Source organism: Ostrea edulis, chromosome 4 (assembly GCF_947568905.1).
Source record: "Ostrea edulis chromosome 4, xbOstEdul1.1, whole genome shotgun sequence".
NCBI classification, from domain to species: domain Eukaryota; kingdom Metazoa; phylum Mollusca; class Bivalvia; order Ostreida; family Ostreidae; genus Ostrea; species Ostrea edulis.
Window position 1 is genome coordinate 64925345 of NC_079167.1, and position 144179 is coordinate 65069523.

General features: G+C 35.1%; 6 protein-coding genes across 19 annotated transcripts in view; 4 read left to right on the plus strand and 2 right to left on the minus strand.

Annotated features, from left to right (window-relative positions):
• LOC125670971 (uncharacterized) overlaps positions 1 to 8031 on the minus strand; it is a 9181-nt gene extending 1150 nt beyond the window's left edge. The window contains exons 1-3 of one of the 2 annotated variants that reach the window (XM_056163431.1): positions 7934 to 8031; positions 4948 to 4975; positions 1 to 4345 (exon numbers count right to left, since the gene is read on the minus strand). The exon at positions 1 to 4345 is cut by the window's left edge and continues 1150 nt beyond it. In XM_056163431.1, coding sequence (XP_056019406.1) covers positions 2009 to 4336 — 2328 coding nt within the window. In that variant the 5' untranslated portion in view covers positions 4337 to 4345; positions 4948 to 4975; positions 7934 to 8031 and the 3' untranslated portion in view covers positions 1 to 2008. The remainder of the gene's footprint in view (positions 4346 to 4947; positions 4976 to 7933) is intronic. The other variant, XM_056163430.1, reaches the window with a different exon arrangement.
• A 7594-nt stretch (positions 8032 to 15625) lies between these two features.
• LOC125670974 (uncharacterized) lies at positions 15626 to 71073 on the plus strand. Its single transcript, XM_056163460.1, has 63 exons — positions 15626 to 15812; positions 22187 to 22332; positions 22624 to 22753; positions 22988 to 23154; positions 24324 to 24526; positions 25800 to 26135; positions 27783 to 27869; positions 28242 to 28763; positions 28944 to 29019; positions 29124 to 29398; positions 30071 to 30137; positions 30256 to 30515; positions 30615 to 30678; positions 31058 to 31317; positions 32041 to 32098; positions 32503 to 32801; positions 32990 to 33047; positions 33379 to 33647; positions 34121 to 34187; positions 34280 to 34551; positions 34955 to 35024; positions 35511 to 35788; positions 36036 to 36106; positions 36330 to 36582; positions 37076 to 37130; positions 38965 to 39242; positions 39346 to 39403; positions 39517 to 39773; positions 39874 to 39955; positions 40378 to 40655; positions 40833 to 40890; positions 41819 to 42084; positions 42313 to 42373; positions 43042 to 43313; positions 44148 to 44217; positions 44319 to 44584; positions 44934 to 45009; positions 45478 to 45749; positions 46341 to 46410; positions 47015 to 47277; positions 47405 to 47462; positions 47795 to 48060; positions 48492 to 48555; positions 50443 to 50708; positions 56315 to 56372; positions 57645 to 57916; positions 58056 to 58119; positions 58520 to 58791; positions 59284 to 59347; positions 59477 to 59736; positions 61726 to 61777; positions 61885 to 62132; positions 62344 to 62404; positions 64281 to 64561; positions 65265 to 65331; positions 65549 to 65808; positions 66105 to 66395; positions 66731 to 66836; positions 66947 to 67185; positions 67364 to 67421; positions 67871 to 68024; positions 68386 to 68477; positions 68854 to 71073. The coding sequence occupies exons 1-63, from the start codon at positions 15762 to 15764 to the stop codon at positions 69008 to 69010; spliced, it is 10731 nt and encodes a 3576-aa protein (XP_056019435.1). The 5' UTR covers positions 15626 to 15761; the 3' UTR covers positions 69011 to 71073.
• Positions 71074 to 73925: 2852 nt separating this feature from the next.
• Positions 73926 to 80782, minus strand: LOC125668684 (COP9 signalosome complex subunit 5). Its single transcript, XM_048903026.2, has 8 exons — positions 80627 to 80782; positions 80290 to 80524; positions 79986 to 80114; positions 78401 to 78466; positions 78064 to 78149; positions 77859 to 77970; positions 74875 to 75023; positions 73926 to 74742 (listed from the first exon to the last, which is right to left on the minus strand). Exons 1-8 carry the CDS (start codon positions 80758 to 80760, stop codon positions 74655 to 74657), a joined length of 999 nt encoding a protein of 332 aa, XP_048758983.1. The 5' UTR covers positions 80761 to 80782; the 3' UTR covers positions 73926 to 74654.
• A 303-nt stretch (positions 80783 to 81085) lies between these two features.
• On the plus strand, positions 81086 to 117224 carry LOC125668683 (brefeldin A-inhibited guanine nucleotide-exchange protein 1-like). Of its 10 annotated transcripts, none has more exons than XM_056163416.1 (41): positions 81086 to 81222; positions 83105 to 83135; positions 83273 to 83408; positions 83676 to 83822; positions 84054 to 84233; positions 85261 to 85314; positions 85464 to 85512; positions 85958 to 86083; positions 88522 to 88641; positions 88915 to 89050; positions 89242 to 89476; positions 89606 to 89705; positions 89819 to 89941; positions 90273 to 90398; positions 91483 to 91672; positions 91971 to 92082; positions 92193 to 92227; positions 93479 to 93649; positions 94091 to 94175; positions 95520 to 95682; positions 95830 to 95984; positions 96136 to 96264; positions 97818 to 97976; positions 98646 to 98781; positions 99117 to 99254; positions 99445 to 99614; positions 100919 to 101070; positions 101225 to 101397; positions 101827 to 101883; positions 103393 to 103553; positions 103862 to 103992; positions 105548 to 105677; positions 107468 to 107482; positions 111652 to 111926; positions 112453 to 112537; positions 112836 to 112953; positions 113840 to 113982; positions 114091 to 114265; positions 114541 to 114679; positions 115034 to 115151; positions 115490 to 117224. In XM_056163416.1, the coding sequence occupies exons 1-41, from the start codon at positions 81099 to 81101 to the stop codon at positions 115622 to 115624; spliced, it is 5337 nt and encodes a 1778-aa protein (XP_056019391.1). In that variant the 5' UTR covers positions 81086 to 81098; the 3' UTR covers positions 115625 to 117224. The 10 variants fall into 10 exon arrangements, with proteins under 10 accessions (XP_056019391.1, XP_056019393.1, XP_056019392.1 ...); XM_056163418.1 differs by having other exon boundaries at positions 88531 to 88641; XM_056163417.1 differs by lacking the exon at positions 107468 to 107482 and having other exon boundaries at positions 105548 to 105683.
• Positions 117225 to 121961: 4737 nt separating this feature from the next.
• LOC125671874 (geminin-like) lies at positions 121962 to 131065 on the plus strand. Its single transcript, XM_048907862.2, has 7 exons — positions 121962 to 122097; positions 122220 to 122312; positions 123485 to 123650; positions 123801 to 123883; positions 124754 to 124843; positions 125224 to 125410; positions 130703 to 131065. Exons 1-7 carry the CDS (start codon positions 122014 to 122016, stop codon positions 130705 to 130707), a joined length of 708 nt encoding a protein of 235 aa, XP_048763819.2. The 5' UTR covers positions 121962 to 122013; the 3' UTR covers positions 130708 to 131065.
• Positions 131066 to 135600: 4535 nt separating this feature from the next.
• The window catches only part of LOC125670835 (kelch-like protein 21), a 10569-nt gene continuing 1990 nt past the window's right edge, over positions 135601 to 144179 (plus strand). Inside the window, exons 1-3 of one of the 4 annotated variants that reach the window (XM_056163436.1) lie at positions 135678 to 139078; positions 140217 to 140301; positions 141104 to 144179. The exon at positions 141104 to 144179 is cut by the window's right edge and continues 1990 nt beyond it. In XM_056163436.1, coding sequence (XP_056019411.1) covers positions 141181 to 142893 — 1713 coding nt within the window. In that variant the 5' untranslated portion in view covers positions 135678 to 139078; positions 140217 to 140301; positions 141104 to 141180 and the 3' untranslated portion in view covers positions 142894 to 144179. Of the gene's footprint in view, positions 139079 to 140216; positions 140302 to 141103 lie in introns of all 4 variants that reach the window. The other 3 variants (XM_048906231.2, XM_056163438.1, XM_056163437.1) reach the window with 3 other exon arrangements.

Below are 144179 nucleotides of genomic sequence, written 5' to 3' on the forward strand. Positions count from 1 at the left end.
CACAATCCCTTAGATACAATACCAATGAAAAATTATACAATGAAAACACAAATCATACAATACAAACGAAACACACAATACAAACGAAAAAATATACGATACAAATGGAAAATATACAATATTACTGAAAAATCGCAGAACACAAATGGAACATATGCAACAACAAAAAATAAAACATTACGCAATACAAATGAAATATACGATAAAAATGAAAAACTGATTTTGACTACAGATAATTTCGTTTACCTGATCAAGACATAGGGTTCACGACGGGTGTGGCCGGTCGACAGGGGATGCTTACTCCTCCTAGGCACCTGATCCCATTCACGGTGTGTCTAGGGGTTCGTGTTTGCCCAACTCTATTTTGTATTGCTTATAGTAGTTATGAAATTGATCATTGTTCGTTATCTTCACCTTTCACGATACAAATGGACAATTATACAATACAAATAAAAAAATTATACAATACAAATGGAAAAGATAAAATATTGCAACGTTTGACATGCCATTGAACCACTAAATCTCTGCATTTACTTGAGAAAACAATGCTTATTTTACATTTTCTTTTGATTCATTTGATACCTGAAAATACCACCAGAATGTCTCTAAAAAGCACATGGTTACCTAAGTCATTTTCTTCCGATAATAAATGAATCCACACTTGTCAAAAGTTATATCCCTTGACTGTCATCTTTGGGAAAAACCAATAGAATTCTCACAGCAACAAACGTAACCTACTGTTTTATAAGTTTCTGATTTGATATGCTTTTGGTTTAAAAAATATTCTCTAGAAAGACCCCGCCTATGTGACGATTTACCACACAAAATATGTTCCAAAGGTCAATAAGGTGATCTGCTTGCATAAATCAGTCAAATCATATCAGAAGATATGTATATACAAAAATACAAAGAAAAGCTGGACAAATCTATCGTTATTCTTCTTCGTTGTAGTGAAAAAGTTAAGATAACGAACAGTGATCAATCTTATAAATCCATATCAGAATGCAAAATTAATAGTTGGGCAAACACTGACCACTGGGTATAATGGTGCATAGGAGGAGTAAGCATCCCATGTCGACAAGTCACACCCGCCGTGAGCCCTATATCTTGCGCAGGAGAAATCCGTAGTCAAAAATCACTTTGTACCAGTCTAACAATTGGTATGAAACACGTCATACAGCCTTTGATCCAACGAGAGGTTGTATTTGTAAATTAAATCGTTATAACAATCACAGAATTTGCGAAATGCTGACTTTTAACGGGACTGTTGAAACCTCTGTAACATCAACTTATTGATATTTCACCAGTTACAAGATTATGGTAGCAACCATGTTGATGGTCAATGATTCCTTCTTCTATAGCTTTAGAAATCATTTATGTCTTTGATATATCAGGCATTTCATCGTTTTCAATACCTTTCCTTCCATATTAAATTAGAAATAATAGTATTCTGAAAAGTTAAAAATAAATATACAGCTTTATTTTTTCTGTACATGAATATACTGTATTTCAGGGCGAAAACAATCAATATGTCATAAATATGTGCATTTTGATACGGTTAATTGGTCGGATACGAAAGTAAACCCTCTCTGCCATGCACCTGTAGCAAGTGACTATTCAGTATAGTAAAAATAGTGAACATTTGTTGAAGAGGCGTAAAACAAATGAAACGCATATTTTCTACATGAAAAATATCAAACGCAATTTTTCTCTTCATATGATGAAAATGAAATAAAATCTTAAGACTTGTTTACAAAACTGTACAATAACATAACATAGCGAGCATACAGCCAGTATATTGAATAAGTGCCAAAGGAACACGTTTTCGTATGTTCATAGCAATATTTTACACAAAAATTGAATTTAAAAGGAAAATGTATAGCCCATTCAAATTCTAATCGATGATCGACGCAAGAGGTAGTTGTCATATCACATGAGCGAATCAGGTTTCGATTTAAAACCCCCATGATATTCACTTCATAAAAAAGTTGCCAAGATATTTATAACTTTATCCGAAATATACTGTAGACACCGCAATCTCATTCTCAGATTTTCTGGTTGTTTTTCTCGTTTTGATCCACTCGAACACTTGCCTTAATCTTTTTGGGGGGTCCGTGATGGTCACCCAGTCATGTATCACAGCTTCCGGCAAGTTTAATCGTATTTTGTCCGGTACATCTGAATTGTCTGCGATAATGATCAACACACAATTTGCCGGTATGATTTCCATCCGAATACACTTGAGAACAGTATCTAGCTGAATTCCGACAAACGCCTCCTCTTCTAGATATGCGGATGTAATAAAAAATATCATGTTTCCACATTGTTTAATTATGTCCTTTTGTATATCAAATTCTGACTTTCCACTTCTGTTTAAAGGACACTCCTCGAAAAAAAATCCCGTTTTTAAATTTTCTTTTCTTAGTGGTACAACGAGGCTGCTGTAGACAAATTCTTTATCATTGTCACCGCAGATTATGTAACAGGAGTATGCAATATTACACTCCAATGCATCGCATGGGTGTGAAATGTACATTATTGTGCTTTCTAAACACATATTTCTGATTGGTTTTAATACAGTTCTTGTGTAAAATTTCCAAAAATTAGCAGCCAGAAAAAGTGAAATTAAACAAATAAAAATAAGAAGAATCATTTCAAAGAAAACACGTACCACAAGCACATAGGTGTGGCTATTTTCAAACCAAGTGTATTCTAAATCTAATCGGTGTAGTTTTTGTATCATGAGCTCTTTTTTGGCTTTCGTTGTGTTATCCATTTTAAGGAAATAAGGCAGATCGGGAAGAACAATTAAAGTATCAGGATGTTTTACTTCAACTAAGATGAAAGATTGACTTTTTTCGTCATAAATTTGACGGAAATACTCAACACTGTGAATTCCAAATACGCTGGGTCCAGCACACTCAACAAAGTGGGTTCTGTATAATTCAAGGTAATTCACAAAAAAAGCTGAAGGCATCCTCGATCGGAAACTAGGGAAGACAAACCATTCCATCGTCTGTCCATAAACAACGTACAGATATGATAGGGCTGAACAATTTCTTTTATATTGTTGCGAGTAATGTAAACCATTTATGTAATAATATTGCAGTAATTCACCGCTTTCACTGTTGAAGTTCATAGTCTTCCATGTTAAATCAACAGCGCCACCTGGAGTTGCATATATGAAGTAATCCTTCCCCGTGTAGTTCTGTATCCTGTATTGGCCCAGAAGTATTTCTGTAGCTTGTATGGAAACATATGCTTTTTTGTGTAAATAAAACAACATCTCGTTTGAATATGTGTAATGTTGGTTGGAGCAACTGTAGTCCCCAAAATCTGAAGAATTTATTAAATTAATATTCAAGGTACTTGTCATACCAACCCAACCATTATGCATCTTCTCAAACGTTGTCTTGATTTTGGTTTGGTTACCAGTTGAAGTTAAACCTCTTTCTCTCATAGACCACAGTATATTCATTGAGAGTGAGGTACGAATACTTGCAGCACAGTATAAGTTTACACTTTCTCCGATGCTACGAAAAAACACTTCACGACGATAAGGGGGCATTTTACCATTTCCATTCACAAGTTGAAGTTTTTGTATACTATTAGTTTGATAAGTTTTCTTTCCTGTCCTAAGGAACAAACTCTGGTCCAAGGCAAAGGTTCTATACAATGTGTTTGTCTCGCTTAAATTCATCTCAATGGGAAATTGTTCATGGTCAGTAGAGGACCATGCTGTTAAAAATTCCCCTTTGCTTTCCTTGATGACGCTTAGGTGTTCCACAATATTTAAGAGTAGAACGTATAACAAATGAAGAAACAAGCATGCATGAACCACAGTGACGCATATAAACAATAATATTCTCCAGTGTTTGTACCTTTGAACTATGGACAGCAAAAAAGAAAATATGAATCGTAAAACTGAAAAAATGATTAAAAAGATATTTTTCCACGGAATTTGTAGCATAATATCGTCAGATATCCCAGCATTCATATTTATGTACCTCACAACAAAGGGAATTAGACAAACCATACTGTGATAAATGTAGTAAGGCCGATAACACTGAATCTGGAGTCTTGAGACGCGCCTAAATGTAGGTTCAAATGCTAGACCCGTTATGATGACGCACAGGAAGGAATAAATGATATATAAACACAATCTAAACGTTCCATATGTTCGAACGGGTTCTGTTGTTTCTCCATAGAATGAATATTCATGAATTATTTCTAGATATGAGCGTTCATCCAAAGATCCACAGACATAAAGAACAACCGGAGTCAGGAGGACCAATGCTAACAAAATTACACCGTTAACGAAATCTATTCTCTTCATTGTTGTTCACTGCAAAGAAAGAGAAAAGTATGTATTTATCAAACTCAGCGATGATTTACCAATATATACAATTTGATAAATTTTCAAAACGTCCTGGAATGTAAAATGAGAATTAAAATATGCAAAGAACAAGCTCAAACAGCGAAATAAAGATACATGAGGTATTTAGCCTTAACGATCACCCGAATACCACCCAATGGAGAACATATTGTGTAAGTGCTTCATTGCATCATGCAATTTTGTATCTTTTAAGCTTTGACAACCTGATGTCATAACTTTTGTTTATATCAAAAACACATTTAAACTTTTCTGATGTTTGTTTATTTCAAAATTATGCTGGACTGGATAAATATTTCTCAATATTTAGGGTTGACATCACCAAGTGGTTCAGGGTCAGACACATTGTCTGATTATAAGCAACTTTTGTGTCTATTCTTCTAATACCTGTATAGTGCTCAGAGAATTCATTTCTTTTTGTTATCAGTGACATTGACTATGTCTTTAGTTCAGAGTCCGGACACAATGGCTTTTTACAAAGTTGTGACCATGCATTCATCTTAATTTTCTCACTGGTGACGTTGACTTTAGCTAGTTGTCCTTAAATTACTTACGGACCAGGAACCGTTCTCTGCCTACGTCCTACAATCAATATTTAAACATATTTTATTGAGAAACTCAATAGGATCAATATTTATGCCAAATACAAACGTCTGAAGTCTAAGGTCTCTTAATTACAAAGTCATCATCTTGACAAATATTTTTAACTCTGTTTTACACTGACCTGAGGAGAGAGAGGAAAAGAAGAAAAGGGAATAGGAAAGGAGGAGGAGGAAAGGTTGATCACACCCGCACGCACAAACACAAACACACTTTTTGCAAAAAAGGAAATTTTACCTATGATAATAGTGATAAAGTTCTATATGTAATGTAGGAAAATGTACGAGTACTTAGATGTTGCAATTTTGAACAAAGTTGTTATGAAGACATCATCATAGAAAATAGACCTGTTTTCTCGCAAAACTATTTTAAAAAGTCTTTTGAAGAACCTCACCAACAAACGAACCTTTTACTGGTGGAGTTTTTCGACAACAAGCACAACAAATCCAGTATGGTATCATTATTAAAACATGGCGTCTGTGTTGAATAACACAGTTAAAAATACACGTGGTCTCGTGCTCAACTTTGAATAGACACCCGCTTCATTTGAGTAATCTATTATTACATTTCTCGTTTCATTTCTTGATTATGTTGTTGTACTAATTTTTAAAATCATAATGGAAATAAATGTCATGAAGTAAAATAATTATTGTTAATAAAACGAATAATAATCATAATTAATAAATTTAAAAAAAAACAACATCACCGTCGATGGGCTCGAACTCGCGCAAAAAGGTATATATACGTCGGTAAAAACACTTCCATGCTACCTCATGCGCCACAGCAGACACGATACTTTTGATGTTAAATTTGGGACATACGTTACAACAATACTTTTCGGGTACTCGAGGACTTTTTTCTACATTTTCACCCCCACGGCAGTGGTGCCCATGAAAATTTCATTGTGCTAATGATTCTGCAATTCACAACAAATCTGGAAATGTTTAATTTGTTCATGGACACAACTGCCATCATGCTCTTTGAAGGGAAAGTACTGTCACAATTGACCACAAATATGAGAAAACAATGTCATTTGCCATATATGTCTTCCAACAGTCTGTTGGAATTCCAATGGGGACGGATAGTGTTCCTTTGTTAGCTGATCTGTTTTTATACTCCTATGAAACATAATTTATTCAAAAACTTCTACGTGAGAAGAAAAAATCTCTTGCTGTGGCCTTCAATTCGACAATTAGATATATCGACGACGTTTTATCTATTAACAATAATAATTTTCATTCATGAACTGAACTTTAAATCGAGGCAAGCTACTGACAAACAAGTTAATGGTACAGGAGTTTCAACAGTCTCGATTGAAGTCAGCATTTCGCAAATTCTATGGTCGTTATAACGATCTAGTTCGTCAATACAACCTATCATTGAGTCACATGCTGTCTGACGTGTTTCATACCGATTGTTAGGCCGTTCTTGGCACACTGATTTTGACTACGGATAACTCCGTTTACCTGATCGGGGTATAGGGCTCACGGCGGGTGTGACCGGTCGACAGGGGATGCTTACTACTCCTAGGCACCTGATGTCACTCCTGGTGTGTCCAGGGGTCCGTGTTTGTCCAACTATCTATTTTGTATTGCTCATAGGAGCTATGAGATTGATCACTGTTCGTTATCTTCACCTTTCATATGTCGATTCAATATATCCCAGTGAACCCGTAGCTTCTCCATCGTCAACTTCCCATATCTATCTAGCAATATTCCATTAACACCTGCATATGGTATTTATATATCTAAACTGATGTGACTAAGAGGAGTAAGCATCCCCTGTCGACCGGTCACACCCGCTGTGATCCCTATATCTTGATCAGGTAAACGGAGTTACCCGTAGTCAAAATCAGTGTGTCAAGAAAAGCCTAACAATCGGTATGAAACACGTCAGACAACGTTTGACCCAGTGATAGGTTGTATTGGCAAACTAGATTGTTATAAAGACCATAGAATTTGCGAGATGCTTACTTTAAACGAGACTGTTGAAACCCCTGTACCATCAACTGGTTTGTCAGTAGTTTGTCTCGATTTAAAAAGACCATACGCAGAACAAGCTCTTGCGTATCGAATCAGTTGAGAGATATTAACACCATATGCATTTTTAAAAGTAGATGAAACCCTATATAGGGCTCACGGCGGGTGTGACCGGTCGACAGGGGATGCTTACTCCTCCTAGGCACCTGATCCCACCTCTGGTATATTCAGTGCTCCGTGTTTGCCCATGCAACTCTCTATTTTGTATTGTTTATAGGAGTTATGAGATTGATCATTCTTCGTTATCTTCACCTTTGATTTTGTGCTAAAATCCTGACGTACCTCAGTTATCTCAATTTGATCAAAATGAAGTCCCGCCAGAGTTCTAACATCACAAACATGACATTTGTCGCTATTTTCGATGTTTTGTCATAAAATGGTTATTCTCACACAGTTTTTCTTTTAGAAAACATCGATCGGAGGCTGGAATAAATTTCACATTTACACAATAGATATATCCTCCCCAGTACATTCATACGATTAAAATAAGTTTTTCAAAAAGTGTATTCAACGCTGTGTTCTATGTTTTCTAAACAAAATAGGTATTTTAACTAAATTTGAGAAAAACTCACTGATATTATGTACTCTAAAATTACCGTAAATATCGAAGATAAATTGTGTAAAACTGTATTGGGTAAGATTTCCTACATGAAATGAAGGAAGATTTAGTATTCCATTGAAGATTAAAGGTTTTACGTGGATCCAGTAAGGTTATTATCATACATGATAGCTCATTCAGAATTTTGAAAGAGACCTCAATGAAAGATAAAGATAAAGAACAGTGATCAATTTCATAACTCCTATAAGGAATACAAATAGAGAGTTGGGCAAACACGGACCCCTGGATATACCAAGTGCAATATAGCCAAAGAAAAAGAAGTATATAAGTAAAGTTTCAAACCTTAGAATTTCGCGAAAAACCCAGAGCTGCACATTTCTACTGTGTCCTTTTGTTTTTCATGTTTTCTCGTAACGCTGTCTACGGAGGGACCAATAAAAACACACATACTTTCGTTTTACGTGTGACATTGTGACCTACGGAGGGACATACGGGTTAAAACCCGCTGCAAAGTGTACTTTTGAATAAAGTATAAAAGTTTTTTGATTAGTGACTGACTTTCCTTTGAAATGTCGTTATTCTCATATGTTTTGATAAAAGTTATGAAATTCTTCGTTATGATAGCTCTGCATCTTCGCAAGCCAAGTGTCCGATTCGCTTACTCTCATCTACCATTAACACCTGCATATGGTATTTATATCTCTAAACTGATGTGACTAAGAGGAGTAAGCATCCCCTGTCGACCGGTCACACCCGCCGTGAGCCCTATATCCTGATCAGGTAAACAGAGTTATCCGCAGTCAAAATCAGTGTGCCATGAACGGCCTAACAATCGGTATGAAACACGTCAGACAGCATTTGAAACAATGATAGGCTGTATTGGCAAACTAGATCGTTATAACGACCATAGAATTTGCGAAACGCTGACTTTAAACGAGACTGCTGGAATCCCTGCACCATCAACTTGTTTGTCAGTAGCCTGCTTCGATTTAAGAAATGACCATAAGCAGAACAGGCTCCTTCGTATCGAATCAGTATGTGTTGCTTCTTTCTTGACACAAATATTTTCTTGGACACAGTACAAATTTTTGATTGATTGACTAATTTATTGGGTTGGGTTTTTTTTTATGTCTCGTCGAGAATTTTTCACTCGTACTGAGACGTCACCAGCTGTAGGTGAAGTACCACAATTTTAGACATGCTTAGCGCTCAGGGCCGTAGCAATGAGGGTTCTTTATCGTGTGAACGCCTGTCGCGACACGGGACCTCCGTTTTTAAAGTCATGTCCGAAAGACTCATGATTATCACTTCTAAATGCCGAGCGTTTGGCGAAGCATCTCCACAAGTCAAGGATTATTGCTTCGTTAGTGCGAGGTAACGAATCAATAATCCGCGATTTGTGAAGATGTTGGCAAAGGAGCAATCGCTATCTATTTTAACGTCTTAGGTTTGAGCGGGACTGGAACTCATGACCTCCCGGTATGATTCTTGCTAACACATTCAATACTGCAACCAGGGGCGGATCCAGGAATTGCGGTTACTGGGGGTGCCACTTTATGAGGCAGGGGGTCTGGGGCCGCCTTGAGGGTGCGTATATAAAAGGGCCTGGGGGGGGGGGACGAATTCCCAGAAGCTCCTGGATTTTATAGATTTTATAGGGCTTGAAATATGTCTCCTATTTAAAAGTTATTTGTACTATTTTCTATCATTTTTAATAATGTGAAATTAATAAAGTGACGCAAATTTTAAGGGTTTCTGGAAATTTTTTAGTAACAAATCAGAAGATTTGGTCATTTATTTCTCCGAGAGTGGAAGAAATTATTGCTTCTTTTATTGTTTAGTACATTTTTCTAAACAAGATACCATGATTTACCTTAAATTAGAAAATTTTAGAGGGGGCGCACGCCGACTGCGCCCCCCCCCTTAAATCCGCTACTAGGTATGTTCACGACTAAGACGTATCCTAAGTATGTCTTAGGACACGCCCTAGTCTTATGTCAGGTTTTCGAAGCATTCCTAAATTCAGGACATGTCCTAAATTCATCCTAACTTTAAGACACCATAACCCTTGTCCTAAGATCATCCAAGTTTGTATAAACATGGCTACAGCCATTATATTGAAGCAAACAGCTCACCGAAACCGTTACTGGTTACCAATTCTTTAAGTTCTTTTACCAATTTCTGGGAAGTGTCAGTGTTTTTACAAAAGTCAGCAGAACATAACTTGATACATGATGGTTGGTCATAAACCAAACTATTATTTAATTGATCGTTAAATCACCTATTATGAAGTAGGATTTCACCATAGAAAAAGTGACACAAGCTTTGAATTTTTTTTTTGGTTTCTTTGTGCTTTTTCAGAAATGATAAAAAAGTATTTTGTTTGCAAATAGATATCAAATATAAATATCTAATAAAATATGCCTTACAAGACTCAAATAGACGTTCTAATTTTTTGTATAAAAATATTTATAAAAATTATATCGATTATTTATTAGCTCACCTGGGGCAACGGCGTGTCGTCGTAAACTTTCCATATTTCCGACTTCTTCTCAAGAACCACTAGGCCAATTTCAACCAAACTACAAAGCATCCTTGGGTGAAGGGCTTTCAAGTTTGTTCAAATGAAGGGCCATGTCCCTTTCAAAGGGGAGATAATCACAAAAATGCAAAAATAGGGTGGGATCATTTAAAAATCTTCTTCTCAAGAACCACTGGGCCAGAAAAGCTGAAATTTACATGAAAGCTTCCTGACATAGTGCGGATTCAAGTTTGTTAAAATCATAGCCCCCGGGGGTTGGATGGGGCCACAATAGGGGATCAAAATTTTACATACAAATATATAGGAAAAATCTTTTAAAATCTTCTTCTCAAGAACCACTGGGCCAGAAAAGCTGAAATTTACATGAAAGCTTCCTGACATAGTGTAGATTCAAGTTTGTTCAAATCATGGCCCCCCAGGGGTTGGATGGGGCCACAATAGGGGATCAAAGTTCTACATACAAATATATAGGAAAAATCTTTAAAAATCTTCTTCTCAAAAACCACTGAGCCAGAAAAGCTGATATTTACATGAAAGCTTTCTGACATATTTCAGATTTCAGTTTGTTAAAATCATGGGCCTCAGGGGTAGGATGGGATCACAAGGGGGGATCAAAGTTTTGCATACAAATATATAGGAAAAATCTTTAAATATGAGCCTAGCTGACTCAGGTGAGCGATGTGGCCCTTAGGCCTCTTGTTATAATTTTTAAGATGTGCGACTATAATCTTGAAAACGCATGTAATTTGGATAAAGGATATATACTCGTATAGGGCTCACGGTGGGTGTGACCAGTCGACAGGGGATGCTTACTCCTCCTAGGCACCTGATCCCATCCCTGGTGTGTCCAGGGATGCGTGTTTTAAAATTGCCAAACTCTATTTTGTATTGCTTATAGGAGTTATGAGATTGATCAGTATTCGTTATCTTCACCTTTTCATATTAGACTAATATATTTGAAGAAGAAATTGACAATATACCGGTCCTACAATTGGAAAATACAAACGGAACAGGATTAAGCACATCAGAGTATTAATTGCAGCAATCTACAATATCAAAACGTTTTTAAAAAATATATATCGACGACGTTTTGTCCTGTGGGGATCCGGGTAAGAATAGGACCTCAGTACCCCCTTGCTTGTCGTAGAAGGCGACTAAATGGGGCGGTCCTTCGGATGAGACCGCAAAAACCGCGGTCCCGTGTCACAGCAGGTGTGGCACGATAAAGACCACTCCCTGCTCAAAGGCCATAAGCGCCGAGCATAGACCTAAATTTTGCAGCCCTTCACCGGCAGTGGTGACGTCTCCATATGAGTGAAATATTCTCGAGAGGGACGTTAAACAATATTCAATCAATCAATCGACGACGTTTTATCTATCAACAACAGGCCTAATCGTTTTCGTTCATATGTCGATTCGATATATCCCAGTGAACTTGAAATAAAACACCACAGAATCTTCCACCATAAATGTTCACGACAAATTAACAACTCAACTTATTGACAATCGGAATGACTTCAGCTTCTCCATCGTCAACTTCCCATATTTATTTTGTCCATTATCACCTACCAGGTATACATATGGTGTTTATGTCTCTCAACTGATTCGATACGCAAAAGCTTGTTTTGCCTACGATCAGTTTTTAAATAAAGACAGGCCACTGACAAATAAGTTGAGGTTACAAGGGTTTGAACAGTCTTGTTTAAAGTTAACATTCTGCAAATATATGGTCGTTACGAGTATACCGATCTAATTTACCAATACAACCTATCATTGGGTTTCATACCAATTGTTAAGTCGTTCATTATACGCTGATCTTGATTGAGATATGTAGATCAGTACCCGATGCTACATTTGATGGCTCAGCTAGGGTACTTCAGTATACGGATAAGTACTGTGTAGTTCTTGCTTATTTTTTCATACGCGATAGATGAATGGGCAATGATAAAAATCTTTTATTTATGGGTATTAAAATTAAGGTGAAGAATGTATCATGTTGTAAAGAAGAAGACAGATCAATAGGAGGGCACAAGTTGACGGGTCGACGAGTTGACAGATTGACAGGTCGACGGGTTGACAGATTGACGGGTTGACAGGTGAGAGTTTGTGTCGGTACATATTGTAATCGGTAGAAGGAGTAGTACAACAACTGTTTATCTATACAGGTTTCACACCTCCTGTTTTACAAACGTTGGACAATTACACGTATTGTCCTTTAAATCGGAGATCTAACTCCGTAATAAAACAATATTAACACTTGTCGATCTGACAATTTTGGTCACCCATTGATGTAATGGTCATGTAAGGGTTACCTTCGGTCACCCATAGATGTAATAATCATGTAAAGGAAACCTTTGGTCACCCATAGATGTAATAATCATATAAAGGAAACCTTTGGTCACCCATAAATGTAATATTCATGTAAAGGAAACCTTTGGTCACCCATAAATGTAATATTCATATAAAGGAAACTTTTGGTCACCCATAGATGTAATATTCATATAAAGGAAACCTTTGGTCACCCATTGATGTAATAATCATATAAGGAAACCTTTGGTCACCCATATATATAATAATCATATAAAGGAAACCTTTGGTCACCCATATATATAATAATCATATAAAGGAAACCTTTGGTCACCCATAGATGTAATAATCATATAAAGGAAACCTTTGGTCACCCATAGATGTAATATTCATATAAAGGAAACCTTTGGTCACCCATATATATAATAATCATATAAAGGAAACCTTTGGTCACCCATAGATGTAATAATCATATAAAGGAAACCTTTGGTCACCCATAGATGTAATATTCATATAAAGGAAACCTTTGGTCACCCATATATATAATAATCATATAAAGGAAACCTTTGGTCACCCATATATATAATATTCATATAAAGGAAACCTTTGGTCACCCATAGACGCAATGCTTATTAGAGGGTTACCTTTGGTATACCTAGTTGTACATATTGTATAATTTCACATAGAAAGGTGTCCTGAGGTGACCGACATTTCAGGATGACCTGAATGAGGTGTACTAAGATTTAAGGTAATACCTAAAGTAATCAATCTATTAAATAAAAACCTCACCATATCTCGGACTTGGTACCGACAAAATGTACATATACATTAATATTTGGACAGGTTTAGGTGGGTTTTTTTTCTGCTTATCTTACGAGTTTTCTTTGAAATGATTTACTGGAAATTATTTGAATTGAAAGTGTATAGTACATGTACATTAACTACAATTATCATAATTATGAGAAGGGAATCTAGACACAGAAAGTCTATTGTAAAGTATACAATATTTTTCACAATTTAACTTTATTCTTTAAGAGCTAATTAATTCATTTAAGTTTTTAAATGTATTTCATGGTATATAATTTTGTAAAATTGTCGTTGTCTGCGCAGTACAGAACGTTATCGGGCATAGTGTGACTAGGAGACACCCTGTCTGTGTGTCTGTGAACACTTACTAGTATTTATCACAGTATTGATGCAACATCAGCGTCCCCCCCCCCAACCGCACTCCAGACTTACACTGACAGTACCAATGTTTAATGGGGTTTTCCTCGCCTGGTGCATCATACTGTACCCAGATTCCGGTTAGCTTCCTGTGTGATAATACTTTTAGTACGTCTTCAGGCGTACACAGGGCGTGTGTACTACTCTCTAATGACAGCATCTAGTTTTTACTGCTGTTCCGTAAACTTAACTTCTGTGGTAGAACTCGTTAGAAATAGGGACCAAGAACCAACTACATGTACATGTAATATGCGACAATTCGTTTTAAATACATCATGGGAGTTCTGCAGAAGATAGATACAGGATCTTCACTGTTTCTCTTGTATAGTAGTAAGCTACATGTATATGGGGTGTTTTGTATCAAAACTAGTAGGTTGGTTTTTTTTAAAGCAGTAATTGTAATACTGAATAGTTTTTGTACAGTTTCTTATTTCTAAGTAAATACATTTAATGGGTATACAACACAGAACGTTCCTTTCTCGTTGAAACTTTTAATTAATTGAATTACAACAGATTCCGATTATTTTAGACATCCAAAAGTTCATAAATTCTCTGTAAATGAATGTACTTATTATAAGATCTTTAATAGTGGGAATTTGTTATTTTTTGGTGATAAGACAACACACAGTCGGGTTACATCCAATGACCAATGTACACAGGGAATTCACTCAAACTGATATTGGACCGTTTGGATTCCTGCACTACCGTTAAGTGATCATGTTCCAATAACCTCCCCGAGATAATATTTTGACGTGTTGACTCACAACGATAAGAATATTTATCCATACACAAATAGCGCTGCCGTATGCCATGTAAAAAAGACATTAATTATTTTATGTTCGGTCTGTGTAAATTGAACCCAACCCATCTTTCGTAATTCGGAAAATGAAATAAAAAATGCTCGTTCTATGTTGTTCTACGCCTCAAACAAGAAAGGTCATGAGTATGAATACACATTTGTAGAATTTCAATATGCGCCATTATAAAATATGTTGTGCAGTTTGAAGTAATGTTGAGAAATTTATTCCAGTAAAGAACTCCAATGTCATAAATCTATAGACATGTACCTGATAAACATCAAAGATACCTGCTTTAAAGTCTTTCGTCATAAATCTTTTTTCATTTCTTCAAGATCAAACATAGAGAATATAGGAGGTTTTTCATTATGTTTTTGTTGTCAAAACTCTTAAATCTATAACCTTTATGAATGAAATTGTTTAAATTTCCACATCAAATAAGGGTGAATCAAAAAATTTTTTGAGGCAGACTATGTTAAGTTGAGTTTTGATTATTCATTATTATTAACAGTTCCTAATAATACGGGTACATCTGGGGGAGACGTTTGTTTTTCATAAAAACAATCTAGGATATACGACTCTGAAAGCTAATTTAGCGATAGATAGCGCATACTAAATTTTTCAAAACCATTTTCTCTACTTCAAATTTTAAGCAACTTGAGAATTAACAAGAAACGCTTTTATGGGCTTCCAATAGATAAATATTGGTATAGCACTATTGTATTATTTTATCATAATTACGAAGTGTGAGTATTTAGTAGGGTACAGGTGCGTTGTAATATTTCTACCTGCCCATTGACAAAGATTGAGAATTGGACACCCTGTTAACATACCCCTAAGATATTTCACGAGACGGGTGAAAGGGCGAAGTAATTACAATAGTCGGACCTGCTTTATCAATGACAGGGCTAAGAAATTCTGTTTGACCAAGTCCTTGGTGATTTTAGAGAGGCGTTTTATCTACGTCCCCCTAGGAGTGAAACACACCGCCCACGCATGCACACTTTTTTGCATGCATTTTCCCGTTTCTATGACGTGCAGTGACAGAAAAAATCAAACATTTTTTTAATATGCATTTTAAACACGTCCTCATTAGAATGTGTGCAGTGCATTTGTCATATCTTAGGGTGTGGTGGGTACATTCCTCTGTTGACGAGCCCACACAATTGTAATTATATCGATATCGATTTATCCCTGAATTCCTAGCGGCTACAGAAGGAATCCCTATTTCGGACCTGTCAAAGCGAGGCGACATACCTCCTCAAATGAATTATTAGCCATTTCACATTTTGATGTCGAAATGAACGGAATTTTCTTCACCGTAGGATTTACCGTTTCTTTTTTACTTGGGGTAAGATTTCATGTTCTAGAAAAAAACACGCAGTAATATTAGTTTTCGAATGCTTTGTAATAAAGGTTTCATAGAGATTCTTTGTAGTTTTTGAATTCCCTTCGCGGAGATAAATTCAAAAGTGTATGCTTGTGTCTCTACCCTAAACCTCTTAACATAAAAGATTTGCAATATTTTCCTATACATTTAAATAACTAATTACATTAAATACATTTCCATGTTAATTAAAATTTTAATGGTACAAAAAAGAGTATATATTACTGATGTTAACAATCTAATTAGACTTCTTTAAAAAACGTAAATTTTTGTTTTTAGCTTTTAGCTGCAAAAAACAATAGTCAGAAAATGCTATAGTATGTTTTATTTTGAGGTACAACATGAAATGATATATTCTTTTATCTTATAGATGGAAGTGAAATAAACTATATACATGTATTTAGATATTCGCTCGATCACTGTCTCGTTTTTCTTGTCTGTTTTGAAAATTCCATGTGCCAACTGATCAGTCAAGATTACATCTATATCATATTTCATATTTAAATCTATATCATATTCCATGATATATAAATCTATATCATATTCCATGATATTTAAATCTATATCATATTCCATGATATATAAATCTATATCATATTCCATGATATTTAAATCTATATCATATTCCATGATATATAAATCTATATCATATTCCATGATATTTAAATCTATATCATATTCCATGATATTTAAATCTATATCATATTCCATGATATATAAATCTATATGATATTCCGTGATAAGTAAATCTATATCATATTCCTTGATATATAAATATATGTCATATTCCATGATATTTAAATCTATATCATATTCCATGATAAATAAATCTGTATCATATTCCATGATATGTAAATCTATATCATATTCCATGATAAATAAATCTATATCATATCCCATAATAAATAAATCTTTATCATATTCCATGATGAATAAATCTGTATCATATTCAATGATAAATAAATTTATATCATATTTCAAGATAAATAAATCTATATCATATTTCATGATAAATAAAGCAATGTCATATTTCATATCATAGTTCATGATATATGGATTTTCATTAGTTATGAGGATATGAACATAGTAATAAAATTAACTCACAAAATTCAACGACGATAGTGAAGATTGTGTCCTATTCGCGAAACATACATTTGTAGTTGAAAAATATAAATGCACTGTTGGTTATTGAACAGTCAAATCAACAGAGATTTTTCTTCCTAGCGAAATGAGTGAAGCTTATGGGAACGATTAGGATTAAGTTAATATTCCTTAAAAAACACTATTCAACTATTGATGTTTAACTAAAATATCTAAATACAATGTTTATTGTAATTTCAACGTATTTTACAATTATTCTCCATCTAAATACTGTAAAGAATTATGATGGTCTAATTCTCAAACAAAAAAACAAAATAGATGCACGTGACAACAGGTCAGATGACTGATGAGGACCGCACGAAATGAAATGATGATTACACCCGCTGCTTACAATGATATATCGAAATGTCTTAATTGTACATATACTGACCCCAGATAACCCGGCTAAAGGTAATACAGTCCTAAACAAATTTTCCAATTCGTACATGACAACTTAGTTATTGTGGATGCATATCTGAAATTCCACATGAGATTTAGTTAATACATTATTACCGTAGCTCACCTAGACCAAGTATTAACGTAATCAAAGCCGTTATTTGACGTCCATCTTCGTCCTTCGACGTCAACCTTTTTCTTTCTTCAAAAGGTAATCTACTTCCGGTTCGCTGGGTCAGCATCTACATGAAGTTTTGACTTGAGTGATCTTTACGGTCTCTTTCAAAATATTTGCAAGTTAATTTTCATCCCGGTTGATCAACCAAATTCCTCAAGACTTTAAGAAAAATGGCACAGCAATAACCTTCTTTAAGGAGGTATACTACATCGTCATAATGGCTGACTTCCTTTTGAAACATGAATGAAAATATAAATATCAGCAATTCTATTCATTAATCTATTCATTAAAAGTTATTGCCTAAGCAGGTTAGCACGTCCACTGCTGAACTGTAGATTGCAGGTTCCAGTTCACTAGGGATTTTAATTTTTTTTTCCAGATTGCTTTCTCCTAATTCTGCATTTTTTGACTAAGTAAAGTAAATTTGAAAGTTTTCAATTTCAGAATATTGTTGTACATATCCTCCAATTTCCATCCATCTCAAAGGACCTTCCCACTTTAGCTGTAGCTTGTGGTCCCTTTTTACCATCCTTCTTTTCAAAGAAAAATTGATTTATCTATTATACTCTTTGGTAAATATCAAAAACTGATATATCCCCAGTAAGTGAAGTCCTTTTCTCCTGGGATATTGGACAATAATGGCGGAAAACTAAATTTTAAATGGTCACCCTTAGCCTGAAAACTACAAAATTACTACCTGAGGTCAATACAGGTAAATGAGGTAAAAAGAAAATATGAAAAATTTTTGCAGATTTTTATTGTATTTATTTTTATGAATTTGATAACCAGCACAGGATTGTCTATAATAGACCTCTTTTTTTTTCTAGAAAATTATCTACTGACCCAAGTGTATCCAGACTTTAACGAAATTATGCAGTTCTCGTCCCCTTTGTGACACTGTTATACGGTTATTCAATGTTAAACAGGAGTGTCACCGTTAATAAAAAGATATTGTTCACCAGAACAAACCACTATAAATCTAATGTTATCAAACCGATTTTGCCTGGATTACGGTTCACAGTGAGTTCTTTGTTGTCAAACCAACATGGTTGTTATTGCTGAAATAAATTCCATAAATGTGTGTTATTCTAAAGATTAGGCTAGGGTGGTTGTCTGTTAATTACAGATGTTTCATTTTCAAAATCAGTATAAAGACATTATGTTGGATTTATTTGTGTTAAAACCCTGTAATTGAGATCCGAATCAGAGCTGTATACGATAGTCCTGTTAATATTGGGGTGTATATGTATGTATATCTCTGACACACATCCTGTAAGTTTAGTTACGTAGATGATTTTCATATTGTAAATTTTTAATTTACCGAGTGGCAGCAAATACAAAATTTACAAAACATTAACACAAACACGCATACGACATAACGATATTTCTTCACAAAACCTGGTTGTTCAATCCAGGTGAGCACCTCGGATCCCGTGGCCCTCTATAAAAGTAAATCTATCACGATCTTCCAACGTTGTATTTTGGGAGGTGAAGATTATTAAATGAATTGATAATGTTAGATTGAAGAGATCTTTTTACTCATCTGAAGCGTAATTATAGGGCCGATCGGGCAAATCATTTTTGGAAAATAATGGCTATGTATACAGTATATTTAACCACAACGACAAATACTTTGTAAATGCAAAAAAAAAAAAAAAAAAAAAAATTGAATTTTGAATGAAAAAAATGTAAACAATATGTAATTTTTACCCTAAATTCCACAGAATTTATTATTTACTTCGTACGGTTTAACAAATTTCAAACTAAAACTTCAAAAAATAAAGTTTGTATGTAAAGTATACCTGTACATGTGTACTCAGTATTGTAATATCAACTGTTCATTCATTTAACTTCTTTACATTGAAAAGTATCAAGAAATAAACACATTATCGGAAATCTGACGAATGACGTCTCAAGAAACATTGAAACATCAAATTTTCATCATCAGTTTAAAATACAGTGCAGAGAGAGAGAGGGGGGGTAGGTGAAAAGTTTATTTACATATTATTTGATGGTCATGAGTACAATGGTGAGTTTATTGCACTTCTTAACGGTGGAGGAGGGTGTGTGTGTGTTAGGGACTACTCTTTTTAATAGTTCAAATACAGTAAAACACGGTTATAGCGAAGTGTTTGGAACAAACAATATTCATTTTCTCCAAAAAGTTCATAATATTTTTTTTAAACTACAGAGAATTAAAATCACTGTAAACGTGCATTCATCAAAAGTGTGTTCGTTGTAGCCGTGTTTCACTGTACAGAGTAAAATAGGTGTTTTATCATACACATGATTAGCTGCAGAACTGTAGCTCTCTGAAAAAAATATTGGGACAGATCAGATATGTCCCAATATTTTTTCAAAAAGCTTCAGTTCTGTAGCTAACAGAAGATATATACAATGTAAATGTAGCATAGAGAGTTAAACCCCTTTTCTGTAATTTGTTGAGGATTAAGAAAACCACGAAACTTGACTAGTATAATTGAAAAAAACTGGGGTTTGTTATCTCATAATCAAGAATAAATCATCTTGTAACTTCGACAAAATACTGTACATATTATCAAGACATTCCAAGTTACTGAGCTCGCAATAAGTAACGAGATTTTACGTGACTGTTTCACAAAGCTATGGTCACCAATTTAACCTATTTGGGATGAAGAAGAGTCAATCTAAAAGACGTTGATGTTAACCACCTTTTGAAATTGTATGACAAAGTAATATTACGTGCGGATCACACTTTTTGCACTACGTAGGTTCTATGGGATCGATCAGCAAAGCTGGCCGTGCATTCAGTTGAAGCATACTGGATGACTTAATTAATTGCTTAAGCTTTTTGTTTCTTGGAGGAGTATATGCCTCTCTTGGACTAGCCTCTCCAGTTGATTCCACTTAAAATCCTTCCTTCTCCATCTTTGTCGCAACACTCCTCCGTTAGGTGTCCTTTGACCTCCTCCAAGGCCGTTTTCCTTGAAGGTTCTGCTGACGTGCCTGCCGATTGATGAAAGTTCTCTGCTATTATAAAAGTATGGACATTTCTAATTTCATTGGGGATTGCTGTGTTCTCTCTCATTTAGTATTTTTTCAGGTAATCTGATGTTTAGAAGACGTATAAGCTTTTCTATTTCCGGTTCTGATTTTGATGTTCTGTACTCATTGCAGGCTTTTGAGGCTGTTTGTTCTGGTGCTCTTGTTTTGCTGTTGTTTAAGGCCTCCTAAGTTTCTTTCTAGTGTCTCTGAGGAGACTCCACTTTTGGTTTGCCACTGATCGATGTTTCACATCCAGATGTAATTTACCTTGTTTGATCTGATGCCAGTCCTCTTGAATACTATTTCATATAAAGGGAAATTACTACCGCTCTTATTGTACAATACACCATACACTTCAATAAAAAAAAAAAAAAAAAAATTGACGTAGTCCCATAATGTGTATAAGATTTATAAAACATATTAAAGATTAGTTGTCGCTCATAAACATGGTTCAGATGATTTATTTCAACATTTTCCTATTTAAGATTGGCAATCCGGCATGTAATGCTAGAGAGCTGCATATTTCTATCACTCTCTTGCGATGCGATCCTTAAACTTGGTCATTTATCCGGCCTTGTAGACACACGACCATTTCATTTCAGAAAAATTTGACTAAAGGTGAAGTTCCCTTTTGAAGTCACTGGACCTATTCTCTCTAGAGAGGTGAACAAGCGTAGTCTACATTCACATGCCTGTCCATTCTAAACAGAATACCACTGGACCGAAATCGAAATTTACGTCATCCATTTGCCTTTCATATTTATAAAACACTAAAAACCAACAACACTCAACACCCAAAGTGTCGGATCTAATAGTAGATAAGAGGTCAAATAAATAGGGATATGAAAAACACTAAAAATGACCAACGACACGAACAACAGAATGGTCAATACTTATATTTATAAATCTATTTCGTTATACCTCTTGAAACGTAAGAAAATTTCAGTGACAAGAAAAATACAACAAAGGGAGATAACGATTTCTGAACTTTCGTTAGAAATTTGATCAATAGACCGATAAGTGCTGTAATACTTGGAAGATTAAGAAGTAAGATGCATGAGGGCACACTTCATGAAGCGCGTTAAGTTTTTTTGTAGTTCATTACCCCCATCCCCCACCCCACCCCAATGAAGTTTATTTCTTGCACTAGTATTTACATTCTGCTTTGATTTACTAGTATGTCGGAATTCCCAGTCGTTAAAATCTACTTGTTCTATATTTATCTAAATTCATATGCGCAATCTATACAACTGCGACACATTCATGGGGATATGGCTATTATATCAAATGCAAAGAAAAATTCATGAGGGTATGCGTATGAACTGCGACACTAAAATACGTCAGCATACTTCATGAAAATATGCTGTGTGAAGCGTTGCAGTTCATACCCTCAGGAATTTTTTTAAAAATTGAATTTATTTCTATATTTACAGATTACTGCTATTTCTGTCGGAATTCCCAGCCCTTAAAATAGTCATTCTAAATTTATCGAGATTCAGACGCACAATGTTCACAATTATGAGGAAATGACTATCATTTCAAAGTATCGAAGGCAGAAATATTGGAAATGTGAATATTTTCATATGTCGGTTACTTTCAGGCTGTGGTGAGTACTGGACAGTTTGCTGTAAGACTTCACTCGTACGACAACCCACAGGGAACGGACTACGATGGAACCTGCTGTGATTCTGATGTGGCTAAATGTCAACTGGACAAGTGTGATTTTAAATTCGATATATGCATAGGGTAAGTACATATGTATAAGCCAAGGTGGGTTTGGGGGGGGGGGGGGGGGAGTTCCCATCTATGAGTATTTCCTCATAGCAGAAATGAGTCCTGGAAAAATACGGAATCACAGGATTTTCTACATTTGTGAATCAACCGAGGGAATTTCATGGAAAGTCTAGAATTACAATTTGAAGATACTTTTTTAAATACTTCATTCCGGAATAATAGCTCGTATCTGGTTTAATTAATAGCTGTTTTCTATTTTGACAAAATGGCGGGAAATATTGCATCATTTTTCTTTATGTATAGAAAAGATCGTGGAGGGCATGACTGCACATATGGAAAGAAGCAGATTATCGCTATTCCAAATCGGAACAACATCGACTTCAATGACATCAAGGATCACATCCTCCGCTTTCCAATCACAAACAGTTTGAAGGTATCAAGCAGCACACCGTACTGTATGACTCCTTTAATAAATTATTTTAAAAATATTAAATAATGATTTTTTTTTTATTTGATTGTGTCGAACATTATTTCTAGTACGTCTTCTTTTGCTGTTGCTAATGAGCTGATGTTAATTTATTATTTTTCTGGTGTTTAGGCTTTGTTTTAATATCATTTCTTAATTATTTTTTTTGTGTTGTTGCTGATGTTTATTTTGTGTTTATAGGATCCTTTGTTTATAAGAGTGAATGTGACGGACCAGGATACGGGCGATTCCTCAGTGATGGTCGACTCCTTCCATTTAGTCTTCAACTCAGCTGCCTACTATAACGACACAGTGATTGAGTATACGGATTATCTCATCACAGGAGAAAGAACACAACATCCATCCAAGTGTGTAATTCAAGTGCTTCCTAAAGTAAAATCTTTATTCAAAAGACTATGATTATTATACACTGTACATGTATGTTTTGGTTCTAGTTTGAAATGGAGTCTTTGAGATTGAAAAATATTTTTCAAGCATTGATTAATACCTGTTTTCCATAGGCAATATTTGGCTTTTTTTTTTTACTGGAAACAATTTACTACGGTAGACAAGTGTTCTTCTACCAACCAGACCCAACCTGACACCCAAGCAGTCCCAGAAAGCAGTCCCAGGGACTGCTCTCTCAAAAAGTGGGACTGCTTTGTTCAGCCAAGCGTGAAGAATCAGTGATGTTATGATTGACAAGAAAGCCCCACCCACTGTGTATTCAGAATATACATGTACACAAATTACTTCAGTAGTTTTTTCACTGCTTACTGACACACTTTCACTAGAGAAATTGAGAAAATAATGGATGGAAATAGAATACCAAGAATATCTCCCTACATTTGACGGCGGATAATTTTGATGAAAGATAATGGACTGAATAATTCCCAAATATGCGAATCCATAAACAGAGAAAATAATGTTGTATCCAGACAAGGAATATCAGAAATTTAGGTGACTTTAAACACATTTATTTGAATAACCCAGTCAAGAAATAAATATAATTATGCTACATAATTTTCAGAACCGAAGATGCACTTCATATGTATGAAATATTAAAAAAATAAATAATGAATAACAACAACAAAATTGCCTGACAGAACATGGACCTCAGTTGATTTTACGTTGTGAAATTGTGGTTATCAGACTTATAAACTCTGCATGTATCTTTTTTCACTCGTATTCATAAATTATCATTTTGTTATAAATTTGTGAAAAAGTGTCACACAAGTACATGTATTCTGAATATGTGCTATTTTCATATATAATGTATTGTTTTTCTCTTTAATTACATAGTAAGTCATTTATCTTCGATTTCGACTACTGTATTGACGTGCTCCAGCGATTATCGACAATGTTTATTGATAATTTCACTGTCAGCTTAGCTCTTCCCACTAGTTATTTTAACCCCACCTACTGGGACTGCTTTTCGGTTTGTTTACTGGGACTGCTGCAGGACTGCTAAGCAGTCCCCGGGACTGCTTGGGTGTCATGTTGGGTCTTGTTGGTATTGTTCGATGTTTTGTTTCAGATTGAATGTAAGTGTGGCGTCATACTGTGATCAGAATTACTATGGACAAGACTGTGACATCAACTGTGTTGCTGAGAATTTTGGTTGTAATGGACATTATAAATGTGGGGCTAAGGGAGAGAAGATTTGTAACTCTGGTTGGACGGGCACAGATTGTGATGTACAGATCCCGGGGGGAGAGGGAGACTGTGGATTCTACAAAGGTGAGACTGTGCTCTGAATACTATGTCTGATTTCCATAGCTGTAACTTATCTCAGCCTCACTATGGGTTACACCCTTTTTGTCAATTTCTGATTTATTTTTTCTGACACAGAAAGTGGGTATAATCCTTTACGGTCTTCAACATCACACACTTTAAACCAATAGATCACCCATGTTGAGGTTGTTAAAGGCTTGCACTTAGAGATTGTGAATCATTGCTTGTAGCTAAATGTAAAAAAAACTTTCTTATTAGTTAGAGATCACTGCAAACTTTATCACATTAATTCCTCAAGGATGCTCATCATGTGTGTGTGTGTGTTTATGAAACAGTGTTTTTGCCCCAGTACTTTGGAACTGGAGCCCGGGGCACTTGCAATTGGGAAAATTAGCAACAAAACAAGAAAAATGGGAAAATTCATTTTGTGATATTCCTCAATCATACATTTAGAATGAAGAGTCTTTAAGGTATGATTAACGTTTAACAACTATGCTCCATATCTAATAAATACCAGTACTGTGACATTGTCCACTGTACCACAGATTACAAGGTTTTCCTCACCGGAAGTGCCATAATAAATAGTGTACACAATATAAACATCTTGTTTAGATACGTCATACAAAGAATTTTCAGTTGGGAATATTTTGGTCAGATTTTGGGAACATTTCAGGGAAATTTGGCCCCAAATCAGCGCCCCCCGCCCTTTCCAAAAAAAACCCACTTTAAATGCATCCCTATTTATTCCTATATTTTCCTACAAACTTGAAGGTTTCTATATTTTTCCTATAAGTCATTAAAATCCCTATAAAACCCTATATATATATATTTTAAAAAAATGACAGTCCTATTTTCAAAAATGATTAAAAAAAAGAAAAAAATCCAGGAGCTGATGCTAGATTGATATTTAAATAGATTGTTTTGAAGAGAATAATGAAAATGATTGTATAAGAACTGTCTATTGGATGAAAACTGTCCACATCTGAAAGGATTTTGTCTTTGTTTATGTGTAATATCATCTCTTCTCCAGTAAAATACTATGCTTGCTAGATTTTTATGCAGAAACAATAAACTTTTATACAAATTCTTAAATAAAACCCTATTCATTTTTTTTAAATCTGCTGTAAAAATCCCTATATTTGCCCTATAAACTGCAAAAAAAAATCCTATAATCCTATATTTTTTAGACCAAAAGTGGCTTGACACCCTGATGTATGTATATATTATTAAATGATATAGAAGCAGGAAGTTGTATATAAATACTCTGATTTATTCACAGATTCCACGGAGCTACTGCCCAGCTTATGGGTAGGTAAATACACCTGCCCAGGTGAGCTCCCACAGGTGATACAAATGAATGTGACTCAAAGAAGTGCAGATGAAATATTCACCTCAGCAGTTTTATCCTTTGCTGGGATCTCGGTTACTACTAGAGGGACTTATGGATATAGACAACTGCTCACACAGGGCACAATGAACCAAGGCAATATCACTGATGTCATATTTCATGGTTCACAGCCACCTATGAATTTGTCCTCAATGTCAGGGGATCTGGAAATCATTCAAAAATCATCAGGGAAAAAGAAGTGTACTGTAGTTCTGAATATGCAGAAATGTGAGTATAAATACATGTATCTAAATTTATTCTTTCTTTTGCAGAATAGGTCTGAAGAAATCATCATGTAAGAGTTGGAAATTGTTCATAAATACTTTATGTAAATGTGCATGATTTATTTGTTTATTGTTTATTTATTTAGGAATAGGCACATATAGAATATAAATACATGACATAGGAAAGTGCTATAATGGTGAATCAATGGTTTTAGGTGCATGTACTTCGAAGTATGTTGAACATTATTAATGCATATTAAACTTCCCATATTTTGTTTTGTGGTCAGAGTCATGCCAACTGTTGGTTGTAAAAAAATAATACATCCGAGTATAAAAGCTTTTAGACTGTAGTAGTACAAAATATTAAATATTTGATACCGCAGCTATGTTAAGGCAGTGGCAGATTTAGGGGGGGGGGGGGGGGGGGGGGGGGGGCAGCAGAGGAACACATAGTTAAACAAAAGTTGTTGTTAAATACATAAGATAAAAGGGTAACAGCTGTTTGACTTCAAGAGCACAGTGAATAAATTAATGTATATGCCTATGCCAAGGATAACCCATGAAAGCCATATGGCTTATTTCCAATGGGGCCCTTTAGAGATTTTGATGATTGAACTTGTGATATCTTGTAAGTTGAATATATCTTTTAGACACAAAACTTGATAAACCAAGATTTACCTCAGCTTATTGAATCAGAGAGCTAATACCTCACACCAGTATCCCAGATTTACATGTTTCATGTGTTTTGATTAATTATTATAATCCTGGAGTCACTTAACCTGTATATTTAAGACCATTGACTTGGCTAGATTTGATGCAGACCTTTCATACGGAACTGTTGGTCATAATCTGGACTTGCATTGATGAAACAACTAGGCGTGAATATTGCTCACAAAGTTGTTCTTCAATGCTGTATGTGACTGTGTTTGCACTGGATAAGTGGCCAGGCTGTTTTTGAATTTTTGTAGATGGTGTATTTCAATGAAACTATAAGGCCTACTTTGACCTGTCTTGAGATAGCTATGTTCATGTGTATGTATTTTATGAGTCATATCGTTCTTATGCTTTTCATAACTTACAGTGCATGAATGGAAAAAAGGATTTGGTCAGAGCAACATATTACTATATACTGCATAAATAGTGAAACATTCTGCTCATCAATACTCTTGTCATCATGGTAAATTATATTTTCTGGAAATGTGGCATAAGTTGTGTAGCATGTCCATTCATTTGCTTTGACCTTTTAAAATTGGTTACACGAGATTTACACCTGTAGTCTAACTTCAGCAGCAGCATGTGTCCTTATTTCCTAAATGAGTGTTCAGATTAAGATAGTTGATAAGGGTCACATATGAAGACTTGTCGACCCTGTATTGTAAGTGTGTGAACAGGGATTTTCTGAATTACCCCTGTTTTCCAGGGCAGAGTTTAAAAGCTTTATAGGGATGGAGTTGATGTAGAGGGTATCTTATTGAAGATTGAGACTTTTTCCTCACTTATAAGTGACTGACATTGAAGTGAACTATGTAGTCTATGATATTTTCACTCCATTTTCAGAGTGATTGGTTTGGTCTGTCAGTCAGTTTGTCTTTCAGGAGTCACTCTATATTTTGTGAAGACATTCATTGTTTAAATAATAAATGTGTTTCAGCTTATTTCAACCAATGTGGAGCTGGGACTTGTGTGCGATATGGACAAAAGAAGGAGGAATACTACTGTTGTTGTGGTGGGGATAAAGGTACTAATACACACATTTCATTGTGAAGTTTGATTTGTTAACCATATGATTACATCCAGCCTGTAATAAAATATTCGAACCCATGAATCTCTAGTCAGGTGCTCTACTAACTGAGCTATCTGGCCATTGGCGATTGAACCCGTCTGACCACTACGCCTATCTATTCTGAAGTTGAATTGTAGAATTCTTTTTGTATATTTAAGATGTATACAAATTGTAAAGATATAAATTTAACTTATATGTTAATGGATTTTAAAGGTGATAGAATTAACTTTTCAGTGATAGTTGTACCTTGATAGCTAGTCTAAACGAACATTTCTTAGAAAGGTCAATGTCAAGTTGGTGACTCATTCACAGAATTATTTCTTTCAGCTTCTTCATATTGTGGATCATCCACCACTACAATACAGTCAACGACCACTTCACCTAGTACTACAACACCTCCATCAACAACAATAACAACAGAGGCACCAACAACAAAGTCAACCACACCCACTACCCAACTGACAACACGAGAGACAACCACCAGCAAACCCACGACACAAGAAACAACAACAAAATCGACCACACCCACTACCCAACCAACGACAGAGACATCAACAACTACCACTACATCAAAGTCAACCGTAGGAAAAACTACCACTGAGTCAACCACCACAACTGTAACCACTGGAGCACCCACACAACCACAAACCACTGCCTCCACCACCACCACAAAGGCACCAAGCCCCAGTTCAACAGTGGCCACCAATAAACCTACCACCAATAAAGCACCTGTTTCAGCTCCTGCTGTACAAATTCTAACAGGCAGTTTCTTAATCAATCTTCTGGGTGAAGAAATTGATAACACACTGTTCGATGCTGTAAAAGATGCCTACATAGAGGCAAATAAAGGTTATCATTCTTCCTCATAATTCTATTGTGTTCCATAGTATCTGCTTTCATCTTGTGAATTTTATGATGGGAGGTTAGGTAGTATGAAACAATGATTTTGAACCTCATGATGTTCTAGAAAAGAATATCAATTGCAACTATGAAGATAAAAACTAATTGTTTCATTTTCACATTGAACAGATCAAGTGACTTTACAAAAAGTGAATATGGATTTTCCTACTAGACCTTCTGTATTGGAATACATTTTTGAACAAAGGTATTTGATATTAATTGTTTTGTCATGCTGAATCATGAAAACACAAAAGATGATGATAATGAACTGGATCACTTTTGACAAACCTTTATTTGACTGCTTTGTAGGAAGTACCGTGGAGAGCTGCTTTCCTTTGTGAAGTACAACATTTCAATTTCGGGTGTATTGGTCAAGGTCAGACAACCAACTAATAAAAAAATACAAGCACAGGTCACAAAGCATTACACTGCTAACGTTAGGTTATACGATATTGATCCTGACTTGCTCTTCCAAGTATTCTTCAGTTTCCAACTAGACGTGTATGGACCTGGACCAACTGATGCAGAAATGGCCAAATGGGAACAGGTCCTTCTGGATGTGTACATAGCGGAACAGAAATGTAGTAAGTGTTTCTGATTTTTAGTTTGATAAGCGTTTTTTTTAAATCACTGCTACAGTATTTGTCTCTGATTGTAGGAATACTGTAAACTCAGCAGTATACTGTATTGATATTTTGCTATGATTTTAGATAGATTTTGCTTTCATGGAGATGAAGTCTCTGTGAATATTTCATCACAAAAATTGCAAATATAATGGTTTGTCTGCCACAAAATTTCCATGTTGAGAGTAGCTCATGATGTTTGATTCTTAGAAGTTTGGTAGATTCACTTGGTAGTGTCGGAAAAACTGCTACCGGTACTATATAAATCTTGCAGTGAGGAGAAATAGAATCCTGGTCTTGTTTGTTATTTTTTTCTCCTTTTCCATTACTTGGCATCATTCTTCAATATTATATCTGTAAAAGACAGGAGGCCAAGTACAATCACATCGGTTACATAATGACACTGATGTCTCTTGCAAGCTATTTGTGCCCTGGTCCTAGACCAAGGTCATTGTAAATTAAGGTCACTAAAAGACAGAACAAATTTTTATTACACAGAAACATTGTACACCCTTACTAAAGAGCGAAACGTTGCTTTTCTTTCTGATATTTTAATTGCAAAAATGCTGAAATAAAAGAAGAGAGAGATATGTAATGTTTTATGATAATAAATTGTCATTCTTTTTGGTGTAGATTCATCAGCCTGCCAGTTGTATGACATATCAATTAAAAGCACAGATGAATATATGGACTATAATGGGTATATTAGTTATGATATAATTTATTTGGAATCGAATATATATTAAACAGGCTTTATGATATGTTTATAGAAATTGGCCTTAAAAAAATATTTTTATATCTTTTATACCAAATAACAGGTTAGAGGTAACCAAACTGTACATATTTGTCCTATTGGGGGGAACGCCAATTCGTCCACCGTACATAAAAGACCCATACATTGGAGCCCTGCAGAATAACAGCGAAATCAATGCCAAATTCTACACAGGCAGTTTAGATGCACATGACCTGCTTTGGTATAGGCACCACTATGATCTGTTTGTAGAAGGGTCTGTGGTACAAAGGGACTGGCCTCAGTTTCAGAATCGAATTCAAGATGCATGGTACAAAGCTATACCAGGTAACAAAAAACATTTATTAATATTTCTAAATTTCTTAGGACATTACATGTAATTTCAAAAATATGATAAAGCTTTATGATTTCTTTGTTTATTTTCAGAGTACAACTGTCCGATTTGCAACGTATTTATTCACAGAACAGAAAAATATATAGGAGAAAATGGGTAAATAGTGCAAGCTTAATTGATCCAATGAATTTTGTCTTCCGATATAGCTCAGTCTGGTGTCTTGTTTATCAGTACATACCAATATATCAAGATGATAGTCAAATTGCACAGTTTCAGCTCTCTAATTGCTCTTAGATTTGATCATACCCTTGTATTCATATTCTCCATAGAAAATGAAATAAACAAGAGGAAAAAATAAAAAGATGATTCAATCACCACTCTATTCTCAGCCGTGGCATTTCAATTTATGGCCCTGATAGATAAGTGTTTCCCTCTCCCAAAGAATTAAAGTTAAGCCTAATAGATAAATGATTTTTTCAGTATTTTGTTAGATATTTCCTTGATATTTTGCAGTAACAAAATTTATCTTTTTCAGAGAGCCATTGACAGCCATAGTTTACTTCTTTCAACTTCGTCAAATATTTTCATTTCCTTACGTGGATGGACCCCTGAGTTTACAGTATCTGAGGATGGAAAATTTGACAGATGTAAATGGGAACCAGTACAAATTGTACAATGGAACTAAACAATATCGCTACAGCCATGGGTTTAACCTGCTCATAAAGGGTCAGGTAGATCCCAAGGACAGGAACCAGTTTACAGCAGCTATGAAACAAGCTTGGCTAGACTATAATGGTTAGTTCTTGGAAGTGCAAGCTCAAAAGACATGCGTGAACATTGGATATTGCACATAGACAGCATATGGCTAGTATTTCATGATCTCAAACTCAGATCATAATTTTCTGAAAACCAGTTCATTTTTTTTCTCTGGGCAATAGCTATATTATGGAGAGACACTGCAAGTCCATAAATCACACAAAGGTTGTGTAAGACCAGTCAGTGTATCGTGAACCTTAACCAAGGTCAATGGACCATGGTCAAGGTCCCATTTTAATGGAGAGATATTAGAAAGTCAGATATGGAACTAATGTTTCTTATGACCCGATAGTTTGTCATTATCTGAACCAAGGTCATTTAGCAGAGGTCAAAGTCACTTGCAGAAAAGTTTTTCCTTTTTATCCAGGCCTAAACTCTACTGGTGAAACAAATGAACCTCATTCTTGTAAAAAATATTAAAAATGGCCAGAAAATGTGTCATGAGGCCAAACAATGAATCATGACGTTGACCTAAGGTCATTTCAAGGTCATATGGGGAAGAAAGGGGATTGAATATGCCCATTTCTGCAAAGATATTGTGTTTATTACCTTCACTGGCAATGGTGACATCTCCATATGAGTGAAAAATTCTCGAAAGGGACATGAACAATACACAATCAATCTTGATACAATCGGTATAATTTTTGCTTTAGAGGGAGCAGTTTTATTTTAACTTACAGCTTTGAATATGTACTTTTTCAGCGTCTGTTGCCAGTATAACCCCCAGTAAAATGATTGAAGAATACATCAGCATATCTGGGTAAATATTTCAGCAGGTTTTTCTTAAAGATTTAAATGACAGTAATAACTTCATAATTAATGACAAGGAGATTAAAACAAATTAAGTTGTATGAATTCTCTATTTGTTGCTTGAAACTCTTTCTTGTAATACTGTATTAGTTCTTATTTAGTGAGATTCTCATTTTAGTACCATGGTAGTGAAGTGAGCTACTTTATGGTTGTGCTGAAATATGAAAATCTCAATTGATCTATTGACAAACAGTGAACAAGTGCTAAATCATGATATGCTGTATAGAGCATCAGATCCAATTGAGTCCAATTTTAAATATTCTAAAATAATTGTACATACAATATTTTGCAAGTATGATGTGAGAGAGCAGAGTTTATTTTATTTCAATAAAAAGATGTTTTTTATGGTTTCAGTGACATTGTGTCCAACATTGTATGTTTTGTGACCCTTGGTGATGTTGAGATTGATGCCCGACTTATCTCCACCCCCTCGATGTCATGGTTACACAGCTGGACAATGCACCAATCACAGCTGTCGTTCTCCAGGGCTGGAGGACAGACTTACGAGGTGTACACGAAGCATCTTCTTAGTGAGCTGTATCTCAGGACTGATCTCTTCTCTGTTTACTTTGAGGGGTACATCAAGCTGGATTACTGGACAGACATTGCTGAATCATTGCAGAGGACTTGGAATTCTACCTCCACATTCTCAGGTAATCAAGTTTATTACAGAACATGCTCAAGTTCAAAGATTAAGTTTGTGTCACTGAAATGTACCATATTTATTGTCAGTGTCAAACTAATTCTATCCATGATTTGTATCAGAATGTCTGCTGGTAAAGCATTTTTTTATTTTAATGAACAATATATTTATTATCGCTTGCATTTATTTTACTTGTAGGAAAAAGAATTGATGTTAAAGTTTTGGGAGCTAGCACATTCTCTGTATATCAAAAGAGGTAATGATTATTATATGTAAAGAACTATATTGTTACCGTTAAAAATCTTACTTTTACTGTTTTGAAATAAGTTGTTTTTTCTAAGTTTTAATTACATGTAGTTATTGATATACTTCTGTTTTGAGTGTTGATTTCAGTGGCAGAAAACAGTGTTTGTTACACACAACTAGCAGTGCTTTATGATATTCCCATTCTAACTCTTGATGATACTTATCTCAACATAACTCAATGCAGGTTATTTACAGCCTGTTGGAGAGGATGTTCATAACAATATACAATTATTCAAAACTTAGGTTAAAAGCCTACAGTTTATAGTAACTATGTCTTTCAGAGAGTCTGTTGTTAGTATGCTATGGTATGCTTTGCTGGTGGATGGTAAACTGGTATCCCCAGTCTCGGTACTTGACAGTCAGAGAGGACTGGCATACAACATATCCATGGTGTCTCTAGCTTCAAATTACTCAGTGTATGTGTTAAAGGACAGGCTACTAGACAGGGTGAACCAGTTTACTCTGTACTTCACTACCAAGATCAACTATCTGGACTTTGATGTTGGTATCAGGACTCAACTTCTAGGTGTGATCAGACGGAAGTGGACAGGTAGTCAGATTTACAATATATGTAATGGTTGGGGCCCAGGGGTAGGTGGGGTGGGATGAAGCCCCTGGAAGCTCCTGAATTTTTATAGATTTTATAGGGCTTGAATTATGTCTCCTATGTAATCATTTTTTCTATTTTCTGTCATTTTTAAGAAGGTGAAATTAATAAAATGACTCAAAGTTAAGGGGTTTTGGAAAAAATGTAAGTTCTCCCAGAAAAGGTAATTCAATAAATCAAAAGATTATTGTCATTTATTTCTCCAAGAGTGGAAAAAATTATTGCTTTCTTGATAGTTTACATTTTTCTACACAAGAGACCTTTATTTACCTTAAATTTGAAAATTTGGGGTGGGGGGGGGTGCGCGCCAGCTGCGCCCCCCTCCCCTTAAATCCGACACTGGTAAGGGATGTCACAGTATTAAACAGGCTCTCACACCAGCTTTGTCTATTTGTACTGTTGTATCTGCATTCCAGGTTCAAAGAACTACAAAGACTTGGATTTGTACGTTGACTATCAGGAAAGGGTGTACGGAGCCAACAAGTAGGTTGCCCAATAAGCGTTAAGATGCCAGATATTGCACTTATTTCTGCACTCTTTCTTCAGTCATTGATGATGATGATTTATTTGAACAGTTCTGTACTTTGGAAGTTGGTATTTTATCTGATGTCAAATCACATGGAGATCAACAGTCAGTTCGTCAAACCCATTACACATCAGTTGTTCCAGTCAGAGGAAATAAAGGACATCTCTGGTCAGACGTATCATCTGTACGCAGGTCAAAGGTCATCCACCTGGCTGTATTATGATAGTCATTTCTCCTTGACGTTTACCTCAGAAGTGTCGAATCTGGAATGGTTTAGGGTTGAACGGATGCTGGAATTAAAGTGGTGTAGTATTGTATTACGTAAGTAATGCATTTTATAGCATATATATATATATATATATATATATAATACTCCACTTATATTGAAGTCGGTTATATTGAACTATGTTATTTTGAAGTTAAAATAAATCCCCCGGTAGTAATATTTGTGTAGTTCAGCATTGGTTATGTTGAACTTTGGATATAATGAATAATTGAGGTCGGTCCCCTGAATTTCATTATATCTGGAGTAGACTGTATATTGTATTACAAAGGTGTGTGACTAAATTTGAAATGAGCTTAACAGGATATAAATGTGACTATGGACAATATAGTAATTAGAATTGTGATGTTAATCTCGGGGATTATTCTATTTTCTATTATCAAACAAATACAATGATTACAAAGAATTTGTAATTTGTCTTATATTTAATCCTATAACCAGATTGTGCATCAGGACAGAATGTCTCAATCTCCATTAAAGAACAGAAGCAATACTGGGATGACAGCACTAGGTGAGATTGTTGATATTTCAGTTTTTGTGAAAATTATTTTTTTTGTGGTCATGCAAATGTATAGAATATTCCATTAGTCTGAAATGAAGGAGATTGACAGGGTGTAATTGGTTGGACTGCTGTTAGTAGTATTGGTGGTGAGAATTCTAGTAAGGGTCCTTAACCTTCGCACTGATTGATGATTTTGTCTTTATCCCGTGTGATAGAGTTGGAGGGAACATGGAGTAACACTATAGTGTGAGTGCTTAGTGTGTGAATGCTGGTAGATGTATAAAATTTGTTGTGGTTGATGTCACATTTATGAAAGGACCAGTCACAAGGAGATGTAATTCTGCTGTGTGGTGTTCTTGTACAAAAGAAACAGAGAGGAGGAGAAAACTGTCACTCCTCTATATATAAGCACAGGACTCGATTTAAAGCAGTAACCATATTAACTCTCGTGTCTGTTAATGATTTACTGTAACTTTAATGCTTCTCTGAAAACAGGAACTGGTACTGGCAGCTGGTATACTTTGTACGACATGGAACAGTATTATATAGTTCAAAGTATCACTCCTCCATAGATGTGAGCAAGTTGGATTTCTCGTGGAGCAGTGTATATAATTCAACCTACCAGGTAGTGGAAAATCCTGGCATAGGGAGGTGGAGATTCTCAAGGTCATTCCACCTGTGGACCGAGGAGCACCTGACAGTGAATGCTGAGGCAATCCAAAAAATCAGAATAGCTTTACTACAAGCCTGGTACAAAATGAACATAAGATCTGGTAAGCTTGAAATCCCTTTACAGGTACTCCAATGGACTGCATGGCAAGCCTGGAATTAAATTACTTTTACAGCTATACTTCTATTTCAAACTAGAACAATTTAAGATCTCTATTTTCATTTAATAAAACCCATCTTTTTTCTTTCCTTAAGATTATGCAGTGATCAGACATCTATCTCTGTTTTATATGGTTTTATTTACATTTGTAGAGAAAAAAAATCTTGAAATTTTTTTCTTTATCCCTTTAGATTTAAAGAATTGTAGCTGCGTCTCCATTCATGTCCTGCCACAGAGGAGTTACTCTGCTGGAAACGGGCAAGTTGTTTTACAACATAGCAGAAATAGTACAGTCACAGTCTCTTTGATAGATCTGTATTTCTTTGTTTCCCATGAGGGAATTGGTTACATTTTTTAATAAGCAAACATTTGTTATAAGCATATTTGGTATAAACAGGGTTAACTTTACATATGTGAATGAAGTAATAATGATGCCCATTCTTGGTTTAATGGTGTTTTTTTTTTTTTTACCCTTTTCCAGAAAGTCAATTTGGAAGCTGACATACTTCATATTGTACAAGAATAAAGTAGTCCTGGATGGTCATTTGTGGCCAGCATTGAATGCCACACTGATAGACTGGAGGATAGTGACCTCCTCCAAGGTCAAGGTCCGAACAGATGTTGACCTTTACTACTATCGGTACATGTTGCACTTTAAACTCGATCATAAGCTGTCCCTGTCTGAGTATGGGAACGTGGAAAAGGCTATGACTGAACAATATGTTGACCAACATCCAGGTATTGTGAAACTTGTATAGGCACATTGATTTAATGGCTGATATTAACACTGAAACTCTACAGGTTATCTCAAGTGTCATGGCTGATATCTGCTGTCATCAGTTAAATCTTTTTTTTTATTTCGGTGAAAATCTGTTGAAGTAGAGGATTATATATTTAAGAAAACTTGTCTAATAAATTTAAAGACCTTTGAAGTTACAACCTGTAGATAGTGTGCTGGTATTATTTTGTTGGTGTGAAATTGTTCTCTCTTTAGCAAGGGGAAGAGTATTTCATAAACTTTGCTTGTTGGGTATAATTTCTTGTGATAAATGTATTTACAATGTTAGTTGCAATGTTACGTTGTAGATGTACTGTTAACTACTGGGATGCGTTTATATTAAATATACAAATGTAACTTATTTTAAAAAACTAAACTGATGTTTTAATTTAGTGCAGTAGTTGAAAATGTAGACTTTTGCATCAACAACTGTACATTGATTTTATTTTCCAGCCTGTGGATGCAGCATTTCCATAGCTCATCAAGAAGAAGTTATTGACAGCCATGGGTAAATATTACAAATGTAACATTGAATGCATCATATATAATCACACAAAAAAATATCTGAAAGGAATGATTATCCCCTCAAAGCTCATTGTGAAAGGGGATGTAGTAATGGGACATAGTAATGGGACCATTCATGTATGGGTCAGAGCTTTTAGACGCTCTACAGGCCACATTTTGTGCTCGATTGATTTGATACTTTACAGGTAACTTTGTTATCAAGAGAGGAAGAACTATTTATTTTTTAGTTTAAAGGTCATGGTCATGACAGTACTTCATAGAAAGAGCTTGTAGACACTCTTTTGTGAGGGGATATGCTCTGTCTTGCAGAGCTCTTATTATTATGATATCAAATATACTGTAGGAATGGGGATGTACTCATGAAATTTATCAAAAGTATGTACAGTGGAACCCCGTTATTACGTTTTCCATTTTGTCACGATAAAATAACGTAATACCGGGGGCAACGTAATAAACGTTCCCAGTGAAATCCGTTAAAAATATCGTTTGGAAATTGTATATCGTCCGTTGGTACTCCGTGAAGGGGTATGTGAATATATCTTTACTGTTTCTTTGTTTAAAAGACTATGATACTTTGTTTTATTTACATCTTATCTTTAATGTCCGTAATTCTTCATGTTCTTATCCCTTTTCTTTATTTCTGGTGTAGGATACATAAGAATGTTTTGATAAACGTTGCTTTTCTGCATTCGTTTGGACCGCCATTTTATTCAACTTTAAAACAATGCGTTCATGTAAATTTCTCTCAATAACTCGTTCCGGTTCGTATTCAACATTCGTATTAGAAAAATAACAAAACATCGTTTTTATAAAGTTCGCTAATTACACAATACACAACGCAATAAAAAAAAAATCCCATCCAAAAAACAACAAAACTATAGACACAAAACACACACGATACCCAACACTTACACACTTTTCTCACCAACGATAAACTACGGAGAACAATTTAAGCGCAATCCACATAAAAAAAATATAATGATGCACGAAGATTTCATTTACAATGCTAAATGATGGCACTAAAATCACGTGCACATCAGGGGATTTTAGAATATTCAGAGGTAAATGCCGTGCACGAATCGGCCGATAACACAGGACAGTTTGATTGGTGTATGTATGGACGAGATTTACGAACACCCAAGCTGCATGTCCAAACAACGGACAATTTTTTAATTGAACACCATTAGTCACCTATGTCCAAGAAGTTACCCTAGCGGTTTTAACATTGCTACGATAAATCTTGTCTTTCATGTTTGGTACCAAAGCTGTCCGTAAATAGAGTTTTAATAGCGAAGGTAATCACACTATGCTGAACACGCAGGTAGTTGAGAAATTATTTCTTTGATTATCAAATTATGAAAAATGAAGTAAATTTCATAGAGTACAATTTCTAAATAAACATTATTTAATTGTTTATCACTGGCTTCTGTCGCTAGATCTATCAAAGCGTGATCAGTCAAGCGTCTCTAATCCCCAAACAGACCAGGAAATTTACGTGGTGCCTGCCTCAGGCAGTCAAGGTGTGAATGGCTTATTATTTTGAGAATCACTATTGAATAATTAGGGGTTTATTACGTTTTCGTTGGAATTTTTACAACGTAATACCGAGTCCCGGCATCTTAGGACAACGTAATAACGAGGTCTATTTTATATAGGTTTGTTAAGAAATGGTTTTGTGCTTTGAAATTCCAACGTAATATGCGGACTAACGTATTAAAGGGGGAACGTAATAACGGGGTTCCACTGTAGTGTACATTTTACATAGTGTTGAATATATGTTAGAATATTTCTCAATGAGGCAATTTCTTTTACAACAGAAAGTCGTCCTGGATAGTTTACTACCATATTGTGAAGAACGGAGTCTATCAGAAGCCAACTTTGTATCATCCATTTAAATGGAATCTCTTTAATACTAAATACCACTTCACTTCATCTGATGGCCACAAGCTGCATTTTACGTGGTCATGGACCGGAAGCCACAACTATGTTAGTTACAGCCAATCGGGTGGTTTGTTTCTTCAGACTTGGGTTCCTCCTTCACTTTATGGAAGGTTTGGTGCTTGGTTGCAGTGGTACTACCAGAGGATTTTCCAAGGTAAGTATCGCAAATTGAATTAAAATTATGAAAGATTCTATCGGTTTTGTCTGAGGAATGTTGAATGATGGTTTAATTTACAGTGAAGTTTATATTATTGTAGGATCTAAGGTGGAAGTGACAATGACAAATACAACCAGAGAATATAAGAAAAAGGACGGGTGAGCTTCTTCTTTATATACATTGTAAATGAAATTTTGTATAGATATTCATCAGTATCTTTTTTGTGGTCTTTAAAAGAACCAGACATACATGTATTTCCTTCTGTTTGCAGGTCCTCAGCTTGGCAACTTCCCTTCATTGTGAAAGTGAACAGCAGTGTTGTTACACCACCCGCCATCAACAGCACGACCTTCCAGGCGACCTTCAACACCACAACATCATGGAAACAGCATTTCACTGTGGTGCATCCTGACGAGGTCACTGACAAACACAAGATTTTCTCTGTTTATTTGAACCACAAAGTGTCGGAAACAGCCAAGGAAGACATTAAAAATGCCATCATAGCCACTTATATACAACAGCATCCAGGTATGAATCAATATGATTCTAAAGGTTGACACTTCATTTAGTTTGCTAACCCTGCACTTATCTATGTTGACACATTCCTACTTCTTGTTCCTCATTCTAGGAGTCAACTCATCTCTAGTGAACCTGACCTTTGGAACTCAGCAAGAAATTTTCTCTAACAGCAAAAACAACCAAACAACTGAGTATGTAATATTTCTCATCTCCGTACTATGCAGGATATCTGCTGGTAAAACTTGATCCTCTGACTGATGGAGGGGAAACTTAATTATCACCTTTCTCACTGAAAGAGACTAAAGCTTAAAGATATTATACTGTGGAATCAGTTTAATTCGTGGGGGCCAATGTTCATGGGTAGACAAAATTTTGCTGGTTCGTGGGGATGTTATTTCGTGGGTAATTGATAAGATGTCACTGGGAGAGATGACTACTTGGTTTAAAAAAAATGTTCAAGGACACATAAATTTGTGGGTAAGAGTGACCCACAAAATCCATGAACATCAATCCCCCACAAACAATGATGATTCCACAGTCTCTGGTATTAATAAAGTAAGGCATCTTGAGTGCAAGAGATCAATTTTATTTAGTGATACACCTCTCCTTGCAGAAAATCTTCCTCCTGGGAGTTGAGTTACACCCTCATTGTTGGAGGTTCGGAGGTGGATTCCAGAGGTACAACCAGTCTGAACACCTCCCTACTGACCTCTAACCTCAATGTCACAGGACCAAACAAGGTCAAATACACCGTCGTCACAAACACTGAGTCTACAGCATTCATTGCTACTAGTCGTGTGTCTTCGCTGTACGTCAACTCTTTTGTTTCTGTCGAGGACATTAAGAAGATGGAGACTAAGATTGCGCTTGCATGGAAGCAACAGTACAATAGTAAGACAACAGTACAATAGTAAGACAACAGTACAATAGTAAGACTGCAATCAACATTTTCAACAGTATCGTGTCTCTCCACATTCATGACATTTTACAAGACATTTCATTTTGTCAAATGTTTATGCCTTTTAAAGAATCTTTTAGGAAATTATTATTTGCCTTTCTTATTACAAGGTTCTGAAGAAGTGAAGGTGTCTTTTATAAGACAGAAAGAGTACATTAACAGTAATGGGTAAGTGTAGTAGGACGCAAGATTTCTGATTAAACGTCTCCATCGGACGTCATACATATACATCATGTTGAAATCATGGCAACCATGCCCAAATATTATTCCTTGACCCTCATATGACCTTATAATATCATATTATAATAATATAATATTATATATAACTTAATAATAAGGTATAATAGCCTATTGATTATGACTTTATCGGACTTCACACATAGATGCATTGTGGTGAAAATATGACAACTTAATGTTCAATTTATCTTTTAACTGCCATGTGATGGAACGGGCTTTCCCATCCATCTGTCTCTTGGCGTTTTCATGTCGGCGTCATATCCTTTATACTCTTGAGTCCTAGGACTATCAAACCTGTCAGCTGGTGCAACTGGAGGGAAAGGTGTGTCAAAATAGGTCCCTGCTGTCTCCTTGATTATTTTGTGGCTATACGTATTTAAATCGTGTCTGGATCATATCTTGAGCTCTGTGAGGCCTATGACTTGGTCAGTTGTTGCACCTTGAGAGAGAGAGATGTTTCATGACCCAACAGTAGGTCACTTTGGCCTCATTTTGGAATTTTATTGCTATACATGGTCAAATTGTGTCTGTATCATGTCTTGCACACTGTAAGGCCTAGCTCCATCAAACCCTGGTCTGCTGATGGATCATAGGAGTATACAAACATAGATACATGTATGTTGTTCCATGTGAACATATCATGTACCCTAGTGGTACACTTTGTTTGACCTTGACCCTCTGTATTAACTCTGGATTTAGCATGTAGCTCATAGTCAGAATGCCTTCATCAAATTTCACACAGAGATACATGTACATTTTGATGAGAACATAACAACCATCCCACCCCCACCCCCCAATTTCTTTTCACAATTAAATCATGATTCAAATTTGTAGTTGGAGATTAATTTGAAATTTTCAGTGAGGTGGTTTGGAAGTGGGACTACACACTGACCTTGAACAGTTCTCACCTGGTGCGCGCGAAGGTTCCTGCCGTGGACCACACACATTTACAGATGGCTGTCGGGAGCCTGATCTCTGTAACAGGAGGGAAGTACCAATTGGTCCTGTCCACCGGCAACTTCCTGAATTTTCAGATGCACTTCCCATTGTACCTTACCTCAAAAATGACAAAAGAAAATGAAAAGGATTTCAAGAAAAACTTACAGGACGCATGGGCAAAGAAAGGTTTAAATGAAATGATTAAATTTGTCTTTTAAAAATGGGAAATTACAACTAAACTCTGTGGTGAAATTACTTGCAGTATTTATGGTTAAAGATCTGCCTGTGCAGTGTGAAAGTGATGTATTTAATTTGAATAAGCAGAGGCCTTTTAAAAAAATCTGTATTTAGCTCTATAAAATGCACTAATCACAATATTCCGTACAAGTTTAGAAGAAAGAAAAACTTTTTCAGGTCTCGGAGCTGTATCAGTTGAGATTGTAAAACAGGAAGAGCTCATCCACAAGTCCACTGGGTAATCTTCAGATTTTATGATATTGTGATTTCAATACTCAATACAGATTATTGGAACTATAAAATTTTGGAATTCTTCAAAAACAGAAGTTACAATAATTAAGCATCACTTGGGCAGCTCTTGTATATGAATTAGTGATGGTTAAATTTCTGATACAAAATTATCTAATTATAAGATTATTTTTCAGAATGTTGTAAGTGAATACATGTATAAGAGAACCAAAAACATGAGTCAGTAGATTATGTTTATAGGTTAAATTTCTCATGGTTGGTAGAGAAAGGCAACAATGTCATACACTAAAAAAATCACTACCGGGTATTTCGTCTACCATATACGGATATTTACTTAGTTTGTTAGATTTTCTCAAGTAATTTTAACAACCCATCACTTTGCAATGATGTCATTAACATTCACATTATGTGCATCAATCTCTCCATCTTATATTTACATGTCCTTCTTTCCTGAAATGTTGCCCAAGTTGATGCAGAAAACGAGATCTCATTGGATACTTAATACTGAAAACAGAATCAAAGATAGAATAGTGGTTCCAATATTCTGTATTAAATCATTTATGTTCCTCAGTGTAATGTAGACCATTAAAGAATTACATGTACCTATGTGTCATCATTTAAATTTTCAGTGATTGAAAACCTTTTTTATATACACAGTATTTCAAGTTGGAGGTTGATTTACTTTCTGAAACGAAATGCCACTAAAACAGTGGTTGATTCTCGGGTGACAGAAAATATCAACGCTTCAGATTTGTTCCCCATTGTGGGCCCGCGAGAGACCCTTTATAAGTGGCACACAAACCTTGATGCCTCCAAGTACCTCATCAAAAGCATGTCCAAATCTGTGACCATCAACACCAAGCTTGACAGCAATGTAAAGGTTAAGCTACAAGAGAAAATTGCAGAACTATTGAAGAAAAATGTCACAGGTACAGATGATTACTTTTGAAATTTGAGCATGGCATTTTAGCTTGCATTTTTGAAGTGTATGTATGTATGTATCTGTTTCCATTGATATAAGAAAACATTAACTTGTAGGTGATTTATTTGATCCAATGTACAGTGTTCTCTCTCTCTGTTTACTTTTGTCTGACACGTATTGGGCATTATATACAGCTAAGATAGGTTTCGAAATGTTGAGGATTCATCACCAATTAAGTATCGTAGATTCCCAAATATACACGAGAAATATATTATCTCATGATTTAGCGAAAAGCATCACTCGTGAAATGAGATTACTCGCTCTTAACTTCATATTGCTAAAATACACGTAAAAATTCTTGATCAACAGTCCTATCCAGGATTCTTGTTCTCACGATTTGAATTCTAAGAGTCATTTTGCGATATGAAGTACTGGCGTAAAATAAGGAACCAACATTCTGAATTTTAAAAAAAATTGTTTTTAAAAAATTATAATGTTGGTTGTTTTTTACTGTAAGAATGCCTATATAATTATCAGGGTTTGTACACATTATGGAAAGTCTTTGAGTTATTTTGGTCATTGAAAGTCGTTTGAAAATTAAAGAATGGGTGTTTGAAAGTCATGGAATTTTTAAAAAATCAATCATTGCTTAATTGAATTTTTATGAATTAATGAGTAAGTGGGATTCATTAGCTAACTTCATGAGGTTGGGCATTGGGTGTAGAAAACTACTGAACAGTTTTGGTAATGATAAAGTACAGGGGAATTTGACATTGATAAGACTATACAAAACCATGCTTTGATTGAGAATCATGGATTTACATAATGCGTAATTTTACAGAAGCTGGCCTCAGGAGCACACTATCAGTGGAGATTGCAGGACAGGAAGAATATTTTACCAAACAGAATGTGTAAGTTAGTTTTGCAGTTATATCTGACAGACTGACAACAATTAATATAAAAAAAAATCTGGGAGAAGCATGACTAATCAAGCTGATTCTGTGTTCCACAGGAGAGCCTGGAATATTCTGTACTTTATAAAACTGGGCGGTCAGTATGTACCAGCTTCGTCTGTGGTCAGTGTTGACCATGAACACCTGACAACTCTCTTGGCCAATGTCACAACGGTCCACGGACAGAGAATTAGGGTCATCAAGAAGAGTGACCTGTTGTACAGCTACAGGAATGCTTTCTCCGTCTACTTCACTTCCAAAGTAGCAGCATTACATTTTTCCAGCATCAAACTGCATTTACTCAGGACATGGGAAAAATCTAAAGGTACAGATTCGTAATTTCAGAATTGTGCATATACAGTTGAATTTCGGTATCTTGAACATCGATATCTCGAATAACATGGATATGTCGAAGTGAGTTGGAAGTCCCAACTACATATTCTTATGTATTTCAACCACAATGTCTTGAACCTTTGGATATCTCAAAGTTTTTTCTCAGCACCATCGTGTTTGAGATATTGAGGTTTGACTGTAATTGGTTATACAATTCCTAGAGCATAGCTTTACAGAATGAATATCTTTTGTTGAGTTGATTCCATGATCAGTATATCAACTAGATGAACTTGTATTCTAATACTTCAGTTGATTTATGACCCAGAGTCTTTTATTTCTAGAGTATCAAAGCTGTAACTGTTTAACCATTGATGAAATCACCAAGGATTTCCTGGAAGAAGTTGTTGATAGCAAAGGGTTTGTGAATTTTCAAATTGCTGCTTCTTTCTTAGATGTAGCTTAGTACATGTACAAAATGGGGAGCACTTGGCAAAGTGTTTATTGACAATTGGCTGGTTTGAATTACTGGAATATGCTTTGTCTCAGTCCACCCAGCTGTAAATGAGTACCAGCTTTGGCCAGGGGTTAACCTGTAATGGACAGGTTTCTCATCCTGGGAAGTCTTGGTTTTTATCTGCTTTGCACCATGAAAATTGGGAAAAGGCAATGTCATTATGAGTCTTACGGTGCTGGAGAGATTTAACTTCCCATTACGTAAACAATAAAATTTAGCAAATGTAACTATTCTAGGAAAAGTGTGTGCAATGGTTTTGCAGTGTGAAATACAAACAGTAATTCTAGGTCAACATCCTTCAGTGTTGATATTGATGACATTGTGTTTGCCTGAACTTCCTAACCTATTGTTTTGATATCTTGTTTTCACAGGGTATCCTACTGGAAGCTTAGTTACTTCTTGAGAACCAACAGTACATTGATAGAATCCATGACTCATAAACCCTTGGAAATAGTGGAATTTTCCAAAGTCCTTGCCAATGTGACCAATGTCAAAGGTCAACCATACACAGTCAAGTCCATCAAAGAAATTGTGATAAGGTCAAGGATGATGTTTTCTTTCTACCTGAAAACAGAAATTGGATATGGTCAGCAAGAGAAATTCGAGGCATCCCTCAAAGCAGCGTGGACGCGCCTACAACCAGGTGATATTTATGATTCATTGCAATGTCTCCAAGTATGAACACATCATTTTTAGACTGTCTGTTAATGATTGAATATTTGCAAATTAGAATTATAAAGAATTTGGAGAAGGATTTATGACTTAAATATTGTAAAACTATATATATGTGAAAACTTTATTTTCATGTATATTGCTGAGGTAACTTGAGATTACATCAGCATAAAAGCAAAATTCTCTTGTATATATGTAATGTTGAAGAAATTAAGCATGCCTAGAAATATGTCTAGATGAACAATTGAAGGCAAGATCACAGAGTTCAAGTTTGTGAAACTGATTTACTGTAGAATTTGTGGTGACTCAATTTTCGTGGAATTCGTTGGTACCACTCACCCACAAATTTACATCCTCAACGAATAAAGACAACTATTTACATTCCAGAGTTATCTTTCTTATAAATATATAAATCCACGAAATTACGTCCCCACGAACCCATAAAAATTCAGCAATCCACGAAAATTGGCCCCCACGAATTTAAATGATTCTACAGTATAGTATACAAAGGTTTCACTTTGATTCAGCAAGTACAAATTTAATGAGTAAATTATTTTTACAGGTACATTAAAGGACCAAGAAACATCAGTCAGAATCTACAGGAGCACCAGATTTGTGAATGTAAATGCCAGGTAATGACAAATGAATTTGTTGCAATGAAATATACGTCGCTGTCTATGAATGTCTCGGTGTATAGACCAATTATTAAAACCTTAGATTGCTGGTTCTTACACTCCAGAATTATTAACCTGAGATGTCTCAGATCCCACAGAGTATATGGGTATATGACCCCCAGCTTCAGTTGGAAATTAAAATGAGATATCTTAGTCTTAATTCTCTATATATATGGGTATATCATTATGACCCAGCTTGAGATGGGAGATAAAACTGAGATGTCTCAGTCCTCCTGTGTATATAGGAATAGGCCCAGCTTCAGATGGGAGTTATATAAACCTGAGATGTCTCAGTCCCCCTGTGTATATAGGAATATGGCCCAGCTTCAGATGGGAGTTATATACACCTGAGATGTCTCAGTCCCCCTATGTATATAGGAATATGGCCCAGCTTCAGATGGGATTAACATACAATTGAACAGTGTTTTATCCAGAAAGAATCTGTGATTCTCATTTACTTGAACCATGGAAACTGAATAAGCACTGATGTTATTCTTCGTGGCTATGGAGGGATTTGTATGCACTTGCTATTGACTTGTAAGACAGTGTTTGTATTTTACAGTAGTGCAGTGTGGCAGGTGGATTACGTTATAAAAACAATGGACATTGTGGTCGATCCTCTAGAGATCCCTAATCTGCCTCCAGAAGAACTACAGAAGAATCTCACATTCACCAACCCTAAAGGTGTACAGTACCGAGTTCTGGATCGCTCAGATGACATGCTGGATTATAGGATACATTTTGCTTTGTATCTCAAGTCAGAAGTGAAGTCGGCAGATTTTTCTATCTTCGAGGGTGTACTGAAAAAATACTGGACTTCAAAAGGTACTGTGAATGAGGAGTTATTTGAGAGTGAATTGGCATTAAATTCTGGTTGGAAAAGAAGGGAATTTTGTATGAAATTGACTGGTAGTTCTCCTGTAAATTTACGTATTTGGTTGTTTACTTGTAGGTTACACAAATGCATCTGCCACGGTATCATTCCAAGAGAGATATGTGAACAATTATGGGTATGTACATAATACTGTAAAATGTTAATAAGGAAACATATAAATGCATACTGGTACCTGATAACATGCATATCATAAAATGATGGAGGACAATAAAAAAAAAATTGGGATAAAAACATAGTTACAGACACGATATAACAATTAAAATCCTTGTGAAACAGTTGCATTTAAAATATAGTAACATGGTTTTCAGGTTTAAAACTTGTGTACATCTTAAGCTAAAGGAAATCTTCCATTTGCGGAAAAATATATACAGAAATGTTCTGGTATATTTCATTCCTTTCTTCATAAAACCACTTTATTTTACTTTGACTACACTTTTAAAACAACAGGAAAATGCTGTGGAAATTGGTAGTCTTTGTAAGGATGGGCAGCGTGTACATGGACTCTAGGACGTCTGAGGATGTGAATACAACTCAGCTACAGACCAGCATTACATGGAGTGACACCCGAGGCAGGAGGTATCAACTGGTGACGATCCAATCAAAAACACTCAGAAGATACGCCTCCGGTCTCACAGTCATCCTTTCCCGTGCTGTATTGAGGTCAGACCTGATTCACGTCACAGATGTACTCAGAAAGACATGGACTGAAGCAGGTATTGAATTTTCATTGGAGGATTTTTAAAATCTTCATTGATGTTCATTTATTAAAGAAGTAAATTTTATTTTTGAAAAATGCATAAGGGCATGAACTGTGATGCTTTATTCCAGTATACCTCATGAAAGGTGTCAGTGTTCATGAAAAGTATGCTGGTGTGAAGCATTGCAGTTCATACCCTACTGTATTTTTCAAAAATTAATTTTATTTTGTATATTTGCATTTTGCTTTCATTTCTGTCAGAATTCCCAGTCTTTAAAATAGTCGTGCCATATTTGTCGAGATTCATAAGCATATTGTTCATCTTCATGAGGAAATATGGCTATTATTTCAGTAATATTGGTCAAGATGTCGAAGGCAAAAACATTGAAAATGTAAAAATTTGCACATTATGGAAACATTTGTATAACCATTACATTGCTATTTTAGATATTGGACTGAAGAATGTGTCTGTTGACGTCCTCAGTCAGGAGAATTATATTAGCTCTGAAAGGTTAGTTAAAGCTGTGAGGAAATCAGTTTTATCTCATCTTTACAAGTATTCAGAGGGAAATGCAAGTAATTTCATTTGTAGAATTATGAACAAAAACAGCCAAAAAGAAAATACTATACAGAAAACTTACATTTGACTATTATTGAGTCACATTAGTTGCTGGTTACACCTAGCTGCAATAATGTAGCCCTATCCAATTTTTTTTTTATTCTGACGTTTTCGGGATAGGGTTACAATTCCATAGGATCTCCGTAATGGTGCAAAATAATTCTATGAATAACCGATAATAAACTCTGTGTATTAGTCCCAAATGTTGTTTACACCAAAAGGAGTACCAACTTTGTGCTCGGGCATGTCTAATAAAGGTGTTTTTCATTAAATATAATGTACAGCATGCAAAATTCTTCGTCTGCTCCGCCATGCTTGTTATCGCGAGATCTCGTAGGTGGATCTAATGAAAAGCCTAAACATTGACAATCAGCGCGAAAATGTAGTTACTCGAGCCACTTCGACAAAGAAAGGAAAATCATATTGTTGCAGAAAGAATTTACACTCTGCTGTTTGGTTTTTAACTTGATATTAAATTCAAACCTTTTCAATACCGATGAAATAGCTTTCGCCTCCATACTTGTCCATTGATGTAAATACTGCCTTATATGGCATATGCAAATGACTTGACAACCGGAAGTTGAAACTTCAGTACATCAAATATGGCGCACAAATATGAATCGAGAAATTGGAATTTATCAAAATTATTGAAAACGGTAGAATAGAGCCTCATAAATCTTAAGTTGCAGGTTGTAAATTTATATATTGACTAAGAAACATAGAATATTATTTTATTTACGTAAAGAAAGTCAGGAAATGTTTAGAATGAGCGCAAATGTTGCAGGAGTGAATCACTCCCGCATTTGCACCATTACGGAGATCCTAAGGAGTTGTAGCCCTCTCCCTTAAAAAGAAAAAAAAAAAAAATCAGAGAGGGCTACATTATTGCAGCTAGTTCCACCAGTTTTTTTTATCTGTACCCAATTATTTTTTATGACCCAGAGGGTCATTCATTTCACCCGATTTCTGGATTTGGTTTTGTAAATTAGATCGCGCATGTAATTTCCAGTTTGCAACACAAGCTTGGATCTACGTAAACAATGCTGATGGTCATGTACATCACCGAGAAGTTATCATAGCAGGTGTTAACAATTATCTGTGAGTTGGTTTGACAAATTGGGGATTGTAGTCGTTATGTAATATGGCTTCTACCAAGAAGAGTTCCTTATCGGGGCCAGCCGACACGCCAACAAAAAGAAAATGATATTTATGTATCTCCAACAAATTTTGGAAAACAGCTTTTCATGAATAAAAAAGTCATTGAGGACAGCCTGGAGCTTATTGTTCATTGTGTAATGCACACTATTGGGTTTGGAGCTAAAAACGATCGGACAAAACATGCCAAAACGCAATATTGCGTAAAAATACTTTAGCACAAAAGTCATCTAATCACTCGTCATTTTTGCCATCATCTTCAATCATGTTAATATTGTAAAGAAAATACACACTGTCTGATTTCAGATTTGAACTAAAATATGAAACCTTTAATGCCCTAGCTCTTATCGTGTGAATTGTCCAACTTTGAACTTCTCCATCTCCATCAGTCTTGAAAAATTCAAAATGTGCCAGTGTTAGTTACAATGCTTCTCTTCAATGAATACACAACATACATATTTCTGTTGTAAATATTTTGGAAATATAAACACTTATAAACACATAATTCTTGTAATTATGTCGTGAATACCATTACGCATAATGACCAGATTTTTTGCTTTCCAAAGAGAGTCGTGACCCTCTTAAGCAAGATCTCACTTGTTAAATTCAGTCTTATGTTTGCAGGGGACTAGTTAGCAAGATCTTGTACTTCCTGTCTGTGGATGGAGCTACTGTCGACAGTGGAATGCTGGGTAATGTGAACTCAACAGCCCTCCAGCAGAAACTGACTTCTTTGTCAACCAGCTACAAATATCAAGTTGTCATGGAGGCGGATGTGTATAGATACGAGTGGTTGTTCACCTTGGATCTCATGGAACCGCTTCTCACCAAGGATTATAAAGTAATGGAACGTCAGTTAGCTGCAGCTTGGATGGTTGATTGGGCAACAAGTATGATTCTACCATCTTTTTATTTCTATTTAAGTGTGACAAAGCTGCACGATTCTACGAAAGCCCAGAAGGCTCATTTGAGATTCGAAATTCAAAATACGAGATTCGAATTTCGAAATTCAAAATCCAAATTAACCAATCAAAATGTAGGTCACAATAGATTAAAGGTTAGAGGGTACATGCATATACATGTAGACTTAGAATATGACAGAAAGCTTATTCTTCTAATATGTTTACCAAACAACGAAACATTTCTTCTAAAACTACAAATGTTTTGATGTATGCTTAGCATGCAGACAGGCCCGTAGAAAGCGGGAAGGGAGGTGGACAGAAAACTTGGTCCAGCTCCCACATATTAATTCTGCACTGTATGTGATAACCAGGTCAAATAATGACGAATGCACATCATGATATACCTTAATGTGAAATTGTATATGAAGCCTATTAACCGATGATACCCCTCCAACAATTGATTCTAGTTTGATTTTTTTTCCAGTTATCTATATATAAACAATGGAGGAAATTCGAACCATGAATATATATTTATCTCTGATCTATGTTGTATCTTTTTACATTTTTTAGTGTCCAGGAAGCTTAACTACGTGCGTGATAACGGCAGAATACTAATCTATCCACGTTTTAAAAATTATCTTATGCACTGATTCATATTATCAGTGGTGGATTTAAAGGGGGCGCCCCCCCCCCCCCCCCCCCCCCCTAAAATTTTCAAATTTAAGGTAAATCGTGGTATCTTGTTTAGAAAAATGTACTAAACGATAAAAGAAGTAATAATTTCTTCCACTCCCGGAGAAATAAATGACAAAATCTTTTGATTCCTTGAATTACTTTATTGGGAGAACTTAATTTTTTCTAAAAACCCTGAAAATTTGGGTCATTTTATTAATTTCACCTTATTACAATGATAGAAAATAGTTCAAATGACTAAATAGGAGAAATATTTCAAGCCCCATAAAATCTGTAAAATCCAGGAGCTTCGCCCCCTGGACCCCCTCTAGGGCTTCACCCTGGACCCACTTTCTCATAAAGTGGCGCCCCCCGTAACTGCAATTCCTGGATCCGCCCCTGATTATATCAGCCTACGTATCACAAAAACTGGTAATTTTGTCTGTAATATGATAATAGATGGGGTCTATAGTACTATATCACTATATTAGGGGGTGATACAGTATAGAACCCTACTATTACTATTACGGACAAAATTACCGGTTCCTGAGATTATACATTCTTGAACATAGAACATACATGAACGTGTACAAATATAAATCAATGGGACAAGCTTTTTTTTTTTAAAAATAACTAATGATGCACGTAGTTAAGCTTCCTGAAACATAAAAAAAATATAAAAAGAGACAACATAGATGGGAGAGAAATAATTATTCATGGTTCGAATTTTCTCTATTATTTACACCTAGGCACATATAAAAAATGAACGGGTGAGGAAGATATTTGTACAGGCATCTGAAGTATGGACACTACTACCCCCCCCCCCCCCCCCCCCCCCCCTTCTGATTTTTTTTCTGCGGCGATAAATTCTCCGAAATGTGTGGATTCCTTGTCGATCCCATCCCTATTTCGATTTATTTCGATTTATACATGTATATATAATCGTTTCACGCTTTTTGTAAGCTTTAGAGATTGGCCTTCTACCGGTATATAAATAGAATACAGTTTGTTGTACCAATAGAAGGCCAATCTCTAAAGCTTACAAAAAGCGTGAAACGATTATAAATATAAATAAAAATTAGGATCTGATAGACAAGGAATCCACACATTTCAGAGAAATTTTCGCCGCAAAAAAAAGAAGTCAGAAAAAGGGGGGATGGGTGTTGGTAGTAGTGTTGATACTTCAGGTGTCTGTGGATATTTGGTCAAACACTAAAATGGGTGGTTTGTTCCCAGTCGGTTTTTCCCTTCCCTCCCCCTTTTTGAAATTGCCGGCTGGCTACGGGTCTCAGGGGTCGAAATTAACTTTTTCTACCACAGGCTAATTTTAGCCTGTGGGTAAAAAATCCACAGGCTAAAATGAAAACCTACAAGCTAAAATAAAAATAATGAAGAAGTGCTCTTTTTTCATAGTTTTTTTTGTTTTAATTAATGACTTCCCCCATCATTGATCCTAGTGGGTCAACATGTAGGCATCATTTGAACAAGACTAAATTACGTAAGTCATATGGTGCAATGTTTAGGTTTCTCGACCATCGCACCTCTAATCCACAACCTGTTTACTGCAGGTCTAGATCCAATGTCTTCCAATTTCATGCCATATCAGGGGTGTCACTAGTGATTTTTCAAAGCAAATCCCGGACTCATGGTTTATAAGCAGCACGAGCACGAGTCCCATGGACTTTTTTGATAATTGTCTACGCGCCGAGCAGTGCACTCGTGTCATCACTACAACCCGACATCAATATGACAATAAATTGATGTAGATACCATGTAGGTCATTCTGATAAAAATGACTACCGGAAGACTTGGTTAAACATAGACTCCGATTTTTTAAAAAGATAAATGAATAACAAAAACCTCATACTTTGAATTCAATTTAATCACCCCTATAAGTGAACAGGACTCGTGGCACATGTCTATATTTTTCATCATAATGCGATGTCCGACCTCAAAAGCATTTGTTTGACTCCGAGTTTCTTTAAAAAACTTAAAAGAAAAATCCGGATAGAAACGGTTATTGAAATCGGTCGTTCATGTAAGCGTTTGTATGATTCTGAATGCAAGTTTAAGAAAAGCGAATAGCGCATCACCATATAAAACGGATACAATACGATCATAGTTTGTAAATCACCACTTGCTAAGATTTTCAAGTGTCCACTATTTTTACTCGCTATTTTTCAAATCTACTTGCATTTTGTGAGTATTTCTCGCTAATTTCGAGCCCTGGGTCTGATTAAACACTCGATAATCAATACCAGTAATCATATTATAATTTTTCCTTCATCCACATAGTTCACAGGTGCTTGGGTCCCGTCCCCCCCCCCCCCCCCCCCCCCGAATAAGCTACATGAGTTGAGTTATAAGTATATTTGTTGAACATCTCTTTAATGAATATCAACAATGTCTTGCATACCCCAAAAGTCTAAAATCAGAATATATTGCTACGGGATGTCATCAGTTAATTTTATTCATATAACCTTCGATTCCATTTCAATTAAAGTGTACTATTTGAGGTGTATTCGACCTAGTTTCACTCCCACCCCCCTCCCCGCTTTCTATGAACATGACTTTCTACAGGCCTGTTTGCATATAATGACATGATTTATAATGTCAAAATATTGCCCATATTATGAATCAACCCAAATACCCAAAGCTATGGGCCTGTCTGCATGCTAAGCATACATCATAACATTTGTAGTTTGAAAAGAAATGTTTCGTTGTTTGGTAAACATATTAGAAGAATAAGCTTTCTGTCATATTTTAAGTTTATATGCATGTACTCTCTATCCTTTAATCTTTTGTGACCTACATTTTGATTGGTTAATTTGGATTTTGAATTTCGAATCTCGTATTTTGAATTTCGAATCTCGAATGAGCCTTCTGGGCTTTCGTACGATTCTGTCATTTAATCATGGACGTATAGTATACAGCTCAGCCCATTTCTATTAAAGTCACTTCTATTGAAATATTAGTTACCGTATATACTCGCCTATACCGGTAAGTCAGATTTTTGGGAGTTAAGAATTGGTCCAAAACTCTATATCCGACTTATAGGCGAGTCCTAAGAAGATTAGCATTTTTCTGGACAGCTTAATAATGTAGAGTATTCTTTAAACAACTTCGTACTCCGACGATTATCATGATTACGTTGACTGGACATGTTATGTTATTCACGTATTCTTAGATTATATGCATAAAGTACTAGTGTTTACATATTTTAATGATTTTATTCATCTCAAGTGTATATTATTAAAATTCATTTATTGAATACCGGTAAATATCAGTGCATTTCACAAGATATTATTTGAAACAGAGGTGAAAACGTTAGAGCATTGATTTGAAATTGTCCACCGATTCTTGAAAAAAGTTAAACTGACTTATCGCAATTCACCTTTGAATTAGAACGCTTTACCCGATATAGTATTGCGTTGTGTGACGACACAATTGAATGAGACGATTGAACAATTTGAATGACATGTTTGATGTAATACAACAAGAGTTTTCATTGGCCGATTACAGCCCGCCCACTTTCTCGAGCGGATTCAGTGTAGCTGGAGAACTGTACATAGCTCTCTGAAAAGATCCACCTCTTATAAAAACCTTCGATTTACGGGTCACAAAAAGCTGCGGACGGTTGAGGCCTGAAATCGGTGTATTCTTGTGTTGCTGTCTCATAAACTCAATATAAAAAAAATCTTAACATATTTTCCTACTATATACTTGCGTCCAAACATACCTTCAAATATTCATTAAAGCCACACACCACCCGAAAACTTGCAGCTTCAAATGATTTCGTTTGTTGACGTAGCCATCTTAGGTAGCCGGTCAATTCGAACTCTTGCTATTGGTATCTATTCATAAAATCGGTTGTAAGTTATGTATTCGCTCTTCATTTATTATCAACACGAATAATTAATAGAAATTAAAACATTTTTGTACCAGTTTTTGTAATTAGGTAAAATAAGCTCTAGATGAACGAAAATGCTACATAAGCCCATTAGATGGAGATCGGCCGGCGCGGCCGCTCATGACTAATGAAAGCCGCACTGCCGTGAGTTTAGCTTTTTGAATAATTATCATTTAATAGGACTGGGGTGGTATATTATTTAAACAATTTAGCTAAAATATTTGTGGGGAATTAGTACACATCTAGACGCTACTGTGCCAATATGGAAATGAACCGGGATTCGAATTGACTGGCTACCTAACATGGCTATGTCTACGAACGAAATCATCAAAAGCTGTGATCGAGTTTTTGGGTCGTATGGGGCTTTAATAAATATTTGAAGGTATGTTTGGACACAAGTATAGTAGGAAAATATGTTAGGATTTTTTTTTATATTAAATTTATGAGACAACAACACAAGAATACAACTTTTTCTCTTTCTTCCTTTGAAGTTTTTTTCCATCTAGCATCTGGCCGTCATGTTTTCAAATGCTGACTACTCCCGTATAAGGGAATTTGGGCGGACTTATACATATGGACCAATGAGAGTTTCTGTTGCATTTCGCAATTGTATTACAAACAGATTCAATTGTGTCGTCACACAACGCAATACTATATCGGCCAAAGCGTTCTAATTCAAAGGTGAATTGCGATAAAAGCAGGTCAATGGCAAATCCCTCCAAAATAGCTAGCCTACAAAATATACAACTGACTTATAGGCGAACCGACCTACAGGCGAGTATATACGGTATATTGAAATGATAATAAATCCCTGACTATTCAGTCTCTTATTCTTTGATTCAAAACACTGATTAATTTGAAATATTGCTTATATTGAAATATCGGTGGTATTGAGGTATAAACTTTTACTGTCCACTAAACAGAGAAATTCCAATGACAATGAATCATGGTTGACTTCTCTTCATTGGCGTTTCCTTTAGCTGTATATATCATATGATACCTTTTTTTGCAGATTTCAAGAATTCAACAGTCAAGATCATGTCACAAGAGAGTTTAATTTCTGAACAAGGGTAAGATAAGAACCACAATATAACAAATGATTTTCAAAGTTAAATCAAACCACAAAATTTGCTCCCAATTTTCCATTATGTGAAATGTCTAAAGAACAAAGTAGTATGGGAACCTTCTTTGGCCCCCATTTTGACATATAATTTGTATGTATATAACATATATCAATTTTTTGTAAAATGTGAAATTTAGTGAAAATCTTTCATAACTCCGGCCTTAAAACCAGAGATTTTCTAAAATTTATGACATTGTGTTTATTTTATATCTTTGGTATTATATGTATTTTATGAAAACCAAAAAATATTTCTTATTTGGACATTATCATAAGCTGTAGGTGTATTTAAATTTTCAAAGTGGAATTGGGGTCACATATGGCCTTTGACCAAATCTGCTTTTTTCATCCACTGAAATAAGTGTAGTATAGGAGAGGAGAAAATCTATTGCTGGACCGGGAATCGAACCTAAGACCCTTGCATTACTAGTCAGGTGCTCTAATCACTGAGCTACCTAGGCCGATATCCACAGTCCATATAGCTCTAACTACTATACAAGGAGACAATTAAGGGCATTTATAAGAGGATATGTATCTTCAAGGAGAGTTAAAGAGACTATATTCTATATGGGAAGAGACCTGACTTCGGTTTGACTATATGCTGTTAATCTTTTCTGCAATGTTAATGTGATGATCAGAGAAAATTCAGATTAATATGTTAGAACTCTTTTATGCATTGAAAATCAAGAAAGGTTATCAGCCAATCAAAATCAGTCTAGGTAGTATATAAAGAGCGCAGTCACTGCAGCTCCTCACTTCGTTGGTAGAAGACGAGCTGAAAACACCTTAGGTAAGACAGGGATTAGACGTGGCTGAACAAGCTTTTCCTTCCCTATCTCCCTAATAATAAGGACAATCTTTATAATAAAAGATACATACTTAGTTAAGTGAGCCAGCATCTGAATCAACAAGTTTTCCCATCCCATTTTGAGTTTTTTTTTATTAGCTAAGAATCATTGCTCCGTCTCAAAGTTGTAATTGATTGTTTTATTATTTTTGTCTCTTTAACGGTTCTCAGAAGTGATCTGGGCTTATCCCACGAATCAGAACAAGTCATTTTTTGAGCAGTTAGCTCAGTTTAAATTGTGGAAAATAGTTTTACTTTTGTGTATTATTATTTATTGTATTTGAATAATTTTAGTAAAATCCGCTCGGTTACACGTCACATTAACATGCATGATGTTGAAACATTTTCCTTAGGATTTTGTTCTCTGATCTGTAGAGTTTCAGTGAGTCGAGTTCTGTACACCTTAAATGGAGACTTAAAGATGAGGAAAGCAACACAGCTAGATCCTTTATCATCCAGAGCACTGACAAAAAGAGTCACTTTGGTTAAGTCGGGCACCAGTTATCAGTACATTTCCCGGATCTTTGGTGGTAGTCACTCAGTGTTCCGCCACTCTGATCTGTACAGGCTGGACCTGAATGGCAGGGTGGCAAATTACACAGCACTGGAGGGTCAACTCATCCAGGCTTGGAATTCATCCATGAATGGCAAGTTGGATGATTTCTAATTTTGTTCCTATTCACTTCGTTGGGGTTAATGATCAAAGTTGTGTTTGCATCAGAAAATTTTGAATGAGTTTTTCTGTAGTGACTGTTTACAAGACAAAATTTTTCATGTACTTCACAGTAAGTGGTGAAAAGATACAGAAGGTGTCCATTGTTAAGCAGGAAAGGATTCTCTTAAACAATGGGTAAGGGGACTTCACAGAGATGCATGTCCAATTATTTGATCGATATATTTCAATTCACGGGTATATTCATATACAGTAAAACTCAGTTATAGCGAGCCTCCAGGGCCAATGAAAAACAGTTTGTTATAAGCGAACTTTGATATATCTGATAATTTTGTTGTTGTTTTCTTCTCATAGGGGAATATTAGAATCACTTTGTAATAAGCGTTAATTAATTCGTTATAAGTGTGTTTGTTATAAGTGTTAATTCGTTATAAGTGTGTTTGTAATAAGTGTTAATTCGTTATAAGTGTGTTTGTTATATGCGTGTTTTACTGTATAAAAAATTCAGTATCATTCTACCAGTCTGCTTTTGTACATAAACCTGCAAAAACACTAAATTCTCTTTTTTTTTATGTAGAGAATCAGCATTCAGATTGCTGTACCATGTACAGAGTGAAAATGTAGACTTCACCATGAACAGACAGTTGATGTCTGGTCCATCCCATGATGCATTGATCAAACACGTTAGAGTGGAGGATTCCACAGGAGTGTCAAGAAGAGTGCTAAATATATCCGAGGGATTCCGAATGACCCAGGTGTTCAGTATTGTAATGAACAGACAAGTTTTCCTATCAGACAAGTCCAAGTTTGAGAACAGGCTGCTGCATGCTTTGAAATCAACATGGACTGGTGAGTGAGGATGAACATCTGAAGTTTAATCATTGTTACATTAAAAAGTGCAAATGCACTGAATCCCCCCCCCCCCCCCCCCCAATCAATGCATGGCAATTATACAAGATAAATATGCATGTAATTAATAGAAAATTCCTTGCCTTCATAAATAATGGTTGTTTATTTGCAAACTGCAGACTCTGCACAAGTTATATGATATTGTGTTGATTTCTTCTTGTTAAGTAGGTCATAAGCTGGGGGGATTAAAATTAAAGAAATACAGTTATGTGTATTGTATGCTGATTCCTAGAGTCTCAATTTTAACATTATTGATGGTGGAAAGATTATTTGCAAGTATTTCCATTCAATAAGTTATCTTGCAATCCCTCAACCCACACTATTTTAGTTGTTGGTTTCGACTCAAAAGTGATGCATTTAGACTATTCGACAAGAACCATTCTGTCCCATTCATAAAAACAACAAGCTTCATTCAACTTTTTCTTCCCCCAGATATCTCCTCCACTTTCACTTTCACTGTCAGAAGTGAAGAAAGAGTAGTGGATAAAAGCTCAGGGTGAGTACATGTATGAACTAAGTAAATCCTTCATCCGTTATCAAATGCTTGCAAAGTTGTGATCCCTAGGAAAGGATATGCATATAATCATCCTTCTAATTGTATTGTAATTTGTCATTTCATGATCAGACAAATGTTATGGCGATACAACTATGTGACGAAAACTAATGGCGATACAATAGACGTATCCCGCCAACTCGGGGTCAGTAGCACGACCTTGACCTCTGCCCTCAACTTCACGTCACCCAGGAAAGAAGAATATGTTGCTGTGGATAAGGAAGTGTTTTCCTATAATGAAATGTTCTCATTACAAGTGGAAGGAATACAAAATATTGAGAAAACTCGACAAATTTCTGATGAATTGAAGAAGGAGTGGTTAAAACTAACAGGTATGAAATGTTTCCGAGAAACATCAGGAATTATTTTAACCTTGGATGATTAATGAAATGTATGCTTTTTAGCTTCTTGCTCGCCAGATCCATGGTGAGGTCCATTTTGACTAAACTTAAAGTGAAGTAAATATTTAGGAGATGACCTAATCAGTTTATTGATCATTAGAAAGTTTTGAAAGCAAGGACAGATTGTCAAATATTTGTATATGTTACTTTTCTACTTTAATGAACACCCTTGATAGCTCTTCCATTTAAATGATATGGTTACTCTAAACTACAAAATTAGCTTAGATTTTAAAAATAGCTCCATACTACATTTGTAGCTCACTTTTAATAACTCTATACTACATTTTTTAGCTCTCTTTAGCCAAAGGCTTTAGTTATCTGGTTAAAAAAAATTCTGTTATCTGCATTTGTGTCATTATTAATTTTTCACATAATGGACTTCCTCTCAGAAGCTGTTTGACTAATTTCAACCAAACTTGACACAAAGCGCCCTTGTTTAAAGGGGATCCAAGTGTGTTCTAATGAAGGACCACACATTTCTCAAAGGAGGGTTAATTTAGAATTATGAAAATGGGATTTTGTATTTTAAAACCATTAGGCTTATTTTAACTAAACTTGGTAGAGAGTATTCTTAAGTTAAGAGCTTTAAATATGTTTGAATAAATGGTGATATCTCATTCAATGGCAAATAATAAATGAAGAGACTAAATTAGAAATCTCTTGAACCATGAGTTGTAGAATTATAAAATGTATGCATGTATGCAAAAAAACATCATCAAATATTGAAGATTCAAGTTTTTTCATATCACATTCCATGGGCCATGGAAAGGGGCTGAAATTTTCTCAGGAATGTGATGGGGAAAATCTTGTTTAAATCTTTTGTGGAACAGCAAGACTACAGTATGTCAAATGGAAATGACAGCATCCTCGTGTAGATTCAGTTTAATTCAAATTATTTCCCAGTGTGCTAACATTGATGCATCTTGTTCGCAAGTTTGAACCATAGCCGGGTTAACTGTTTTATCAGTGACAGATGAGAACCCCGTAAGTTGAAAGAACTTGTGTTCAAACTGTTGTATAATATGCACTTATACAATAGAATATGTTCAAATCAAATCAGTGGCACTTGTGGTGAGAACTGTTGAGGGATCTGCATATTTTTTACCCCCAATTAACTTTTCAATGCATAAGAAGGTATAAAAAGATAATTAATTGCTAAAACTTTTTCAGTGTATATTTCTATTGATGAACTGATTTTGATGTAGAGTTTATTTCTTGTTTTGAGGTCAAAGTTCAAAAGTTTACTCATCTTAGAAGTTAATTTTACCTAGCTGGTGAGCAATGTGGCCAAGTGCCTCTTACTTTGACTTTGAACATGGACCAAGCCTGGTTCTATGACAGAATATGAACAATATCATTGTCCTGACTCCAGTGTATGAGATATAGTTAGTCAATTTAGTTAGCTGCGTCCTCATCGTTGGATAACTGATTTACACTAAACTGAAATCTACCTAACATGAAGGTCATCGTTCATTTTGCTATGTGGGTACTACTTTAAATCTACCTAACGTGAAGGTCATCGTTCATATTGCTGTGTGGGTACTACTTTAAATCTACCTAATGTGAAGGTCATCATTCATATTGCTGTGTGGGTACTACTTTAAATCTACCTAACGTGAAGGTCACCGTTCATATTGCTGTGTGGGTACTACTTTAAATCTACCTAATGTGAAGGTCATCGTTCATTTTGCTGTGTGGGTACTACTTTAAATCTACCTAACGTGAAGGTCATCGTTCATATTGCTGTGTGGGTACTATATTAACTGCAGCTATGATTTAGTATAATTGGAGCTGATACTGAATAAATGAGTTCTTCTTTCATGTATCATAATGAATAATTGAATGTCTCTACATGAATAAATATTGAACAAGATGATATGATATTTAATTCAGCATAATTTTTAATGTATTTCATTTCAGTATCTGCATCTGTTGGTAATTTGTTCAGAGAAGAATATCTTTCTGACAAAGGGTATGTTTTTTATTTCTTGAAAATAGAATTGAACAAGTAAAAGATTAATCTTGTCAAATTAAACCCATGAGGATTAAAACTGTGTATTGGAATATTTTGAATTGCAGAACACCGGTGACGAAATTCAGTTACTTTGTCGAACATTCCTTTGGTGATGAGCTGATATATCCCTCGGTGACCAAACCGCCTGTGTATGCTTCCTTGGTAACGAGGGTAGGGCTAAAGCTATTTACAGGGAAATCCTCCGTGAGATATTCCGACTGCTTCAGGCTGTATGCAAGTCTCCCTCGGTGGTCTGTAAACAGATCCAGTGTGAAGGCTGCTCTGACACAAACCTGGCAACAGCACTCTCAAGGTAACATAAAGAAACTGACTTGTAGAATTTATAAATATCCAGTACTGATATTAAAAATTAATAGTTGTTGTGCTTTCCATAAGACCCAGTTTCATATATAATGGGTTTAGCTACTAGTATTTGATTAAGTTTTCCTAATAGGAGATCTTATCTTTACATGAAAACATATGAATTGATGTTGGAATAATGATTCAATTTAACTTTCTTGTAGTCTCAAGTAACATGACTGTTTCACTGGTAAATGGAATGGACTCATTCGTAGGCAGTTATGGGTAAGAAGCATTTTTATATCTAGCATTGTATTGTCTCAGTGTCTTCCATTGTAGGTTGGCTCTTTTAGTTTGCTTGAGTGACTCAGGTGACCATTGCTATTGGACTGTGTCCATCGTCGTCGGCCATTCATTAACAGTTGAACATTTTTATGCTCCTTAAAAATTTCAGGGGAGCATATAGTTGCTGTCATGTCTGTCCGTCCCAGCATATATCCTAAACTTTTCATCAGAAATTAATATAGCTGATCACAAATGTTCCTTGAGACAAGGGCATGTGTAACAAGGTCATTTTGTAAAGGTCAAAGTCACTCAGAACATAAAAGTTCCTTATTTCAACAGTTTTAATATAAGATTTCCCATCTCCTAATTAAAACTTCTTATAAAAAATTAATCACAAATATTCCTCAGGACAGGGGACTTTTGGACCAAGGTTATTTTGGAAAGGTCAAGGTCACTCGGGACATACACCTTATACATTTATTAGGAAAAAACATTCATTTCAACAATACTTCAACAGTTATCGATCTTTTGCACCAAGGTCTCTCAAGGTCATTTTTGAAAGGCCAAGGTTGAGGGAAAAGTTCCTTATTTCAACGGCTTTTTGAACAGGTATTGATCATATACATGCGTCATTTTGAACAGGTATTGATCATATACATGCGTCACACAAATAAGTAATAGGCTTTCAAACAAAGGTCACTCAATGTCATTTTGTAAAGGTCACTCAACATATACCTTATATATATTAAAAAATTCATTTCAACAGTTCCTGATCATTGTACAAGTCATTCGACATGAATTAGTTCTTTGGTTAGATGCAGTTCAGGAAGCAACCTTCAGTTTTAATGATATTCTCTAACTTCTTGGTAATTTAACCAACCTTCGAATTATTTTGAAACTTTGTATGAGGCATCTCTGAGACAAGTGGAGCATAAGTTGTAAATTTCAGGACTCTTGCACCACTGTGGACTTAGGGGTGGGGCAGAAACTGCCAAAATTGACAAATTTTTAAAAGTCCACTTCTCTACAACCACACATCTGTAAGAGAAACTAAATGCATAATGATGTAAAGGAGTAAGGCCTCTACAAAAATTATATATTTCGTGATCCCTAGGGTAGGGGTTATGACTCCAGGACAGGGCCAAACTTGGTATATATTGTGTGTTCATGTGTGAAACATTTAAATAACATCTTTAGTCTACTGATACTAAATGAAACTAAATGGGTATTTAAAAGGAGCAGGTAGCCCTTGATTTACCAAAATTGTAAATTTCATGACCGTAGGGGCCTTGGTTCCAGGGCGGGACCAAAATTATCATAGTCATTATTGTCTTTATCATTTGAAAGACTTCTTTTTTAATTTTATTGATACTCAAAAACTCTATGCAGATTTAAGAAAAGCAAAAAGGGATGTACCACATTTGTGAATTTCACAACCCCGGGGTTTGGACTCTAGGTCGGATCCAAAATAGTCATATAGTATTGATGTAACATATATTATACATGTACATGTATTTTGTAGATTTTCATCATTATGGGCACTTTCGAGGGCATTTATGTTTTAGGAACACATTTTGTTTAACACTGCTGCTGCTGAATATTAGAATTTAACTTAAATATGCAGAATAGTTAGATTATTATATATTTTGTAGCCCTTGGGGCTAGTGATACTTTTAACTAATACTCAGGTGACCGATGAGGCCTGTGGGTCTCTTGTTTAAGTAAAATAGACATGTATTCAACCTATTGTATAGTGTGTGGTGATATTATAAGGCATACAAAATTAGTGACAAACTTACAAAGTCTTAACAGATATAACATTTTATAGTTGAGGGTTCAAAGTTTTTTTAGTAAAATAAAAGTATTCTAATTTCAGTCTCCAGTTATCTGCATTCCTATACACAATATCCTACCAGTCTTCAGGCCTCACCAGAGTTATCACCCCTGATATCACTGTCAAGCCTGACTTTGAGAAAGTCCAGATTGCTTTGTCTTCCCAGAATTCCAAGCTGGCTGTTTATCGTTCCATTCCCTACAGAACTCGATCCCTGTTTCATGTGTCTATTAAACATCTTAGGAATGTGTCGATGTCGGCCAGTAATGTTTTGAGTTTGAACAGCCTATTTACACAAGCATGGAGGAATACATACATTTCAGGTGTGACATTAAAGCGATGATGATATACAACGTTAGTGTATTAGCAATTATTGTATCGCCTTCGAAGGGACTGCTTTGTCCAGCGTCTTCCTGTCAGACCTGATAGGACTCGTTTCTTTTTGATTTTCAGAATTTAAAGTTGGGATTTTTACATCCTTGCTACAAACCCACCTGACCAAGCAATGTTGGGATTTTATCTTTCCTTTCAATCACATTTTCACACATGTACATTCAGATACTGTTAAGAAGAAAGAAAACTACTTAGATTACTACATTTATTTTATGTACGTGTATTCCTGGAGTTAGAGTCATTTGATAATATTATATACATGTACCATGGCTCTGTCTTTCTGTCCACCTGCAGAAGTTACAACTTCTCAAAACAACTTTGTTTTGTCTTCTCCAACCATTATGGTAGGAAGTCATATTCAATACTTAATTGACTTATTTGAAATTTTATAAATTTCTTACATTTTTATTTTATTTTCGGTTTCTTCTGCATCAGGATGATTGAGTTCAGCAACAGTTTCTGTTCAAAATCTGTAATATTTTGTAAAGTTGTGAAGGACTATTACATGTAATGCAATTCAAATGGATGCTTCACATAACAGGGAATTTGTTGGATTTTAATGTAAACTTGTAAGAAATATAAAACTGTGCTTGCTTTTCGAGTCTGTGTAATATATATTTGATAATTTTACAGTAGACGAGTATAAGGGATTGGAAAGCCAGATTGTTTCCACTAAAGAATACAGGACGATTAATGGAGGGTAAGAACATGGGAGTGAAATCCTCCATTTTTCAGTAAAAACAAATCCATATAATGATAACTTTTATTCTTAGAAAAAAAACAGTTATAGAGAATTAAGCTACTCCTTAAAATGATTTCATGGAGGAATTCATTAATGTAAGAAATTATCTCCCTTGTCAGCTGGACTTTATCTTTTTTATTTGAAATTTAAAGGCTGATTTCTTGGTGTTTTCTAGTTCATGGGTCACCAGGGTATTTTATCATGTTGAAATAAACAACAAAACTGTGGAACCATGGGAAGGAAAACTGCAGTCTGCCAAGTTTAGTGGAAATCTGATAAGACTTCTACAGAATGACTCCTCTCTGAATGGTCATTTCATTTTGAACAATCAGACGGAGAACGAAGTATACAGCATATTTATTAAAGGTCATCTAAAGGATTTTGTTAATACACACAAAGCACTCCAAGGCAGCTGGCAGAAGAGTATAACCTCAGGTACAGTTACACCCAAATACATGTACAAAGCAATCATTGGCTAAATGTGACATTGATAAACAAAGTCAAGTATATTCTAAATGAGATTTAAAATACTTGTATTGGTATCAGATCTGTAAAGGAATGTTCCTGTAAAATACTTGTATCTTTCAAAAAAAGTTAAAATGTGGTGTGTATCATAAGCAGATTGCAAAGTGTTCCCATATTTACCTTTATTCCTTGTAAAAAAAAAAAATTATCTTTACATGTAAGAAAAAATTATTAGAGCAAACTTAAAACCTTTGATTTTTTTTAAGGGACGGTAATAGTGACTACCATTGGTACCCAGAAATACGTCAGCGATAGCTGGAAAGATGTCACAAAGCTCAAGTACTCGGTCACAGTCAATGGGTCCAGTCCAGATGCTCTAAAACTTTCACCTCCTTCTTTTGCTGCAGTCGAGGCGGAGCTACAGAAAGTGAACAAATCTCAGTGTCCTTGCTATACCACCAAGGTCAGGAAAGAATACTTGTTGGGTTCCAGGACATCTATTAAAGTTAATAAAGTCCAGACAGCCCTCAAATCTGTGTGGACAAGCAAGAACACAGGTAATTTTGAGCTTTTCCATGAATATAGTTACAATGCGTAGAGAAAATTGGTTTTTGACTTCAGAACAGTGGAACTTAATGAAGTTTTGTAGAATTCACTGAAATGATTCTCATGATTAGGAATCTTTCATTTATTATATGCCTATTTACAAACCAATTTTTAGTCTTCAGAGAATTTGAGATGTTAAGATAGTTATGATTGAACTGAGAAAAGTTTCTTCCTATCAATAATCACATGATATATAGGATACCTTGTTATCTAGACATTAAAAACTGGGTTTACTTTGTAATTTTCTTTGTAAATGGTCTTTTGAATATACATGTATGAAATTTAGGCATAGACAGTCAGAAGTTCACAGTGAGAATCAAAGACATCACAAACAGACAGAAAAGAGACACTGAAAGTGCTACCATCGAAACAAAACTTGTCGGCAATGGAAAGTAAGACCAATAAGAATCCGCTATCATCAAAACTGTAGTTGCCAAAATTAGATATGGATGATTTGTTGTCTGCTTATGGAAGTATATATCTATATTTTTATATTTCTCAGTAAGGAAGTAACACCTGTACAATATACAGTAGCTTTAGAAGGTCATGACCCTGACCCGACCTTTGTGGACACACCCTCAGGAAATGACCTTACAAAACCTTTGGGTCAGGCTGGTGCTGCTCCCTGTGGATGTTCCCCAAAACTTGCAGGAACCTTGAAGCTGAAAGGAGCAACTGATCCGAAAGAAAAGCAAAAAATTACCAATGCTATTGCAGATGCATTTGCAAAGCAAAACCAAGGTACTGAATGTTTTATTTACATGTATGTTTTGTCACTGAATTAGAGTTCTAAATACATGTACTTTATCAGTATAACCGCTTACATGATAGGCTGTAGATGGATTTTCTGCATTGTAAGTTGTATGGAGTGTAATCAATTGTTCCAAAAAGTTCCATGTATTTTTATTTTGTTTGATAGATGTGAGCAAGAACAATATCAAAGCAGATGCCAAATTAAACAACGTTAAAAGTGATGGGTATGTACTATATCTCTTTTTCTCTCCCCCCCCCCCCCCCCCCACAAGAAAAACATCTCTCCCACTTTTCCCAGGTACATCTATGACACTCTTCTGTACTATAAACTAGTTTGCACAAAATCAATATATTTTCCTATATTACAAATATGGGAAGACATGTTTAAGTATAAAGTAATATAGCATATAAAGCATGTTGTTTAAAAACAGTAAACTAATCAAATTTCAACCACTGTTTTAAAGATGTAATCTGCCACATGATTTTAGAGAGGCTGAGCATAGCCACCGAAGAATTAAGGTTGTGATGATACGATGAAGCTCAATCTCTTGATTAGTTCATACCACCCAACATCACCTTCTCCTACACCACCTGTCCTCCGGTCCGTATGGATTTATAGGCATGGTGTATATTGTATTTCCAATGATAATGGACTTGACATTCTGCATTACAGAAATGATATAACTGTTGTGGATTATACTGTCCAACGAAATGATGATGAGCCCATAGAAGACCTGAAATCACCCAAGCGTGTCGACTTGGAGAGAAGTCTGAATACTGCTGGGAAAACGCTGTACTCTAAATCCCCAGTAACCCCGCCAGAAGAGGTGATTCTTTTTTAAAATCAAGTTACAATATTGTGTATTGGAAAGACTCCAATATTTCTATTTTTCCTGAAAGAAATGTCTTGTTGCATGAAAGTAAATAGATATACAGGTCAAATGAAAGGAGCCACGAAATGTTTTGATTAGTTATCTTGGCACAACCAAAATGAAATAAGTTATTTTAGAATTAAAATAATCACTTGTTGCCCCGAATTCGAATTTGGCCGGAGTAGACTTTAGAATACTTTGTATCTATAGGTATACTATCTAGAGATATTTGCGACCAGTGAGATGATTTGAGGTGAATTGCACAGAAATCAAAATTTCAATTTTGGATTATCAGATTTATACTTAAAAATTGCAGGACGACAAGAAGATGGCCATCTATATAGCTGTTGCAGTGGTGGTCTTTATCATACTGATCCTGATAATCTGTTACATTGTGTACATCAGAAGGTAAGTGATAAAAATCTGCTGGTTTGTGCCTTCTATAGTTCTGTTCTTTGAACATGTAATTGGCGTAACCTGTTGGTCTCTCAGTATACGTTTAGCTGTTGGAGAATCGCATTATTTATGCATGCTCTTACTTCAGATTGTATTCAGTCATAGCTTAATTTATATCTTTAAAAGATTTATAAGTGCTTATTATTGGGACAATTTTTTTTTACAATATACATCACTCTGGGTCGATTCAAACATTCAAATTTCATAAATTTGCAATTATAATAGTTTAATGTTTAGGATGAATTAATATTTTTACTTTAAAATTGATTTCATGAATTTTAACCTCTGTGATATATCGCCTGCAATCATGTGTATGATATATTTACAGACATAGAAAGAAGGGGAATTTACTAAAGAGAGAGCAGCAAGTCAAAGAAAATAATGCGTTTGACACGGAACATTTCAGTGAACCTGCAGTATCGCAGGCTTATCAGAATCCAAATTACGAACAAAACCCTATCAAACAAGATCTCAGAGATGTTTGATGCATAGCTTGTTTTATCAACTATTTTTTATTCTATGTCGACTATTTTTGGAGCATTTTTTCTTGTTGAACACTTTAATAGAACTATGCAATGAATTTTTTAAATACGTGTATTTGTTACAGTTAGTGACGCAAAGAAAGATTATAATTTTTTACTACAAACTGCCGTCCATGTAAACTTGCCGATTTCCTATACATTGTATTCCTTCATGCAATGTGTTGTACAGTCACATTAAGTTCTATCCAACATTTTAAAAATTTCAAAAATTCTCAGGAGAGATCCAAGGTTCATGTATTGCTTATATGTGCACACTGTACATGAATATGCTGTTATTTGAACTACACTGTGTGATCAAATTACCATTTTTAATAGCAACTTTTCCAACATTAATGATTTCATACACCTAAATTTGATTGTCTTCATCATTTCTTAAAGTTGTCAAAAAAAGGACATTTTCAATAACTTTTTGCTAATGTAGAGCACTCTTTTTTTCCTTCAGATTTATTTGAAATGTGGAAGCATTCCTCTTATAAAAGCATGAGTCCATCATTAAATGAGCATTAATTGATTTTTACAAATTTTTATATTAGCGGACAAACTCAGATAATTATGCAAGGTAGTATCGAATTGTTCAGGGACACTTTTATCTCTGACACCCTCATTTTGTAAGGTATTGAAATGGCACGATTTGTTTCTATAACTTTATTTAGCAGTGCTTGATATTTGAAAGATATTTTAAGTATGCATATAATTAATTCCTTTAAACTTGTAATCATACATTGATGCATTGTTGTGTATTTAAAGTGAGAATGTATATTGGACAATTTACCTACAGAATGTTACTTGTAGATGTGCTTTTATAATTGTTATTTATTTGTTGTGCATTATGGCTTGCCAATATATATTAATTTTATCTTGCCATCAATATGGGATTGAGTGATATTATGGAAGCTGTAGTGTGGGTGTTTATGTATTCAAATTCATAACATTTGTTGTAATGTAGTCAAGAAAAATACAAAATTTGTGTTTTTGAAGTATTGTACTAATGAAAACCCTTTGATAGTGAGAGGTTAGTTTGTAGATTTTTACTGGGATACAGAAAACCTTGTACTTATTTTTTATATAATTTGTGTTGCATTTTTTTTTTTTTAAATATATTTCTTGCCAGTTACGTTAATGATTCAAATGAGTTTCTAAATTCAGTGCTTTCTTTTACCTGTCATGCATCACTAAAATATTTCAGTCCATAATTTGCCGTAGTTATCTCGCTGTCTGTATGCAATTTTTGAGAATCTTTACAGTATGCTTTGGACTTTAATGAAATTATACATTTAAATACTGTTTTATGTGTAAATGTTCATATATCCTTTTTTACAATTTTCTAAGATGTAAATTAGGTTTGTCACTGTAAAGTAACAAAAAAAATGTCACATGTCAACTAAAAAAATGTTTTTATGAAATCACTTAAAATTTCACAGCAGTGTCACAATGACTTAACATCCTGGTACTTTAATGAGCTATAGTTCTGCAGCTATAAACATGTCCTGATTGATGAGGAAAATTTAAAGCAAAGTTGAACCAAAGATAAATAGGCTTTAATCATATAAATTGGGTAAATTTTCGTGTGTTTCATGACAGCTGAATATTGTGTGAATTTTGAATCTCATGACATATGTAGAGTTTATAATAAGAAATGAATTGTTCACCAATAACCTTGCCCAGTTGGGAGAGAAAGTTTGCAATGCCATGAAAGCTTTTTTTTTTATGTAAATGAATAAGTCCATCCTTTACTAATGTGTTTCTGTAGATCTTTTTTCTAGTTGATCAAAATGAATAAAAAATAATGTGCGACTATCACGACTTATTTTATAGACACATTTCTTGAATACTGACAACAGAGTTCATCAGTTAAACTGGGAAATAAGACCAACTTCTGCTGTGGCTTCTTACAAATTGTGCTCTCTTTGACAACTTATACGACATGTATAGTGGTGGTGTAACTTGGTTTCATATTGTTTTGTGAGGAAACTGTCTCTTGAAATAAAGAAATTTTCCCAACCTTATCTTTTTTGTCATTCTGAATGAAGATGCCAAGAAGTAACATTTTAAATCTTTCTTGCTCCAATTCATTTTGGTGTGTATATCAACAAGTTCAGGTCACCTGAGTGTACTATTGGTATATTTTTATATGCCCATCAAAGACGAATAAACTGTAAACTACATGATCTTCCAACTTGGTACATTTGATCAACATGAGAGGAAGATGCGTATTGATTTTCATTGTCTGTGATTAAAGGTCAAAGTATCAGTTAATAGGAAAACTTTGTAGGCAGAATACAGACTGAACTATTGGGCATTTTGTTCAAGATCAGTCATAGTATCACTTAGTACGAAAATCTTGTAGGCAGGATACAGACTGAACTGTTGGAGCTCGGACCTTCAAACTTTTTACATGTACACCTTATGCCAAATGGAGAATGCCTTTTGTTTCTAAAGGTCAGTCGTAACATCACTCAATAGAAAACCTTGTTTTCGTTGTGGATACAGATATTGCCATGAAATTTAGTCACCAGCTTCCTCTTGGAGGAATATAAGTTCAGTTTGCATTTCAACTGGATTGGTGCACAGTGACCTACTTTTGGGTACAAAGTAGGTCAGTTTTCCAGATTTTTTGTTGTTGTGAATACAGGTATTGCCCTTAAATTTTTTTACAACCTCCCTCTCTGAGAAATACATAATCAACTCACTTGATTTGTGCACCGTTACCTTCATTTGGGCTAAAAGTAGGTCAAATAGTTTCTCATCATGGATACAGATATTGCACTGAAGGTCTAACCGGCATGTACTGTTGTCTGGCTTCCTGTGTTAACATGAATTAATTTTCCATTTCTTCTCAAATTCTACCAGGCAAATCTTTATATGGAGCATATTATTGTAGAACGTTATCCGAATGTTCATTCAGGATTTTCTGTTTTTTATTTTTCTGTCACACACCGAGCTGAAACTTGCTGTGTAGCTTCTTTGTGGGTCACTTGATCATGTGCATTTTGACTTCTTGCAGGAGTTTTGCCCCTTTATTTGAAAAATTTAATTTTAATGGAGGGTATGTGAATTGTCCGGCTAACATCTCCCAGTTTCTAAGCGAAGACCTTTTTATTTTAGAGAGTGTTTATATGGGTTTGAAGACATGCATGTGGCAATGATATTGAATGATTTTTTTGAATTTCTTAGGAAATTACAGGTGTTGAATTTAGTCAATTTTGAGGAAATACTATGTAGAGAGTACATGATTCATCCATCGAACTTCTCCCCAGTTTTCAATTGAGGCCCTCCTTACTTTACAAAGTGTTTGTATGTGTATTGAAAATGTACACAGGGCAAGGATTTTGATTTTCTTTAATTTTGAAAAAAAATAATAGGTTGCTGAACTTATGATTCCTCCATTCAACTCCTCTCTGCAGTTTTGAATACAACTTGAATATGTGCATATTGCAAAAATTTAGATTCCCAACAATTTTCTTTGATGTTTGAAAAAATTACAGATTGTTGAACTTGGTCAAGTATGGGAAAATATTTTGCATACAGAGCTCTTGGTTTGTTTATTTACCTCCTCTCAATTTTTAACCTAGGACCTTTTATTCATGTATACAATGCAAAGAAACTATGTCACAGCTGGATGATGACTGATACTATATTCAGTATAGTTCTACATCATTACATGGCTTAAACAAGAGTACCGCAAACGGTACAATATATGCCCGTCGGACAGGGAGCCTTTGACTAAACATCAGGGCAAAATCTGTATCGGAAATGAAAAAATGCCTGGAAAACTGTCTGACCTATTTTTAGTCCAAACGTAGGTCAAGGATGGACCAATCCAGCTGAAATGCAAACTGAACTTATATTCCTCTGAGAGGAAGCCTATTACTAAATATCAGGGCAATATCTGTATCCGTAATGAAAAAAAGCTTGGAAAACTGTTTGACCTATTTTTAACTTGAAAGTAGGTCATGGATGGACCAATCCAGCTGAAATGCAAACTGAACTTGTATTCCTCCAAGAGGAAACTGACGACTAACTTTCAGGGCAATATCTGTATCCATAATGAAAAAAAAGCCCGGAAAACTATTTGCTGAAATGCAAACTCACTCTTACAATTCTTGAGGGAGATATTGTGACCAAATTTCAAAGTTGTACATGCATCCGTTACGGAAAAAAGTCAGGAAAACATGACCCGGGACAGACGGACAGCCAGCCGGACAGTGCCATAACATAATATGTCCCGTTTAATGACGGGTGTATAAAAAGTACCCAACATAAGCTTGTGATATGTGCAATATGTATGGTTTCCAGTACTCCCATTACAAACTATATTGCTGCCAACTCCCCCCCCCCCTCCCCCAGTTTTGTTTATTGTTGATTATTTTCATAAATTCCCTTAAAAAATTTCACACCACTAACATATATCGAACAAATAACCTAATTTTGCATAAATGCTCATGACCAGTACGTCGTGATTAAATTGCCCATGAACTCTAAACAAAAATTTACTACTAGGAATCCCTTTGAACTTTCAATATAAAATCAACAAGAGTCATTGAACAATTGTGATTAATCTATCTACAATTTATAAAGTTTAATGGCTATCAGGTAAAGGGTTCTCTAGTTAGCAGTTGGTGAATTCCAATAACCTGAAAATCACCAAAGGGCTTCCATTAGTCTTTGGCAACTCAAGATAATGCTTTGACAGCATAAGCCTCTGATGATTTCTACTTGGAAACACAATGAAACTATCTATCAAAGAGCACTAAATATTTTGGTCGGACAATGTCTTGTGCACTAATTGACATGGGCAAAGCAATATGTGAGCAGATATTGTCCAATGCTTTCCTAAACAAAACAAAATAACACAAAATGGATCTTTAACAAAAGTTATTTAATATATGTACAGTTCTTTAAAGGGACTGATTCACGATTTTCCTCAAAATTTTGTTTTTCCCTTTTAAAGATCAAAACCTACAGTCTAATGTGTTTAAGAGATTTCACATAAAAATTAAGGTTATACATTATCACAGAAGCTCATTTTAGAAAGTTTGTTATTTGTTTTGTAAACAGAGATTGTGGTATGTTATTGTTTACGAAATTTTTAAAAGAAATGAATATTGATCTAAGTTTATTATATCTTTCACATTGACAAGCATTCTTTGGGTAGAATGTGTTATCTAAAAGTTAAAATTTGTAACTATGGAAAATTAAGATGCTTTATATTACAAAATTAATATTTCCGTTTGTTTGTACACATAAAAAGACTTGAGTCTTTATTTACAGATTTAAGGCTAAATTATTGCTTTCATTCTTGCATTCAGAAGGTCAAAATTTTGGCTGTCAACATTAAATGAGTTATATTTTTAATGTTTAACATCAAATATGTTAAATATTTTTATCAAAAATCGTGAACCAGTCCCTTTAGCAAATACAATTTACATGTACAGTTATTTAACCAGTAAGCAACATTTATAGTCACTGGATTTTCCCTTGGGGAGTCCTTCTGTGTAATTACATGGATACAGACTTGCACACCTATAGAATACAGACTTGCACATCCAGAGAAGCACAACACTTACTCACTAAACAGAACGATATATCATTTTGAAGTATGCACTTGGTTAAATAATCTGTCTTTTATCACTTGTGACATTAGGCCATGAATTGCTTCCATTGTAGTTTTACACCTAAAAGAGAAATGTTCATAATCTTTATATAACTGGTATAAAATTTTGCAGATTTAAACTCTGAATGAAAATAAGCATTTGTCTTAATAAGAATCGAATCATTAATGCATATTCTGAGGACAAAAACCATACCCGTCTTTAGTTGCTTTGGCGAGCTTATCCTCTGATTTCTTTTCATGCGTGTCCATCCCCAGCATAAAGCCTCCTCTACACAGCTGAACCTCGGACTGCTCAAGTTTGTCAGCCAAGTCAAAGATCTGACCGGTAGTGTAGTCTGCATTCTGTAAAAGCAAACACTAATCTGATTAAGGAAACACTAATCTGATTAAGGAAACACTAATCTACATAAAAACAAACACTCATCTGCATCACACAAACACTAATCTGCATTGAACAAACACTAATCTGCATTGAGCAAACCCTAATCAACATTAAACAAATACTAATCTGCATCAAACAAACATCAATCTGCCTTAAGCAAACACTACTCTGCATTGAACAAACACTAATCTGTATTGAACAAACACTAATCTGTATTAAGCAAACACCAATCTGCATTAAAAGCAAACAGTGATCTTCATTAAGCAAACACTAATCTGTATTAAGCAAACACTACTCTGCATTGAATATACACTAATCTGCATTAAAGGACACATCTCGTGTTTTCAAAGTATACAGAATTATATGCATTTTGTCTTCCTTATGCTTATAGAAATTAATTGTAATAGTTCGTTTGCTGAAGTATTGCGATAATTAGCCACAATACGGACTTAAATCTAAGTCCCGATTTCAAAAAGCCTAGTTAATTAGATAGGTAGTCACGTGGTACAGTGACGTCATATGCGACCTTCATCGATCAACTTGTTGTAGAAGTAGTGTTAGATATTTTTAAAAACTCGGGTTTTAGGGGCCTAATTTATTTACCATGGATAACATTTATTTCGATGTTGACAAATTCTTTTAGCCACCAGTGCATACAAATAGCGACCCAAATGTAGCGAGAAGAGCGAGTATGAAATCTGCATAAATTTGCGAGTAAATAATGTTTACATCGGATCCCTGTCTAAACACAATTTGGTAATGCCATTTCTGTAAACAACTGTAATTAGCGTTGTTGCTTTTTTAAAATAAACAGTGCAATTATTATTAAATTTATTTTTGGAGAAGTTAGATAGGCCTAAATTATGATACGATTATGTATCATTGACAACTAGGCCTACTGTCACGGGTGCATTTCGAAAAAGAAAAAATAATAATAATGATCAAACTTATTGTGAAAATCACAATACTTTTAAATTATTTTATTAAAGCAATTTTATTAGGCCTAATCATTATTTTTTGTTATCAACACGTTGTTACGTAGAAAGTGGGAGCGCGGCGTGCTGTTGTTGTAAACACGTACGCGTTCCTTAAAAAAATGAAAGCATTATAATTCAATTCAAAGTCGGGAAATATTATATTTTATTATTTATAATTGAAAGTTCAATTATCTTTTATCTTTAAATTTCTTTTTTAAAACTACCAGTTGGTAGACACTGCTAGCAAAGTTCTGCCTATGTTGTTACAAGGTGAAGGTCAGTTGGTGCGAGTGTGTATTGAATTCGAGAGCAGAACGGAAAGCATATGCCGTAGGCCTATATGTAACAGTGCGTAGCTTCGATAGAACCACTTTCTCGCAGTTTATCTACGTATTTGTCCAAGTGCTTGTTAGAAAAAGTACAGGGGCAAATTTTACTGGGGGGTTTTATGGCAAAGTCGTTGTGCCGACAAAAAATATTCACGTCTTGTCCCTCATACCTTCCTTCGAAAATTGATAAAAACACAGTCCAAATCCTCTCTACTGACAGCAAGTACACCCTTAAACGGCACAAAACACCCTAATGCAGTGTTATTTAGAAGCTGTTAATGTGATAATTGTTTGTTTGTCGATTAAATCTAATCTGTTCATGAAATGGCTATCAACTGTTTTCAAATCTTCTCGCTCGAGGTCGCATATGATGTCACAGATAATGGCGCGTAAAATATCGAAGAAAATATGCATATCGCAAGATTTGAATTTCATCGCTTTCAAACTCGAAAACTACGCAAACTGTTTCATTTAAAACACATGTAAAGTAGTTTTAGGCATGAAATGAATTAATTTTGCTGAAAAAATTAAAAAGTTTAAAAACATGCGATGTGTCCTTTAAGCAAACACTAATCTGTATCGAGTACAATGTATACATCTTCTGTGTTTTAACAATAAAACCAGGTTATAACAAATTCACGCTTATTGTGAAGTGATATATATTCCCCAGGGAGGAAAATAACCGAAAATGTTATTGGATATAACAAAATTTAGTTATAATGAATTGTTTTTTGCTGGCCCTGGAGGTTCACTGTAACCGTGTTTTACTGTATAATGAAGTCTGGTTATAATGAACTGTTTTTCGCTGGCCCTGGAGGTTCACTGTAAGCGTGTTTTGCTGTATTGTATAAGTACATTTGGTAGATAACTGATTACTATCATTCTGTCCATTAATCATATTACAAGCTTTAATATCAAAGAAACATTGACTGAGGGGACAAATGACGTACTGATTGATAACATATTGGAGGAACTAAAAATAAATTACTGACTGCCAACAAATTGGTGGAACTTAGAACTAGAAATAAAGTACTGACTGTTAACAGACTATAGGAACTTAGAACTAGAGATATAAAGTACTGACTGTTAACAGACTATAGGGACTTATAACTAGAGATAAAGTACTGACTGTTAACAGACTATAGGAACTTAGAACTAGAAATAAAGTACTGACTGTTAACAGACTGGAGGAACTTAGAACTAGAAATAAAGTACTGACTGTTAACAGACTGGAGGAACTTAGAACTAGAGATAAAGTACTGACTGTTAACAGACTATAGGAACTTATAACTAGAAATAAAGTACTGACTGTTAACAGACTATAGGAACTTAGAACTAGAAATAAAGTACTGACTGTTAACAGACTATAGGAACTTATAACTAGAAATAAAGTACTGACTGTTAACAGACTATAGGGACTTAGAACTAGAGATAAAGTACTGACTGTTAACAGACTGGAGGAACTTAGAACTAGAAATAAAGTACTGACTGTTAAGAGACTGGAGGAACTGAGTGTATTGACCCAATATTTGTTCCACAGAGACTCCAATAGCTTCCTGTCTGCCACTGATTTGAAGTAGGACATTTCTAAGCTGTAATAGCTGAAAAATAAAACATACTGAAATCAAGAACTGTACTGGTAAATATATTTCATTTGTTTAAATTTAATTGTTTACTAAGTGAATTGATCTTACTGTTTGCAATGGACTCCAAAATCTTCTATTTTGTTCAGCGGTATAGACTGGTATTCTGAGGGGCCCTCATCTGGGGGCTTGAAACCCTGTAATTTTAGTGACAATTGAGCTGATGTACATTGGCCTTAATTGTCTAGAAATTCTATCGATTAAACGTTAACTAATTACATTCACCTATAAGATTTATTATCTGTGGTGAACACTGACAACTTACTCTGAGTTAAGTTCTCAATGTTCATACAATGTATATTAACAATGAATATTGACATTTTACCTTAGGATATATTCTGAATGCTCCTATATTAACAATGAAGTTGAATGAACACCGACATTTTACCTTAGGATACGTTCTGAATGCTCCTATATTAACCTTCCCAGCAGATATTGTTCTTACTGGATCTACCTGCAAGCACAATTGTAAATATATATTCAAATTCTGCTGCTTTTTCCAGTAAACTCAATCTAACCACATTGTAAGCTTCGTATTTCATTCCACAATTCACTCATTTGTGTTATAGAACTAGTCTAGAACAGCAAACTAAGCCAGTTGTTAGTGTTATAGAAATGGTCTATAACAGCAAACTAAGACAGCTGTTGGTGTTATAGAAATGGTCTAGAACAGCAAACTAAGCCAGCTGTTAGTGTTATAGAACTAGTCAAGAACAGCAAACTAAGCCAGTTGTTAGTGTTATAGAAATGGTCTAGAACAGCAAACTAAGACAGCTGTTGGTGTTATAGAAATGGTCTAGAACAGCAAACTAAGCCAGCTGTTGGTGTTATAGAAATGGTCTAGAACAGCAAACTAAGCCAGCTGTTGGTGTTATAGAAATGGTCTAGAACAGCAACTAAGCCAGCTGTTGGTGTTATAGAAATGGTCTAGAACAGCAAACTAAGACAGTGTTGGTGTTATAGAAATGGTCTAGAACAGCAAACTAAGACAGTGTTGGTGTTATAGAAATGGTCTAGAACAGCAACTAAGCCAGCTGTTGGTGTTATAGAAATGGTCTAGAACAGCAAACTAAGACAGTGTTGGTGTTATAGAAATGGTCTAGAACAGCAAACTAAGACAGTGTTGATGTTATAGAAATGGTCTAGAACAGCAAACTAAGCCAGCTGTTGGTGTTATAGAAATGGTCTAGAACAGCAAACTAAGCCAACTGTTAGTGTTATAGAACTGGTCTAGAACAGCAAGCTAAGCCAGCTATTTGTGTTTTCTATCAATTCACGTGTGTAAGGAGTAACAAAATTATGGAAAAATTTCAAACTAATAATGCACTTTACTGAGAAAATCTATAAATACATGTATAGGCATTACAATTCACATTTAGTATAAAAAAGATGTACAGTCAAATTTTCTACATCACGTTCATTTAATGAATAATACACAATAAGTCTTGAGGACTTAAGATACCTTTACATTAAAAATTGAAAATAGTTGCTGTGGAATCATTTTAATTCATGGGAGCCAATGTTTGTGGGCAAGCAAAATTTTGCTGGTTCATGGGGACGTAATTTCATGGGTAAGCAATATGATGTCACTAGCAGAGATAACTCTACTTGGTCTAAAAAAATGTTTGTGGGTAAGAGTGACCAACGAAATCCACGAACATCAATCTCCCACGAACAATGGTGATTCCACAGTATTATGGAACAAAGGTTTTAAAAAACCAACAAAAAAAACCAACAAAAAAACAAGTGTGATGCAACATAAAAATCAGAAGTGCCATTATTCCATACCAGTTCTGATTTTTTCCTGTTATTCAAGCTTTCTGTACATTTGGGACTACGCAAAAGTAGCTGCAATAAGGTAACCCTCTCCAAATATGAGAGGGCTACATTATTGCAGATAAGCACTAGTGCAGCTATACACATTGGAATAACATAAAAGAAGATAAAAAGGTGACAAAACACTGATCACTTACTACGATTGCAACGAATGGTTCCTGGAACTGCTGATTTAGCATCTGTGTACTGACATCGATTCCTGATAACCAACAACCATAACCAGGGTGACTGTGATACCAACCAATAGCATTCTCCAGCCTTCCTACCTAATGTTCAGAAAACAGATGAGTCATAGCACTTAAAGAATGGTAGCAAAAAATAGGTAAGAAACCTTAACTTAAACTTGCATTCAAGCATTGAAAAATAGTTCGTAAAAACACAGGAAGTCTTTTTTTTTACAACATTTAAAGATATGGTAACCTATGATTCTAAGTTACATACTTGCTTAGCTGCCTCAGTATATGCAGCCATATACTCATATGCCTGTGCTTGGGCATTCACCCTGGTCTCTGTTCCTTCTACTGGTAAAGCAAAACTGTCCATAACAATCATTGTATTGCCATCAACTTTCCCAAGCAATAGTCCCATCACCTCCAGATTTCCACCTGATCTTGAATGCATTACCATTTTCAGCAGAGCCAAAGCACTAACTTTAATGTGCTTAAAATAATGAGGACTGTAGGGGAAAAAATATTGTTAATAGAAACAAAATCCTAGTTAAATCTTTGACACTTCTAATTTTACATAACTTCATTCATCATACAATACTATTTCTTACTCTTTTTCCCATGGTTTAGCTGTTAGAATATCTTGCTGTTGTTTCTTATCATATCTGTATATTTCGTCAACACCGCTGATATTTTCTACGTTATTGCTGAACTCCCAAGTTTTCTGAGCATTTTTCGAGTCCATTCTGGCTACTGAAGAGAAAAGCAGCGCCACCTATTGACAAATTTAGGATCGCGGTAAAGGGTGTGCGCAGAAACTGCGTCGTGTAAAATGTAAAACAAGAGAAGAAAAATATTTTCCAATCATAACTGTACAATATGTAATTTCAAAATTCTTAAATCTATAAGGGGTGTAACAATATATTTTATAAACACGTTTGACACCCCGAAAAACATGACCACGTGATCACAGCTGTCATGGTGGACAGAAACCGAAGGAGGAACCGGGTATAAAACACCTGTTTGATTTCAGTGAATTTCATCCTTATTTTTATACGTTGAAATGTTTTATATGTAAATAGTATGATAGCAGGCGCTAGGCCACACGATATGTTCCTTACCCGTGCTTTAGAGAAGATACTTAGCGACAAGGAGATCAAGAAGTCGTATCACTCACAACTGAAAAAGGCATGTGAGGTTGCACTAGGTTAGTAAATACACCTTCTTCATATATTCTACATGTGTTGAGTAAGGCATTAACTTAGAATTCCCAAATGACCTTTTGTTGATGATGCTCACATGGAGTGAAATAAGAAATGTTTGTTTTGAGAATCCGAATTCTGCAAATAGATATGACTAGTTTAACACATGTAAACAACAAATGTGTACTGCTGTATATAGATACAAATGCAATTATAGAATCCTTTTTATATTGATGTAACAATCGTTTGAGTGAGGGAAGCAGAGTGCAAAATAGGCAGTTCTACTCTCCTTAGACCTTAGATCATTAGCTTAATTTTATGTGTTAGCCATCCCAATGAATGGGGGAGAGTCTATTCTTTTTAGAGAAGTCGAGAGGCATAGCCTTCATCGACTTCTCTTCTCTGTCCTGGGTTTACGTTAACTGGTCTTGGGAGCTGTCACAATAGGGGACCAGTTAACTTAAGAGAAAGAAGGCTGACGTAATCAGAGTTGTGATTTAAACCCGGGACAGGGGCATGTTGAAAATGGATTAAAAGCAAGAAAGTTTTGATTTCCTTGTGACGATTTTGTGCATTACTGTTAAATGTTTGAAAACAAGTTGTCTATTGTGTAAATCCAGGCACATCTGAGTTGAAACGTCGGTCGAAGCATAAACCATCACCGACTCTGGCATTTACACGTTTTCCAGAATCAAAATATGAATGCTTGCGAAGAGAAGTCGATGAAGGCTATGCCTCTCAACTTCTCTAAAAGAGAATAGGAGAGAGTCCTGCTCACGTGCTTAACCTCCCCTAAGTCCATTATTCCAGAATTAGACGATAATCTCTCGCTAAAGTATTTTTTCTCCCTCAAAATTTCTCTGTGTTATTTATTAATAAAAGGCACGTAGTATTTGAAGGTATCTGCAGCTACTGTTTTGTAAATGCATATTTAGTTATTATCGAGTGTCTTGGGAGTTATAATATTTTAAGCCAGCAAAATCCGTTGTTTATCAATCTAATTTGTAATACAGGAAAAGAAGAAGAAATACTCTATTGTTTTAGAAATACTGTTACTAACAGTGTCATGAAAGTTCTAGTGTCCAATCCTACATAACATTTATGGTTGAAATTGCCTTAATTTGCTTAATAACTTTTGATTTTGGCACTTTCATATGTACGATACAAAGCAATGGATATAATATTGGATGTTCTGTAACAAAAATTGCTCGTATGTTAAGGTATCAACCCCTTATGTAAACAGGGTCTAATGTTTCTTGTGTGATTTACATGGTTTTGGGGGGGTAGGAGGGGGATTCTACATGGAACCAAGTCATGCATATGTAAACTGTATAGTCTTGTTTTCCCACAGGAAAAAAAAAGCTAGACTAACATCACGCTATATAACTATCACTGTATGGTAGATTATTGATTATTAGTATCATAATCAGATTGGTGCATTAACTGTACTTATAAAGCAGCTGCAATGGAACTCGTTTAATCTGACATGCACTGCGAGACAATTATTTTCATGTCAGGAGTAGACAGGGTGTCAAAGTTTCACAGAGTATGGAAATAAAAGAGGATTGGAAATGAAAATTTGGTCAGAATTCAACAGTGTAGGCAGGCTTAACTGTGTTAAGTTAAACAAAATAATAAAACTTTTAATTTTTATGATGATGCAACAGCTGTTTCTGTTGCTGAAATATAACAAGAGGTATGTATTTTGTTAATAATATAATCACAGGCTTTGCATATTTTATAAATCATTATGGAACATGCGTATTTTGTGTACACAATTAATGCATTTGTTCTCACTTATATGATTATGTCCCAATCATCGTTTTGTATTAAATTTGTACATGTATAGGTAACACTAGTACCAGTTATTTCATTCTTATATTTCAGGTGAGCTGAAGGAAGATAACAGCTCTAATGGGTAGGTACTTAGACATATTTTCTGCAATTTTTGAAAGGAGAAATGTTATTACCCTTTGTTATCAGTTTAACAGGATTGATATAACAAAGTCATGTCAAATCCCTAACAGCTATCAAACCTATGTATGTTGTTGACAGGAATCAGCCATCATCTGCCCTGCCACAGCCAAAGAAGGCAGGCTTCGTAGAAGCTGACAAGTATTTCCTCCCATTTGAATTGGCTTGCCAATCGAAATGTGCCCGGATCGTCAATGTTGCATTGGACTGTCTGCAGGTATCAGTATAATGTTCTGTTGCTTGTAGACGTAATGGGAAATACAATCAAAACTTTCATACTGATATGTACAGCAAATGTATTCTACATATTACATGAAAAATATTAAATTTACCTCATAATTGGTACTTTAACACTTTGAAACGAATATACATGTGCAATATAGTTATTAGATAGATAGCTTTATAGATGATTATTTTGATTATGAGCTTGTTGTTGTAGAAACTAATAGCTTATGGCCACCTGATTGTGAGTTTGTTGTTGTAGAAACTAATAGCTTATGGCCACCTGACGGGAAGCACTGAAGACAGTACGACCCCGGGGAAACTGCTAATCGACAGGATTGTGGAGACCATATGTGGCTGTTTTCATGGACCACAGACTGACGATGGAGTTCAGCTGCAAATCATCAAGGCAAAGTGTTCAATGAGAACAAGACTATATTGATATACTATGTCATAATTAGTACTCAAAAGCTAAAGTTAAAATTTCTTGCATATTATACATTCAGTAAATGTTTACAAGTTTGATGTTATTTCATATGTATGCATTCATGCAAATTTAAAAAGTGATGAATTTGATTCATCTTTAAAGCCTGACTGAAAACCTTTTTGCTGGATTGTAAAGTCCCCTGTCTTTATGTAGGCCCTGTTGACGGTGGTGACTTCGAACACCTGTGAGATACACGAGGGCACTGTACTACAGACGGTCAGAACATGCTACAATATTTACTTGGCCAGTAAGAACCTTGTCAATCAGACCACAGCTAAAGCCACTCTCACCCAGATGCTCAATGTCATCTTCTCCAGGATGGAGGCCCAAGCTGTAAGTCAACAGAATGTGAAATAAGTTTTATTTTGAAAATTAGTAGTGATGTACCGATTATCGCCGACTTTCGATCGTTGGTCGCTATAACTGAAATGATGTGAATAATCGATTGTCATTTTGAAAATCGAAAATCGCCGACATCGGTAAAAAAATTTAATAATACAAATATTCCTGCCGCGACTTAACTAAAATCAAAAATGACTGACGAAGCTGAATCATCCGATAAGACTGAGTATTGTTTTAATGTCCCTCTTGAGAATCTTTCACTCAAATGGAGACGTCACCATTGCCGGTGAAGGGCTGCAAAATTTAGGCCTATGCTTGGCACTTACAGTCTTTGAGCAGGAAGGGATCTTTATCGTGCCACACCTGCTGTGACTCGGGGCCTCGGATTTTGCCTCTTATAACAAGCAAGGGGTAATGAGGCTGTATTCTAAAACGGATCCCATAAGAACAACAACAGCAGTCGAGAGATCTATCCCTATCCCAGGAAAACAAAATCGAAAGTATGGGATTATTAACTTCAAATTTCTAATGATTTTAGATGTCTCCATATGAGTGAAAAATTCTCGAGAGAGACGTTAAACAAGATACAATCAATCTTATGATTTGATTCTAATTAACTTAATATTTAAGGTAAAAAATAAAGTAAATTTAGTATATTTATGCCATAAATTTGAAATGAATAAAATTCGATTATTTTTCCTCAATTCATCAATCAAAAAGGTGCATCCGATTAATCCGATCATTGATTAATTTTTATTTCCCGATTGCCCATCACTAAAAATTAGAAACCTGTCAATGGGTTTTATGTACCTTATTATATTATATTATACCTGATTCTGACATTAATTTCTGAAAAGCCTTTGATATCTCAAAACAAAATTCTCACTTTTATTTATTCATCACTAATATACTTAAAAGTACAGCATGTGCAATTTTATTTTGTAAATTGACTCCAAACAGCCATATAAGGATCCAGCAGTGTCTTGCTCTAAACATTTCTCAAATGTCTTTTTTGTAGGCTCAGGAAGCAAAAGAAAGGGAGAGAAGTGATAGTAAGAGTTCCAAAAAGGAGGTAAAAAAAACTAGTGCAAACATCATTTATATGTACTAACTCTGTGAGGGAATTTAATGAAATAGTAGAGGCATTGTAATTCAATTTTCAGACATTTCTGTGGTTGAGAATGCTAGTAGTTGATTGACACTATTATTTGTTTGTTTCAGGATGCCGGAATAGATGTGGAAGAAGAAAAGCAAGAGAATAAGAATAAAGGTAAGCAACTACCAGCTACCTCAAATTGTATATTACAGTAACTGTATACACATATTCATGAATTCTCCTTGTATAACTCTTGAATCTGGAAAAGTTACCTTGTAAAGTAGCATAATTTCATATATATTGGAATCCTGTAGGGATCCGGATTAGAATAGGTCCTCAGTACCCCTTGCTTGTTGTAAGAGGTGACTAAATGGGGAGGTCCTTCAGATGAGACTGCAAAAACCGAGGTCCCATATCACAGCAAGTGTGGCACGATAAAGATCCCTCCCTGCTCAATGGCCATGCATAAACACCGAGCATAGGCCTAAATTTTGCAGCCCTTCACAGGCAGTGGTGACGTCTCCATATGAGTGAAATATTCTCGAGAGGGACGCAAAACAAAAATCAATCAATCATATATATATTGGATGGTTATGATTAAGCAAAATTGTTTTTTCAGAAGCAGATGAAGAGACACAGGATGCTGCAGAGGAGGATGGGAAAGAAGAGACACCATTAGAAATTGTACAAGGAGTTTTAGAGGATATGATAAATCAGGTGGCAGGAGAGGACACGCCCACCATAGGTATGATTGACGGCTTTATAAATCATGAATGAGGAAGTGAGTTTTCTGTTGAAATGTGTGCTTGTTTGCAGTGAATGCTTAGGAATCACAATTTACTGTTGGCTTTTCTCTTTAAATGTCTCTCAGTACCTTAGCATTCAGGAGAGTAGTATGCATATCTCTGCATTCAGTAAAATCCAACCTTCAAATTTGACATGTGGATTTATTATCCATTTGAAAGTATAAACAGTATTTCTGAACATACAATGTAAAGAGGTTTTGTTGATGTAGTAGTTATGGCTATACGGACCATGGATATCAGCCTTGATACGTCAGTGGTTAGAGCACCTGACTAGTAATGCAGGGGTCCTGGGTTTAATTCTGGTCCAACAATAATTTTCTCCTTTCCTATCTATTACATTTGGTACTGCTGACCTCTTCAAGACATCAGGTAAAAGTCCTGCCAGGGGCAAAAAGAATCTGAGTTGTGTGAGAGAAAAAATGTAGCAGTTTTGGCTATATGGAACCTGGATGGCTCTGACGGTGATTATAACACCTGATTAGTAATGCAAGGATCCTGGATTCAATGACATTTCCAGCCTTATATTTTCTCCTTTTCTGTATTACATTAAAATTGTTATCTTATTATAACCATATGATATATACTACTCAAAATTTGATAAGGATCACTAGGTTATATGTGTGTAATTTACCACTAACATAACAAAAGACATAAATTTGACTCAGAAACATGTTTACTCAGGTTATGAATGAAAATTCATGAACGGCGTGAACTTTTATCAATACAAAATGCTTGAAATCTGATTACAACACCAAAAGGCATTTCATTACAAAAGGTTAACAGCAAACCAGAGAAAGAATTACACAGTTTTTGGGGATAGTCCATCATTACACTTAGTCGATGAAGTGTTAATACCGGGTATGACCTCCCCTTGCATCAATGACGGCTTGACAACGTCGAGCCATGCTGTCAATAAGCACCCGGATGTTTCCAATGGGAAGGTTGTTCCACTCTTCCACGAGGGCGTTTCCGAGCTCTGCCAAAGTCGTGGGTTGTGCTCTACGGCGTGAAAGGGCAACCTGCAGCATGTTTCATACATGCTCAATCGGGTTCAAGTCCGGCGAGCGCGCTGGCCAGTCCATACGGACAATTGTCTTCTGCTGAAGGTACTGCTCCACCACCCTGGCGAGATGAAGACGGGCGTTATCATCCATCAGGATGAACTCAGGGCCAACAGCACCAGCGTAGGCTCTGACGTAAACATCGAGGATCTCATTCCGGTACCGCACCCCTGTCATTGTTCCTCTCTCCAGGACATGAAGATCTGTTATTCCATCCCTGCTGATTCCACCCCAGACCATGATGGAACCACCACCATAACGGTCATGTTCACTGATGTTGGCATCATGGAAACATTCACGTTGTCGTCGCCACACTCAGTGCCTCCTGTCTGTAAAGTCCAAACAATACCTGGACTCATCGGTGAACAGAACTTGAACCCAATCGTTCTGTGTACAAGTGACATGATCTTCAGCCCAGTCCAATCGCTCCCGCCGGTGTCGAACAGTCAGAGGGACTCGAACACATGCCCTTCTCGAGTTGAGACCTGCATTGTGAAGCCGATTCCGTATCGTTTGAGTGGACACATTCACCCCCGAGGCGTTCAGGAGGTCGTTACGTAGGCTGGTTGCTGTCCAGAAGGGTGGCGTCGTGCCTGAAGAGCCACAAAATGGTCTTTGCGTTGGGTTGTCGACCTCTGACGACCACCCCCATGTCAGTGGGCTGCTGTACCAAGTTTGCTGTCGGTTCCAGGCCCTGTTTACAACGCTCTGGCTGACGTTTAGTGCATTTGCAACGTCACGTTGTGAATAGCCAGCGTCAAGCATTCCAATACATCTGCCCAGTTGTTCTGTCGTCAGGCGACGCCTTACACGTTGAGGGGGCATTGTGTTGATAAACATAGTGTAAACACTCAAGTGAGTTTGAAATTTTAGAAAGAATCAGACACCGATGCCTGAGTGAAAATCGTGCAATGGTAGCAAAAGCATAAACTGTGATGAGAAACGCATTTCCCATGACATGAAATGCACGTGCAAGTTTGTTGAAGACGTTTTTGATTTCACTTGGACACAATATTGCCAGTTATGCAGTTATTAATTTTTTAAACAGAAAAATATCTATGATCCTTATCAAATTTTGAGTAGTATACATTTCTTGTACTTGCATATTTGAGATTATATATCCCCATTATCTTGTTATCAAATATATCATAGGCATGTATACCTCTGTCTGATAAATTACCTTAATTAGGTTAATTATTGAAGATGTATATGTACTGCACATGTGAATTACATGCTTTGATTTTTGATGAAATGCAGTGATAGTGTTTGCAACTCACAGTCATGTATATGTATTTTATGAATTAACATGTGTATAGAAAATACAGACCAAACCCAGCCTACAGTAACTGGTTCTCCAACAGAAACTGGTACCCAGCCAGAAAGTTCCCAGCAACCCCCATCTTCAAATGTATCCGATAACCATGATAATCTTAGTGGTAAATGGGTTCTTTCTTTTATCTTTAATTGTGATTTCTTAGCTTTATTAAAAACATTTATTCCTGTAGCCACTAATATGTAAAGATTTGACAAGCATGAAGTTCCTTTTTTGCATGAAATCTGTTATCTTAAAGTTTGTATGCATTCTTTCCCCAAATTTAAAGTCATTTATAGTTTTCTTAAATATGTATTGAATATAGCATTGTAGAAATCATATCAAAGAATGAAGGATAAGAGAATTTGGTGTAGAAATTGATTTGATATATTTGTAGTGGCAGGCAGCGTGGAGGACGGAGAAATGTCGCAAGGCGTATTTAGTCACATACTTCAGAAAGATGCTTTCTTGGTGTTCAGGAGTCTTTGTAAACTTTCCATGAAGCCACTGGCTGATGGACCCCCAGATCCAAAGTATGATTTAAGATATTTTAATCAAATGATAGGAAACAAAGTATGCAAGATTATGGTATCTTTTGAACGACTGCAAATGGAGAATTGGAATTAGTTTTTATAAATTAAGATTTTTTAAATTCATGATTAAACTGTGTACATATATACAATATGCCAGGAATAACTTTTTTATAAATAATTTTTTTTTTAAGGTCACATGAACTTCGATCTAAAGTCCTGTCCCTGCAGCTTCTGTTGTCCATTCTACAAAATGCTGGCCCAGTCTTCAAAACAAATGACATGTTTATAAATGCCATAAAGCAATATTTGTGTGTTGCATTGTCCAAAAATGGAGTCAGCTCAGTTCCAGAAGTGTTTGAACTGTCACTGGCCATCTTTCTAACCCTGCTGTCAAATTTTAAACAGCATCTGAAGATGCAGATTGAGGTAGGGAATGTTCTAATATTATTTAGTTGATGATTTCATGTTTGTAAATATCAATAGAAATAATGAGTAAAAGAGGAAATTTTTAAAGGATGAAATTTGTGGGCAATGATAAAAGTATTCACATTTCAGGTGTTTTTCAAAGAAATTTTTCTGTATATCTTGGAAACACCCAGCAGCTCATTTGAGCACAAGTGGATGGTCATCCAGGCTCTTACAAGGATCTGTGCAGGTCTGAAATTTGTACTAGATTTTTCCAAACATTGTAGTTTACAGGAACTGTAGTACAAAAAGATGATTTGAGATTATCAAATATTTTTAAAAACCCTGTTAATTATTTTACAGATGCACAATGCGTAGTGGATATATACTTGAACTATGACTGTGATCTGGGCCTTGCTAACATCTTTGAAAGACTTGTAAATGACTTGTCAAAGATTGCACAGGGAAGACAGGCATTGGCTCTTGGTGAGTGCATTACAAAAAAGTGTAGGTATATTGTATGTCAGTGTCAGTGGTTTATCAGCTTTAAAGTCAGTTGGAAAAATTGTAATCAGTTAATAGCATTAGATATTGATCCAATTTCTGGTTATCGACAAATAATTTTGATAGTAAATAGTATAAGACAGACAAATGTGAAGACCGAAGAAGAAATTCTGCATAATTATTCATGTATGTATAAATATTGTACAGATAAGCGTTAACCATAAGAATAGGAATTGGTAATTAGATAATATGCAATTTTATTTGTAGTTCTACTCCTATTGATAATTATATGACAATATTCTTTGATTTGTAGGTGCTACTCCGATTCAAGAAAAGAGCATTAGAATTAAAGGCCTGGAATGTTTGGTCTCTGTTCTGAAGTGTATGGTGGAGTGGAGCAAGGATCTGTATGTCAATCCACACTCTCAGTCCAACCTAGGTGAGCTCTCTTTATATCTTTATCTCAGTCCAACCTAGGTGAGCTCTCTTTATATTCTTATCTCAGTCCAACCTAGGTGAGCTCTCCTTATTTCCTTATCTCAGTACAACCTAGGTGAGCTCTTTGTATTTCCTTATCTCAGTCAAACCTAGGTGAGCTCTCCATACATTCTTATCTCAGTCAAACCTAGGTGAGTTCTCCATACATTCTTATTTCAGTCCAACCTAGGTGAGCTCATATGTCCTTATTTCAGTCCAATCCAAAAAAATTATCTCTGTCCAATTTAGGCTACTTCTCTATATATCCTTATCTCAGTCCAATCTATGTGAACTCTCCATTTCTCATTATCTCAGTCCAATCTCAGTGAACTATCCATATCTCATTATTTCAGTCCAATCTACATGTATGTTAACCCTCTATATATTCTTATCAATTAAGGCAAGCTCCATGTATCCTTATCTCGGTCCAATCTAGGTCTCCATTTAATATGATCTGTATGTCAATCCAATCTTTCATTTTAATCACTCTTAGTCTAATCTTGGTGAGCTCTCCATTTGATAGCGATTTTTACAACAGTTATAGAGTGAGTCCTGGGGCATTCAGAATGGGGATTTGTGATGTTTGTCTAAGAATTGGGAAATTCATACTGTCTATATCAAGTGTGAAGCATGAGTCTCCACCTTTCTCAACAAAGTAAATCAAGATACAGTATATAGAAGTAGACAAGCCCTCATTGTAACGTGTTCTACAAAGTAAAAGAAGATACAGTATATAGACATAGACAAGCCCTCATTGTAACGTGTTCTACAAAGTAAAAGAAGATACAGTATATAGAAGTAGACGAGCTCTCTATGTATCATGTTCTGTATCTCAATCTACTCTTGCCTCAATGTCCTTCATTGGTGAAAATGTTCATGCTTTATTAGTATGATATATTTCTTGGAACAGTGAAGTTATATTTTCAGAATACTGAATATATCTATAAAAATTTACATTCGTTGCTGAAACCATGAAATTTGCAAAACCGTTTCATTGAACCCAAGTATTTCACATTGTACTAATGGAAGCTCTAACTCAATTGCAGGACAGGAGAAGATGCCCAACACGGAGACAGACAGTGACTCTGGGAAGGGTACGATGACGAGTTACGGCAGTGTGAATTCACTAAATACTAACGACGGCTCACAGACACTCAGTACTACTCCGACAGATAACCCCGAGCAGTTCGAGTCGCAGAAACAGCAGAAAGAAATCATGGAGACGGGCATTGAAATGTAAGTTGCATTTTATAATGATGGTTTAAATATGTGTATAAAACTGAAGAAGGTACGATGCAGATAAGACTTTTAATAAAATTGTTCGACCATGATTACAAAATTATGCAGTAATATTTATTGTATATACATGTAATTTACTAGATATCAATTCTGATATTTCATTATTGTCAAATTTTTGCTTGCTAAAAATAACCACTGAATTTTTTTGTGATTTTATTATTAAAGTAAAGTTGTAGTGTTTAAGAGTGACAAGAGTTATTCCCCTTTACAATACTTTTCCTCTGATTAATGTTAGGTTCAACAAAAAACCTAAAAGAGGCCTGCAGTACCTACAGGAACAGGGCATGCTAGGGACTAGTCCAGATGATGTAGCAGAGTTCTTTCACTCTGATGAAAGATTGGACAAGGTTTGTTGGACTTGCTCTGCAGAAAGGAAAAAAAACTTCTGATATTGCAGCAAAAATAATTTATTCATGTATGAAATTGCTCGTCTTTATAATATTATATCTGTTTTCAGACTGTTATTGGAGATTTTCTGGGAGAAAATGAAAAGTAAGCATTGAAAATTTTAAAACGATTAAGCAGTATTGTAAGATAATTTACTTCAATTAGTCCTATCTCTCCTAGTGATGAATATGACTAACCTCACATGATTTGTATTTTATAACTTACTTCAATTAGTCCTATCTCTCCTAGTGAAGAATATGACTAGCCTCAATTGATTTGTATTTTATAACTTACTTCAATTAATCCTATCTCTCCTAGTGAAGAATATGACTAACCTCACATGATTTGTATTTTATCGGAATACAAGAAATAAACTGTAGTATATTGCGATATATCACATCCATTTTACATGTTGTAGTGTATTATCATAATAAAACATTACATGCAAATGTATGTCTGTTTCAAATATCTTGGTCAAGATCCATTATATAGATAATGAGTACTAAATATTCTTAAAGGGACTGATTCATGATTTTCCCCCAAATTTTATTTTTCACTTTTAATGATCCAAATCTACTATCTAACATGTTTAAAAGGTTTCACATAAAAATTAAGGTGATACGTTATCACAGAAGCTCATTTTAAAAGAGTTCATTATTTGTTTGTAAACAAAGATTGCGGTATGTTATTGTTTACGAAATTTTCAAAAGAAATGGATATCGATCTAAGTTGATTATATCTTTCGCATTTCAAGCATTCTTTGTGTAAAATGTGTCATCTAAATGTTAAATTTTGTGACTATGCAGTATTAAGATGCTATATATTACAAATTCCATATTTCACTGGTTTGTTTGTATACATAAAAAGACTCCAGTCTTTGTTTACATAACACAGATTTAAGTCTAGAATATAGCTTTTATTCTTGCATTCAGAAGGTCAACATTTTGGTTGTCAATATCAAATGAGTTATACTTTTAATGTTTTACATCAAAAATGAAAAATATTTTTTTCAAAAATCGTGAACCAGTCCCTTTAATTTATAAGTGTCTTTCTCAAAATAGAGAAGCAGCCCATATAATGATTATTAAAATTCAGATTTATTTGAACGTTCAGGGAAACGAGAAATTTTGGTTGATATTAGTAACTTTGTACCGCAATACATCCATGTAAGAGTATGCAGTGACAACCTTACTATGGGACCATTATGGCTTTGCTAGCTTTCAATGTACAGCTTGCATTACTGTCTTCAACTCAACAGTTTAAAACATATGTATAAAGTTAATATATCTGAAAACTACAAAACCCTGAATTTTGAAAGTAATGATCAGTTTCTATAATCCTTGAATTTTTCTTCAGGTTCAACAAGGAGGTGATGTATTCCTATGTGGACCAGTTAGATTTACTGGAAATGGACTTTGTGTCAGCACTTCGGAGATTCCTGGAAGGCTTCCGATTGCCGGGAGAGGCCCAGAAGATCGACAGACTGATGGAAAAGTTTGCCTCTCGCTACTGTGTCTGTAACTCAAAGTAGGTTGTTACTCCTGAACACATACACATAATAACCTGTAAAAATCTAGGGGAAAATCATTGACTAAGGAGTTAGAAAAAAAAATGAGTGTCTGGATTCTTTATACCTCTTTCAGGCTTCCCAGTGTTAATACCAGTGTCTCTATCTCAGTGCTAGAGTACCTTATATGCAATCATTCAGCATTCTTTAGATGCACCTCAAAATTTTTTTAAAAAATTCCTTGACCTAAAGCTTTGTTTTTATTTTTTTTTAAAAAAGATAAAAAATAAAGATTGCTAAAATCCATTCACAGATGCCAGAAATATCATGTCATAAAAGAATAACAAGGAGAGTAGGGATCCATGTTATGTATGAGAGCTTGCTTAATATAGTACATCTACATCAGAATGGAAAAAAAGTAAATAACAGATTGATTAGAGAAATCCAATCCTATGTTGTAGCACTAATCTGTTTGCCAGTGCTGATACAGCCTACGTGTTGGCCTACTCCATCATAATGTTAACCACAGACCTCCACAGTCCACAGGTAAGTCCGAATTGTCCACCTTTATAATGTTAACCACAGACCTCCACAGTCCACAGGTAAGTCCGAATTGTCCACCTTTATAATGTTAACCACAGACCTCCACAGTCCACAGGTAAGTCCGAATTGTCCACCTTTATAATGTTAACCACAGACCTCCACAGTCCACAGGTAAGTCCGAATTGTCCACCTTTATAATGTTAACCACAGACCTCCACAGTCCACAGGTAAGTCCGAATTGTCCACCTTTATAATGTTAACCACAGACCTCCACAGTCCACAGGTAAGTCTGAATCGTCCACCTTTATAAGGTTAACCACAGACCCCCAGTCCACAGATAAGTCTGAATTGTCCACCTTTATAATGTTAACCACAGACCTCCACAGTCCACAGGTAAGTCCGAATTGTCCACCTTTATAATGTTAACCACAGACCTCCACAGTCCACAGGTAAGTCTGAATCGTCCACCTTTATAATGTTAACCACAGACCTCCACAGGTAAGTCTGAATCGTCCACCTTTATAATGTTAACCACAGACCTCCACAGATAAGTCTGAATTGTCCACCTTTATAATGTTAACCACAGACCCCCACAATCCACAGGTAAGTCTGAATCGTCCACCTTTATAATGTTAACCACAGACCTCCACAGGTAAGTCCGAATCGTCCACCTATACAGGGTCAGTGAGTACTTTTGTTCTTTATATGGTAGATCCACAGGGTTAAAATGACGCATGACTTGAGGCTTCACAAAACATTTTTTTTGTGTTATAAGAGTAGGAAAAATGGGTCTTCATTTTTATTTTTTTTATTTAGGTCAGAAGTTCAACTTAGGCCCTGTTCTAGGGCAAATCCTAATAGTAGTCACTCTGTTTGTCTCTCTATCAGCACTTTCTATGGCACACAAGGTTCCTTGAAAAGATTTTCATAAATTTTATACTTGGATAAAGCAGAGGAAGACCCCTTTCAATTTTCAGATTTATCAGCTTTGTCATTACAGAGTTATGGAACTTAGAATTTTATTAATATTGAGAAAATTTTCATAGGATTTAAAGTTAATGTTGATTAGGAAGAGGAATTTCAGGTTTATTAATATTGTTACAGAGTTATGGGACTTAAAATATTCATTGCTTTTGGGGGTGGGTGGGGGGGGGCTTTCTGACTTGTCAGTTTTCTAGTTGGGGAAGACACAGTACTTGTACCTACAATGTATATGTAACTAGCTAGTAAATTATTGAGATCTGCAAAGGAAAAACAAATGCATGTGTTAAAACTGAAAAAATATTGAAGAAATTATTTTTTGTCATTGTGAAAATGGAACATAACAGATACAGCCTTTCTGAACAGGTTATACATAAAATGAGGAAGGACCAGTATATCAAGATGAACAGAGGCATTAATGATAGTAAGGACCTGCCAGAGGAATATTTATCTCAGATTTATGATGAAATTGCTGGGAATGAAATAAAGATGAAGGTTGTAGGTGGAGTCAAGCCAAATAAATCATCCCGTAAGTTTTATTTTCAGTGCTTTTCAATGCTGATAATCCTCCAAAATTGGTATGATTTTGAAAATGATAATTACGGATTGGTTTCTTATATCTCTAATCACTTGTTTGATTTGAAATGTTTGATACCTAAATCTGATTGGTTGCTAGGTGACATCACCAGTGACAAGCAGCGTCGTCTGCTGTACAATGTGGAGATGGAGCAGATGGCCAGCACAGCCAAAGTTCTGATGGAAAGTGTCAGTCATGTTCAATCAAACTTCACTAGTGCCACACACTTCGAACATGTCCGACCAATGTTTAAGGTCAGAACTGTGTAGTCAGTCTCTTTTTGAAAACCCCATTCAGACATTTTAAACTTGTTCATGTCCACTCTACTTCTGATATAAGACTCCAGTGTTGAACTATTTTGAATGCTTAATACAAGGTGTGGTGTTGTGTTTTGTACCATCACAGATGGCGTGGACTCCTTTCTTGGCAGCCTTCAGTGTCGGCTTACAGGACTGTGATGACTCTAGCATTGCCACACTCTGTCTAGACGGAATTAGATGTGCCATAAGAATCGCTTGTATATTCCACATTGAGGTTAGTGATTTATAGATATCAACAAAACTTTAATCCTTGCCACAGCATTCATTTTTATTACTTATTTAAAATTCTGCAAGGGAGAATTTTATGGATATTACCAATTTCAGACTATGTAAACAATATGAATTTTAGTCATGTAAGAGTTTGATGATATTATATAAATAGTGCATGTAGTTGAGGGTAACATTGAAAATTTTCACCCTGAGAAAACAATTGTCAACCGAGGCGTAATTTTCACCCCGAGAAAACCATTGTCAACCGAGGCGTAGCCGAGGTTGACAATGGTTTCTCAAGGGATAAGAATTTTTAATGTTACCCTCAACTACATGCAATATTTGTTTTATTATACTGAATGTTATATAACCAACAAAGTAGAAAGACTTATGTCTGTTGACATATGATCAATCACCGTCATGCGATATTTCGTATATTGATGTGGGTATTCTCGTTGATTACAAACGCTCAAATGACGTCGTCTAACAATCTATGGCGCACTGTACGCGCCGAAATTTGATGCATGTGATATTTTTTTTTATTATACTTTCATGTAAAATACTCGAATCTGATAGGTAGAGAAGTATTTGAAAAAACATATTGTTACCCTCTGAGAACAGAAAGCACGCCCTCCAGGGTGATAGTATCTAGCAACGGGTAACAGTACTTGACAACGGGTGATATTATAAAAATTATCACATGCGTCAAATTTATGCGCGTACGGTTCACCGTAGATTGTTAGACGACGTCGTTTGAGCGTTTGTAATAAACGCGAGTACCCGCATCGAAATACGAAAAATCGCATGACAGTGATTGATCAAATGTCAACAGACGTAAGTTTTTCTGCTTTGTTGTTTATATCTAACATTCAGTATAATAAAACAAATATTGCATGTAGCCTAGTTGAGGGTAACATTGAAAATTTTCACCCCTCGAAAAACCATTGTCAACCTCGGCTACGCCTCGGTTGATAATGGTTTTCTCTGAGTGAAAATTTTCAATGTTACCCTCAACTACATGCAATATTTATATAATAATATCACCCTTTGTCAAGTAATGTTACCCGTTGCTAGATACTATCACCCTGGGGCATATGCTTTCTATTCTCAGAGGGTAACAATATGTTTATTCAAATGCTTCTCAACCAATCAGATTCGAGTATCATACATGAAAGTATAATAATAAGCTTTATATACCGTATAGCAGGTTTTTTCCGCGGGTCTAAAATTGGCGATTTGCTGGCTCAAAGGTATGCTAATAATTTTAGCGGAATAAATTTTGGTGGACAAGGGAGATTATCTCTTGCATTTCTGAAGTCGCATTTGGGTGCAATTGGCAAGTGAAATTTTGGCGGAAAGATGTCTAACTGCTAAAATAAGCAAAATTTATCATCCTGCGGGAAAAACCTGCTATACGGTAATACATCCAAAACATATGAGAATTTCTTTTATACAGAATTATTAAGTTTATTGCTTCAATATTGATACATGTACATTCGTGTCTGGAATTTTTGTGAATATTTTGATATTGAGTGAGTTGATATTAATTTTTTTTAGCTGGAGAGAGATGCTTATGTCCAAGCTTTAGCAAGATTCACCCTTCTTACTGCCTCCTCCTCACTGACCGACATGAAAACCAAGAATATTGATACAATCAAAACCCTCATCTCCGTGGCTCACACTGATGGAAACTATCTTGGAAAATCTTGGTTAGAGGTAAAGAGAACCAAACTATACCGAAAATTTACTCAGTGATTGTTCCCCAAAATGATGAATGTACACATATATTGGTTTGTAATATTCCTTTGTTTTGTGGTGTGCTTTTTATGCCCCTGAGATCGGGGGTGGGTGGGGGGGGGGGCATATTGTTATTGTCCTGTCTGTCTTTCTGTCTGAAACTTTAATCTTGCTAATAACTTTTGAATAGTAAGTGCTAGAGCTGTGATATTTCACATGAGTATTCCTTGTGACAAAAACTTTCTGTGGGTACTAAACTTTTTGACCTTGGCGTTTGACCTACTTTTAAAACTTTTGACATTGGTCATAACTTCTAAATGGTAAATATTAGAGCTTTCATATTGCACATGAGCATTTCTTGTGACAAGATCTTTCTACTGGTATCAAGATATTTGTCCTTGTGACCTTGGCCATCTTTGGAATTGGCCATTATCGGGGGCATTTGTGTTTCACAAACACATCTTGTTTTCTTTTCATTTAAGATATCTCCTGCTTAAAAATTCCAATTGAAATGTGGCCATTTTCAAAACAATGTTAGTTAAATGTAAATATCCCCCTCTGTTGAGGTTTCAGTTATAATGATTCTAAACTGTACTAGTAAAGTGTTGTATCATATGATGCTTGATATGTTCAATTTCATCTCCATAGATTGCAAGATGCATCTCGCAGCTGGAACTTGCCCAGTTGATTGGCACAGGAGTGAAACCAAGGTCAAACAAAGTTCATCATCGGGAGAGAGACATGCAGAATGCTGGGCATCCATTAGAGGCATTTGACCCAGAAGGTACCATAAAATTTGTTGTTTAGCACAAAGTTAGTGCACAAGACTTCTGATCCATTACTGTTGATTCTTTATATATAATGCAAGTCCAAATTTGTAAAATGCAGTTCAGCTTCAATAGGTAAGAATGATGAAATTGCTAGTGCTAGACTTTATTCAATATAAATTATTAATATACAGATGAAAGAGAGACTTGTGGTTTCATGATTGTCTTCTCAGGAATTAAAGAAAATATTAATCACTTACAAGTATATAAAGAAGATATAAAAGTATTTTCATGAAGAATTCAACGAATAGAAATATAAAATGTGTTTTACACAAATAACTGTTTTTTTCAGTGATAGCTAAGGGTGGTTTGGACTCGAAGAGATTGGCCAATCTCCAGGAACAGATGGGAGAAACTAGTTCTCAGAGTGTGGTGGTGGCAGTAGATCGAATATTTACTGGATCTGTGAAACTGGATGGAGATGCCATAGGTAAGCATGAACTGTGTTAGCAAAGGTCATAGTGTCATGTGATGGTTAATTTAGGTGTCATACAAGAGGGTCTGTTTTGTTCATACCATTCATTTTGAAATATTGTGTAGAATCGAAGATATTTTTGTAGAGGTTAATTATAATTCAATTATGATAAGTCATTCATTAAGCATGTCTGTTTTAATTGTAGTTGAGTTTGTGAAAGCCCTTTGTCAGGTTTCCATGGATGAACTGTCCAATGTGAATCACCCTCGGATGTTCAGCCTGACAAAAATCGTGGAGATTTCTTACTACAACATGGGACGCATCAGGCTGCAATGGTCAAGAATCTGGGAAGTCATCGGTGACCACTTTAACAAGGTCAGTTAGGGAATCTGGGAGGTCATCGGTGACCACTTTAACAAGGTCAGTTAGGGAATCTGGGAAGTTATCGGTGACCACTTTAACAAGGTCAGTTAGAGAATCTGGGAGGTCATCGGTGACCACTTTAACAAGGTCAGTTAGGGAATCTGGGAAGTCATCGGTGACCACTTTAACAAGGTCAGTTAGAGAATCTGGGAGGTCATCGGTGACCACTTTAACAATGTCAATTACAGAATCTTGGAAGTCATCGGTGATCGCTTTAACAAGGTCAGTTAGGGACAAAGAGAAATAGAGACTAGAGTTATTGATTCAAATAGGTTCATGATTAATTAGTGTAATTTCTTAATTGTGAATCCAAATTTGAACACTTACTGTAGATTCGAGTACTTAATATCGTGAAATCAAATCCTGAGAACATGAATTCGTGAGTGGTCTCATGATCAAGAGGTTTTACATTAGGGCTGAAACGATTCACCGAAATATCGATACTGTTCAATATAAACCCTCGATTCAATGTTCAATTCATTGCCTCGATTTTCGGCTCGATACGTTTATTACAAACTGGTTCAGTAAAATACATCATGTTCGGCCTGTGATGATTATTTTACCTGCATGAGGGACAAATAGTGTCAAATAACGTTCAGACTGTTGTTTACTTTGGGTCTTACGAAAATAATAATAAACTTTTTCAGTTTAAACTACAGAGCCAACATGCATCTTACCATTTGGCAATTTGGAAACATTTTGCTTTTAAAATTATAAATGCGAACTTTCTTCAATGTTATTATTGGTTTTATTCTGTAAATTGTATCGTATTAAAAGTATTGAATCGTGGCATAAATATTGCAATATGTATTGTATTGTGAAGGGAGCGTATCGTTTCAGCCCTATTTTACATGTATTTTAGCAATATGAAAATAAACGAGAGTAATTTTATTTTGCCAAGTGATGCTTCTCACAATATTTAATACATGATAATAAATTCCTCACGTATATTTAGGAATCTGCAGAACTGTGTTTTTGAATTGTTCGAAATAATTTTTTCAAGTTGTATAGTTGTATATTAAGATTGATTATGGATATGGAAATCCCATTGAGTTTAAATTTCTTTGTATGTCTTTATAAATCATTTTTCTATTAACTGAACAGCAGATCTTGTAATAGACTACTCATTTTGGTCTGTTTTCAACCTTTGGAATTTCTACTCAGACACAATGTAAATTGTATGAAGGACAATGATGCATCTGTAGAGGCATGTAATGGTGGCTTCTCTTTCATTGTGTGTAATATGTTGATCTCAGGTTGGCTGTAATCCAAATGAAGACATAGCCTTTTTTGCTGTGGATTCTTTAAGGCAGCTTTCCATGAAGTTCATAGAAAAGGGAGAATTTGCCAACTTTCGATTCCAAAAAGACTTTCTCAGGCCATTTGAACACATCATGAAAAGAAACAGGTCAGAATCATGTGGTGTGCATTTATTGTTGATATAAGAAAAGAAGATTTATTAGATCAGTTATTTAAACAAAATATAATGAGGGGGGGGGGGGGGCGCTTATTTTGGCTGATAAGGGTAGGGATTATGTTTTTCTGCTCCTTTTTTCTTGCAGATCTCCCACTATAAGAGACATGGTTGTTCGTTGCGTAGCTCAGATGGTAAACTCCCAGCATGCTAACATCCGTTCTGGGTGGAAAAATATTTTCGGTGTCTTTCACATGGCTGCTTCTGATCACGAGGAAGGCATAGTGGAGTTAGCATTCCAGACCACCGGCAGAATTATATGTAAGTTTAATGATTTACACTCACCGGCAGAATTATATGTAAGTTTAATGATAAATTTGATTTACACTCAGTTTTAGTTTGGGTTGTTTTTTTTGTTGTTTTTTTATCACAAGCACTGTGTATACAATATGTTTGATATCCTTTTTATTTCACTGGATGCATGAAGATCAAAACATATATGTCTATGGTGTAGTACATGTACATGAATTCCTCTAGATTTCATATTAGATCATATTATGAGTAATTGATATCCATATAAATGTGTTACAAACCTCTCATGAAATCAATATTTTTACTCTTGCTGTTATTGCTGGTCCATTGTAGAGTGAAGCATTAAGTTCTCTCAAATTGATGCTAAATGAAATCATTGCTGCGTGGAACTTGAAAATTAAATTCACTCTGTTATCATGCACATACATTGTACTGCAGTTGCCAGCAGTGGTGTTGTCAAGGGATCAAATGCTGCCAACTTTTCATTCTGTGAAGGTAAAAAAAGGGGGTCTGCAGTGTGTGTACTATTGCACTTGTGGTCTGACAATTTTCTGCTGCCCGAAATTAATACTGTATCTCTATTCCAAATAGACCTGTAGGATTGTTTTTCTTTCTGTTTGCATATTTTTTGCATCTGTTTGGTTTTTGTACTTATAAGATCTTAATTCAAGATTTACAGCAGCTACTGTAAAGTATCGTGTACTGTGTGCAGTTTTTATTTTTTTAATTAAAAAAAAAGTTGGGAGGGGGGTTACAACAAACAAATTTTATATTTTCTCTGTGGTTTTTGCTTGCCATCTAAGCTTAAACTTGTGGTTGCTCTATTGAAACCTACTAAACTAGTGCCCAAATCAGTGATATGACAACAGTTTAGCTGCTAATTCAAAGGATATCAAGTACAGTCAACAAGAAAAGAAAAATTCTGTTTTTCGTTATTTTTCATCATGTATTCACCAATCATTGAATCATGGTAGCTAATTTCTTTAAGTCAATCAGTTTAATAATTCATGAACAAAGGCAACAGAAATAACCGTATTCATGCTCACAGGTAGCTAAAATGAATTGATTTTATCTCTCCTTTGTTATTCATTCTTCAACAACATTCAATATTAAAGGAATCTTTTTTTTTTCTTTCCTGTTACTTAATTGGTAGTGCCGATATATACAATCTATCTGTTCCCAGTATTTCATCCTGATGCTTATTTATAACAATCTTTACAGGCATGTAATTTGTGCTTGTTACGGTCATGTCAAAACAAAAGCCACCTGACTTATATTTTGATTTTGAATATTAACCACTGTTCACAAATTTTAAAAATCAATTAGATTATATATATCTGTTTTATCTTAGGCTATACCATCAGCTTACGATCCATTATCAGGTAAAGATTATCAGGTCATTCTTGTCTACTATTTTTTTGATAAAAATGATAAAGATACTGCGTCCTAACTGTTTACAAATCTATTTATGTAGATGACAAATCTGACTATTTTATTTTCATGGAACTTTGTTATTTCCGTCAACTTGATTTAGAATAAAGTCTATTTATCTCGGAGGGGGGGGGGGGGGATTTTCCCTTGATTTAAGGCACACCCATTTGACTATTTTTTGGTTGCTCACAATAAGACTAAAGTTCCTCTCTTTTTTTCAAAGTGGGAGATACGTACTTAAGTCTTTGCTCACATTACATTATACTTTATGGTACATGTACGATGTATAAAATACAGACTTTTAACAGTTTACCTTTTTTTCATGCACTGACAATTTTTTTTATTCCTTAGCCACTTAAGGGAATGCACAGTGATACTAATCCATGTAGTATATAGATCATTTTATGCAGATTGATTGTGAAGTAGGTTTTGTTGTGTTTTGCTTCTGTTTTATAGGAAAATGGCTTCAACTACTGCACAGAAAAAAATGCCTTTCAGTGCCTTGATATTTACTTGGGAATATTTCTAGGTGCATTGCTTTAAAGGGTCTGCCTTTTTTTTTTGTACTTTCAGCTGGCATATGCGAGAAGCATTTTGCCTCCATTATCGACTCATTCCAAGACGCTGTGAAATGTCTATCTGAGTTTGCATGTAATGCAGCCTTTCCTGACACCAGTATGGAAGCTATTCGATTAATCAGGAACTGTGCAAAATATGTTGCTGAAAAACCACGTGTAAGCACATAAATAACATGTTAAAAGCAATACAAGTGAGAATGGGGAAAATACTGTAAAATCACTCATTTTTGTGGTGTCAAATTTTCTTGATGAATGAAAAATATAGAATATTGGTGATGTCTTGATTTTTGTGGGACAAATTTGTATTTCTTTGAGTGTATCTGTACCATGGAACAATAAAAAATAGAGGCTGACAAAAATATTTAGGTAATCAAAATGATTTTGCACGTGTGGCATTTTGTCAAATTCATTCAGTGGAAAAGTGTAGTGTATATGCATGTTACATTTGTGTATTTCTGTTGTAGATGTTTAAAGATCATGGAGGAGAGGATCTAAATGTTCCTGAGGACGATCGTGTATGGGTGAGGGGGTGGTTTCCAGTGTTGTTTGAACTATCGTGTGTAATCAACCGATGTAAACTGGATGTTAGGACAAGGTAACCTGACGAAATGTTTATACAGATATGAACAGAGGTGTATACAAAGAGAAAAAAGCTGGCTTACTTCTGGAATCCTATGGTTGTACATACTCAAATATCATCCAGATCATATCTTGCACTCAGTAAGAGTTGGGACCATCAAACTTAGTCAGTTGATGCACCACAATTGTCGCTACTGTGGCATCATTTTGAAATTCCATGGCTTTACATACACAAATGAGTTCTGTGAGGCTGAAAACCATGAAACTTGGTCAGTTGATGCATCTGGGTGGGGGAAAGCCAGAAATAGGTCACTGCTCTCATTCTGAAATTCTATTGCTATACATACTCAAAACGTATCTAAATTTGGTCATCTGTGGGGGGTGGAATGTGTGTCACAAACTGAAAGTAGGTCACGGGCTTCATTTTGGAATTGCAATTGATAGCTTCATATCTTGTGATAGAAATATAGATATGCACCATTTTCATATAGTGCAGATAGACATATCATGTAACTAGTGGTGCACTTTATTTGCTTTAAGGTGGGTCCTTAGTCCTGGATTTTGGGGGTTTAGGTAGCATTTTTTTGTTTGGAATCAATAAATTAACATTCAGAGTAATGAAAAAATGCAAATTAGTTAAGGATTTCCATATTAATTTTTGTTACAGACACTACTGAAGTCATGTACCCCTATATAGATTTTTATGAAATTCATTGGAAACAGTTATTTGTCGTTATTTTAAAATAAAAACAACAAGAAAATTGTTTAATTGCATTTATTTATCAAGAAACATGTCAATAACTAAAACTCATGTCATTTTCAATATGTTCATCAAGTTTTAGAATAATAAGTGCAGAATTATTGGATTAACGTTATTCTCCAAAATGTTAAAAAACGAATAAATGTGGGCACAATTTCCTTATAGCATGGTTTACATGTTATTTTTTCTGTTTATTTTAGTAAATGTACATCTATTACAGTTATTTCTGGGGGGAAATCCATACCTTTCCTTAATAATTTCAAATTTATAGCTTCTAGAGTATGTATACCCCCATAAAAAAACGAAGTCTGGCACCATACAGCTGAGCTATTCAAAATCACTTATGATTAAATTTTTATGTAATTTCACGAAAAGACACAGATAATGATTCCTTATCACCTTGGTAAAATGTTTGTGAAAAATAAAGGAAATATATCGCATAATGGACTTGATAAATAATTTATTGAAAACGAAGTTATTGTCCTTGGATTCAATATTTTGAAACATATCATTGACTATTCAAATATAACTAAGACTTTTGAAATATTTTATGGCAGACAATTGTTTTTAAATAACTATTGAAAAAGACTCCAACAAAATTTATGTTCCAGTCATTAAATCATTGACTTTGCAAAATCTTATGACGTCACAGGAGTGTGGAACTACGTTAATATCAATTTAGAGAAAAGTTTATGAGATTACACTGTACATTTAAATTCTTTTGAACAAATGCTTGATATAAGCATTCCTCCAATCACATGTGAAGTCGGTATTTTCAGTTATCATATATTTGTTGTTGCCTGACTTTTAGGGGCTTGACCGTGATGTTTGAGATCATGAAGACGTATGGCGAGACATTTGCCAGCCATTGGTGGAAAGACCTGTTTCAGATTGTTTTCCGTATCTTTGACAACATGAAGTTACCAGAACAACAGAACGAGGTCAGTGTAAGTCGGACTTGATCAGGTAGATGTGATCTACTAACAACTCAAAGTAAACATTTTGTGCCATTGAATTGCACAGCTTTTCACTCACCCTGTAGACAGGAGATTTGGTTAGATTACACATAGCTTTTCACTCACCCTGTAGACAGGAGATTTGGTTAGTTTACACATAGCTTTAATTAATGTTTTGTCACAGAACATTTACAGGCAGCTTTGAAATAATCCTTTGGTGGTCTGTGTTGAATAGTTTTACGGTTTCAAACGCAAGGCAATGAACTCGAATATTTTCATCAATCGTCTGCTTGTTGTTGCTGCACTTATGTCAACTATTCTTTATGCTAAATAATTTCCACCATTGTATGTTTTAAAAACTTGTACATGTATCATTTAATTGACACATATGTACTTTAGGGGACTTGCATTATTCAGAGGATAAATAATGGATAAAATTTAAATACATGGAGTTGACGAATTCTTTTTTGGACATATTAATTATACATGTATATAAGTAGGTGATTGTATGTAACTATATAAATGCGTAGTGATTTTAAAAAAAAGTGACTTTAAAAATGTGTAGTGAAAGTTTCCTAGAATTTAGGATTTTCATCTTCATGGTTTTAACCTCAAAACTGTGTATTAATAAAACATGAATTATCAAACAGTGTATTAGTAAAACATGAATTATCAAACAGTGTATTAGTAAAACATGAATTATCAAACAGTGTATTAATAAAACATGAATTATCAAACAGTGTATTAGTAAAACATGAATTATCAAACAGTGTGTTAGTAAAACATGAATTATCAAACAGTGTATTAATAAAACATGAATTATCAAACAGTGTATTAATAAAACATGAATTATCAAACAGTGTATTAGTAAAACATGGATTATCAAACAGTGTATTAATAAAACATTAATTATCAAACAGTGTATTAATAAAACATGAATTATCAAACTGTGTATTAGTAAAACAGGAATTATCAAACAGTGTATTAATAAAACATGAATTATCAAACAGTGTATTAGTAAAACAGGAATTATCAAACAGTGTATTAGTAAAACAGGAATTATCAAACAAGTTAACTTTTTGAATCCAATTTTTTTTTATATCACCTGTGTTAATCAGTATTCTCATGCTACCATTAATTAGGATGCCCTTCTTTGTGTTAGTGGTTAATTTCAAAATCATCACCAAGCTTGGACTATTAATTGATTACAAGTAGGAAACACCCACACAATATTAGGTCAAGCATGTGAAACAATGATATGCTGTGGGGTAGCTGTGGTATTTGATATTGCTGCGTTGAAATATCACTGGGACTGGGTAGTATATGGGGATGGGATATTTGACATACATGTACATTGAGATACCAAAGAAACACTGATTTTTTGTTACAAAACTTCATCATTGAGTTTAATATGAAGGACCAAGACTATGTAGGTAATTTGGAGGTTAAGCTTGAATGAATGATTGCATGCTTTATTATACATGTACGGAGGGGGGGGGGGGGCATTTTCATTAAATATTTTCTGTATGCTTATTACTGGACTGAGTTCATTATACATCGCTGATTAGGTATTCATCTTCAAATTAAAGAATTCCCAATTTTGTTGAATCATTGAATGTTAAATGCACAATGTAATCAGTATTTATAGGTACATGTACCACTTAATAAAGTGAAAAGGATAAAGATGATGGTGTGCCCAGCAAACTCTTACAAGCAAATTCTGCTTTGGTCAATTAACAGGCCTGAAGTAAAAACAAGTTAACTTGTCATTACAGCACTTTAAGAGCAAGGTACAGTAACCAGCACAGATTGTGCTCATTTCCAACTAGAAATGGCATGCACACTAAATGCTCCTTTGTCACTAGCGTATATCTGTAACTCTACTTAACAGGAATTGTGTGCACACAACTGAAAGCTTCCTAACATTTGTCTATTGTGCAGATAGAATATTTTGCTTTTATTAAAGCTTTTAATTCTCTATCAACTTACTACTATAGTAAGGACTATGTATATTCAGAGTATCTATCCATATTTCAGTTTGCTGTGATTTTTTTTAATAATTGACTAGGTATAGTAGAAAAATCATTGAGGTCAGACGTTTGGCTTCTAAAACTTTATAGACATCTGTTGGGTATTTTGCTTTTCATTTAGGGACAAGGTCAGATGCTCTAATTTTTGATTTGTTGAAATAAATTAGTTTGTTGTACGTCTCTTCGAGAATTTTTCACTCATATTGAGATGTAACCAACTGTAGGTGAAGTACCACAAATTTAGACCTATGCTTAGCGCTCAGGCCCCTAGCAGTGAGGGTTCTTTATCGTGCCAACGCCTGTCGCAACATGGGTCCTCTGTTTTAAGGTTATATCTGAAAGACCCTTGATTCTCACTTCTAAATGCCAAGTGTTTGGTGAAGGAGAAATCACGACCTAGTTTTACGTCTTAGGTTTGACGCGGCCAAGGTACAAGTGGGGCTCAAATTCATGACCTCTGGTTACGAAGCGAACACTCTACCACTGAGCTACTGTGACCGTTGATTTGTTGAACGTTAATGTTGAACCATATATACACATTATGTAGATAGACCAACCACGAATGACCAACACTCAAACTATTGTTAGAGCCCTATCATATGGCTGCTGCCCCATAATAATCATTCTGTCTATCCATCCATCTATCAGAACTATCTATAGCACACAATGACTTTAGTTTTCCTGGGAAGATTTTCATAAGTTTTATACACAATACTTTGATGAGGCAGAGGAAGACTCCTTTCTGTTTCCAGATCTATAGGCTTTGGTATTACAGAGTTATTGGACTTTGAATTTTTTATGTTAAGAAGACAATAGCACTTTCTATGGCATACAAATAACTTGAGAACATTTTCATAGAATTTTAAGGTAATGTTTAGATTAGAAAGAGAAAGATGTGTGTCAATTTTCAGATTTACTGGTTTTGTCGATTTAGAATTTTTCATATCAGAATATTTCTTGCAGGGCCCTTTCTGATTGTCATTTTTCTGGTTTCTTAGTACATAAACTTCAAGATACAATAATTCACTCAACACTTTACCATAATAGGGCATACTTTAAACAAAGAATCAACAATATTCAAACTAAAACAAATTAAAAAGTTGACAAAAGTAAAGTAAACAATTCCATGAAATGGAAGCTTTAGCATGCCACTTGTGTATATGAATTTCTACCAGACTTCATTGGAGCTCTTCTTTGTTTTTGTACATCGCAGGCAGAGCAGGTAATTCTCTTCAATCTTTATGCATCATGGAAGTTCTTAAATGTGACCTGTATTGTGTTTTATTTCTTATTATGTGATTTTTTAAAAACAAAATGAGAAATGAATAAGTTCATTTTACTGCAGTCAGCTGAATCAGATCAAGTTTGCTTTCTTTGACTTTGTGGTGAATTGGTCAGTGGGTTTTGATTTTTCTTTTGTTGGTTTGGCCCCCTAGCCCTTTGTTTGTTAATAGGAACACAGCATGGTGTTTATCATCATATACTTAACATTTCATATTGAGTGCAACAGTCTGAAATGGAATACTTTATGTGGGAGGGGGGGGGTGAGGACAAAATTTAGCACAAATGAGCCATAGGCAAATGTTTCTGATGTGTTTTTATTCTGTCTGTATGTGTTTTAAACTTGACCTAATGAATTCATTCTCTAAAACCACAAGCAAGAGATCTTACATCATTTCTGTTTGTCATAGCATTTTGGAGACTAAGCCAGGGAAACTGGTTTGAAATGGGAATCTACATGAGGGTAAAACTAGGAAACTGGCTAAATGGGAATCTATATAAGGAGTGTGTTCGAGATCGCCTTTCCCAGTGTTTTCGTGCTCTGTTCTTAAAGTCATGAACACCGAGAACATGTGCACACAAATGCTTTCTTGTTCTTCGACCACACTACCTACAGAGGTGGTGTGAGTTTTTGCAACTCGTACCCATTCTCGGGTTGCGTACTCAGCGTTCTAGATCAACAGGAATTTGTACTCGTGCGAAGAACAGTGATCTCGAATACACTCTATGAGGCTATGCCAAAGAGTCTGGGTAAAAACGGGATTTGCACTAGGAGGATAAGCTAGGGAAACTGGGTAAATATGGAGATCTTCACAAGATATCCAAGCCAGGGGCACTATATAAAAACTGGTATCTACACAAGGAGGCTAATACTAAAGTGTATTGTCATTTTTGGTTCTAGAGGAAGATTTTAAATTGCCTCACTCAAATTTCATTGCTTTTTTCACCTTGGAAGGGGTCTCTTGGGTATGCAAAGCTATGCACCTATGAATGTAGATTTGTGATTTCTAGAATCCAGATTCATCACAACAAAAGAGCTTGAAGACATCGATTAAAATCTTGAAGTTCATGTCTTATCAATATAAGATTCATCAGCATCCTTTCAAATTTTAAAGTATTTTTTGTCATATGTTTTTGAATATCTTTGACTATGAGCATTACATACAAAGCATCAAAAACTGGTATTGAATATTGCATTCTGTCTGTTGTACTTCAGAATAGATTGTTATAGTTAAAATAGAAGTGTTGTGGATTGTGTAATTCTTTATTTTGAGTAGACTCTTTACAACAGTCAGGTAAGTGGTATGAACTAATTAGTGAGACTGAACTATTGGAGCCATTTTTGCAAAAGGTGTTGGCATGTTTTATATAATGCCTGTGTTGAATATTTTGTGAATATGGGCATGCTGTGCTTCTTTATGCTCCAGTTAATGTTAAGCAATATTGCACTTTGGATATTAATTGATATTGCACTTACAGAGTAAGATATTTTTATTTAGGGGGGCATATTGTTTTTGTCCTGTCTGTCTGTCCAAAACTGTAACCTTATTCATCTATAGGGCTCTCATATTCCATATGTGCATTTTTCATGACAAGACTTTTCTTTTGGCACTAAAGTTTTTTGACCTTGTAATCTTGACCTTTGACCTACTTTTAAGAAAAGTTAACTTGGGCATCGTCTCCTGAACCATTTAAAGGATTTATAGATTCCTTATGACAAGACTTCTCATTTAATGCCATGGTCTTTGACATTGTGACTTCACCATGGAATTTGACCCAATTTTTAAAACTTTAACCAAAACTTTAACCTTGGTCATAACTTTTGAAGGCTCATATTTCATATGTGCATTCCTTGTGACAAGACCTTTCTTTTTGGTACCAAAGTTTTTAACCTTGTGACCTTGACCATGGAGTAATTCTTTGTTTCCACTAAGGGCATAGTGTTTCACAAAAACACTCTGCTTTAAAAGGGCATTAGCTGTCAAAGTCATATTTGCCAATTGTTATTCAAATTTATACATCTTGCTATTTTTTGTTGTTAGTTTGACATTAGAATTTCTTTTGTTTATACAGAAACAATGACCAAAACATTATTTTAAAGTTCTAGCATTCTGGAATGACAGCTAATGCCCCTTTAATGGTTGAACTAAGCGAATTATGTGTGAATGTGTTTAGTTTGTGTGACTTTTGCGTGAATGGTACAAACTGATGATAGTAGTACGTTCTGATACTAATTGTCAGGGAGCTATTTCACAATTTTGTAAAAATTTATGCATACCGGGTATGTATACATGTAGATTGCAGTATAATATAAGGATACAGTTATCTTGGTTCAAGATTGAAAAGGGGGTTGGGGACTACATTGTGACTCAGGTTATTAAATATGTTTGTACAAATATAAGATGGTCACAATTGTTTAGCACATCTTCAAGTTTGATATATTTTTAGTGTTTTCAAAATTTGAAATGATTTATTCTGAAATATCTTCAATTCTATCTAGTTTGGTGGTTTTAATGACAGGCTGTTTTAAATATTCAATAACTTTATCATAAAATACTTAATTGAAGATTATACACACAAAGAAAATTCCAGGCTGAATATGGTGATAATTTTGATGTGAATTTATACTTGACCATTTTACCTTACAGAAGGCTGAATGGATGACCACGACCTGTAATCATGCACTGTATGCCATCGTGGATGTGTTTACTCAGTACTATGAAATTCTCAGCCCAGTGTTACTAACCGAGCTTTACAATCAGCTTCACTGGTGTGTGAAACAGGATAACGAACAGCTAGCCCGCTCTGGGACAAACTGTCTGGAAAATCTGGTTATTTCTAATGGATCAAAATTCTCCCCAGAAGTCTGGCATCAGACCTGCTCCTGTATGCTGGATATATTTAGATCGACCATTCCGTCAAAGTAAGTCACAAGATATATTTAGATCGACCATTCCATCAAAGTAAGTCCCAAGATATTTTTAGATCGACCATTCCGTCAAAGTAAGTCGCAAGATATATTTAGATCAACCATTCTGTCAAAGTAAGTCACAAGATATATTTGGATCGACCATTCCATCAAAGTAAGTCACAAGATATATTTAGATCAACCATTCCGTCAAAGTAAGTCACAAGATATATTTAGATCAACCATTCCGTCAAAGTAAGTCACAAGATATATTTGGATCGACCATTCCGTCAAAGTAAATCACAAGATATATTTAGATCAACCATTCCGTCAAAGTAAGTCACAAGATATATTTGGATCGACCATTCCGTCAAAGTAAGTCACCATTCCATCAAAGTAAGTCACAAGCATAGTTAAAGTACTTAGAAGAAGCCTCACAGTTTGAAGAACCAGAAATGAAAAAAAGGAAGAAAAATTTATAGAATATATACTAGTACATTGTACTTTGTTTTAAAAAAAATGAATAGTGTTTTATTTACAGTTTGTTGCTATGGCGACCAGATACAGCTGAATCTGCCTCCGTGGTGTCTAGTCGAGACTCAGAACTAGATGCTGATGAAAGTCAGGTAAATCAAGCCATCAATTTACAGAAAAATCATGAATTCGATGGCAGTCACATGTCAGATATCCAAGATAAGCTTCTAAGATTGACAATGCGAACTTATCTGTGATTGATAAATATCACTATGTATTAAGTTCGTCATCAGTTGAGGTGCTAATGATTACCAGTGCATGTACTTATGTTATGATAATTCCAGATCTGATGTATATGTATTTTTATTACATTCAATTTGTTCTTGATCATAATTAGCACATGTATTATATTTGAGCTGATCTATTTTTGAGGAATTTTTTGATTTTCAGGATACTGTGTCGATGGACAGCAGTCACGATAGTCGCGTGTTAATGAGGGCAGATAGTAACCATAGCGTCAACAGCACCATATCCCAGGATTCCAGAGACCACAAAATCCCACGCTCTAGTAATAAGGATTTAATGAATGATAGAAAATACCTTTAATAATGAAGCACAATGGAAATAGTTTGTTAACATGGGAAGAAATCCACTTACTTTATGCACAGCTGTATTCCGATGTTTTCTTAAATGTGATTTGTGTCGGTGTATTCACAGCCTCCATCATCCTGAACTTTAGAAAAAAAGATTCACATGGCGGAATTCTTGTTTTGCTGTCCTCCCACGGGAGTGATATTGAACTTAAGCTATGAAATCTCTGTGCAATGTATCCCTTTGAAAGGGGCATGGACATGATTTAGGTCCAAAAAAATGCTGAGATATTTATATATGAAAGTATTTGATACATGTAAAACATAGCAACACACCGAAATTTTTAATACTGACGTAAAGATATATTTGAGACGTCTAAACTTTTCATTTTCAAAACGAGGCGCCGCACGAGCCCTGTTTATGTTTACATGTTATGTGGCCCAGATTTGGTAACAATAGCTTAAATAACTAAAATGATCAGTTCTTTTTTTTCCCCTTGGAAATGCACCCTAAAGTGATTCATCATTAACCTATGTCAAAATGTTGAATGATTTTTACTTACATTTTAGAAATCTTGGTGTTCTTATCTCTGCACGAGGTTTTAGCTGATGACAAGCATTGTTGACTATGAAATGCGCATGCATTCGTCTTATTCTAGATATAGACAAAGTCCGTGTTTACAAACACAGTTTTGGGAACTGGGGAAATAAGAAGAATGAATCCTGTGTCAAATATTTTTAATCCACTTCTTTATTTTTATAAACAAAAAAAAAATGTCATTATCAAACATAAAAAATTGTGTCCATGCCCCTTCAAAGGCGAACTTAAGTGAAATTCACTGAATTTGCTTGTTTACTTTGTAGAAGTGTCATCAGAGCAGAAACTTTTCCAGGGCCTTCTGATCAAGTGTGTAGTACAGTTAGAACTGATCCAGACTATTGACGATATTGTATTTTTCCCAGCAACCAGCAGAAAGGAGGATGCAGAAAACCTAGCAGCCGCTCAGGTACTGATGATGTGGTCAAGATAGGATATCAGTTTCTATGTGTAGCTTTGTCTACAAACTAAAAGATATTAATGCAGCACATTGATCATTGTATCTATTGGATAACAGGGTGGTTCTCTGGAGGACTTGCAGGACAGCGGTCAGCAGAGGGAGGACCAGGGCATGTACCAGTTCCTGGCCTCAGATCAGCTCTTTCTGCTCGTTGACTGCCTGTTGGAGTCCCACAAGTTTGCCAAGGCCTTCAACTCCAACCACGAACAGAGGAACATACTCTGGAAAGCAGGTTTGTGTTAATACATGTGTACATGGGAAATAGATAAGAACTTATGATTTGAAATTGTAATCTGAAATTTAACTGAAATAAGTATCTTCTATATTCTAAATGACTATCCTTTATGTAAAGATTGGATTCTTTGTATCTGAATATTGCGGTATAAGATCAAAGCAGGATGATCCATCTTTACATATGTTTTGTGGAGTTAATCATTCAGCATAAAGATATTTATGTAGAATTGTAGTCATTTAATGCATAATTCACCTGCTTTTCCCTCCTTTCAGGATTCCGTGGAAAAGCCAAACCAAATCTACTGAAGCAGGAGACACAGAGTCTGGCGTGTTTGTTGAGGATTCTCTTCAGGATGTACAATGACGAGTCGAGAACGGATGCCTGGAAAGACGTGGAAAATATGCTGATCACGTAAGCTTTTCATTTGAAAATGAATATTCATGAAGGTGTCAAGGTTTGAAATTTATTTTATATTTGACACATGCTTCTCTTTTCTTTAAATACAAAATTTGCATCATAAATTATGAAAACTGATTTGAATTGTGATAAAATTTGGCAACACTGCATAATGAAAAATGTTTTGACGTAATAAAATTTGGCAACACTGGATATTGAAAGATGTTCTGACGTGATAAAATTTTGGAACACTGGATATTAAAAGATGTTTTGCCGTGATAAAATTTGGCAACACTGGATATTGAAAGATGTTTTAACGTGATAAAATTTGGCAACACTGGATATAAAAAGATGTTGGGTTTTTTTCAGGATTTGTCGTGAGTCACTGGAATACTATCTGTCACTACAGTCTGACAGTCACAGGGAAGCCTGGGGCAGTCTCATGATTCTACTTATCACCCGCCTCCTCAAGCTCGCAGACGACAGGGTGAGTCCACTCACAGAGAGGCTCAAACATAACTCATAGTTGATGATAAGAGGATAAGTAGTCTGAGCCCCTTTATTCATCATTTTAAGTTTGTAGTGTGTGTACATCTGGCATATTTTCTCACAATAGTCATTTCTGTCTCTTATACTGTCTATGACTGAATGTATTAAAAATACATTGTATAAGAAAATGAATGTATATTTGGGATGAAAAATGCTATGTAGTAAAGTCTTCTTGGCATTCTTATCCTTTGAGTCATTGAAATGTTCGAGAAAATAAAATTAGTTATGATAAATAACACAAGTTGGTATGCATTGATTATCGTTGTTACGTTGTAGTTCAAAGTTCATGCTGCCGCATATTACCAACTAATGTGTGAAGTCATCATGTTCGACCTGAAGTTGGAAATGAGGTCCACATTACGCAAGTTCTTTGGAAGAACAGGCCAAGTTTGTCACATATCAAGCAGCTAGCAGCATTTAAACCTTTCTATCTCCATTACGAAGGCTCTCCCAACAGTCCAGAGATCTTTCATCACATCATATTATTTTATTTACCCTATTTTGAAGTGTTCCACACTGAAAATGCTCTCTTTCAAAGTGCATTCAATTAACACTATGAAGAGCTGTTTAGAGAAAAAGTTATGTTTTAGTGACTAATGAATAAATTGTTTTATTCCAAATATTAGGTAGCATACCAAATTGATATGATATGGAGGAAGTAATGTTTTTAAAGTTTATTTCTCTCTAAGACATGCTGTGAAGATACACGCAAGTAAAGTAGATAGGTTTCCAGAATGCACATTCCATTAGAAATTTTCTGATAACCAAAAACTGTGATAGATGTAACTTTGATAATAGTGTTTTCCAAGAACATGGTATGTGATAAAACCAGAGGATGTTCTGAATGGAGACAGTGTTTGATAAATGTTGTTAGATAGCATTTCATGCATAGGTAATTTATTTCAAATTGTACAGTACTGTGACATTATTATAAAGTGATGTGGTGTTATACTTGGGGTTGCAGCTAAATCAAGAACTTTGTACAGACTATCCATATCTATCCATGTAATAAATTTTTATTGTGTATATGAATATTCCAAATTTTCTGTTGTTTAAAACAAAAGATGACTGTGTGTAAACAATTATCCAAAACAGTGTATTCAGCTTTTTTTGTATGAATAAAATTGGGACCAATCATCTTCCTGTTAATTAATTAGCTTGTAATAGTATTGGCACATGTACATGTGCAAGCATGTATTGGCACCACTGTAGTATCAGTTATTTAGTTCTACTTTGAGGGGTATTCTTATATGTCAAGGGTTAAATTGAAGTAAATGCAATACTTTATTTACCTTTGTAGTTGATGATGTTTTATTTTTTTCACTTTTTAATGTGTATATCTTGCTTCAGAAATCTCACTATTGTATCACCTTTATATTACATGTATCTATAGTGTGGTATAAATTGTTTAATTTATATAGAGTTTGATTTGATCAAAATAATATTCCTGTATTGATTTGTGACATGCTCGTTTGAGGTAGAGAGAATAAAAGTGATGGTTGAATGAGGAAGGTAAATACCTAGTCATGATAACTAACCTATGCTCACCCAATATTTAACCTTGATATCATTGATTTAATTCTATTAATTTAAATTTTTAATAAATCAGTTGTGTTGGAATTCTTGTATTTACTTTTCTCAGATGTTGTGCTGTTTTACACCTGTCTAGAGAGTAAAATTCATGAACTCGGTTTGTAGAGTTGAAATAGTTTTGATCCATGAGAGAACATCATTCCTTGAACTTTTTGGATTTCTGAATTAGACAGGATTAAAATGAAGGTCAGTTGACTTGAGCATCTTCTGAAGAACTACTGTGAACTACAATCAATAATTCTGATGTCTAAAAACATTTTTTACAACTCTGTTGCTATTGTTCAATATTGCACTACAAATTATTGGTGGTGTTTCAATGTAGTACTGAATATGAAGGTAAGGTATGTGTTTCATGATAAATGTAAAAATGTAAAGAAAGCCTTCTTATTTTAAGAATAAAGATGCAAAGTAATCAAGATTACATTTGTTTTCATTAATTTAACTTGCACCCCCACCCCACCCCCACCCCCCTTTCCTCCTCCTCCCCCATCTCTATAAATGAAGAATATGCTGAATGATAATGATACCTTGATATTATTATAAAACCTATATTGCACTTGTTCTGTTTATTACTGATAACCTAAGAGTAAAGTATGTTGAATGTGCACTAGTTTTATAAAGAATATAAATTTGGGTTTATTACAATCTCTTGATTAATTGCAAAGTGGGTCACTGATTTGATAACTTTCTTTCTCTCTTTCTGAAATAGTATAGATGAGTTTTTGGCTTCATTATGCTCATAACAAAACCTCTGTCTTGGGCAATAGATGGTTACTAACTTTAGTTTAGGGTTAATCACATTTTCACCCCTGTGAAACTAGTGCAAGAATTTGTAACTTTCAAGTTTTCAAAACTTGTTGGCTATAAAAGATATTCTAGATTCTTAAGAGAAACTGTCAATTAGAATCATGTTGATAATTGTTGTGTATCATAATATTTGTGAATCCATTTCAAGTTCACTTTTGTGAAATGGGGTTTACAATTTAAAACTATCATTAACAATTTTCTTTGTTTACCATAGATGAAATTTATGATTACATCTGCAACTTCATCAGGTGATAAATTAATGAAGGGAGCTGTCATTGACTGGTTTTGAATTGTAAACTATGGATGACATTTAACCATAATTCATTGACAAAACTATAAACTAAAGTTACAACTACTACGTGTATATAGTAACCAAGAATTATAATTTACAAGTGTAAGACATTGTATATCAATATAGATTTGCAAACTAACAAACTAATAGTATTTTGCCTAGATAAGGGTTTGCAAGCAAGAATTTTTATTATAATGAGCATGTATTTATCGCATTTAATGAACCTGGTCTATGATTTACTCACCATAAAAAAATCGTAGTATATTTTTGCCAACTTAACAATAATTTGACATTGTATGTAACTACACTTATTCTCTATAGAGAAATGGACAGACATAAAACTACATCCATTTAGGTTAGGGCTGTTCCAGAAATGATCAAATGGGGGGGTCGGGCGGCAAACGATATTTTTTTGTGTGGGTGGTCGTATTTTTTCATATTTTAATTGGTCCGTGGTTGGACTGTTAAAAAAATATTTATTATGGGTAGTGGGTAGTTTCTATTGTTTTATTTTGTGCCACGTGGGTGTTGAGTTTTCAGAATATTTTTATTGTCGCTCTTGTCGTGTTGGTTACAAAACGTTGGAGGGAAAATTGAAAACGTGCTTTCGAAATCGGAAGTAATCAACTAAGGTTTGCCTATTTTTATTAGAAAACGGAGTACCTATTGGTTTCAAAATATTCTCTTTGCAGCGCATAACTTCCCATTACGGCACTCTTCAAATTAGAGGCGCGTTTAGTAGGGTCCCTTTGGACGTGATGGCGGCGAACTCTGTTCTGTAGATTATTACAGTTTACAGTGCATCGATTTTGGGAATATTTTGAAACCAATAGGTACTCCGTTTTCTAATAAAAATAGGCAAACCTTAGTTGATTTATACGAGGGTAACGATGCGTTATATTTATCAGTCGGTGTGATGGTGATATAGAGGCCTCCGGGCGCGGGCTCCATTAGAAGACGAACTATTCGTGGAAAAACATATCCATACCCATTTCATGATAATAGCATCGTTTGGACTCCCAATCTTTCCAACATTCCCGCCATAGATGCCTTTGATTGTTGATGTGACATCGTTTCTTCAGAACTACTGTGATACAATGTCTCACAGGCATTACCGCGTCATTGACTAGAATGTTTGTCCCGAAAACCTCGCGAGATTTGTACCGTTTTCATTTTTAAAAATATTTTTGTGGTGGGTCTGGTTAGTTTTTTTTTTTTATTAGATGGGTCATTGTAAAATGAGTTTATCAATTTGATGGGTCATGGGGTAATTTTTTATTTTTTTTTTATGGGTGCTTGGTATATACAAAAGGTGTCCCCCCCCCCCCCCCCCCCCCCCCATGTATTTATTTCTGGAATAGCCCTTAAAAGAGAATAGTACTATGAAAGGTGAAGATAACAAACAGTGATCAATCTCGTAATTCCTATAAGCAATACGAAATAGAGAGTTCAGCAAACATGGACCCCTGGATACACCAGAGGTGGGATTAGGTGCCTAGAAGGAGTAAACATCCCCTTTCGACCTGCCACACCGCCATGAGCCCTATATCTTGATCGGTATACAGAGTTATCCGTAGTCAAAACCAGTGTGTCAAGAACGGCCTAACAATCGGTATGAAACATGTTGTACAGCATTTGACCCAATGATAGGTTGAATTGGCAAACTAGATACATGTAGTTATAATGACCATAGAATTTGCGAAATGCTGAATTTAGACGAGACTGTAGAAACCCCTGCACCATCAACTTGTTTGTCAGTAGCTTGCCTCGATTTAAAAACTGACCATACGCAGAACAAATTCTTGCATATCGAATCAGCTGAGAGATATAAATACCATATGCAGGTGATAATGGAATATTTCTACATAAATATGGGAAGTTGACGATGGAGAAGCTGAAATCATCCTGTTTGTCAAAAGTTGGAGTTATTTGCCTATAATATCTGCTTTCAATAAAATATCTAAGTATGAAGCAGAAGTGGATGACTCTGTGGTGTACGTGTCTTTCATTTCGAGTTTACGGGGATATATCGAGTCGACGTATGAATGGAAATTATCATTGTTATTAGATAAAACGTCGTTGATATATCTATATGTCAAATGGAAGGCTACAGCAAGAGATTTTTTCTTCTCACTTAGAAGTTTTTGATTAAATTCTGCCTCTTGGGAATATAAAAACAGGTCAGCTTACAAAGGAGCACAATTCGTGCCCATGGTGATTCCAATAGACTGTTGGAAGACCTGATCACCAAAGACTACAAAGATATTGTCAATGAGGAACTCCAGCTTATTTTTTATTTCAACTTTAGAGTACTTTTGCGTGGAATCAGAGTGGTGTTTGACAAAGTAATTTTTTGGATGACTGAACACTAATACACTTGTAAGTCTATTCAACTCATTTATTAATTCTGAATCGCCGAACATGTTGGCATACAATCATGTTACATAATATGAGATATATAGTGATAATAAACTAACTACTAACATTTCATATATTTGACATGTGCATGTTGCATCAAACTGTATGTAAGTAATTCAGTATTGCATATAACATTAGTATCAATCATTGTACTTTGCTTTTGTTGTACAAATCAAAACATTCATGTAAAAATTAACATAATATTTTGGCAAAAATTACAAATAATTTATCACATAAAAGTGAGGAATGTATAGTACGTTGCATAAAAAGCTTTCCGTGCAGGGTCTGCTAGCTGCTCACCTGCATATTCAAGTTTACCATCTCAACTGAGAATAATTCCCAAATATTTATATTCATGTACAAGATGAATTATTGAGTGGTTATGATAAACACAAAGTTGAGCTGTGTCAATTTTCTTATTTGAGAAAATCATTACTGACATTAGACTAGTTTTAATTATTAAGGTTAACAGTTAAATTTTCCTTTGTGCAATATTCCAAAAGACAGTCTATCGAGGTTTGAAGGCCTTCTTTTGTGATAGAGATGAGAATTAGTCATCTGCAAAGAATAAATGACCAACTTCAACATTTTGAAGTTCAGGTGGGTTTGTGTTAAAATTCATAAGTTGTGAGTAGAAATTATCAATAAATATATTTTCAATAAAGAGAGTTGGGGAAAGGTTATCACCTTGCTTAACCCCGTGTGTAGCCACAAATGGTTCACTATATATATCTAGATTCATCTTTGCAGCAATATTTCATGACTCATTGAATACATGTGTTTTATGAGATGGTAAAATTTTCCACATATGCCTTTTTTGTATATAAGTTGGGATAATGTTGAAGTTCTATATCTATTGTATCAAAAGCTTTGGTGAAAATCAACAAAACCTGCATATATATGTGTTTTGGTTTCCTATGTTTTAAATAATATTATTTGTTAATAAGAGTTTTTAAAATGAATATAATGTTATCTGCAGTGCAATGATTCCTCCTGAATCCAAATTGGTAGTTACTAAGTGGGTACGTTAATTGTTTCTAAGTACGAATTTAAGCAATACTGTAGAATCCAATTAAAAAGTTTACCCTTAAACTTATCACTTAATCTTCTACAGGTTGTTGGGTCCCCAGATTTATAAATGGAAGATATTTGTATTAGATCCCAGTCTTCAGTTATTTTCCCAGAAAGAAGAATTTTATATCACTTTTATACACTTGCAGATAAAAGTATGTTGTAACTATGTCTAATAAATTCATTAAATTGAGTATTCAGTCTTGTCTTCTTTTTAAATTCTAACCAGGGGTGGATCCAGAATTTTTTTTCTAGGGGGGGGGGTCTACTTTTAATTTTGGGTTTCAAATGGGGTTCCATCCTCAAAATACGATATATATTTAGCAACATTTCTGACGAAAGGGAAGATCGGACCACCGGAATCCCCCCCCCCCCTTCCCGGATCCGCCACTGCTAATCATCAATTTGTTGTAGAGTTTGAGTTTGACTGGAATATGGATTCATATTGCTACGATTGATTTATCATTAAACCTAAATCAACAAGACTGGTGGGAAGGGGGGAGGGGGGGGGGGGGGACAGGAAAAAAATACAACTTGACTCTTTGACAATTCGAATTTTATTCGTACGCATTGACAACTTATTAATGATCACGTGATATTGTTCCCCGGGGATTTCGAGATGGAGATTGGAAATTGTAATGAAACAAAAGAAAATTTAGGACTTTTAAATGTTATACACAAGGGGAAAATGAACAAAGAATGTGTAAGTTGTACTTCTTAAGATAAGTATTTTAAAGAAATTAATTTACAAATGAACGGAATATCGTGAACAGCTGGATATTGTAATGTAAACAATGCAAGTTTTATTTTTGAATTTGGGTACAGGATCAATCACATGGAACAAGAAAAATTTTCCAGACTCTCCAATCTTCAGCACAAAACCCACAGAAACTTATTGGACAACCCTCTGTTACAAAGGTGAGATGCCCTAATTTCTGTGGAAATACCGAATATAAACAACCCCCTGGCCCCTCGTTTCCACAGATGCATTGTTAGTGCCTAGTACGAAATATCTGACGTTTTCCTGGCTTTTTTATGATTTTGATTTTTACCGTTTTCCAAGGAAAATGTTGGGCCATAGCACAGGAGGAACACATTTTTATCTTTAGTAATAACTTTTTTTCACTTTACTAATAGAATTGCCTACTCCTGTGGTTAGGTTATATCAACATGCCTTGTTAATACTGTAGAATCATATATGCTTGCTTTTTTTTTTAAATGAAATCTTTTTTACACTAACAAAACTGTTGAACTACAGTTTATCCCTTGACTGCCTTATTTAATTTATTTGCCCAATCTTAGTTTGTTTTATCAACATTCTATGTATTACATTACCAGATTACTGTACCACCCATAGCTTGTAATATATATAGCATAGTCTACTCAAAGTTAAAGGTGCATGGACACGATTTGAGCTGAAAATGTTCAATTTCATTTTCCCATTTTTAATATTTACTATGCTTAACTAAAGTATTTGTAATAGTCAGCAAAAATTTGAATGCCGTTGAGTTACAAGAGAGATACAGAGCTCACAATTCTTTGTTATATAAACAAGGCTTGTGTCATGTTTTTGTTTACATTGGTACATATATTAAATTAGTAAAGGTTCGTTTAAAGCAGATTTTTCAATTTATTACTTGTAAGTTAATTGTGAACACAATTAAATAGTTTCTAGTGTTTATCACATCTTGTTTTGTTATAAACATATTTTCTATTTACACACAATCTATATGTACAAACAAAACCATGGCACAAGCCATGTTTACATAACAAAGAATTGCAAGTGCTATGTTTCTCTTATAACTCAACATTCAAATTTTTGCTAACCATTAGAAACCATTAAGAATATGGAAAATAAAATTTGAAAATTTTCATTCCAAATGTGTCCATGCCCCTTTAAAGTCTATTGTTTTCTACCAGAGCTCCATTCCAACTCTGCCATCATATGTTTCTCACTGAATTTTCAAACTGTTGGCTAAGTGGGAAGACACTGTTATGAATTTACAAATCTAATCTAGTTGCCACCAGAAAAGACAAAATTTAGATGAAAATATTCTCAGTCATGCTGAATTTTCATTTATCATTCCTAGAAAAATACAACAAAACTAGTACCTCTGAAGGAACCTTTGACTGTATACAAAGATCCTAAAAATGAGAAGACTTTTGATGATAAAGCTGTACAGACAGAGAGGTTGAGAAGTCTAGCTTGTGCAAATGATGATATTGAACAGGAAGCTTATGACTTAATGGTCAGCGGTAAGGGTCATTATATTTTCACTAAACGTGCTAATCATTAGTTATTCATTTAAGTTTTTACTGGTGCTTTTACTTTCATAGAAATGTTTTACTTTTGTCATTATACATAATTACAATAAAAGAGGGCAATCTGTCTTGATCTTTATGTAGAGGAAGTTCCTGAGACTTATTGGAAGGAACTTGCAGAGCAGAGACGGATAGCATTAAATGATTCACTTCATGAAAATGAAATGGTAAGTACTTAAACGAAATCCTCTAAATAGTTCTATTATATCCTCAAATATTTGTTAAAAATGAAAGTGGGATTATGAACATAATGCCAAAAAGAAATTGTTGGTTTCCACTTTGCCTACCTACCCTAAAAATTTCTGCTGACCCTAACACATTTTTGTCTATTCTCACAGATTTTGCAAATGTCATCACTACAACAAGAGTATATTTATTGACTTATTTATCAAGTTATTTAGTATGCACTAATACTAGACAGATTCCAAAACACAGAAACCGTTATTGTTTACAGTAAAGTGAAGAAATGTATTAATTCATCATATAAATTTTATTTGATTACTAAATAATCACTTTATTTTATGCATAGTAGAATACTAAATCATTAGAAAATTAATCAACCTATAAAATCAAAACAAAAAAACTACCTACCGACTGACCCTTAAAATTTTGAGGTGAAAGTGAAAACCAACATTTTTTTTTTTTTTGGCCCAAGTCAGAATTGATGGAGAAAAGGAAACATTCCCGAGTATAATTTTCCATTGAATATAAAGAAGATATAAACTGTAAAATTCGTTGTACAGTAGTTCATTATGAGTTTACAAGGACAATTTTAAAGCTTTAACCACTTTTGGATTTATTTTTTTATTTATTATTATTGATGCTAAAGCTAGATATGATAACTTTACACATATTTTTCTCCAAACTTTGAGGTGCTCTAACTGGTGAAATGTACGGTGTTGTATTTAATGCATGCAGATACATGTAGCCATGTTGATTCCTTTCATGCAATTTTGATCAAACCAGATACATGTACTACATCACTTGATGTTAACATGCCTGATTCAACTAAAATTTAATTCTTTTCAAATTTTCAGCTGCATAAAGAAGTTGAAGACCTAAAAGAGGAAAATTCCAAGTTAACAGAAATGGCTGAAAAGGCAGATTACTTTGCTGATGTTATTCAGGTAAAGGTGGGAAACAGAAACTTGGGACTTTTCAGAAAAAGATGTGGTCGCATAACCATTTTGCTGCAGCTGACATCAAATATTATAAGCACATTTCATTTAAGCATGAAATTTTAAAATTGTGTACAAAATTCTGCTGTTGGGAAATGTATTTTAAGATTCTTACTCTGACAGTAATAAAATACTCAGGTATAGATTGTTATAACAATAAAGATGCTGACCTGTATTTCCAGAGAAAATACTCGCGTATACATTGTTATAGGAATAAAGATGCTGACCTGTATCTCCAGAGAAAATACTCAGGTATAAATTGTTATAAGAATAAAGATGCAGACCTGTATCTCCATCATTGATATTGTATGACTACTTCTCTTTTATAGACCATTCTAGGAACTGATGAGGAAAGTGTAACAAGGAAAATTAAAGAAAAGAAGGATGAGAAATTATCAGAAGAAAGTCAAACAAGATCAACTGAAGAAAGAGAGATTATCTCACCAGAAAAAAAAGCAGTTCAATCACCTACAGAAAATCCAGCTACATCAACTACAGAAATAAAACAGTCAAATGGTGGGTCAAACAAAATCACTGTAGTAAATCACAGTCAGATCTAAAAATAACACGGTCCAATGGTGGGTCAAACAAAATTACTGTAGTAAATCACAGTCAGATCTAAAAATAACACGGTCCAATGGTGGGTCAAATAAAATCTCTGTAGTAAATCACAGTCAGATCTAAAAATAACACGGTCCAATGGTGGGTCAAACAAAATTACTGTAGTAAATCACAATCAGATCTAAAAATAACATGGTCCAATGGTGGGTCAAACAAAATTACTGTAGTAAATCACAGTCAGATCTAAAAATAACACGGTCCAATGGTGGATCAAACAAAATTACTGTAGTAAATCACAATCAGATCTAAAAATAACAGGGTCCAATGGTGGGTCAAACAAAATTACTGTAGTAAATCACAATCAGATTTAAAAATAACATGGTCCAATGGTGGATCAAACAAATTACTGTAGTAAATCACAGTCAGATCTAAAAATAACATGGTCCAATGGTGGGTCAAACAAAATTACTGTAGTAAATCACAATCAGATCTAAAAATAACATGGTCCAATGGTGGGTCAAACAAAATTACTGTAGTAAATCACAGTCAGATCTAAAAATAACACGGTCCAATGGTGGGTCAAATAAAATCTCTGTAGTAAATCACAGTCAGATCTAAAAATAACACGGTCCAATGGTGGGTCAAACAAAATTACTGTAGTAAATCACAATCAGATCTAAAAATAACATGGTCCAATGGTGGGTCAAACAAAATTACTGTAGTAAATCACAATCAGATCTAAAAATAACATGGTCCAATGGTGGGTCAAACAAAATTACTGTAGTAAATCACAGTCAGATCTAAAAATAACACGGTCCAATGGTGGATCAAACAAAATTACTGTAGTAAATCACAATCAGATTTAAAAATAACAGGGTCCAATGGTGGGTCAAACAAAATTACTGTAGTAAATCACAATCAGATTTAAAAATAACATGGTCCAATGGTGGATCAAACAAATTACTGTAGTAAATCGCAGTCAGATCTAAAAATAACATGGTCCAATGGTGGGTCAAACAAAATTACTGTAGTAAATCACAATCAGATCTAAAAATAACATGGTCCAATGGTGGGTCAAACAAAATTACTGTAGTAAATCACAGTCAGATCTAAAAATAACAGGGTCCAATGGTGGGTCAAACAAAATTACTGTAGTAAATCACAATCAGATTTAAAAATAACATGGTCCAATGGTGGATCAAACAAATTACTGTAGTAAATCACAATCAGATCTAAAAATAACATGGTCCAATGGTGGGTCAAACAAAATTACTGTAGTAAATCACAATCAGATCTAAAAATAACATGGTCCAATGGTGGGTCAAACAAAATTACTGTAGTAAATCACAGTCAGATCTAAAAATAACACGGTCCAATGGTGGATCAAACAAAATTACTGTAGTAAATCACAATCAGATCTAAAAATAACAGGGTCCAATGGTGGGTCAAACAAAATTACTGTAGTAAATCACAATCAGATTTAAAAATAACATGGTCCAATGGTGGATCAAACAAATTACTGTAGTAAATCACAGTCAGATCTAAAAATGACAGGGTCCAATGGTGGGTCAAACAAAATTACTGTAGTAAATCACAGTCAGATCTAAAAATAACACGGTCCAATGGTGGGTCAAACAAAATTACTGTAGTAAATCACAATCAGATCTAAAAATAACAGGGTCCAATGGTGGGTCAAACAAAATTACTGTAGTAAATCACAGATCTAAAAATAACATGGTCCAATGGTGGGTCAAACAAAATTACTGTAGTAAATCACAGTCAGATCTAAAAATAACAGGGTCCAATGGTGGGTCAAACAAAATTACTGTAGTAAATCACAATCAGATCTAAAAATAACAGGGTCCAATGGTGGGTCAAACAAATTACTGTAGTAAATTACTATCAGATCTAAAAATAACATGGTCCAATGGTGGGTCAAACAAATTACTGTAGTAAATCACTATCAGATCTAAAAATAACATGGTCCAATGGTGGGTCAAACAAAATGCAAATTTCAAGATTATGGTAGAAATTTTATAGGACATTTATCTCCCAACACAACGGTTTTACTTTCTTTCAACAAATATTCCTTTAACCAGTCATTTCCCTTTTTGCACTCAAACTCTTAGACCATATGGGAGTATATATGGGACCACCTCCTGTCAATTGAATAAAATCACATATTGAATTAAAACATCAATTGCCTTCTCCTAAAGTCATTTTCTATCAAACCAGAGGCCCTTGTGGTTGGGGAATTCATTAACAACACCTTAGAACCATAGTACCTGGCTTGGATTTGAGTTCAACTATTTTGTAAAAAAAAAAAAAAAAAAAAAAAACATCCCTTCCACACACATCTATCTCACCATTGTTTTGGGAGCTTACAATATTTAAGAATAATCATTTCTTTACAATGTTGTGACTGAAAACTACTTTGCCTATGTGCATGTGACCAGTATACAGAGTAACTACCTCGGTTATTTGTCAACATCCAGGAGGGTCATGAACTCAATAGACAAACCCCATATCCATATAACTCTTTCAAACATTTTTATTGTAAAGCAAACAAAGTAAAGAAAGGAGTAAATGTCTTTGTTTGTGCAGTGTATTGTTCTTATATCTCTCAATGCCATAATACATACATACAAATACAAAGAAACTTGACAAGTATTTTTAGCTCACCTGACCTGAAAGCTCAAGTGAGCTTTTCTGATCGCCTGTTGTCCATCCGTCTGTCTTTAAACTTTTTACATTTCCGACTTCTTCTCCAGAACCACGGGGTCAATTTCAACCAAACTTGGCCAAAAGCATCCTTGGGTGAAGGGCTTTCAAGTATGTTAAAATGAAGGGTCATGTCCCTTTTAAAGAAGAGATAATCACAAAAATAGGGTGGGGTCATGTAAAAATCATGGCCCCCGGGGGTAGGATGGGGCCACAATAGGGGATCAAAGTTTTACATACAAATATATAGGAAAAATCTTTAAAAATCTTCTTCTCAAGAACCACTGAGCCAGAAAAGCTGAGATTTACATGAAAGCTTCCCGACATAATGCAGAATCAGGTTTGTTCAAATCTTGGCCCCCGAGGGTATGTCAGGGTCACAATAGGGAATCAAAATTTTACATACAAATGTATAGGAAAAATCTTCTTCTCAAGAACCACTGAGCCAGAAAAGCTGATAATTACATGCAAGCTTTCTGACATATTGCAGATTTAAGTTTGTTAAAATCATGTCCCCCGGGGGCTGGATGGGGCCACAATAGGTGATCAAAGTTTTACATAGAATTATATAGGGAAAATCTTTAAAAATCTTCTTCTCAAAAACTACTGGTGGACATAGTGCAGATTCAAGTTTAGGAAAATCATGGCCCCCGGGGGTAAGATAAGGCGACAATAGGGGATCAATTTTTATATACAAATTTATAGGGAAAATCATTAAAAATCTTCTGATGAAAAATCACTGAGGCAGAAAGGTTTAAATTCACATTACTAGTAAAGCTTCCTAACATAGTCCAGATTCAATTTTGAAAAAACCATGGCCCCCGGGAGTAGGTTGGGGTCACAATAGGGATCAAAGTTTTACATGCGAATATATAGGAGAAATCTTTAAATATGAGTCAAGGTGAGCGATGTGGCCCATGGGCCTCTTGTTTATATTTATTTAGTGTATCTTTTTTAGCTCTTCTGAGCCAAAGGCTCAAAGAGCTAATCATATGGCCATATGTCTGGAGTGCGGTGTGCGTCAACTTTTTGGAAAAAGGGCTATATTTCAAAAACCCCTTTGCCAATTTTTGTCAAATTTGTCACAGTGTATCCTTGGCCCAAGGGCATTCATTTGTACTAAAACTAGGGTTGTAACCCTTTAACAAGGGGAGAGAATTAAGAAAATGCAAACAAAAGTAGTGGTTGCTAAAAAAAATCTTCTTCTTAAGAACCACTGAGCAAATTATCACCAAATTTATGCATAAGGATGAGGATAGGTTGTAGATAAAAAATTGTTCAAGGCATCATCCTGGGGCAAAGGGTGTGGTCTCAAGGTCACTTCAAAGTTGACCTTAAATTTTGTTTTGTTAAAGCTTTGATATTTTGCTTAGTATAAGGACTAGGATCATCAAATTTTGTCAGTTGATTCATCTTAGGACCAAATATCATGTTGTCTCTGTGACCTACTTTTGGAATTTGACGTTTATATCTGAATATTTCAGATACTATTTGACTTCAATTATCAAACTTTGTCAGTTGATGCATCTTGGGTCTTCAGTGTGTCGACCAAAAGTAGGTCATCGTGACCTACTTTTGGACAGTTACATTTAAATTTTCAGGTACTATTTGACTTAACATCATCAAACTTTGTTAATTGATGAATCTTGGTTAGTGAGAATTTTTGCCTGTTCTACAATGTATCAGAAGAGCGATTTTAGGCCCATGGGGCTCTTGTTTCAAGTGAGCTTTTCTGATCGAAATTTGTCCGTCGTAAATTGTTCACATTTTCATCTTCTCCAGAACCATTGGGTCTATTTCAACCAAACTTGGCACAAAATATCTTTGTGTGAAGGGGATTCAAGTTTATTCAAATGAAGGTTCACACCCCTTTCCAAGGGGAGATAATAGCAAAATAGTTAAAATACATTGGTGACTTTTAAAAATCTTCTCCAGAACCACTGGGTCAGTTTCAACCAAACTTAGCACAAAGCACTCTTGGGTGAAGGGGTTTTAAGTTTGTTCAAATGAAGGTCCACACCCTTCTCCATGGAGAGATAATTGCAAAATAGTGAAAATACATAAACAACTTTTAAAAGTCTTCTCCAGAATCACTGGGCCAATTTCAACCACACTTGGTCAAAATATGAAAACTTCCTAACATAGTGCAAATTCAGGTTTGTTAAAATCATGGCCCCTGGGGGTACAATGGGGCCACAATAAGGGATCAAAATGTTACATACAAATATATAGGGAAAATCTTTAAAAATCATGTTCCCAAGAACCACTGAGCCAGAAAAGCTGATATTTACTTGAAAGCTTCCTGACATAGTGCAGATTCAAGTTTGTATAAATCATGGCTTGTGGGTTGGGGCCACAGTAGGGATCAGTGTTTTACATGGGAATATATAAGAAAATCTTTAGATATGGACCAAGGTAACTCAGGTGAGCAATGTAGCCCATTGGCCTCTTGTATGTTTTTGTTAAGTTGAGAAATTTTCTATTTATCAGAATGGTTATAAGAAAATGTATACATTTTTTTTCCAGATTGAAGTGAGATATGAGTTGATTGTACTTGACGATAGAACGAGGGAGCGGCATCCTGGTGTTGCTGAGAACACAGATTGGACCCATTCATCCTCAGACTGCAAAAATATGCACCACAACAAATGAACGTAGTCAAATTAGCAAACTCAAGTCTGTTAAAAAAGGAGGTCTTGACTGAAAAATACAAACTCATGTACTACAACTTGCCATCAGATTTAGTTCATTCCTGGCTGTTTTAGTTTTATCTGTGGAATATAGGTCTTGCAACAGGCCTGTGACTTTTTATGATTTTATTTTCTCGTGTATTTTCATTTAATTTGTATGTTGTGTACTTTTTTAATAGAATAAAGATTCTCTACTTTTTTAATGATTTGAAATGCATAGCCCCATTTAACACATTACATCTTGGCTGTATTCATGATAGATGATTTGAAATGGCTATAGTCGTACCGTGAATTTGCCTGAACAAATAGATGAGGAAATGTTTTAGAATCCTATTTAATACTAGTGGACATATTTGGTTGGTAGTTATTTTATGGACAATATTCAGTACATTATTAAATAAAGAAAATAGACATCTACGACCCAGCTGCTCGAAGATTATATAAATAAATCTTTATTTGGTATATACATACATAAATACCAAGGGTAACCCATGAAAGCTCATTTCCAATGGGGTCCTTTGATGCACTGTTTAATTAGGCACTTAGAACATAAAAACTTGACCTGATTGAAGACCCCATTGCATAAAACAATGATCACTTTTTGTCAAAATTGATTTACCAAGGGAGGGGGGTGTTAAATCTGTCACTGCCTACACAGTAGAGTTAGGTTGTATTGTGGAGTTTTGCGATAGTCACTAGTAATGCAATATCAAAGACGTCTCTGGTCACAGGACAATTGATATATAACAACAACCATTTTTGGTCAAGAAAGAGTTGAAAACGATAATAACAATTTAGAAATACTTTCAAGTTTTAGAATTTATTGATAGTTTCAAATACGATTTCCATAAACTCGAATCGTTCAAAGCATCTGTTGATAATATTCGAACATGCTGACTGAGGAAAAAAGTCAATGTAATGCATGAAAGGTGAAGATAACGAACAGTGATCAATCTCAGAACTCCCACAAGCAATACAAAATAGAGAGCTGAGCAAACATTGACCCCTGGGTATACCAGAGGTGGGATCAGGTGCCTAGTAGGAGTAAGCATCCCATGTCGAGCGGTCATACCCACCGTGAGCCCTATATCTTGATCAGGCAAACGGAATCATCCGCAAAATTAGTGTGCCAAGATCGGCCTAACAAACGGTATGAAACGCGTCAGACAGCATTTGACCCAAGAATAGGTTGTATTGGCAAACTAGTTTGCCACAACGACAATCGAATTGTAAAATGCTGATTTTAAACAAGGCCGCTGAAACCCCTGCACCATCAACTTGTTTGTCAGTAGCCTGCCTCAATTTAAAAACTGATCATGCGCAGAACAAGCTCTTGCGTATCGAATCAGTTGGAAGATATAAACACCATATGCAGGTGATAATGGAATATTGCTACATGAACATGGGAACTTTACGATGGAGAAGCTGAAATCGGCCCGTTTATCATAAAGTTGAGTTGTTAGTTTGCCGTTAATATCTGTTTTAAATAAGATATTTAAGCATGAAGCAGAAGTTGACGTCTCTGTAGTGTCTTTTATTTCGAGTTCACAAGGATATATCGAATTGACATGAATGAAAATTAGCACTGTTAATAGATAAAACCTCGTCGATATCTCTAAATGTCATAGCAAGAGATTTTCTCTTCTCACGTAGAAGTTTTTTAATAAATTCTGTCTCTTACAAATATAAAAACAGGTCAGGTAACAAAGGAGCATACTTCGTGCCCATGGGAATTCCAACAGACTGTTGGAAGACCTGATTATCAAAGACTACGGAGATGTTGTCAATGAGGAACTTCAGCATACTTTTAATTTCAACTTCAGATTACTTGTGCGTGGAATCAGAGTAGTGTTTAACAAGGTAAGTTTGGGGATAACTAATCACTAGATACGAACACCCTTCTTCAAAACCACCCCCGCCGAAGAAGCAACAGTCTATAATGTAAAAAAAAAAAATCTAGTTTTTAATTTATCGCGAGGAACGGTCGTGTAAAGTGTTGAAAAGTTGTACATTTTGATGTTGTTGACCTAAGAAAGGCTTTGCGATTTCAAGTTTACTAAAAGTTCTTTAGAATTTTTTAGAATTTACATTTGATTTACACCAGTAGTGGCACAGTACGCTTAAAGTTTCTCCCTCACAGCTGTTATTTCGCGAGGAGCAAAGATAGGGACTTTTAAACTACCCATTGAATGTTGAAGGTGGAATTATACCCCCTACAAGTCATCGTTTCTGTTATTTATGTAATCAAAACAAAGTAAGAGACGAATGTCATTACATTTTTAAGTGTACACAACATAATTTAACAAATGCCAGAAAAGCTTTATTGTCTGAAAAATTAACAAAAAATCCAAATATTATAAAATTCCACAAACTATTTACATCAACAAATCTTGCACTGCTTAGAGGTTTACGTAAATTTCTATTTGTTGCAAAGGAAAATGTGGACGTTGCTTATAGCTTTAACATTCTCATCACGACTAAGCTTGGTCTTGTGACAATGTTCATTTGCTTAAATAATCTTTTTCTACTTTATATAGTATTATAAACATTTAAACCCGTACATGTTGTATATGCAGTATTCTGTATTTTCCAACCTCCTCTCTGTAATGTATGATTGTACATTTATGAGAATAAAGCATTGATTGGTTTACTAAACAAAGAATTAAGGATAGATAGTATTTCAGCTGTTTATAATATCTAAAATAAAATGTTTTAAACATTTATGAAATTTACTGTAATGTTAATAAAATGTTAAAATCGATTTAGAATTTTAGTTAAAAAGTTAAAAAATTCCTCGTTTTATCTTATTTGTTAACAACACAAAATGATTAAGTCTAATCCAAAGATCTCATGACATAACATGGATGGTATTGCGATATTGTATGTATCCATTAGACCTAATAACACAATTCTACCATTAACGGATTTTATTACAAACTACAATGTCAGTCGATAAATGATGTATTGTCTAAATTGTATCAATGACATTTACACAGAACAACATGCATCTACACAAAACAGCATGCATCAGTCGCATCTAAATTAGTCAACATGGACACATGCAACGAATGTCTCCATGAGCGAAATTTTAAATCATTATTAAAGTCAGTTTTATGGGTCAGCATAACGCCATCATAGTCATATCTCTCTGTCTGTCTGACTGTACGTTCGTCCGCACAAACGTCCACAAACACAACAAAAATAGGAGAGAGAGAGAGAGAGAGAGAGAGAGAGAGAGAGAGAGAGAGAGAGAGAGAGAGTAGGGGATTAGAAATATCAAAATATTCTAGGTCATTACCATACGCAGTGGCGGATTTAGAGGGGGGCGCAGCCGGCGCCCCCCCCCCCCCCCCCCAAAAAAAAACTTGTCAAATTTAAGGTAAATCGCGGTATCTTGTTTCGGAAAATGTACTAAACGATAAAAGAAGCAATAATTTCTTCCACTCCCGGAGAAATAAATGACAAAATCCTTTGATTTCTTGAATTACTTTATTGGGAGAACCTAATTTTTTCCAAAAATCCCTTAAAATTTGGGTCATTTTATTAATTTCACCTTATTAAAATTATAGAAAATAGTAAATATTTCACTGCCTCATAAAGTGGCGCCCCTCGTAACCACAATTCCTGGATCCGCCCCTGATACGTATTTGTTTTGTCCCTTCAAAGGTCTAAAATTGTTTGTGGTGGGTTCGTCATACAACGATATTGGACAGATCCTTTCTCATTTTTGAGATTTTACAAGTGTTTGTCCGCATTTCGTACAAAAATAGAACAGACCTCGAATATGGATGTGATAACAAATTTTATAAAGTGTACGAAAAATGCGTTCAGGAGGGTCGAATATACACATCGAAATCGTCTAAAATTTACCAGATTCCGGGGGCTTCACCCCCGGGCCCCCACCAGGATTTGCCCTGGACCCATTGGGGACCTTAAGGCGGCCCCCAAACCCCCTGCCTACTCGGGCGTCCACATCAAAAGTACCCTGGCTACGCCCCTGGGCACTTATTCACAAAACATCTTACGACTAAGCTGAAAAAATAATTCTGTCTGATAATCAAAGACCAATCACAAGGTCATAAGTATGTATTCAAGTTTAAAAAAAACCCAAAAAAACATGGATGTACTTTACATATTAATGAAGAAAATCTACAAGAAATGAAAAATAAGAAAATTTTGTTTGTAAATTTTGATCTTACTCGTAAGATATTTTGTGAATAAGGGCCCTGGTAGCTGCCTATTCCTTATTTGAGAGAGAGAGAGAGAGAGAGAGAGAGAGAGAGAGAGAGAGAGAGAGAGTAATGTCCATTTAATCAAATTTAATCTAATATCACTTCAATGTACATAGACATATTAATTAGGATAATCTTTGTTATCAGTAACTTACCACACATACACCATACAGTCGAAAACAAAGGGGAAAATCGTAGAACGAATGTAAAGTCAGTCCAAGTACACACGGTGAGTTGGCATAATATCATTATGCCAACTCACCGTGTGTACTTGGACTGACTTTACATTCGTTCTACGATTTTTATAAAATACTTTCGAAAATAATTTTGTCAATTCTTTTTGGTTTGGAAATTGGCAGGAAACTTTGTTTCTATGCACAAAAAATAGGTGATGATTTCATTGGTAAAAACCAGGAGCTTCCGGGGGCTTCGCCCTGACCCCTTGCTATACTTTACATACACTTTACATACACTTCATTTTCCCTCTGGCGACGCATCTCGCTTTATGTCTATGGTAAAGGAACACCATTAGATCTATAATGAGTTTGTGAAACGTTTACGAGTTGTCCCCCTTAGCTAAATTGACGTCGCGGAGTGGAAAAAACGAGAGATCAGAATGAACAATTTTTTAAGGTAATATCATGATTTAGTGCAGTAAAATGCAGTCAAGGGCATGTCTGTACATGAACTAAAACCAAATTGCCTAAAAATATATACATAGAATATCTGTAAATTAAGATATTTCTTCGTAGTTCGAATTTCCTTTAACAATAACAGCTATACATATTGTGTCTATCTAGGGAAAAGTTTCCGCTTCATTTCTGGGTTTTTGCATTATATTATAACACACACAGGTTAGTCTACAAGTTAGATTGTTCACTTTTCATTGATGTATATAAAAAAGTACACGCATCCCCACCAAAACAGCTGTTTAGTGTGTGTGTGTGTTTTGTTTGTTTTTGCCCAACCACAAACATGGTCTTTATCCTTGTCTCCATTATTGTATATATCGTTAAAAATTTGTAACACTCATCTGGTGTAATTTCGTATCGTTGTTAATGTTGTAATATTAATTTTATCTTCCAATTTGAGCATGTCTATTGAGTGTTAGTCCGAAATATTTGTTTTCCAGCAGGCACAGTAAATATCAAAATCATAAAAAATCCAGGAAAACGTCAGATAATTCGGACTAGTTGAGTATCAACTTAAGTAGTACTCTACAGCTGGTCATCGTGGTTCCAGTAGAGCATTAGATTCTAATATACAAATCAATATGTAAAATCTAGTGACCTCATTCAGGTACACCCCTTGAGACCTTTTCGTTGTCCAATATTTCTTCCTATTACATATGGAAACCATCACACGTACTGTGTAGTAGAATTCTTTATGTTTACTTCTGAATGTTTTGTCTTGACAATGTTACAAGATACACAGGACTAGATTTAGCCAGCATCCATTTGTCAATATGTGTATTGTAAAGGATCTTGTAGTTTCATTTTGTTTATATATGTTTTTGTTTTTATATAAGCAATTACAAAAAACTCTAAACACTTTCTTGAAATAATTCGACCGTATTAATTACCAGTCTTCTTCTGTCGTGTTTATCTGTCATAGCAACGTAACGCAAGACAACGTACACAAAAGTACTATGATGTCACAGTGAGTGTTACAATTGAAATGTTATTAAAATTTGATATTGCAAGAAAAGCATTTAATATTGTATATACACAATATATGTTACATATGTAAACAATTATATATATATATATATATATATATATATATATATATATATATATGTGTGTGTGTATGTATGTAAGACTCTGAAATGCAATGGTCATTCCAAAATGTGATGGTCACGCTAAAGTGAGATGGTGTGGGTTTGAGTAATGTTTGTGATGTCGTGTTATTATGATGTCATTTGTAACGTCTTTCAAAATCAAACCAAAGAAATACAACATTAGTTTGCCCCAGTGAAGGTCCTTTCTGCTGGCACCAACGTCTTCAGGATATTGGAGGAAGACACTGGTGTTTTAAGATTGACATGGATGATAAGCAAGGGCAATTTCTACACAGTTAAGGATTGTGAGAATGGCAAAGTACATTTGTTGTCAATACATGTATCTACTTCGTCCAAGCATGCTTTGATGCGTGACTTGTGATGTGCAGGTAATAAACTCCTAGGGGGATGTTATAATGCTAAACATTCTAGATGATTTAGCGTTGGAAAATTTTATGCTTGATAACACGACAACTAAATAGTAAAGAAATAAGCTCTTATTATTATTTTGCTTGGATTTTGTATTGATATTTTGGTGTCAGAAATGACGCACAGTTGGTACAGTCTGTACCAAAACACGTGTGTCCATCCAATTTTGCAAACCAGCGGACTTCATTCAACGTGTCACTCTATCGCACTTTGGCGCATTGGTGTGTACCATCAAACTTTAGCAAGTCACACCATTGCACTTTGTCCCATGAGTGTGGACCATTGCACTTTTGTGTGTCACACCATTGGGATTTGGTGCAGACGATCTCACTTTCATGTGACCATCACACTTTGGAGTCCTACATATATTGTCATGAAATAAGATTCCTGTGATCCAGAGGGATGAAAATTCATGACACAATATGTATATAGAAAATGAAATGTCCTTGCCCCCTACATTCACCCATAAGTCACCAGATGTATTTTGCTATAGCTTTCAAAGATGAGCATCAAATGGAATTCATGAGAGGCTCTGTCATACTTGACAAATAACTGGATAATTAATGTGTGATATTAAGAGTGGCCCTACTCATGAAGTTCATGTGATTTTTTTATGCTAGTATTTGTATGAGTTATATTTGTTTGAGAAAGTAAGTTTACTTACAAAAATCATGTTATCTGATGTCAACAAGCTTCATGCATTGTACACAGATTTCAAATGGAGGAAAATTGAAGATTATCAGTCTGATATACTGTACTGGCGGGGTAAAAGACCACAAAACATGAAATTGAAACATTCTGAATACTTAATTCAAATATTTTGGACTAAGTCCCAATAATTCAAGGCACTTACAATCAATTCATGTTTTTAAGTTCTGTCGTACAGTATTGTAGATAAATACCACAATGAAATATATGATTTTATATACCTGTAGCATACAAAATAATGTAGATGCAGATTTCTTACGAATTAAAAATTGTGATCATAACAAATTAGTACACAACTTCAATATTCTTAAGAATGTATCAATTGCAAATAGTTAAATCCCACTACTAAAGGTAATTAAAAAAAAGAAAGAAAGGTATTTCAAGTACCGGTATGTTGTGTTTATCATTATTTGATATTAAATGTGTCGGAAGATATAAAAAAAAAACAACCCACCAACCCTACAGCATCATACACTTAAACAAGCTTACAATAGATGTAGAGGGAGTTTATTATGATTAGATAAAATTCAAACTTGACAATTCAAAACAACAGACCACTTCTTAACAGAAAATGAAATGCTCATTGCTCGACTGCACACTAGAGTCATGCACTTCTTCACTGTTGACATGTCGTTTAATTGTCATTATGTCGTCCCTCAAATCATAGTCATTTTATCATCTCATAAATCATCTGTTTGCCATTGTAATGTCTCTCAAATCATTTGTTTGCCGTTACATGGGATACGCAAAAGAAAAAAAAAAGTACTAATTAATAAAACGATTGCTGACAGTGTAATGCGAATGTGGTGCCTTAATCAACCATCATATCAGATACCAGTGTTCATTTCGCAATATCAATCTCCATGTTGTAAGTATAGTTTTGGGACATTGGAATTAATCAAATTTACATGTAATGAGCTTCACCTGACCTTCTTATGATTGATGAGTTGTTCATGTGAACAGCTATGTGCAGGACTGGTATTTGTGAAATCAATTCCCAACAGAGACAAAGCTGTTTTAAAAAAAGTGAATGTTTGAGACACAAGGAGTTACAAATTCACATGTAGACATTATTCAAACAAATGTGACTAACTAAAAATTCCTTGTTTAGGATAGCGGAGAGAAAGGCTTGTTTTAGGCATGATTAATTGTCAATATTAATTTAGTACATTTGTGTTGTATATATATTCATGTCCTTGATCTCTAACTTTGATGCGATTAGTTATCTCTGACTGAAAGATTACAGGCACATCATTTTTGGGCTGGTCTGTCAACTTTAACCTTTTCCATAACTTTTGAGCTTCAAAAGATAGAGAACCAAATTAAGATAAAGGTCAAGGCCATTATCACACTAAGTCCTTTAAAACATCCAAATTCATAGCATTTAAATATGTGTGTGTGTACATGTATTAAGAAAAAAAAAAGCTTTGTTATGATGAGATCATTACTTGGCATGTGTATAAAAGGTCAATGGGATTGCATTTGTTGTACTTAATTTAGAGTAAAGTGTTTAATTAAAGGGGCATTAGCTGTCATTTTGTCACCAAAAATTTAATTCATTGAAAATTTTCCCATCTTAGATATTTCAGCAATACCACCAGTATTTAATGATTTCAAACACCTTTTGCCTTAAAAACAGGCACATATGCATGAATATGTGATTTTGGTGATCAAATAATTATTGTCTGATGTTAGTGTTTAAACAAGACAGCCCCTCAGGCCAAACATCATAATTTTCTGAGTTTACAACCACCAAGGGGCATTGTGCTTCAGACACATTCAAACACTAAAATAAGATGGTGCATAGATTATTTGTAAGCATAAATTATGCATGCTACCGAATGAGAAATTTTAGTGTCCAGAGAATGACTTTTAAAAAAAAATTATGTATAGACTTCCAAAGGCCTGGAATGATTCAGATTTAAGTATACAGTTCATGTAATTACACACTAGGTGTATGCTAAATCTTTATTTGCAGTATTGTCCTTGTTGACAACTTCACAAAACTGGGTTTTCAGATTACTCCGACTACTAAAAGAGATTAATCATGTGTCCTATTTTTTTTCTCTCTTCATATTATCACATTTAATATCAATACAGAGGAAATGAGAGCCATTACATCGGTGATGATTGTGATTTCTATTGATTTTTATGAGGGTTCTATAATGTCAGCTCTACGATTCTTTTTTTGCAGCTTTCAGTGCCACAGCTTCGGTTCTTGGTATTAGGTGTTAATCCTGATGCATTGATGTAGCTGCTGCCAGATTTAAAGAAGATTTTACTATAGTAAGGCAATCCTTAAGTTCCTTTCATACACTGTTCAATTGAGCAACACTGAAGCAGTTGGAGTTTTTTTTTTTAAAAAGATTTGCATTAAATTTTCCTGCTTGATTTAACCTCCACAAACAAACTTCTCACCAGTATTGTTTATGGAGTGTAAATGACTAAATCTGCATACACTGCAGACCTGATTTGGACCAGATTACTGTGTGCTGGGGAATTAACTAAGGTCAGTAGTTTTCTTAAAGCTCTTGTGCTTGTTAAGTTCAGGTGGGTTGGATCTCAATTCACAGCTGTTCAGGTAATGTATAAAAAACGGGACTTAATTATTCATGCTTTTCATGTTATTTTCACATGTTACCTAATTATTTGTTTTTTTAATCTTATTTTCTTTTTTAACCTTGAAATTTATGCCTGTTATGACAACTGCATTTTAGAGACTATTATGTAAGTCACACTTATTAAGAAGATCGTGTTGAAATGTGTCACGTATGCTGAAATTGAGGTAATTTAAAGAATCCAGGCACATGTATATATTATATGTGGCTCATTGATATCTCTGATGTCACCCTCTCAGTGTCTGTGTACTTTTCAATACATGTTCCTTAATTTCCCTGAGTGTCTTAGGCTCGTCAATTTTTGTAGGTCCCTTTTTTTTTCAATCCATTAGTGACACCTAAGAAAGACATTCATTACTCTGCATTGGTGGGAGTGTAAGAGAGGCTTGCACATGCATATACTGGTAATTTAAAAAAAAAAAGAATTATCCAAAAAGATTTTCAATAAAGGATTTTCATTTTAATTTCAGATTACCATAATGGTATTGAAGTAAGTGGAAAACCTGATATGCCAAATTAACAAAGAAAATTTTCATCTGGAGTTACAATGGGGACTCCATCGAAGGAACGATGTTATCTAAAAAGTTTGCAGTATGCTCCTGAACTTTTGAAACAGTTAAACAACTTGCGACAGGAACAGGTGTTTACAGATGCCACCTTATGTGTTCAACACGAAGAAATTTACTGTCACCGCATCGTTCTCGCAGCCAGCAGTCCTTACTTCCGTGCCATGTTTTCCCACAACTTGCGAGAGGGGCGTGACTACAGTGTCTCGTTTCAGGATGTGTCCCCATGGACTATGAAACGTATAATTGATTATGTCTATACAGGAAACTTAGAAATAACAACAGAAAATGCACAGGAATTATTGGCGACTGGAAGCTTGTTCGAGTTTCCTGCCATTGTGTCAGCTTGTTGTGATTTTCTCAAGCAACAGCTCCATATCAGCAACTGTCTAGGTATAGAGGAATTTGCTATGATTCATTCATGCAAGAAACTACAGGATGATGCTCACAAGTATATATTAGAAAACTTCCATAGTGTCGTAGAATGCGATGAGTTTTTGCATTTGAGTTTAAATCGTCTTAAAGAATACATTGCAAGTGATTGGATAGAAGTGCAGATGGAGGATATCGTGTACGAAACTGTAATGAAATGGATCAATTATGACATTGATGAAAGACGCAATGATTTGTATGAGCTTTTGGAGGAAGTCCGACTTCCTATAATAGATTTAAACAAACTGAATGCCATTGAACACGATCCTCTCATAAGAAGCATGCCTAGCTGTCTAAAGCTGGTAATGGAAGCGAAGGAACAGCACGAGTCCATACATGATCAACATGGCCGCAGGAGACGTAGCATGCAGAACTGCCAAGTTCACCCCCGTCCATCCACTGTTGCCACGGAGAAACTGGTGGTCATTGGAGGTCAAGGTACAAGGTCAGTGGAGATGTATGACACTCAGAAAGTGAAGTGGTTAGATCTTCCACCCTTTCCAAAATCCGTGGCTTCCTACAGTGTGTGTGCGGTGTCCAATTCAATAGTTGTAACAGGAGGAATCCTAGAGAACCGTATCATCGCTGAAGTTTGGAAATTTGACAGCGTCAAACGGGTGTGGCTAGAGATGCCACCACTTCTGAAACCCAGAGCTCGACATTCATCAGGGGTATTACAAGACAAGCTCTTTGTGCTTGGCGGCATTACATATGAAACAACGTCATCCTGCATAGATTTAGATACAATCGAGAGTTATGATTCCAAAATCAAGGCTTGGACCGTGGTAGGGCATTCCCCTGTTCCCAGAACTTTCTCAAAGATTGTCACAAACAACGATGCCCTGATAGAGGTTGGGGGCCTTCAAAGGGGAGTAAAAATGAAAACCGTAGAAAGCTACATGCTGAGTGAAAATGGTAAAATGAAATCGACAGGGGAACAGTTCATTTTACCTGAGGCGATACAGTTTGCTCAAATAGTCGTGATCAACAGGATATTCTACATCATCTGGGAGGAGTCGAAAAAAATGATTGCCTTGAATCCTCAAAAGCGAACATTCCAGACACTTGCAGATTTGCATTATTCTCACAAATACAGTGGGACCACTGTTTTAGGGGACAGAATCTACCTGACAGGGGGACTGGTGGATTCGCGACCCAGCAACATTGTAGAATGCTATGACCCCAATGCCGATACTTGGACCATTGAAAACACCATGAAAGAAAGCCGTGCCTTTCATGGTTGTGTCACGATTCAACTGTGATTTAGACTCCTGTTTTGTCATATGAAGTTTGTAGACAGTTGAACTAAGTTCTCATGAATGTCCGTATGTTGTCATATCACAGATTTGAATTTTACACATTTTGCTGAATGCTGTGTACATGTTTGTAAGCTCACCTGATCATCTGTTTTTCTGTCGGCTGTCTGTTGACCCCCTTTTTTCTTAGGCTTTCAGCTTTTCCAGAAAACTTGCCAAAGTATCCCTGACTAAAGGGGATATAAGTTGATTTGACTGAAGGGCCATATCCCTTTCCAGGATGTAAATGTTATATATAAATTGTAAAAAAAAAGGTTTGGGTGTTTAAAAAATCGTCTTTATTTAAGAACTGTTTTGTCAAATTGAATAGAAAAACCCAAACTTTCATGTATATTGAACATTACAAGTTTGTACAAACCTTGACCCCTGAGGACTTTCTAGTGCCTTTAGGATGAGGCCACGGGGTGGTTTGAATTTATACATATTAAGGATATATTTAAAAAAATAATCTTCTCAAGAACAAGTCTAATTTGTGAAATTAGAACACAAGTATCCTTATGTAGTGTATATTCATTTTTGTTCAAACCTTGACCCATCAGGCCAGGACAAAGGAACAACCTGGGTTTAAAATTTCAGAATATATTGGAGATGTCTATGAACAGTTTGGCAGATGAATATGCTAGCATCTTCAGTGTGTGGGCAATTGTGTTCAAAGAATAACACATGAAACCAAGGTTATGCTACAATTGGACTTCAAAATTTTAAACTAACATTCCCCATAGGTGCATGATGACTCGGGTGAGCATTGCAGCCCATCTTCTTTATTTCATGATTTCAAAAAAAAAAATTCTATGGTTCTCAATCAGGAAATGTGCTCTTTCCTTGAAATTGTGATATAATGTAACACCACTGCATTATGATGGTGCTAGAATATTTCTTCATTTTGCCATATTGCATTTTTAACTTATTCTGTTTGAACCTAACAAGCTGTATAAATAAGTATCATAGTGACTTGCCTTGACTCTCAAGCTTTTTATTTTTGCAGTTAAAGTGGACCATTTTTTAATCCCCAGGTTGAGAAGTAAATTTTTAGATTTCTACGTATTTTTCAGTATATATAGTGACATAACTGATTCGGATGCTGTGATTGATCCGGGTTATACTTACGGTAGATCAGGATAAAGCTGGCATGGATGATGCATCCATGAATACACTCAGCCATTCATAATTCAGATACCGCATTTGACCTGTATTTCCAGATAAGTGATCAAGTTACTGTTTTTGCAGAAGGT

Bases quoted from the DNA above. Each gene is read 5' to 3' on its own strand.
- LOC125668683 (XM_056163416.1), top strand. From the start codon at position 81,099: ATGATAGCAGGCGCTAGGCCACACGATATGTTCCTTACCCGTGCTTTA. The intron at 103,554-103,861 runs GTAAGCACATAA...TTTCTGTTGTAG, and splicing joins ATGTTGCTGAAAAACCACGT to ATGTTTAAAGATCATGGAGG. The intron at 115,152-115,489 runs GTGAGTCCACTC...GTTACGTTGTAG, and splicing joins TCAAGCTCGCAGACGACAGG to TTCAAAGTTCATGCTGCCGC.
- LOC125670974 (XM_056163460.1), top strand. From the start codon at position 15,762: ATGAACGGAATTTTCTTCACCGTAGGATTTACCGTTTCTTTTTTACTT. The intron at 37,131-38,964 runs GTAAATATTACA...CTTTTACAACAG, and splicing joins GAAGTTATTGACAGCCATGG to AAAGTCGTCCTGGATAGTTT. The intron at 47,463-47,794 runs GTATGTACATAA...TTAAAACAACAG, and splicing joins AGATATGTGAACAATTATGG to GAAAATGCTGTGGAAATTGG.
- LOC125668684 (XM_048903026.2), bottom strand. From the start codon at position 80,760: ATGGACTCGAAAAATGCTCAGAAAACTTGGGAGTTCAGCAATAACGTA. The intron at 78,467-79,985 runs GTAAGTGATCAG...TTGTGCTTGCAG, and splicing joins AACCATTCGTTGCAATCGTA to GTAGATCCAGTAAGAACAAT. The intron at 74,743-74,874 runs GTATGGTTTTTG...TTTCTCTTTTAG, and splicing joins GCCAAAGCAACTAAAGACGG to GTGTAAAACTACAATGGAAG.
- LOC125671874 (XM_048907862.2), top strand. From the start codon at position 122,014: ATGGAGATTGGAAATTGTAATGAAACAAAAGAAAATTTAGGACTTTTA. The intron at 123,651-123,800 runs GTAAGGGTCATT...ATCTTTATGTAG, and splicing joins TTATGACTTAATGGTCAGCG to AGGAAGTTCCTGAGACTTAT. The intron at 123,884-124,753 runs GTAAGTACTTAA...TCAAATTTTCAG, and splicing joins CACTTCATGAAAATGAAATG to CTGCATAAAGAAGTTGAAGA.